We start from the raw sequence: 131,227 nt of genomic DNA, 5'->3' as shown, positions 1-131,227 counted from the left end.
GGCGGCGGGGCCGGCGCGGGGCGCCCCCACCGCGGCGCTGCTGCGAGTCCCGGGCGCCGCCGCGCCGCGCTGTGCCGTGCCGTGCCGGGAGCAGAGGCGGGGAAGGGCGGCTCGGCGAGGCTCGCCGCGGAAGTTCTCCGAGCCGCGCTGCCCGTCGCGGCCCCTGACACGAGTGGGCGACCCGCGCGCTACTCCTCCGGTCCTTCTTCCCGCAGCGCGCTCGGTGCCGTCTCGGTATCAGTGTTGGAAGCGGAGCGGTCCCGGGGCTCGGCTGTGGAGCCCTTCCCGGGCGGCACCGCGTGGGGCGAGCTCGTTTTGGAGGAATGGGAATTTCTCCCTCCATTCCCGCGGGAGAGTAGCGCGCGGCGAGCTGGGCGCTGGCGGGACGCTCCTGGTTTCTGGCCCGTCAAAATTACGGGGTGGTACGGAACAAAAACTCTTAGCCAGGTGTTTAAATACTGGAGAGGCGATTTGCAAGTGAAATTAATCGGCAGTTAACCAGTTAATGGATAATGCCTATTCATCCTTCTGCTGACTTTACAGAGTGGTTTTCACGTCTGCCTGTCAACTAACCAGGCTTGACTGATCGAGATGTAAGCCTTCGTCCAGTAAAATCCGACCTGCACTTGCTGTCCTTGTGCATCAGTGCTGGTCATCATTCAGATAGGTACAGGTGAGGTTCACACGTTTTTAAACACTGACATGATGGCAGCAAAACACATAGAATGACCCACAGAGTAACTATTTATGGAAAATACTGCGAAGTGCTTAACTGTGTGATTAATGCTTTAAACAGGTAATCAGTGAGGGGGAACTTTTATGCCTTTGATAGCTACAATTTTACTGTAGAGATGGGAAGAGGAGAGAGTTCACCTGGCACGGTTGGCCTGCAAGGGCCGCTCTGCTGCCTGTACCCATCCTGCCTGGGGCTCTGGCCCGAAGAGCTCCCCTGGGGACCAGGGGTTTGTCTGCTGCCCCCACTCAGGGTATAGTGTCCTGATGAAGTGACCCATCCTTACAGTGGCGGTCTGTGCGTGAGTTGTTCCTGCATGCGGTACCTGGAGCAGTTTGCTGTCATCGCTTATCTACTTTGTGGTGTTGGATGTTCAGTTGGATCAGAACAGTGCCATTGCATTAATAAGGTGCATCTGTCTAGAAATAACCCACTTCACTTTGTTGCCCAGTGAAGTGATGGCGTTTGAAATGCCCTTGTTGGTATGTTACGTTTTTTCTGAGTGTTGTCCAAGGCACACATATAACTACAGAGGGGCTGCTCCATGAGTGCGCTATGCATGCATACTATGCAGCTTTGCGTAAAACAAATAAAGACTTTTTTTAGCATTTAGATAAGTGATTTTTCGTATGAAGAAAATGTGCTGTATGTGTTTTTCTTTCTTCTGTAGAGGATACTCTGATAAACTTAGGAAAAATTAAAGGCTTAGTATAGCCTATTCAAAAAGTTTTGGTGCAAATAAACACTCTTACAATCTGTTCTGCTACCGTTGATTAGCAGCTTGTGTTGCTGAAGTTGGGAGACCTCAGTGAGGACCTGAGCAGCACAGTGGTGTGGTAGTCAAACGTGTGTATCTTGAAAAGCCAAAAAAACTCAAATACAAGTAATGCACTTCACTGTGAGACTTGGCCTGAGTGCGGAGTGGAGAACTGGCCTCTCGGTAAGGCGGAGGCTTAATCACGCTGCTATATCAATGTATGTCCTGCTGTTGGCATCCCTCCCTGGGGAAGAGGGATGAGGCCATGGGTAGCTAGGCTGGCATCCTGCCTCCGGTGTTTAATATCATGGGCCAACATGAGCATAAATAAACCACAGCATGACTAACCTCTCTACCTAACATTGACTCATGTTGTATTTTGATAGACTGAAAAAGTCTCCATGCCTGAGCCATTTCATTTTCTCAACCTGTATGTTACTGATGATGACCTGCTTATTGGGAATACTCCAGTATGCATTAAAGACCATAAAGCAAGACTTTGTTTCAGGTTTGTTTTGCTTTTGCGTCGTGCTCAACTAGCCTAGATAGAGAAAAGGAATTCCTAGATTTTAAACTCAGAACTCTGTTGCTTCTCTTCTTCTGGCCATTTTAATTCTTCGAGTGATACAGTGAGGCTTGCTATTAGAAACTGGGCTCATACCTTGGCATCTGGCAGGGAGTGTGAGAAAAGTGTAAGAAGAGCAGTTCTGTAAATCACTGTAGGTTTCCTAAAGCAGTAAGTTAATATTTTGCTGTGAATATTTTCATCTTATTTTATTTTTTTTGTTTGTTCTAATCAAGTGGGGGATATGTCACCTAAAAACTTACTCAGCCAAGTCTTTGAGAAGGCCCTTCTCTCCCTTTGCCAATACTGTAATGGGACGCTATAAAAAAGAAGGGCCCTGCATTGTGCCTCCTTACTATGCGTCATAATTGTGAGATAAGGCAGTTTCATTTCAGCTTCCTTAGAAATATGTGTTTGTTTTTTGGTTTTTTTAAAAAAAGCAAGCAGTGTTTGACAGATACAAAAAAATGGTTGATGTGGAAACAATTTGTCTCCTCCCCTTGCATTCTTTTGAGAGCTGCTTAGCTGCACAGTTCCAATGAAAAATTATCATCAGAACTGTAATTTTTTCTGTCCCTAAAATTAACAGATCCTTTTGCCTGCCCTCCACCTGAGAGAAGTAGGCAAAAGCATCTTTAAGTGCATGTATGCATTCTGCCTGGAGTAGCTGCCACACCCTTGGTTATTTACGTAAGGTGAGGAGCACAAGTGGTCACACTGACTTCCATGGCACTGCTTACAAGAGTAGAGTTACTATGTGTGTAAGTGGGGGCGGGAGGGGCCTGCATTCAAAACTAAAGAAAAACGAAGGCAGCGAATTCCATACGTTTTGCTGCATGTGAAGTTATAAAACCTCTTCTTAACTTGTCCATCTCTGAGAAACCTATTACTGTAATCAGTTGCAGGTCTGTGAGGGGAAATCAGGCCTTCTAAGATAAAGACGAAAATAGCACATTCAAATATATTTTAAGAAAGGCGACTCTTCCTTCAAAGAGTAGGTCTGAACCTGGTTCAAAGAACAGTAGCAATAATTTTTTTGGGTTGTTTTTTGTCTCTGACAGCTCTTTGCTTGAAACCAAACAGATTTAAGAGATTCAGTGAAATTACTTTTGGGCAGCATGCATTTAGGCACCAAGAGTTAGCTTAGGGAGCTTGTGGGAGTATCTCCTATTAGATCTGAAATGCTGAGAATGGACTCTTGCACCATCATCTCCTTGCTGCTGCCACTGGCCAGACTGGCCAGGAGGACAAAGTGGGTGACACAGTCGGTCAGCAAGTCATATCAACACTGGTTCTTGCTGGATGTTGGTTTCTGCGGGCAGAAGGAATAGTGTTTTTGATAGCAGTTTGTCTTCTCTCTTTCTGGCTTGCCTGTGTCACTCCATGATGGTGGAGATGTGGGCTCACCTGGACCTGCTCAAAACAGCAGCAGGAAAAAACCAGAGACCATTGATTTGTGTGGGGAAAACCTAGAAAATGTGCTCATTTTGCTGCCACAGAAATTTGAAGGCAAATACATCATTTATGTTACTTTCTACTTGAGAGGATAATGGTCTGGGAAACCCAGGACATGGTCTAAATATAAGCCCTATTACCCTGTAATAGTGTTTGATTTTATTGTTTTTTTAAGTTTAAACTCTTTGCATTAGAGTGGGGTGTTGCAGGGTTTTGGGGCAGTCGTGTAGCGTTAGGTATATTTTGAGGTTCTGAGTGAAATGAGTCTTGTGGTTCCAGCGTAATGTGTTGCACACCAACAGCCCACCTAAGTTTTCATAATTGACTGATAATTTGCTCTGGAAAGACCCAAAATCCTGATATGAGGCAGATTCAAAAGGTAGTTGGGTTTTTTTTTTTTAGATTTTGTTTTTAGTTTGTCATTTTCCAATTTACAGTTTAAATTCTGTTAGAATTTCAGACGAATTGCTTCAGCTTCCCATCCACCATTCAGGTGGGCTGTTGCCACTTCCCAGGCACATGGTGACAAGTGCCGAGGTTCCATACCCCACCAATGTCTAAAGCAGCCATCCTGGGTCATGTAAAAATTTTTCTCCTGTCTGTTTAGTTCAGCAAGAAAATGGTTTTTGTCTTTCCCCTCCCTCCCCTCATCTACTGCTCATGTTAAGATTTTTTTATAGAGCCCGCATTGTGATATGTCCTTGAAGTGCAGAGCAGCAAGGTTTTGTTTTCCTTTGCCATTTTTTCTCTTCATGTTTAAAGTTCATTGCAGCTATAGCAAAGCAAGATTGCTGTGGATGGTCTTTTCTGATTCCCTGCCCCCCGCCCCTTTGTCAAAAATGTCATGTTCAGTAATGAGGAAAAACTCAGACTTAGGTACTAAAACTTACTCCAGCTAACCTTGGAGTATAAAGACTGCAAAAATACGGATTGGGGAAGGATTGCCCCAGCAAAACAGGTAGGTGTAAGTTAAATGTTAAATTATCAGCACCTCCTTTTTAAAAGATCCCTGATGGTGAGGTTTTTGTTCACGCCATCTGGCTAGAACAAGGCTTACCAGGACTCTTAAAGGACAGGGGCCATTTGAGGTGCAGAATTTATATCAGGTACTTTCTTTTTAAGTGAATGTCAAATCCTAAATAATTTCAGCATCAGACTGCAAAAAAAGTTTAAAATTTGAGAATGGCTTAAGTTCTCTGTCTTTAAAAAAAAAAAAGTAATTTTTGTCTTTGTTCTGCACTCCCTCCTTTCTCCTCCACCCCCTCCCCCCCCCCCCCTACCCCAATTTTCATTGATGGGGAAGTTTCATTTCCTTTATATATATTTATATGTGTATGTGTATTTGGGGGGGGCATGAGGGCGGATAGGAAGGAAGTCTGTGTTCTAGTTTTTATATTTAAAACCAAAAAATATTTAATGCCGGTGTGTTTAGAAATGATCTTAAATACATTTTCCCAAGTAAACCAAAAATTCTGCTGGTGAATAGTGAATATTATTAGGGGATTGAGGGGTTTCACAACACTTTTGTGTCGGTGAGGGTCCTGTCTAATTTCCAGTTGTACTAGCTGAAAAGTGTTTTTCCCAGTACTGTCATGTTTCACACGCCGAATCAGAACTAGAAGTGCATTTTCCTGGAAAGATCTCTATTTACTTGGAGGGTTATGCCAATTACAGCTACATTAGGGTTTTTTTTATTATTTTTAATTCCACACTTGACCTACATAGTAACTTCTTTCATTTTCTTAGCAGAATACCCACTACAATCTTGGAATGTCAGTAAGGTAAACCTGATGTCCTGTGGCTCTAATGCATATGGGTACTCTTGCAAGAGTATGATCTTAAATGAGTCCTCGTGGAATGAATGCTGTTAGAGCTTTGCATAACTTGAAATAGCTCTCTGTTCTCCAGGCAGAATTAAACACATTATTGGGGAGCAGGAAATATGTTATGAAGTACGTCGTCCACACGTAATAATATTTTTTCCTCAAAAGAGATCCCATGTACTTTAATTTTGAATACATTTTTAAAATACTGCAGGTTAGGAAATACTGCACTGAAAATCTGTGGAAGTTTGGAGACATAAGATGAGGTGCTTTTAATACACATTTTGGTCAGAGACTAAAAATTATTTACTCTTTTGAATAGTGCCGCAGTTCATGAAGAAGGAGGAGGTAAATGGGGCTTCTTTGGCAAGAGTCTGTAGGTGCTGGGTGTTGGAGCAGGAGTGCAGCTGGCAGTGCTGCCTCCTGGACTTGTACCACCAGTGCTTCATTCTGCTGCTACCTTGCTGTCTCTTTCTGCTGGTGGAGATGATGTCCTAGTGGAAGATCTTGTTTGTACCAGAAAAAAACAACCGTGGCTAGTAAATAGTGCTGTTGTTATTTTGGAAGCAGATTTGCTACCTATTTGCTCTTTTGGTGATGCTATAATTTGCGTTGTTAGCAACAAGAGCAATGTATGAAATAAAAAAATGGATGCTGACTAGGCTTTACATGGTTCACAAGTATGAGTACTTGGAAGACCCTACATAGCTAAACTTAGCTTTCTTTTCCCTAAAATGTAGGCTTTGAAATATTTAGCCCTGAAATATTTAGGATATTGACTTAAAGTTTCATAAACATCTTCTCAATTGCTTCTTTTTTGGTCTGCCTCTTTTATATTTTGTTTTATCCTGAGTTTGGAAGCTGAGCTTACCTTGCAGAGAGGTGGTGGTGGTTGAGTTGGCCCCTTGCTGCTCTCAGCAAGGAGAGGGCTGCATGTTGCACTCTTTTGAGAGGCTGAAAGCATCTTCAATGTCTCCTAGGCCACAGTGGGCCTTGAAATAACCTTGAGCTCTGTGGCCATTACCAAAGCCGAGCTGGAGGCTGTAGTCACCTGAACCACAAGTACACGCCACGCATAGCTCAACGCTGAACGCAGCAGTTTTGTCACTGCTTGTGCTCCTAGTATTTTTGGGGGGAAATGTGTGGAAGCAGTTCAGATGGTAACTCACTGGCATGATTTTGGGGGTTTTTTTTGGTTAGTTTTCAAAAGGTTATATTCAATGTTGCAGAGGAACCCCTTAGGTATCTTGATAAAACAAAAGAAATGGTTAATGTTCAGCCACACTGAGCGGTGCAGCTTTGCAGGAGCACTGATGCTTTGGCCTGCCATGCAGTTCAAATTCAAGCAAAGGTCTCCCACGTGGTTGCTTGCATATGTCCTCTTATCTCTGTTTTATATCTGCAATTTCAGTATATGCTTCCAGAATGATTTTTATTCATTTCCAATCATTCTTCAAAGATAACTGGCAAAAACCAACAAGCTGGTTGTGATTTTACAGCAGTAGAAGGTAGACAACTTTGATCTTGTTAAATTAATTTTCTTCGTGTGTGGGCTGAGTGTGTAGTGTGCTGATTTAGTTTTTATTGATCATTGTAAAAACGTGAATTCAGCATCACAGCAATGATAATAAACAAGTACTTGCAGTGATATTCTAATGAGTTCCTGGCAACAATAAGGCAGAAAACCATCTTGGAGATTGACATGCTTTAGTGGTGAGATGCTGAACCAGGCTACTTTTTATGAAAGGGTTGAGTGAAGCTGTTTGAAGTTCTAACTCTCTCTGGCAACACACTTGCTGCGAGCAGGAGCATGCCAAACGGGGCAAGATGCAGTCTTTTCATGGAGGCATTTGAGTGTCAGAAATGGTATTCTTGCCTCTGTCTGGAAGGGCTTTCACTCTCCTGATCACGCCAAGGTAAGACAGGTTGTGGGAACCACGTATCTGCTTTGTTAGAAGGTGTCTCTGAGCACAAGCAGTGAAGCACTAATGACCTTTCCATCCCCATCCACAGGAATGCCCTGTGAACCATCACCATGTGTTTCAATAAGTCTGCATGGCAAAGCATCAGGTACAGAGCGGGGGAGTGGAGAGAGGTTTCTAAATTAGCAGGCAATTTATGTCTGGAGAAGTGAGATTCATATTCATAACTACGTTAAACACATTTCTGAATATGGTAGGGGCATGTCTCCATTTAAGGTGGCAGTTAATTCCTCCAAGCCAAAATATTTGCAGAAGTATGGGCAGGCAAATTCTCTCTCATGTTTCAATTGATGCTGTTTTTCCAAGACTGGAAGAGGCTTCTCAGTTGTGGTGGTGAACGGTGATTCTCTGGTTTGGTTTGGGTTCTTTTTGTCAGTTAAGCTTGTTTTATGCTGTCAGAGTTCAGTAAATTGGTATCTGAGCATCATGCATCACAATGAAAAAGTATTGCTGCTGTCTGCATGAGTTTGATAAAATTAGAAAATGAGAGGCAAAATTTTTCTAAAGTGAGGAAAAGAAGGTTTTTTTAGGTCTATGAAATTTTGGAAGAGATGCTTTATAATGAACTTTAATACTTTTCTAAAGTTGCTGCTATTATAATGAAAGAGCATGAATAAGAGAATATGCCTTGCAGGTAAAACGAAAAAAGATTTCACCATTTATATACTTGAAAACCAAAGATGCATTGCAGAGGATGAATTTTACCGTTCCTATATTACTTGTAGTAGAAAGTTAGTCTTTGAAGTTAAAAACAGCTTTAGATTTAAAGAAATAATACACCTGAAAAGGGAGGTGCAAAGAAAAAAGACATTGGATTAAGTACTGTTTTGTTAATGAAAAGAATGTAAGTTAAGCCAAATGTGGTTGCCTGCATAGTAAGGTACTGCTTAGCATGAGTGGGAATGATAAAATAAGGTCTTAGCAGACTTTTATTTCAATGATTTCCAACTTTCAGAAGTTTTAATGTGGACGTTGCATGCACATACATAAACGATAGACTAATACCACAGAATTACTCTAATTTATGAAAGGAGCAATACTTTGATGCTGGAAGTCTGTCAGCATATGGTCCCTAGGGTAACTATTTGATCGTTAGTTAAAGTAGGGGTTCATTAAAATAACATGGGCTCATCTGGTTTTAAAGGCCACCTCTCAACCAGTAGGCGATGGTCCAAAACTAATAAGGTTGTAGGGCAGACATTATATGGCAGTGGCACGTAGATTACTACATAAAGCTGGCTGATGGGAAGGCTTGCGTTGGATTGCGTGCTCAGTATTGGACCAGATTTTTCAATTTTTAGTCATCTGTAGCAAGGCCTGCTTTTACTATAGTTGGTGTAACTACCTGTGTGACTGAAAGAAGGTGCAAGGTTGGGTCTGTGTATGACTGCAGCTCCTTGTTGTAATTATTTTACTCTGTGATAATTGTATTCTTCTAGTTGAAGTATCGTAATTACAAAGTGGATGATGGGCTTCAGTTATATAAGGAAAATCCTTTCAATTTAACCCCACACTATCCTTAGCATAAACAGCTCTTTTTTTTTTTTCAGGTAGAACTTTCAGGTTATTTCTGGAAAATCTGTACTGCTAATTACGTAAATTAAAAGAAACAAAAAAAGAGAACAAAAGAGTGGGGCATTTTATTTTAGGCTTCAGCAAATGCAAAGTCATATGTGGCCATTACAGCTATCTAGAATATGTACCTGCATTGTTCTGCTGCTGCTTTTGTTACCAGTCAAACTTAACTGGGCATTTCTCACAGGCTTTGTGTGTTAGATTGCCAAATGTGGGAACCGGGAAGTTTTTCCAGTAGCAGGGTCAGCTTGTGCCCCCTGGAGAGTCCCTCCCTGCAGGGCTCCTTCCTTGCACTCACAGAAGTTTCTTGCTGAAAGAAAATGTAGGGCTTTCTTTTTTTGGTCTGTTTGTTTTTATGCTGTTGTGTAGGTAAGCATGCGTTTTCTTAGGGCAGTCCTCTCCGAGAGCAGCAAGTTCTTGTACCCGCACCTTTTGCCTCTTCTGGCAGTGAGAAGCTCTCCTTGAATGGCGGAAGAGCAGATTTCAGATGTGCCTGCCGATCAGAGAGAGAGGAGAATGGAAGAAGTGGTGTTTGAGTGAATGAACAAACTTTCAAGCTGACTCAGTGATACACGCTGTAAGGATTAGTCACCAGCTTACGGTAAATCTGTACGGTGCTTGCTGGGGATGTGTCTCTATTGAGCTGCACTCAGCGAGCTTTGTAGACTGAGAATACAGGTAAATGTTATTTCCACAGTATTTTCCCGGTGAACAACAACAACAAAAGCCAGTGAAACTCAAAGACTTGTAAATTACTAAGCTAAAGGCAAAAAAAATCTTTTGGTTATCTCGTGGTGCTGCTATCTTCATCTGTGAAACTAGTAGGAAAGTGAATAAATTATGCAACAGCCTTTTTTTTTACTATTTAGAAACCTGTGCTTACATGTTATTAGTACTGTTCTACCGTGTTCTGTGCGGGTTGGTTTTATCTGGGGTTGTTTTTCTTTCAGTGGGTAGGTTTCAAGCTGCATTTGTGTAAAACACCAATTTACATGATGGCAACAGAATAACAATTACAGGGAAGGATACTCATCTGTTGAAAACACTATTTTCATTTGCCAAACAGAAATTTCAGGAAAATTACCCTCCAGGTTGAATTTTCTCATAAATGTTCTCAAGTTCTGAAATTATTTAATGGCATAATAGGTAAGCACAGCACTTATAGCAGAGTTCCCAGTAAGAAGTTACTTTTTTGAGGGGGAAAAAGTGGAGGGTTTTATTTAAAAGAAGTTATTATTTTTAAAAAATGGTAAAATTATTCTGCAGCATTTCCCAAGTTACCCAAATCTAGTAAGTATATTTTTTTTTGTACTTTCAGATTGTTCTTTCAGCAGTTTCTTCTCTGTTTGGCTGAAGTTTTTTTATCTTTTGATAATTTAGCTGAGCATCTTTCATAATTCTAAGATGCCCTTTCTCTCTGATCTTCTGACCTGTTTTGCTTGGCTTGTTTAATCTGTCCTTAGAGAATAGTTAATTTCAGCCATAATGGTACCAAAAAGTACTTTAGAGCTGTTAGAGCAAGTTGGTTTGTTTCTTTTTTGATACTTTGTTTAAAATTACTTCCTCCAAAATAAAAAAAAACACCAAACCAAACATCGTGTTGAAGAGTGAGAACCAGACTGCGCTGGCACTGCTGGGTGGGACGGTGCTGAGGGTGCGTGCCTGTACAAGTGGTTTGGCTCACTGCTCTCCCAGCGAGCTGATCCTGTCAAAGGCTTCAAGTCCTCTGAAGAGCAGGAGTGAAGGCTGAAAGCGTTATTAAGTTTTGGGGTTATCTCACACTGTTTATTTGAAATGGAAGCCAAGCAATTTAAATATCTCTGTATCTTAGATCTGAAAAAAAAGATTTTTTAAAATTTTTTTTTTTCACTAGCCTATGTGTGGAAATGACATCACAGCTTACATCAGCCATGCTAAATTCAGATGTTTTTTCTCCTCCCTGTTGGGTTATTAACTGAGCATTAGCTCTGTGCTGCGAGTCTTCCTTTGCTGACTGTGGCACATCGATAACTTCATCGTAAATGCTCTGAATTTTGTGCGATGAGGAGAAATGAAGATCTGGTGTAAAGCCTTTTGAAGCTGGTGGGAATGTAGCTCGTTTGCTTGCTGTGCGTGCAGCCAGGCTGGGTGACCCCCTAATGCTGCGTTGTTCCCAGGATCCCTGCTGCAGCGGAAGCAACCGAAGGACGGCACTGTGCCTTTTGGCACTTCTGGTGACCAGGTCAGGAGTTTCTGTGGCACATTGTTGGGTAGGTCATGTCCCCTCAGCCCTGCAGGTCAAAACCTGCCCTTGTGAGACTGAGTAGGTTTCGAACTAAAGCTCTTGTGTTGTGGCTGAATGTCCCATGTGCAAAGCTGAGCTCTGTGGCAGGGAATAGAGAGCTCCTCATCTCTACCAGGAATATCCAGGTTTTGGAGCTGCCCTTCTGAGGTAGATGTAGGGCTACAGCTGTGGCAAAGTGTGAAATGGAGGCATGGGGGTTTCCTGTGAGAGCCTGAGGAGCTGGGAGAAGGGAAACAGAAATCAAATTAAAGTTGACATTTTGAAAAGTTGATTGCTGTGTTTTTTAATCATAAAGCAATTTTTAAAGTAAGTCATATCCCAGAGAAAAAATAAATACATTAAGAAAAAGGAGAAATGTGATGTTGAATTGATGCATTTGAGTGCAGCACACTTGATAGCGTGGTGGTGGTGGTACCAATGTGCACTGAGACAAAGCAAAAGGACAACCATTATTCTGACTCTCCTGCTAAATTTCCAGCCATAATGTCCTATATGCAGAACATCTTAATTTATCTTTACTATTTTGGGAGGGCTGAGGCTGTGGGGATGGGACTCATCCCAATAACTTAAAATAAACCCCAAAAAACACAGCAAAACAAACTCACCTGACACTTCAATGGATGTGGAGAGATTTCCCTTCTTGGCGTGGGGCTCATCAGCTGCCCTCTGCCCTGGGAGAAAGGCAAGGAGGCCTCCAGGCACCTCCAGTAGGAAGACTTGCAGTTAACAGCTTTGGATTGGGCTCATAGCACGTGAAAGTTACAGATATCCATTCACACGCTTTGTGTCTTTTACGTCTCTTCTGGCTCAGCTCTTCTGCTGCTGTAGTCAAGAGCAAGGGGATGCAGGGGGAAGGGCTGAGGGATGTCCTGGGAGGGCCCATGTTGGTGTAACCCCGTGTGTGTGAGCAGTCAGTGCTCACGCACGCCACGGAGCTGGTGCAGTTACTTGTCTTTTAGATCTTGCGAGGAGCCCTCCGTTGCTGCAGTTATTTGTAGAGCCATATGCTATTTTTTTTCTTACATATGTTCTCTGATAATTGTCAGTAGCAGGTGCCTGCGAGCCAAGGCGGAGCGGTATTTAAAAATCAGATGCTTAATAGGATTAAAGAATTGTGTGAGCTAAGCACCAGCAAAAAGGCCAGATTGAAAGCACTGGCCTCTGAAGGTCATGCTCCCCGCAGAGCAACAGCATGGTTGGTAGCAGTGCTGGTCCTTCAGCTCCATCATCCACCTGTAGAGATGTGACCTTCAAGAACTAGTCAGGAGGTGTGGTTTTGGGTCTGTATATGTGGTTTGGCTAAATCAGGGAAAACACGAAGTCCCTTCTGATGTGTCTGCCAGCCCCCAGGAACAGAACTGGACATGTGCTGCATCCCTGCTTGGTGACTTAGGTGGTACAGGGCTGGTTGGAGATGTGACATGAAATATCTAGTCTGGCAGACTCCCACTCTTTGAACCCGCCTTTCCCCCTGTGTTTGTCAAGCATCCCGAGCTGTTCAGGTTGCATAACTGGTTGCTGTTTCTTTGCATGTGTGTGCATTGGGTCCCTGTGGATCACTGCTGTGATAGTAATTGCTGATGTTGCGTCTCCTTCCATCATCTGAGAAGCAACCAGCAAGAGGAGGATCTGGGGAGACTTGTAGTCGCTCTGGACTTGGAATGATGCAGCTGTGTCCACTGAAAATCATTTTGGGGCATTGCATGACCAGAATCCCCCAGTATGCATGATATTGCTGTCACATCATCTTCACATCTCCACAGATAGCTCTCTGAATTACCCCTCCTTCTGTGTTTCAGTTGGGGGGAACTTAGAGCTGAGTGTAACAGATGTCTAGGTGACCAACAAGTCAGAAGTATCGTGTATTTCAAAGTGTCAGGAAAGACATATTGCCCCAAACATTCTTTTATGGGGGGGTTGCTGGTTTGGTTTTTTTTTTCCTTCATTTCTGGTGAAGAACTAGTAAAATATAGAGCACATATGGAAATGGCAGACGTTGTTGGGTTTTTGAATTTTTTTTTGTTGTCCTTGTTTCTAAAATTAAGCACACAGGAGTTTGTGAGATCTTGCAAAGAATTTAAATCATATTGCACAGTCATGTGTTCAAGGAATCTTTTTAATCTAGTCACATATATAGTGAGCAGATCCAGATTTTAAAAAGTATATTGCAGTAAGGAGAGATAAACCAAACGGGATAAAGACAAAAGACTGCTAAATATTTCGGATTGTACTTACCTTGTTTAGTTTGCTGCCAGTCGTCTGTTCCCTTCTTGTTTGGTTGTCCCTCATGTTCTTCCTGTGTAAGAAAGAAACCTGTGGTATGAGCTATTCTGCTTATCCCTTGCATAATGTTGGCAGCTGAGAATTGGATCACACGACTAAAGTAGGTCTGTCTCTGTGTGAGAAAGCTAACAGTTTCTCCTTCCTGTGGGTGGGCATCCATGCACAGGGGTAGTAAGTTTTTATGCTGCCATGGTGTGTTTCTGTAGTATGTTTCTGAGCTGGATTGGAGGAGGAGGAGTGATCTCACACCTTGACCACAAGTGCACTTGGCAGTGCTCACATGGGCAGAACTGGTTGCAGAATTTGGGTCAGTGGGACAGTATCCTGTTGAGCTGTCTGGCACAGGACCCTCTAAGACTGACTAACTGTATTAATTTACCCTAATTCTTGCTATATATACCACTGAAAGCTTTCTTGATGTTTTTACTTCTGCATCTGCAGAACGTCAACCTTGGACTACTACAAAACCTTTGAAATAATTTTGGTGGCATGTCCTGCACCACTTCAGAGCACAAGCTACTCCAGTCAGACATGCTGAACTCAAGCTTAGGCTTTGTAACTGGAAGAGATGTACAGCACATCATACAACTGTATGTGACATTGTTTTACTTGTTTCTCACAGTAAATTTAATGAGGAAGTCTTGGGAGATACATATATATACACACATGCCCAAGGCAGATCTGGGAGCAGTGAACATGGGAATATATGCATTGTGTTGTAATTGTTTTCTCTTGGGGGTTCTGTTATTGTTGTCCTTTTCACAAACTGTGAACCTGTAATTTTTCATGTGCTGTTCTTTGGCCCTCTCTGCCAGAGAGGCTCAATCTATCATGTTAAAAGAAATCAATAAAAAGTCTAGAGGTTTATTTATAAAGTAGAGCATGGAGAGAGGGTGCAAAAATTCCATTAAAATGGCAGTTTAGCACTAGCTACATCTCTTTGGGACTAAACTCCAATATTTTAAACTATTAAAATTGTTACAAGAGTGCTTTTAAAGTATCACAAATCACAGTAAAGCTTTCTAGCTGAAACTTGCCTTTGTATAATGCACTAGAATTTAGTTTATATATGTTTTTGGAGTGTCTGATGCTGCCCTCAAACACCATTTTAGCATCCATTTTAGAGCTTTATTATAGTTAATAATCTTACAGGTTTATCCTCAGGGGAAAATACGTGAATGTAGGAAGTCAGAATTTATTTTCCTTCAGAAATGTGAGTGTATGTATGTCTTTGTTCAGATGCAGCTCTGAGCAAATTAATTATTTCTGAGAAGTCTATAGGCTTCTAATGTAATTCATCAGGATTGCCTGGCTTGGCACATGCTACTTGGTTACAGGAACTTATAAATTCAGGCAGCTGTGTGCTATTTTATGACATAGCAGTTTTCGCCAGTGATGCGATGGTCATCTACTCCATGTTTTCTATCCAAAGAAATAAATGTGTCTGTCTGCTCATAAATATGGTACTGGAGAGTTTATGGGATAGTATCTGTGTTGAACCTCTCAAATATCAGAAGCAGTGTATCTGAAGTGTGAGCTTTGCCTCCACTCAGCATGTTTTTGAATTTTTTTAATGGCTGAAGAAGATTGATCTTGAAACTGTTGAGTTTAAAATGCAAATGGCACTGTATAGTTTTGTGTTGTACCATCTTCTATCCTGGGATAAAATTGTTTCTACTGGAAAGGCCCTTTATTTACTTCCAAAAATATCCAGAAAAAAAAGGTGAACTCTTACTTGGGCCAAAAGTAGGCTTCTCCTCCTTCAGGAGACAGTGCAGGCTGTTGGAGAGCATGGCTCTTGGCAGGGGCCGTGAGAGCAGGCTCCATAAGTGAACATGGCAGAAGGCAAATGAGAAACTCCAATTCACCAAACATTTGTGTATGGTAAAAATATGCACCCTGTCCCACAGTCATGTCCATACATACAGCTCGATAACCCAATTCATCGTTCCTGCGTTGTTCATCAATTTTTCCTTTTCTTACTGACCTACAGTCTAGTTCTAGCTTACTTCTTGCTGTTGACTGTGAACATTTTCTTGTTTTCTTGCTATGTGGAGTAAAGTAATGATCCCAGCAAGCTTAAAAAAAGCAAAGCTATTAACACTGCCCTTTCACTGTTAATTAACATCTGAAGTTTCAGAAGAAGGGCTCTAACCTATGTAGTTTCTGTGTGGTGGAGACGCTAAAGGGAAAGCATTAAAGCTTACTTTCCTAAGCACAGACAGCTAAAATAATTTCTGTAAGGTGCTTCTCAGTGTGGAAAAGGAAAGCCTCTAGTTGTTACACAGCTCTGAGCAGAAGTGACAGTTAGCGTCTCTGCTTTTGAAAAAAATAAGCAAGTGATGTTAATGAGGATAAAGTAGAAGAGCATCATTCAGGAAGATGGAATTTCCTGTGAAGTCTGAAGTCAGCAGCCCACTGAAACTGGGATTGCAGGTGGGTTAATTAGGTTTGGCCAAATTGTGTTTCCTGCCAGCTAAGGTTGGCTGCTCTTATGGTGGAGGGGCTCCCCCTTTCTCTTGCTCCTCCTGGGCTTGCTCAGGCGTGTTGGCTCCCTCATCTTTTGGTGCTGGGCAGTGCCACTGTGCCCAGACCTGTGCAGAACACCATGATGTAAGGAGGGGAGTCTAGTGAGAGGTGTGAGAAGAGGCAAGTGAGAGAATGCCCAAAGCATTAGACTGCAGCCTTTGGAAGGCATTTGTGAGGTCAGGGTGCTGCAGCGGTGTGGAGGCTGCCTGAAATCATTCAGGTAGTATGATGTCCTTGAAGAGAAATGAGAGTCTTCTCCTCTCAACATGCTGTGCTGACAGAGCTCTTATGGCTGTGACTCCCTCTCTGTGTCCCTGTTGGCAGAGCAGCCAGTCATCAAGCTTTGAACATCCTGTAGTTCAGGCCGCTGGTTTCCATTTCTCTCTCTTCTTTCCAGTGGTGGACATGTTCTCAGTCTAGCAGGATGTTTGTCTCCTTGCCTGCAACATTGACCTTTTGCAGATTGTAGTAAAACAATCTCGTTGGAGTGTTGGTGGTTGTTGGTGCTGCCCATGAGGAGAACGGGCCTGCAAGGTGCACACCGAGCTGGCTGTGAGCAGCTGGCACATACTTCGTGTAACAGGTTAAATCTGTTGGATTGGATTGTTTCTGCTTCTAAAATTTCCTTGGGAAGAGCACTGCTTTTAGCCAACGGCTTGTGGGGCGAGTCTGGTGGTACACTGGCATCTGGGTCACAGTCTTTGTGCTGGGGTTGGGGCATCAGCCAGCTCCTAAAGAAAGCCCCCAGTCCGCCTAGCAAGTTTTTCCTATTAGGGCAGTTTGGGGCTTGGTGATATCCTACTGTCCCCGTGGGGGGTGGGGAGCCATTTTTTTGGGTTTGCCATAGTGAGGAGGTGGTGTGTTTTAGGATGTTGTTATGACCTTGCTGAGTTAAATAGCTATCGTGTAGCTGCTGGTGGCTGGAAACGACTGTCCCCCTGCAAGTCTGATCCTTTACAAGTTTGAGGTCTGGTTTTCATAAGAACAGTGCTCTGAGACAATTAAGTCACTATTTAACCAAACTGGCAAAACCACATGGCTTTGGCTTTAAGGAGTTGTCCCCACCAGGTCTGTTGGGCTTACCCTTTCTCAAGGTGGTGTGTGAATACCTGCACTGGCCCTCTCCTGTGCTTGGGGTTGAGCCCGAAGTACAGGAGGGAGGACTCTCTCAGCTTTTCTAATGCTGATGGCAGAAGGGAGGAAGTGGTAGATACCAATCTTGCCCTCTCACACAGCCTTCCACACGCATCTTGCTGGTGGCCACCCGAGCTGTCCCCCAGAGATGCTACCCTACCATGACTAATTTCCTGGCTTTTAATTTGAAAATGCAGTTATCAAAGTTGTGCCAAGTTCCAGCTTTTGTTGTATATGAAAACCTAGAAAGCATACTTCTGGGAAGAGGTGTTGGAGATTCTTTGGGTTTTGGGTATTTCTGGTCACTGGAAGACAGGAAGGGGATTAGTCAGTGTTGAGGCTTTGAATAATTTAGTTGATGTACCTTGATTTCAAAATCAAGACTTAAGTGCATTGGAAGTAGTAAATGTAAACTCTGTCAGGTACAAAGACTAATCAAGGCTGTGATTGTTAAAGATTTATACTGTCACTTGTAATGCCATAAAAGCTGAATCTAATTGATGAGTTGATCGACCTGTGTAATAAACAGATTATCTTTCTTCTGTTGTTTATACAAATACTTTTGTTTATAGTATTTTGTGGGCAGCAGTATTGAACTGACCATACATGTTAGACATAACTGTTAGTTAAACTTCCTTGGGAAATACTTTGACTAGTAGATGTATAAGCATGTGAATCTAGTAAATTCTTTATGCATAGTTTTCCCAGCTATAAAAATGTGCCAGTTAAGGGAAATAACTTCTCTTAGTAAGTAAATACTACTCTTAAGGAGAAGATTTTGTGTTTTCTTGCGTGTTTTTCCTTTGGGATATGTGTGTGTGTTTTAAAGAAGAGTGCTAACTTGAAAATGCTTGCTTGAAGTATTGGTGAGTTGGTAATGCAAGGTCAGATACTCGTATTACTTATATGGCCACTTTTTAAAAAACAAACAAATTTTAATATGCATTTCATGTCTATTTACAGCTACAGATGTTGTAAAATACAAAGCACAGAGTAGAATAATAGAAGTTAGTTATAAATATAGAGGCACTGAATTAACTGAGATGCCTAGGGAAGCAAATTTAGAAAAAACAGGTATTGAGATGGCTCCTTTCTTTATCTGAGCAATTCAAATGTCAGAAATTGTCTAGAAGGAAATTTTTATGGCTTGTACAGTTTCAATATCTGAAAACCGTTTTTACCAGATTTTGCACTTATTGGTGGAGCTATAAATAAATGCAGAATAATTTTGCTGGGCTTCATGGAGTTTTTGCAGATCAGTATCAGCCCAACAGCTCTGAGAGTCTGGCCTCACTTCCTCGTTGGCTGGAAGAGCCAATCCAGTTCTTAAAAGCTGTGGCAAAACTAGCTGGGCATTAATCTTAGATAAATTGGTAAATTAGGGGCTTTTTTGTTTTGTTTTTAATTAAAAGATATCTTTTTCAGACAGACAGTTTCCTGGGAATGCTGGGAGAAATGGTTAACTAAGCAATCTCCCATTACCAGTCTTAGTCCCAGTGCTTGAAAAAGCAAAATACAACATGCCCCTGCCCCAGCCTCTCAGAAGCCCACCTGACAGACAGCCTTCACTCTCCAGGGGCCACCCCAGCCTGAGCACCCCTGAGGAAAGTGTGGAGCACAGAAAATGTAGCGGTTTGGTAAATGAAGTAAAGGGGAAAGTTAAGTTCTCACTGTTTCAGTGTGGAAAGCAAGAGAGAAAAAACAGGGTTGGCTGTATGTTAGCCTAAAAATCAAGGTTAGGAAGTTCCTTGGATAGTATGAACTCAGCTTTTTTTGCAGGGAGCTGCTTTTGGATTGCCTGGCTCTTTAGGAATTGGCTGATTAATTTTAGCAAAACTGAGTTAGTCAGTTACCTAAAATAACATTTTTATTAATGCCTTGGCCAAGTGTAAAACATTTGAAATTTAAAAAGAAATAAACCCACTTTTTTCCTGGATTTCTTCTGTCTTTAAAATTGTCTCTATGATCTGACAGCAAGCTGTGAAATGGTTGTGACACTCACTATCTTGACTTAAGGCCTGTATCAAGACTCCACGCCAGGGAGTGCAATCATGCGATAAGCAAAGTAGTCAAACTTGTCTTAATTGCAGCATTTAGTTGCTTTCTGGGGCCTTCTCTTCATGGGGTTTTGCAGGATCAGGATCATGAATTAGCTTCTCCATACACTGCTTGTGACCCTTGACTGAACAGAGTGAAGGGAAAAAAAAGACTGTGTACTCGTAAAGACATGGCAAAGAAGAAGACAGTTCACCTTTTATTTTAGCTTCTGGAAGTGCAATTTTTGTTGAGTTGCTGTTAAGAAAGGCTTGGTGAGATGTAAAATGGACTTGTCCTGACTTCTTCCAGTGATCCCAGCACCGAAGTGCTGTGGGGCCTGTCCTGTGTTTCTTGGGTTAAGAAAAGTGAAGCGAGGCAGCAGGAAGCAAGGATGTAAACTTCTCAGAAGCAGCAGGAAAATAATGACATCACTGTTTTTTCAAACTTTGAGCAGTCTTAAAGTTCTAGAGCTGTTTTCATCATATCTATTTCATGAGGAAAAATGTATATTTTTCATAGTTCTTGATATGATCATATTCTTAACTTTTCACAGTGGTGGCATTTACAGACATGACAACTGCTTTGAAATAGTGTTTCTTTTATTACAGATCTGATTAGTTGGGAGGGAATGGGAATTAGAAATTTTTATAAGAAGTACTGGCAGTATCTCACGCCCCCCCCTTTAAATATCTTCCACTTTTATTTCTTTTTATTTGAAGTCATTGTGTGAGGAGCATGTTACCCACTGAAATAGAAGTACGTGAGGTGCTTGGAATTCAGCATTTTTGTGAAGTAATCTGTTTCAGCAAAAATAGGGCTGTGAAACTTTTAATAAAAAGTAAAGAAAAAGTTCTGAAAGTTTCTGACTGGAAACCCACTTTTTTCTTATGAAAGTTTTACTTGTTGGTGTAATTCTTTAAGGAGGTTGCACTGCTTTTGAAAAAAATGATGCTGAATGAATATCATGGGATAATACTGAAGCCTTTGTAGGATGTTCACTGACCTATCTAAGAAACCCAAGAGAGATAATTACAACCTTTGGTAGTCTACATGTAAATGCACTTTGCAAACGATTTTCCATGCAAAAAATGCAAACCACTTACATTTTGGAATCTGTACCTATGTGGAAAATGGATTGTAAAGGAGATGCTTATTTCAGGCAATTTTTGATGAGTTCCAGATTAAAAAAAAATAAAATTATGGCATATTAAATTATTAGGCATCTTTACTAGGGTGTAAGGAAGATTTATGATGCAATGAAATATAGCTGCAACCTAATTTAGGACTTGACAAATCTGGTTTTATAGTGTTGAATTATAAGGGATACCTCATTACGTGTGGGGAAAACTTTTTTTATTGTTATTTTTGGCACCCTGGTCTCCTCTTTTGTTGGGCTGTGCTCTGTAGAGGCTGCTTTGGGCAAGATGTCTTAGCTGATCCTTTTTCGAGGGAGCTGTGTGGGATGAAGTCATAATTAAGGATCACATCCTGGCAGGCCTTTCTTACCACGTGTGGTCGCTGATTTCAAGTTAAATGCTTGCAGTCCTCATTGCTCTTCTCGGTCAGAAATGTAGTTCTTCTTAAAAGCATGGAATGGTACTTTATTGACAGATATTCCTTACTGATAGTGAATATCAGGTGCTGTATGTACAGTATATAAATAGAAAATTTAGCTATGCCAAAATTACATGTGTGCTGCCTTTTTTAAAATCCTTTATTCCTTTCTTCTGCATGCAGGCCTCTTGATTGCACAAGGGCATGCTTTGAGCTTAAAGCAAGAGGCAATTTATGTGGAGTATGACCTGGCATTATGGCTTGCAGCAGTAAATAGAGAACATAAAAAAAAAAATCCCATGATTTTCTCAGTTTAGGAAGTCTATGAAAAATCTGGGGTAGCAAATACTTCGATCCTCTTTTGAGACTGCTGACCGTATTCTTACATTGCTGTTTACAGGTTCTCAGTTGAGGAAAAAACCTGGAAACTAAGTCTGTGCATTCAACTAAACTGAAGAGCAAGTTTTACCTGGAAATGGTATTTCTTCATAGGGTAATACAAAGTTTCCTGTGTGCAGTGTTTCCCCCGCTGCACTGACATGCAGAGTGATTGATCTTAAGCAAACTGCACACACATGTAACTACAGCCATCTATGTGCACATATAGGAGCATGTGACAAAAGAAAACAAAACCACAGGTTTTGAGTTCAGACAGTAGATCTTTCAGGGACCCATTCTCCTCATTTCTGTGAGAGAGAACTCTCAACTTCTCCCGATGCTGTCTGTGTTACCTGACGCTGTGGCTACACAAGTGTGCTTTCTGAGGTGTTGTGCCTACCACACGGGAGGAGTATGGCACTGCTGGATGGCTTATGTGGTCAGGTATAAGTAGCAGAGGAAGTGTTTATGTTTAGGAGGCTCTCAGATTGAGCACTTAAATGACTTACTGGTAAGCACAGCTTCAAAAGTTTAAGGACAGTCGCAGTTTGGTGTGTGTTGAATGTGCACTATGTTATGCACTTAGTTTCAACTATAAACCATTTGCTGAGTTTTAGTGACTCTGATGTTTAGTCTTTGCTCCCCCCCCCCCCGTTTAGACATTAGTAGCCAAGTGTTTTGCCTCTGTATGTAGCCTTAAGCTGCACTTTTTTCTGATGTAGTCATCAGATCAAATTATTTATAAAATGAGGACATCCTTTTGGACTTCATGTGTAAACAGTCTTAAATATGTGCACAGGCAGAGAGATTCTTCTCTGTTTATCCACAGTTGCAGGCTAAACATTAATAAATGCTAACATTAAATAGTGGATTTTCTTCCCTCCTCGGTCTTCACTCAAGTTTTGCCTTTAAAGGTTCAGATTGCTTCTCTAGGTTATCCAAAGAACTTTCCCCTTGCCCTTGATGAAGGTACTGGTTGCAGTATGTCTCTGCTACAGTGATTGTTGTGAGCTAGAGTAAGCAAGTGGTTCCTCTGGAGTGGTTTCTGCTGGACAGATATTAATGTAATCAAAATCACGTCTGCAGTACTGGTACATGTGTTTGAGGATAGGATCTACTGTCTTCAGGCAATATGGTGACTCCAGGACTCTTAATTCTGGAATTAGCAGTGAGAACTGGAAACATACCACCGGCTCACCAGAGTACCATTTAAAAGTTCCTTGGAGCCAAGTTGGTCTTGGGCTTGGCTTATTTCTAAGACATCTCAACAGGCAAAAAACTTGTAGTATGGATTTGGGGTTGATGGGGAGGGATTCTCAGTAAAGATCAGAGGTGACTGATGATGTCTAAAAGTGCTGCAGCAGAGAGACTCTCCTTTTGCTCTCTCTGCTGTGTCTTTTTGAATATGGTGTGCTGGAGACATGGGAGGTGCCCATCCAAGAGGCTGCCTTCAGCTGGAACGGGAGATGGAAAAGCAAGCTGTAAAATGGGGTTTGAGAAATGTTCATATCGCATAGGTTTTAAAGGTGCCTGCTGCTGCCAAGGTAACTTCATTTGTGTGTTTGTTTCAGCTTTCTGGCTTTTGTTTTTTGCCTATTTTAACAAAACTTCAAACATCCTCTTAGCCAATGACAGCAAGGTTTGCAAATCAAAACCAAATCTGAGCATAGCACTACACTTGAGTGAGCTGTGCTAATCTAAGACAAGCTTCTGTTTCCTGCTTGGAGCTTCTTCCCCATGCTCTCGTTTGGCACATGTACAGCACTGTGTGCTGACAGGCACCTTTGAGGCACAGATCAGTTAAAGAAGTGTCTGTGGTGGCAACTGCTCCAAGCTTGGTATTTCATGTGCTTTTTGGCTACCTACTTGTGGGTAGGAAGTAGGTGTTTGGAGTCATGTAGGCTAGAGAGAAGTCCTACATTTGTGAATTAACATCCGTAATGGAGTGGTGTCGGGTCATTTTTGTGTTCCTATGACCAGACAAAAAGCTTAATCTGCCAATGAAAGTATTTCCCATAAGAAGTCACAGTGCAAGCAGTGTGCGAGCAGAATATTTTAGGCAGCGAATATGTTGAACTGATAAGAGTCCTGCACAGCCCAGCGCTGCGGTTTGCATAAAAGCAGCCCCTTAAAGACCCTGTGGTCTCATGTTCTATCAGCAACTCTATGACTGACTTTCACTTTCCCTACAGTAAGAGAAGAGATAGAGAAGAGAATCTGCCATCAGTTTTCTCTCCTTGCATTTTTCCAGACAGTTTGGCCTCAACAAATTGTACAGCCTCCCTCTCGTCTGCGTGGGAGAGTACAGACTGCTGCTGGCGGCAAGGAGGAGAGATTAACATTCATCTGTTCTCCTCGCTCGCTTTTCCATCCCGTGGGCATGGGAGACTTATGAGTGTTCCGCTCCTTTGGGGTGCATTTCTACTCATTGCCCTGATGGGAAGACCACAGAGACACCGGTAAGGTTGTGCAAGTTTCACATTGCTGATTAAATAGGCATATGAGGAAGTCAAGTGCAGTGGCTCCCTAGAAGAGACCAGAGAGGAAGGTGGGAGGACTGGCATAAGCCGTAGGTTGCTCGCTTGCTCAGAGATCTCCTTTTCCACAGTCCGTGCACACTGAGGGCTTCATGGAAAGTGCCTCCTCACTTGGGTCTTCCATGAAAAGTGTGTTTTGACACACTTTGAAAAGTCTGTTCCAAGCAGAGATACTTACTTCTTTGATCCTTACTCTCTGTTTTAATGTTGCATATATAGCCAGAAAATCAGATGGGGAATATGGGGAAAGAAATGATGGGGGGTTTTTGTTTATTTTTTGGGGTTTTTTTAAGGCAAGTCATTTCTGGTATGGAAGCTGAAGTTGATACTGTATGAACGTCTGCAGTATCAGTACATAGCAATGCTTGGTAACACTCACATGTAAGATGAGGAGTTTTACTTTCGCTTTGTGGCCTTGTCAGGGGCAAGGAAGGGTTTTGCAAACACATCTTTCTGAGTGACCCTGCTGCAAGGGGAGCTCTCAGCTGGCATTGTCCTTTGGTACCCATTTACCTACCTAGGAGTCAAGTACCATGGTGGGTGCACACCATGAGGGGTGATGGATCTGCTTGCTCGTGCTTCATTCTGCACAACACCAGCCTCAGCCTGCCTGTGCAGGAGCAACAATGGCCTCATTGTCCCCAGCATCTTCTGCTACTGCCAAATTAAAGACTCTCTCTCAAGTAAGAGCCAGATATTCTTTCCCTTACTGCTCCCCATCCTAAATGGGGAGTGGTTGACAGTCAGCATTTGCTAATTTAGGACTTTGGAAGGTTCGTTCTCAATGAAATGCAGTTGGGAGGTCTTGCTCCTTCTTCAGTTAGTTCCTGCAGGAAAGAGGGCAGTAGGCCTCTTCCCATTGTTCCCAGTGCTAGCCACTGCCTGGTGGGATGTGATGAGCCAAGTGCAACCGCCATGGTGGCCTGGAGGTGATGGAGCTGCCAGTGTGGATGGTGGTTGCAAGAATCACAGAATCTGGGAAGCCTTACAACCGGGCAACCAGCTTCTTGCATGAGGTGGTGGCAGAATACAGATGTGGTAATTTTTTGAAAGATACGGTGAGGATTTTGCCTGGGGTAGCATGTGTATTGCTTACAGTGGCAGGGAATTTCTACAGAGCTTGTTTGAACTTCTGGAAGGATGTTGCTAACAGGCATCGAGTGTGGTGAGGTCAGTACAAGAGGAACAAAACCTCCCATTCAGATAAAAGCAGGGAAAGGGAAACACTGCCACGTGTCAGACTGGTTCAGGCTAAACTGGTCTGTGCAGTAATTTCTACAGCTCTCCAGAAACATACTATGGGTTTGAGCTTCCCAGCTCAGACAGGTCTACGTTCATGTTCCAGGCTTTGGGAAAGCAGGAACGTCACCATCTGTGTCCTACTTCATTTGAAAATTTAAAAAAGTCTTGAATGCCAGCCATCTGCTGATATTGCATCCAAACTTTATCCCCGTATCTGGGGGCAGAGGAGGAGGATGGTTTCTTTTGTGAGAGGCACTGTTCAAAGAGAAAGAGCTGCCTGTACCTGGGATGCTCCTGGATCCAGAAACCATCAGAGGAGCATGTGCAGGATGTCTTGGCGTCTCAGTCCAGCCACTTTCTGTAGTACCAAAACAGTCTGGCCTAGAGGGAGTGAATCCGAGTCCCATCCTGCCCTCAGAAGCTTCAACACTTGGTTTATGGATTATTAAGAGGAGATTTGAGCATTTCTGTGCAGTGGATGCACAGTGATGGGTGCTTAAGAGCTACCATATTGATGTTTGACACAAAGAGATAAGTCACTTTTTCCTTGTAGCCTGGCCATTGGGCATAATGCTGTTTCAGAAATACATTGAGTTGTGGTTTTCCACAAGCTGGCTATGAAAATAGGCACACAGTCTTGATGGGAACTAACACGGGCACTTGGCTGGACACAGGACAAGAGCAAACTTGCTTCTGTTAAATTCTTATGACAGATCTTCCCCAGCAAATGCCCACTGAGTTTTGACTTAGTTATGAAGGTGCTTTTTCTGAAGTCAGCATGTTGGGTTTTTATGTTGTATTTCTCTCCTTTGTGTTACGGCAGTTGAATGCTGCTTCTGGCTTGATAGCTCTGTGTGAATGTGAAAACAAGTAAGGCAGTAGAGAGTTAAAAAAATCCATTAATTAAAATATTTACATTGGAAGCTGCAAAACATTTACTCTTTGAGTAAAACAAACTTCCCCATTGTTCTTGTATGATTGCTACAGTTACTCTGAAAATAGCCAGGAAGAGGTTGTGCTCTGAGGAATTTTACTGGGTTGGCAGGGGAATAGGAGGGTAGGGATACTGAAGTGGGCTCTTGGTCAGTGGCTCTCTTTTGTTCAAATCTGTCTGTAACATGGACAGATCTTTTCTTCCTAAGGAAAAAAACCAAAAAACTAACCAAACAAATTGAAAAAAAACCCCAAACCCCTTAGCAGTGTATCTGCATTGTCACATTATTCTGGTAATGCCAAAAAAAATAACGATCATCAGTAGAATCTGAGAAAATGGTATTTACAAGATGAACAGTTTATTTTTTAGCACTTAGTGTGTACTAGTGTACACTTAGGGGAAAAAGGAAGCACCCAAGAGCTGGCAATTTGGACCCCAGCTGGGGACCCACATGCTGCCATCCCCATTTTGCCAGTGGGGAAATGGCAGTGCAGCGTGGTGAAGGATGTCACCTCTCTGTGGCACTGAGCACCTGTGCATTTCTGCTGGGGTCTTTTGGCATCATGGCTGCTCGGTGCTCAAAGGAAACCAAGTGAGGGTGCACCTGGTTTTGTACTTTAGGCACAGGGATTTACCTTCAGCAGAATCACTACAGGAGAGGTAGGCAAACATGAAAACTGTTTGCTTCAAATCCTTTCATTCCTGTTGTATCTCCCCCCAGGTGCCTGGATTGAAAAATTAAGCATTGGTTGTTTATTTAATAGTATTCTCTTGTCTGCCGTTTCACCACTGCACATTTCTGACCTTTTCCAGCCTGGCACTGGACTCAGAGGCTTCTGGGCTTCGTGGGCAGGACGCTGAAAGCGCTAAAAGAGTGTGAAGGGATTGGTTTGGCTGGTTTTTTAGGTCCTTCATTCACAGTTCTTACTCTAGGCAGACGCTTAGAACTTTTCAGGTTGCCAGATGGGAGGTCTCTCTTCTGCCCTAGTGACTCATGGGCTGGCTGGATTGCAGGTCATGTCATCTTTTCTTAGTAGTGCTGTGGCAAAGTGTTTGTTCAAGCCTGAGTCCATCCTGACTGTAAATTTTATTGACAATTTTAAGGTTGCAAATTTGTTGGCTAGGTGTGTGGTATTCTTTCGTCTGATCCCAAGAATGCCAGGCTGTGTTATGTTTACCTATATTATAAAAACACCTTGGTTGCTTTGGAAGGTTGGTCTGTAAAGGAGTTAGGAAATTAAATATACTTTTTCGGGGTAGGCATCATTTAAACTTGAGCATGAGAGTTTTGTTCCATCCGTTTCTTGCATGCTTTACTGTTTTTAAGAGAGGCTGCATGCTGACAGTTTCTTGGCCTGGAGATAAAAAGCGCTGCTTACCCAGGTTTGATGGTCTGATGGAAAATTGTCTCCACGATGTATGACACCGCTGGGATTATTTCTAGCCATTACCATTGGTCTCATTTTACAACTGTTCACATTATGTAATTTGATGCTCATTTAATTTAATGAGAGGATGCTGCAGACTTACTTATGACTCTGCAGGACAACCTGTATGCTTTGGCCACCTCTGTTAGCCCTGGCAGAGGAGGAAGAGCATGTTTCTTACAGGGCATGTTACAGTATCTTTAACACCTTTATTATCCACACTTCCCAGATTGCCACAAATGGGAGAGCGACTTGCCTGGGGTGTAGATTATACTGGAATGGCAAGAGAAGTTTAAGGTTTTTTTTTTCTTGAACTGGCTATTAGACTTTTGTTGTAAGGTTATCAGGAGGTATTAATGGACTTTTCCTTTTGTTGCAGATGGAATTTCATGACTTGCTGTATTTTGAATAGGACGAGGAGATGTGTCTGATAAGGTAAGAGAGAGGGTAAGATAAACATGTTCCTACACAAAACTGTCATACTAGTTGGTTTCTTGGGTTGAGGATAATATTTTTTTCCCTGGTAGAACCCCGCAAATAATTGCAGTAATTATTTTTAAGTTAAATCTGCCTCTAAGCCTCTGAGCAGAGACCATCTCTGTTCTATACAGCTTCTGACCCAGTCCTTTCTCCTGGTGAACTGATGCACAAAGACCAGAAGACAAAACTTACACCCTTTCAGGCATAGGGGTTAGCAAGATAGTCATGCTATTATTTTACAGCTTTTTTTTTAAAGTAACAGAGGGTGTGGAGAAGTTTTTCTTTAGTTTTGGTATATTGCTTCCCACCACATCCCCACCCCTGATATTTAAAAGTTCAAAAGATCTTCAAACTGTTTTAACTTCTACACTTTAAAACTTGTTTTTCTTGTTGCAGTACTTTTAAATTTGGACTGTTTTTTATTAGGACAGAGCATATATTAATAGAAATGCTCTAGATTTGAATTTGAAATTAATATTTGCTGTCACTAATGTGCTGAAGGAAGCTGCAAGTTTGCTGATCTTTTAAAATTAATTTTTAATAGTATTTTTAAAAGGCAGTGTTTAGATGGATACTTTTTTCCTTTCAGTTTCTGCTTACGAGGTTTCCACTGTTAGAGAGGAGTAGATGTCTCTAAAACTCTTTAAGTGTTGGGAGAACCATATTCAAACAACAAACAGCCAATCACAAAAGTAATATTATTACCTAGGGGTTGTCACTGTCTTTCAGTGTACAATCCACACTGCAACTATCTAGCTCTATCACTTGTGTGTTTCATTTTTGTCTCCCACTTCTTCTTGAGTTCTGTACCATTTACAGGCTTCAGAAATCCCTATTGTTCTTTTTGGCTCTTGGTTGGAAAGTGTCATGGAAACAGCTAAATGTGTGCTGCCATTGTATGAGGATCAGAACTAAATGACTTTTTCCTTGGATTCAGACATTTAGGTCGTGTAGATGCTCTTGAGGTTTTTTGGTTTGTCAGTTTGGTTTTTGGTTTTTTTTCATTTAAGTTTTAATTTCCAAGTAGAGTTGGCCTTTGGAGGGTGGCTGCTCAAGCAAGAACTGAAAACTTTGAATGGCTCTTGGCACTGTGTGGAGTATGTAAGAATCAAAGACTTGGTGGCTGCCTGTTTTTTTTTTTTGCAAGTGTTAGACATTTTGTCCATTCAAACCACCCTCTTTCATGCCACTGTTGGATTGTGTTATGAATATTTTATCTAAAGGCTTTCTCTCTACACGAAGGTGGTCTGGTGTGTATAGTTGGTAGCACACAGCTCTCCAGGTGAGAGCTTGCAGTCTGCAGCACTGTTACACAAAGCACCTCGCATGCATACCTCAGTTTGTTATGTAAACAAGCTGCTTCACCTGCACGTGTTCCAACCAGTCCTCCTGTACTCCAAGAACGGGTAATTAAAATTGTTTTCAGGACTTCTTAGAGCTTTCAGCCCAACATGCACTGGCACCCCTCTGCACCACCCCATCACACTGTGCCAGTGGCAATACTGTGGCTGCAGACTGAGCAGTGCCCGCTGTGGCATTGGCACCAGCGTGCGTGTGCTCTTGTTGAAAAGAAGCACAGCCAGAATGAGACAGGTAGAAGTGCTCGTGTTCAGGCTGCTTTGTTCAGATTCAGTTCACTGAGAAGTCTGTCCAGTGTCAAAGCAATGCTGGGGGCTTCAGTGTGCGTCAGCAATTGGGACAGGACAATTTGGTGAGACAACAGTTTAGTCACAGTCATTCAGCTGCTAGTATTTCCTGAAGACATTATTCTCATGTATTATATAAGTATTTTATAGTGTACATATATTACAGTGTTTAATTTTATGTACTGCTCTCTTCTGTGGAGTAAATATTGATAAATCTGTGTGCTGTAGCAAGGGCAGCTCTTGTGGCACAGCAGCTGATTGCTGTTGTACTGTCTCTGCCAGTGCAAGCTCACTCTCCCCTTTCCTCCTTAAACAACCACAGAGGAGGCTCTGTTTCTAGCAAGTTCTGCAGCTTGAGGCTGTGACACCTCCTCTCACCACTGCTTTATTGCCAGCCCCAGGCACGTGCAAATTGTCAGCTAGGTCCCAGCAACTGGACTGGTTTTAAAGTGAGATTCTGTGATGAAGAAGTAGCACTTCCCACTGGCTCTTGTCTTTCACCTCTAGAAGGAAATATTCTATCCTCATTTTGTGTGATACCTTCTCAGTGTAAAATTAAATTCTGAGCCACGAATGGGTGTATCTTGCTCTCCTTTCTCTGAGGGGGCTTTGTTTATCCTTTCCCAGCAGCCTGGGCTGGAGAAATGCTACTGTTCCACTCCTGGTCCTCCTGTGTTGCAAGAAGTGTCTGTCCTGGTCATGTTCCTTCTCAAGGCTGCAGGTGTCACTCATTCTTTCAGCTATCTCTAACTACTAAAGCGGTCATCAGCGATAGTTCGTTTATTTAACTTTTTAACCTTTTGCTTCCTTTCTGCATTTCTTCTCCCCATTTCCATTTAGGTTTTCATCCTTGCAGACAGTCATCTGGATTCTGCCCCAAACATGCCCTCAGGTCTTGACTGTGCCTCCTATCAATGTTTTCCCTTGGTTGCTTACAGTTTTCATGGATATTTCCTGACCCATTCCCTTCTGTTTCTTCTTCTGGAGGAATCAGTCTGAAGCACTCTCATGTTTCTTGCTGCCATTGCAATTAAAGGGGTTTAGATCCCATTTAAAACAACAATAGATGGTCCAGTCTGTGCAGAAATAATCTGGTTTTAATGCCAGCCATGGTGACTTCCTTATAATGTCTGGCTTTTGGCATCTGTTCTACTGATTATGTGATGGAGTAGAATAAAAAAAATGAATAATAGCTCTTTTAATATTCCTGAAGCCTAGTGATGAAATTATGAGACTTGGCAAGCTTGCAACAATGTTGATAGGTGCCAGACCTCTCACCCAATATTTTCTTTTCCTTCCCCCGTATTTCCCTGTGCCTTTATCTTGCTTCCTTCCGAGCAACTCGGAGCACTTGTGAATAGCAAGTCCAGTTTCGCATGAGGTCTGCCCGACAGCTCAGGTCATAAATACAAAATCGTTCTATAAGGCCTAATCTATTTTCAGAGGTACGTTTATGAGATAAAAATTACTTTAATCGCTGAAACAGCATTGTGTCATTTTTGAAAGGAAATGACAAGGAAGTAACTGTTATCAGGGTTATTTTCACCCACCATTAGCTTAGACCTGACAAATGGTGTCTGCAAGGTCTCTTGTCTTAACAGTTCCAAATTAGGCTGCCAATTAATATTGACTATCTAAAAAGCAGTAGGTTGATGTATATTCTATTATTAATAGCTGTTAATGCCCTTCATAATAGTAATCTGTTTTGCAAACATTTTCTGGCCGTTCTTTTCTAACGAGTCTTGGCAGTGAAACCCCCGATTTTACACATGCAGAACCACAGTAACTCGCTGAAGTGTTTGTGTGGGTTTTGGGTTTTTTTTTCATTTTGGGTGTGTTTGTCTTGTTTACTGGGAGTAACGCCTGGTTGTGATGAGACCAAATAGATGCAAAGTCCAGCAATTATTTCTGTCCCAACTGGTACATTGCGGTATGAGTTTAATAATTTCCTTTGACATTACCTGTGAATATTTTTGTCTCTGCAGAAGCCATCTTAGGAAAACTTTCACAATAAGAAAAGTAATTAGAATAAAATGGTAACAGGTAATTTGAGTTTCTTTTCTTGTGTTGTTTAGCTGTTATGTCACAATATGTGGAAAGTACCTGGAAAGCACAGGGAGAGAAATGGGAAATATCATGCATGAGGAAAAGCCTCTAGATAAGAGTGTGTAGGGGGAGAATATATACATAAATGTAGACATCAAGGTAAATGCTTTTTCCTTTTCTTTTTCTTCCAGAAAATTTGAATATTTGCACAATCTGATGTTGCAAGTTTTAAATGCTTAACACTTCTAAAAGAATAAATTACTTTAGTGCCTGAATTCATAGATAGCTGTCAGCTTCAAAGGATCAAGTGAGTTGGAAGGAATGTCTGGAGAACTCAGTATAGGCAGGTATCAGGCAGAATATAGAAACGAGGGAAGTATATTCATCTAATATAACAGAGACCTAGATGTAATTTTATATATAAATTAAGACTAATTATGCTACAAAAAAACCAGACTTCTGTGGTTCTGCTTTTAGTGTAAATGTAGGATACTCACTTCCCCCTCCCCATCTCTGTCACACTGGATTTCTGAAGCTGCTTGTTACAAGAATCATGTGGCTTCTGTAAAAATTAAGATGAAAAATTCACCAATTTAATACTTTTCCACCTACCCTTACAAAAAGGACTACCTTTGGCTTTGGAATATCCTTGTTGTGAGCTTGGCTGGCTCTGTAAGATGTAAGTAACTTTGCACTCTTGACTAAGCAATTAAGAGAAACTGAAATCAGTACTATAAAATGCCCATTAAAGCTATAGGGATGAGATGGAAAGAGCCATTTCAGCTTCTGCTTGAGAAGTGATCTGCAGCTCCCCTTGGGGTGCGTAAAGCATGAAGATGAGGTGTAGCTGAGGTGCTTGCTGCTTGTCTTCCACTCCCCCCAGTGAGCCAGGGCAGGGTACTGAACCTGGCCACAACCACTGGCTTAGACTTCTCCCTGGGGTTATTTTTCCGACCTAAGTTCTCTGGGCTTCAGGGGGAGCACAGGCACAAGGGGGTGTCAGGGCAGCTCCTGGGGTTACAGCTGCCCCTTCAGGGTGGGCACCCACTGCAGCAGGACTATGGGGTGACGGGAGCATTGCTGCTGGTGCTCATCCCTGAGCCCACCACCCTGGCTGGACACACCCTCCTTTCATCCTTCTCTGATGATGGTGGTGTGACTGGAGCTGGCAGATGGGGAGTGGGGAGCAGGTGACCCTCCCCTTGGGGGCACACAGGGTACCAGCTCTGTGGCTGTGGACTGGCTGCCAATTTTAGGTGATTGAAAATAGCGCTGGCAGCCAGAAACTTCCAACTGCAGCTCTGCTAATGACTGGTGTTGTGGTTTTGGGCAACTCCCTTGGTTGTCTTTGAGTCAGCTCCCCGTTCAGTAAAAAGAGGATGATACTTACCAGTGAAATGATTAATTATTCTTCTTCAGATGTCAAGGTCCTGCCATGTATTGTTACCCTTGGTATGGACAACCTTCTGTGCTTTTTTTAAGCCTGGCTTGAAGAACATTACATATTGTAGGGACTATTTTGTTTCGTTTTGTTTTTTCCTTTTTTTCCTGTCAGTTGATGAAATGGATCCAATTGACTCTCAATACCAAAGTGCCAACCACTGCTACCACTTGGCCCTTCTCTTCCTCTTTTCCTTTCTCTCTGCATCTCCCTCTTGACTGTCCATTCTTCATATCAGACCTTTCCTAAATTAAAGACAGAGTGCCAGATAAGAGTTAAAAGGAAAATTTTAGTTGAGGCTCCTAGCAGTGAGGTTAAGGGTTTGTTACAGGTGTAGTGAGACACAGAAATGTTCTGATTTTTTCTCTGAAACCTGTTCCGTGTGAAGGTTGTGCAGTTTCCAAGCTCAGACTGGGCTGCCAACTTCAGACGTGCTAGTAACTTGATGGTTTTTAAAAAATATAGAAAACAAACAAGTCCAAAAATAATATTTTGGGGGGAGGGGGGCTGAGTGAAAAATTTCAAAATTCATACATGAGATTAAATTTAATTTAAACCCCCCCCTAGATATTTAAATTAAAGGACAATATTAGTTAAGGTACCCAGAGAGAGCTCAGAGAACACCCAAAGCTAGTTTACTGTTAATCTCCCACAAAAAATGTTCTCTTTGGGTTCATGAGTGGCCTCCAGCTGGAGGTGGTAACTTCCTGCTCCAGGTGGAAGAGAGGAAGGATTGAAGGAGCTGAGAGGAATCCATATTCCACCCAGTGGGATGCTGGGGCTGTAAGGGGCAGGCAGCTCTCAGTGCTCCTGCTGGGTGCCTGTCTGCAGCCCAGGCAGCCAAGCACACTGGGTGGGACTCTTGTTCACTCTCTGGTGGCCCTCGTGATGCTCAGACAGTAGCCAGGGCTCCTGTGACTTGTGGACTTCATAAACCCCAAAAAACGGGCTTCAGTTTTAGAAAACATAGTATTTGAAGTACATTCAAAGGCGTCAGTCCCCAGAATGAGCCTCTGGTGTCTGTTCATCCTGCCCTGCTAGAGCCGATCATGAACTCTCACTCAGTGATTTCTATAGCAAGTCCGTAACTTCTGGTGTTACCTTACAGAGATGTCCTTTCCTGACTATAAATGACAGTAGGAGGCCTGTCCCATATTTTTTTCTCTGTATCCATGGAGGTATGTAGTACAGTACCTGGATATAGTATAATGCATGGTGCTTTTGTTAAATACAAGTTGCTGTCATTAAGTTAAAAAGTGGAGACATATATGGATTTCATAAACTTTGTTTCTCAAATCTGCCATTTCCATGCTTGGAAATCACTTCATGTGCCTCGTTTATGCACAGAAAAATTTGAATCTCCAGCACCAATTAACATTAGGTAGAGCAACAGAACAGTAGATGGCTGTCTGTCCTGGAGCTCTGGCAAAAGCCTTGAATACCCTGAATGGAGGCCATGGAGGACTTTGAAGACAAATGAACTTTGATTTTAATATTCTGATGGTGCGTGGGGAGCAGCAGGTGCTTCTGAAGAGTTGTGCTCCAAGAGCCATGCTTGTTGGAGTTACCTGAATGCAGAGGTCTGTATTTCTGAATGGATGGCACTGCTGCAAAGTGGGAAAGATGGAAATGCCAAAGGAATTGCACAAGATTTTAGTCAGCTTGACAAGATAGAAAGTGGTTCTTGGAGAAACTGCATTTAGCCAGCTTGCTGTCAGTGAATTTCTGAGCACACTACGCATTATATCAATCAAATGTAATTATGTACAGTCAGGCAGAGAAGATTAATTCTGAATTCTTCAAAACCTTTTCATCTGACCAGAAGCATCTTTTGGGGACCTAGTTTTGGCTAATGTATTCTTTATCTTCTGAGTAAATTTTGGTAGAGACATTTAGCCATTTTGTTGGTAAGTCACTGATAACCATTATCCTCTTGGATAAGCCAAATATGCAGACTGTTTAAACACTTGATATAAGATGTATTCTCTGAATCTTTCACTGTTCTTTTGGTATTTTCTTTTCCAAAGTGAATGGACCAGAAAAGCATGTTGCCCTTGTTGTTATTGTTTCTTAGATAACACTTTTCCTCCCTGCCTTGCTCTTACCCATCCAGAGGTTATGTTTCCTCGCTTAGCTGCAGGTTTGTGCAGGAAATTTAGTGTCTAGATGGTGCCTGCTGTGACCCTTAGTCATTTTTTACAGGATTGCTGCCTTCCCAAATGCAGTTCCCCAAGGGTATCTCTCAGAGTTCTTTATTTTTTTTTTTTTTTTTTTTTAATTCCTAGAAGTTTGTAATTTTGTGTTATGGCTGTATTAAAACCAGCTGGTGCTCTGACAAACTATACCTAGCTAAAAATACACTTTACCAGAAAGTAGCCTTAATAATTTTTTTTATCATTGTTCCAGGTTTCATGTTCTGTACAGATGAGAAGAACTGATTTCATTTTTTCTTTCTGATCCCTGGTAATGGCTATGGACAGCATCCCATTAGGCCCCCAAAATGCCAAGAAAAAAATAAGAAGTAGTACATGGTGTCATTACAAATAACACAGGATTTTGTATCACTGAACTTCTTGTACCCTGCAGTTTAGGTCTGTGTGAACATAATTACAGCTTTGAATTCTTTCTTTTAAATATTGCATGTATGTGGGGGAGTAGTTGTTTTGTTTTTGCTAAGTAGCATTTTTCCAGACAATTGCATTCATACCACTTGTGTTCTTTTTTGAAGGTTAAATTTAATATTGATAGGGTTTTTTGGTCTAGTTTTTATATGAGATTAAGTACCAGACAGTTGCACATTTACCATCAACTAATAGTCAAAAGGTACAGTCTCACAAAGACTTGGCTAAAACTAAATGAATAGTTCTCAATTTCCTGTGGGTGTGGGGTTTTGTGTGTGTGTGTGCACTGCTTACCAATAAGGAATGGAGCAACTTTCTTCTGAGATAGCTATGTTGCCAACTTTTATACTGCTGAAGTAATTTTTTTAAACAGGAGGAAGAAAAAAAAGTTCATAAATTGTCAAAAGGAATTTGACTGCAAAGTGTGCCAGCAGGGTTGGGTCTGTTTTTCCTCCTCCATTTTATCAGGAGGGAGGTAGGCTTTTGTGCTTTATTGCCCTTCTGCTTTCAGATGGTGAGCCCTCACAGTATACTGCTTTCATGATTTATTCCAACAGTTGCCTGTGAGTGTAGTGTTTGAACACAGCTCATGGAGATTAAAAAGGTCAAGACTTTTACTTTCAATGAGATGTCGTACTCGAGTAACCTCCTTAGGGCAGTGTGAGAAGGCTGGGGGATTTGAGCGATGATACCCTCCCACCAAAGGCATCTTCTGCTGGTCAGGAAATGTTCTGTCTGGTCTGTTACAGGTTCAGATGAATTTTACCTCTAATACATACTAGTGTTGTCACTTTAATCCTGTTCATTGCTAGGTGTTATTCTAATGATGGCATGGTATTTCTTTTACAAAGGAAAATGTGCACTCTCTGGCCCTTTTCCTAGTCTGTGCTGTTAAAAGACAGGGAAACGAGTAGACCTGACTGTATCCCACTTAAACTGCCTCTGGGTTTCTTGAGTAGACAACTTGGAAGAACAAATTATCTCCTGTCCTTTTTCTCTCTCTGCTTTCTTCTCCTGACTTGCAGCTTAAAATATCATCCCCTTTTGTAGCCTTAAGAGAGGTGGATGATTAAGTCTTCATTACAAGTATTCTCTGAAGTTGAATTAGTTACACCATCAATCCCACTAACAGAGCCCAGTGGAAGTAGAGCTTTTTGACGCCATGCTAGGAGGATATGCAACAAGCTTTCACTGATTGAAAAACGTGCTTGGGATATGCCTGTGTAGCTTGCCGTGTAACTTTTTCCTTTGATGATCTTTTGGATGGCCCATGCTGCCTAGAAAATTTGGTATTTCTACCAAGAGAGGTGGTTGAAGAACTCTCCAGGGATGTCTGCATTATCTCTCTAGCTATTGTTAAATGTGTGCTCCATGTGTCACTGACTCAGGGAGCAGCTGTTGTTCCTCACTTCTGGTTTGAGGGTTGGAGCCAGATGAGGCTGTGTTCTTGCTTCTCCAGTTTTCAGACATGGTGTGAGGGAATGAAAGGAATAAGATGGCATGCTCTGAATACCCTGATGAAGAGTGAGTCTTGAAACTATTTGTAGCTCTGATTATTTGACACACAAAAGGAGGTGAAAACTATTGTTTAATGTAGACTTCAGCAGGATCAGTAGTTAAGTATCATCTGTAGGATGATCTGAAATTCTGACATTGGTTTCTGGTGAGACCTGGTATTACATGAGGTTTGAGTGAAAGTAGTAATGGCCACTGCTCAGCAAAATCATAGGTGACAGTGGTTAATACAAGGTATTCTCTTATGTTATTAAAGTGCTTTTATTAAAACAAGAAAGATGACTGTACGGCCAGATGTTGATGGATCCTGGTGCAAGAATCGAAGCAAGCAATACTCTTTAGGCACTAGTGAGTCACATACAGTTTGGAGATCCTGTGCTGTCTGTCATGCAAGACAAGTTCATATTTGCATAGGCTGCCTTTTTTTTATGCATGGCTTTTGTTTTCACTACTGATTAAATTTTAAATTATTTGCTTATGTTTTTAGCTGTTGATGTAATATTAAAGTGTTAATCCTTTTCTGATTGCTTGTTGTGTATATTTACTTCTTATTAAAGAAATACTTTTTTATTTAATTGTAGAATAGTAGCTAAAGAATAGTAGAAAGTGAGAGATAGGCCTTCTATGTTACTTTTCTCCTATTTAAAACAAATTGAGACTTATGTGATATTTACTAGCAGTCTCTTGCTGATCTAGAGAAATTATTTTTAAAGATCAGGTCCTGAAAGTATTCTTTTCATTTGGAAGGGGTTAACATGAGCTTTTCATGTTCAGCCAATGTGGCTGGGACATAGAAACACAACCATACAGATTGCTGTAGGTGAGAATGTGGTTTGTATAAGTAGTTTTCTTAGCAGGTGATGAACTCGTTCCTTAATCATTTAATTACTTAATTTCAGGAAATCTTTTGGGGGGAAGAAAATGTCTGGGAAGTTCTGCCAGAGACCTGCATAGATGTGGTAATAGAGAAACAAAAAGATGATGACATCCAAAGTTGGATGCAGGGCAGGAAGCGCTGGAGAAAGGGTTGGCCAGAAATGCTGAAATACAGAATTTAGGGAGGCAGGACATGAGGACTTCTGGTGGTCAGCCCAACAGCAAGTCACTGTAGCTTCAGAGTTTCCACCTGTGTGAGACAATTTATAATACAGATCTCAGAAGTGCTGTGAAAGTAATTAATGCTTTCAGTGGAAGATCACAGGATGCTTTGAATAAAGCTTTACAAAAGTGCACAGTGTTCTTACACACAAACTATTTGGTATTAATAGTACCTCTTAAATGACAAGGAAAGTGAAATGTGCCAGATTTGTGAAGCTGGAGAAATGTTTGCTCATTATTTTGAAACAGATAGAAAGTGCAGATGGAGAAGGGAGGATTGAAACCTAGGTTTGGAGCAGAAAGTCCTATGGGCTGTCATCAAGGATGTGGTTTGGAAAACCTTCGTTTTGTTACCTTGTGTCTGTCAATTGGCTTTGTAGGTGGCTGAGCATGTTTCTGAGGAGGTTGAGGGGGAAGAGTTCGTCAGTGCAGAGTAATGGAGGGCAGAGGAAGCTGCTGTGCGAACTCTCTATTTGAAGATGTGGCAAACCAGGAACTGCTATAGTCCTTTTCTGAAATAGGAAATACATGCAGCCACAAAAGACAAGTGACTGGCTGGAGCCTATAATAGAAATATGAAGTTGCAAGAAGTAGTCTTTCAGCCTGCTTTGGTGTTTGGATAAATACTTCAAAAGCTGAAAAAAAGGCCGATGTGCCACCTTGCCTGCAGAATTACAACTGGCAACATTTTAACCTGCATGTGCACAGTACAGTTATGTTTTCACAGAATCAAAGAATGTTTTGGGTTGGATGGGAGCTTAGGGATCATCTAGTTTGAACCCCCCTGCCATGGGCAGGGATAGCTTCCACTAGACCAGGTTGCTCAGAGCTCCTTTCAACCTGGCCTTGGACACTTCCAAGGATAGGGCATCCATAGCCTCTATGGGCAACCTCCTTCCAGTGCCTCACCACCCTCACAGCAAAGAATTTTTTCCAGAAGTACAGTGATGCCTTTATCCATGCTGCTTGATGTCACCAAGATGCAGGGACTCTTCATAGTGGGGGATCATTGCTGCCCTGTTCCCAGCTTTGGAGCGTCTCTGTCTTGTCCATGCTCCAGTTCTCCTCTGCCACAGGCTTGATGTGGGCTTACAAAAATGGTTTGGTTTGCTTGAAACCAGCTCACAGAGAACAGGAAAGATTCCCATTGTCTCAGATGGCTGGAGCTTCGTGCTGTATTTCAGTTGAGTTGTTAACAGTGAGGTGTGACCTTTCTGTGAGCAGGTGAGAAGTGAAAGTTCTGCCTCTCCCTTGCTTGGATACTAGCATGCTCAGAAATGAGGAAGTAGCTTTAACTTTGTGATGGAGGCCAAAGCACTAAAAAAAACCCCAAACCCACTTATTCAGAGAAGTGAGTCCTCAGCTTGATTATTTAGGAATAGCTACATGATGGTCAGGGTGTGTTCTCCTGATGGACTAGTATGGCCAATGAAACATTTCATTTTTAAATGAGCCGTGGTAGATATGTTCCAATATCCTAGGGAAGGCTTTGTGGCTAGTGATTAATTCTGGTAATTAATTCTGCTGTTGGGCTAGTGTTCAACAAATGACTGCACAGGTTTTACTTAAGCAACACTAACCTGAGGAGTTGTGTTGAAATTTCTTTGACCTTTGTTAAGAAGTTAAAGCTCTATTGAAGTTTAGCCTAGGAGAACACCTTTAGGTCTACATTATATTCCTGTTCTGTGAATAGATCCATATGGGAAAAACAGCACTGAGCACTTGGGTCTGGCATCTAGACCCTTGCTTATAAAGGGAATCCTCTCATACAAGCTGTAACATCAGCTGACTTCACCACCTCTGGCTCTGCTGTGACAATGGGTTCAGATTCTTCTGCTCCTGCTCCCCTTTGTGCTGCTTTTCCAGCACACCACTGCAATGCTGGTGCCATTTGTCTAAAAGATGAAGTGCACTTACTCTAGAAAAGTGAAAGTAGTACAACTGAATTGCTACTTTTGTCTATAAATATTACTGCTATTTAATAATGATGATAGAAATTCTCTTTTTTTGGGCTGAAAGCAGAAGCAGCACTATGTTCTGACTCAAGTTCAACCACAGGGATTTTTTTTATAGTCATTAAACGCCTTATTGTATTTTAAAAAAACAAAACAAATATTTTTGCTTTGGAAGAATGAGTATCTGATATGACAGCATAGAGCAGAAGTTTATTATGCATATGCAGTTGAAATAAGTTAACTTGTTTAAACTGTATTGTAGACGCAGTGCTTCTGCATTTGAAAAAGTTTCATGACTTCATATAACCATATCAACATGTTTCCATAGTTAATTTCCAGCCTACAATTGTATTATCCCTTGTCTAATGGAACATCATAATATTAAGTAAACTAATAACCCTAATGTTAATGTTGCTGATGCTTTATTAGATACTACATAAAGAAAAAAACCAACCAAACACCAAAACAACAACAACAAAACAACAAACTGCAATCCTGCACTGACTTAACCAGGGTATGTTTTAACTCATGAAGCTTTTCTGTAGGGGGAAAGTGGAGGTCACATCTAAAAATGCTGTATCCAGTGCTCAAAATGGAGCAGCACACAACAGTATGCTGAACTGTTGTGTACTGTTGCTTGAGAGGACATCAGATATGCACCCAGTGCTGTTCAGTACTTCTCTGCAGAGAGGAACAGACTATGCTGGGACTTCCATCACATGTATTTATGTCCACATATATGCAGCAAATAGAGAATTAATGTAGTGAGTATGGATGGGTGATGAGGCAATGTGGAAAAGGAAGGGAGAAGTAACAGCCTTTAGTTGGTAGAACTGAGGTAATTTTATTTCACGGGCCCTGGTAATTATACTGAACAAAGCTATTTCTTTCTAAATTTGAAAATTCCACCGAAAAACAGGGATATGGTGAATACGTCCTCTGTCACACTGGGAGTTAATTTCCTTTTGATGTGGGCTTATTTGAGTAGTCTGAATGTTAGCACAGGTCAGTCCAACTCTGTACATTATATAGAGGGTAGGGCTTGCTACATTCAGGAGAGAGTTTACATTGGAAGGGAGCTGGGGTGATGGGAAAAAGCTAACAAAACACAGAGGCCTTGCAGCACTGCTAAAAGAATGGATATGGTTTTTGGATGTGAAAGCCAAACGTGTCTTCTAGTAGCATACGATGTTTATCAGTGTATGATGGCACAGGATCATTACTGGAATACAGAGTCCCAATTCTTATGTGCCTGCAGAAAGCTGAGAGATTGATTACAGTTGGAAAACCTGTTTTACTGTTAGACTATTTTTTTCCTAAATAAAAAGCTTTGCACGCTTGCTTCAAGTGAAGTGGATGAGTTGTATTTTGCAAATATCTATAGAGGGAAAAAAGTACAAAACTCTTCAGTTTAGTAGGAGGAGGTGTAATGAGATTGAATAGCTGAACGTTGAAACCAGATTAATCTGGGCTACTTGTAACACACAAATTATTAAACAGAATAAATTATTCGCTAAAACAGCTCCCTTTGGATGTGATGGATTCCTGATCACTTGCCTGGGAGTTAGACCTACATGTTTTTAGCGGGGGGGGAGTATTGCTGTGCATATGTTTATAGCAAGCAATGTATCGGCTTGTGGTAGGTCTGTGGCACACCTTGGGTGCAAGGTCACCCTGGTGATTGCAATGGGATGTTCTGTTTTCCACATCTGTGGGAGGTGGGTAGAGACCACCTGATGCTGTGAAATATTCTATCAGCCCAGTCTCCTGAGTATCATCTCTAGGAGGTTGGTAAGGTTTTCTGGTTTGTTGTTTCTTTTCTCTCTTTGGCAAATCTGCTGGGTTTTGATACGTGACTCAGAAGGGAGAAAGCAGAATTTAAGTCCTGCCTACCCATCCGTGTGGAGAGGGGCTTCTGTAGCTAGATTACAGGGAGTCCTGAGGGCCTTTGGGGTTTTTTATTTAATAGTTGAGGGTGTGGGGTTTTTTGGTTTGTTTCTTTGAGGAAGATTAAAGGAGTCTGATAAGTCAAGTTTTGCATCGGTGCAGTATCCTGCTGGAGAAAAGAATGTGACTAGTAGAATAGAGAGGAAAATGAACTTATGATCAAGGGTTTTATTCAATTTTTGTTTGATCTTATGGGAAATAGGTGAATTTGCACAGGTCATGGAAAAAGAAAAGCTAATGCACTAGGGAGCTTCCATCATTAGGCTGGTTTTCCAGATTCACTCCATATCAGTAACAACTGATTATTTTTCTTTTCCTGGTGACTCTTTGTTCACCCACATAAAATAAAATCTGTGTTAATCTAATTTCAAAGAGAGATGTGTTTCCATCACTGTGTCAAACTTCTGGCACACTTTTTGCGATGTGTTGCCTTGTGTTCCACAGGGAGAGGGAGATCAACACTAGTTAGGTTGCCTGCTTGCCTCTGGGTTTGCTGCTTTGGGTTGGAGTAGGGGACACGAGGTAGAGCTGTGCACCACTGCAGCACCTGGACAGTGGACCTAAGATGGCAATTCCATATTATTCACAGGGGTGAAAATAAAATTCATACATGCAATTTAAAAGCAAAGGACTTGCACTTCTCCTCACAGTAGCAATGCTTGTGTAGAAGTCTCTATCTGGACTGTGTTGGTGGGGTGGAGCCTTCTGTGGGGAATGAAGTTGTGTTTTAATGACAATCCAATGTTCTCGTTACATTTGTGATGTTACAGCAGAGCTCTGTTTTGCTGAGTATGGGAAGCTTCGTGAGGATGGCGGAGAAAATGTCACTGCCTTCACTTCTGACGCGTATTATGTGAGAATTATTTATGGTACTTCATTGCAAATGGAGTGTTCTGTAGTATATTTGTAAATAATGAAATCTTTATGACAGGACATCTGTGTCTGTGGATCCTGTCTCATGGAACTAGTTTTCTAAGTAGACTTTATGATAAGGTATCTATCCCTTTTTCTAGGCTGTCCTGTATAAAGTATCTTTGTATTCCTGGTGTATGTTATCTATTCTGACTCTTAAATGATATATGGATAGATACATATGTAGAAGTTTTACTGTTTGTTGAGTTGATACGGTGTTAAGTTCACTTTATATTTAGTAGGTACCTTTATATGTAAACAGTCTGATTTTTGTGTTCTGTAAAATGAAGTTAGTGAAAGACTTATGTGCCTCATAAATTAAGTTTGCTTATTCTAACTTTCCTGAAGAGAATGTATTTTTTAAGACAGTACTTTTTTTTTTTAAATTATTATTTTTTTAGTTAATAAGAACTAATTTCTGGTTATGCCAGTAGTTTGTGGGGGTAATGAAAATGCTAAGTGCAGTGTACAGTTCAGAATGGTGAAACAGGAAATGTGGGATCAATGCCTGTTTGGCCCAGTACGTGACTTTGGGGATAACATTTTCCCTTGCTTTTCTGTGCTGCCACACTGGGGGACTTGAGATTCACCACCAGCGGGTGGCTGAAGGGGTTGGCATTGCCTGTGCTGACTTGTCCAGCTGTCTGGTGAACCAAGACAGTGAAAAAATCCCAGCTGGAAAAATAATTTTCCACAAGAGAAAGGCCAGTTTATCATTTCAGTAATCTGGTTTTCTGTGTGGTGCACAGCTGGATTGGGCTGTCTCAGTGAAGGGGCAGCTGCCTGGCGTCAAGGCTGGGAGCTCTGCAGGGCAGATATGCCGCAGATCCCTGGGCCAGGTGGGAGGATGGCTGTGCGTGGTCAGCATGATATGGAAGCATGTTTGGAGTGACTGCAAACAGAACAGCACCATTACCACATCTGCTGAGCCAGTGTGATATGTTGGTTACAGTGCCACATGGATGAGAAATGTGCCAAGAGGGAAAAATGCTTTAGTTTTGGTATGCTGAAAAAAAAAAATAAAGAAATACTGTATTCCCAATTTCTGAAAAGGATGGGGAGACTTCCATTAAATTATCTTCTCCATACCCTCCCTCAGTGCGAGCCTGGTCCCCTGCTGTCCTCTCCTTATCCCCCCATCACTTCTCTTCCCTTTCTTCTCTCTGCCCCATAATTACTCTCAGGAACTCAGTACCAGTGACCAGTTTTGCAGGTAAATGTACTGTTGTAAGCCTTTTGAATTCCCTCAAAACGAGAAGTTGACGTTGGGTGCCTGCCTGGGCCTGTGTGCTGCTGCAGTTGCTTAGCAGCCAGCGGGAGGCACCGGGGAGGAGCGGCTCGGCCCTCCCTGAGTCATCTGCAGGGAGACAGGAGAGCACAGTTATTACTGGGGAGCTCCGTTAGCATCCTGCTTTCTGCCTCTCCTGCATGCTCACACACACCCTCACCTGCCTCCGCTCAGCAGCTGCTCACGAGCTGGGAAATGGAGTCTGCTGCATTCAAGCAACCCTTGCTGCTTGCAGGCTCACACGAAAGAGGCAGCAAAACCATCCCAGGCAGCTGCAAGGCCTTGGTCCAGAGCATGGCGAATGTACTGCGTAGATGTTTTACCATCTCTTGAAAGAGTGGCCTTGGTTAGGCGCCTCAGCTCACAAGGTCATGGTTTTGCAGCGGTCTCTTAAGTTTTCCATTTTTAGTTGTAGGGTGCTCATCACTTCTCATCTCTTTTCCTTGTGGGCTCTGACAGAGTAGCTCTGCTCAGTGTTCCTGTGTTGTCTTGGAGAAATCTCCAGCTTTCAAGCCAAAAGTTGTGGCCTCTTCTGTCACCAGGAGTGGTGGTAAAGGCTGCCAGCCCCTGCCTTGGCCTCACTTGCTGCAAGGTGGTCGAGATCTTGGATAGAGGATGGGCTGTGACTGGGGAGGCTGAGGTGTGCTGGATTACTCTGAGGCTGCCTCAGGGAAAAAAGCACCCTGAAAACACAGCAGGTGGCCAAAAATGATGGTGTCCATTCAACTGCCATGGCAGTTTTACACTTCAGGGCTGGAGGCACAGGTCTTTGAAAAAGTATGAGTACTGAGATGTCATTTGTAGAACTTCAACTTTATTCCAGAGGGGTTTCTGTAAGCCTGACCAGAGAAGAAAGAATTAGGAGTGCCTCAAACCCCTGGTATATCCAGTTAATGAGCTCACTGTGTACCTCGCCCTGGTTGTAAATGTCAAGGTAATGTACTGTTTTGGAGCAGAGGCTATCTCAAAGTTGTGACGTGTCCACTGCCGTGGGATCCTTCCTTGCTTATTTCTTCTTTAAGAACATTTGTTTCTGATGGGCACCTCAGATTTCATAGATGTGAATGATCCAAACAGAGCAGCTGTTGGCTGTAACAGTCACACATCAGCCAGTTTGGTGTGTCATACTTTTCATTTTAATGCAGATTCCTAGATAGCCACAAACCTAGAGTTGGAGGAACAAGCACATGATTTATATGAAGAAATATAGTGGGTAGTGCTTGGATTTTCTTTTTATAAGGCTAATTGTGTTAATTTGCTTGAGACACAATTATCTCAATGGGATTGATTTGTTTAATTAACTCGGGATGCCTGCAGGTGAAATAGTGAGTATAAATAGAAGGACAGTGGGGAATGCATCACTAATGTTTGTATTGCAGAAGGATTGACTCATATGTAAATGAAGTGCTGCAAGCCTGCCAGGCTAACCTAGTTCTGGGGTGGTTTCTAGATACAAAAAAAAAATCTCATGCTGTCATGCATAACACAGGGCTCGTACACTCAGGAATAAGTTGGTGAGGAGTGTACACTGTAGTACTAAGGACAAGCATACCTTATTCCTGTTGTAAATACCTCGTGTACGAGCACTTCCGTGAGCACTGCGACAGGATGGTGTCCGAAGGACGGAGTTTGTGCCAGACCACTGTGATGGCACTGCCCTGATGCAACCCAGCAGCTTCTTCAGAGTGTCAGTCCTCAGTGGTGAGAAATCAGTGTGGTTTCTTGTTCCAAACCTTCTAAGGGCCACTTCTGAACAGAGCACACGACCCTGTATGTAGCATTCCTGGGATGAGAGCCTTGTGGCAAAGCTGTACGTGTTCTCCTGCTCGCAGATTCCTCTGCCTTACTGTGTGGACATACCACTCTGCAGAGGATTAGGTGTCTTAAGAGACCAGTTCTACAACTGGTGTGCGTGTCCTTTGCCTGCTGTTTGCCAGGGCCATATCCAACACTCTTAACATGTCCTTTGTTCTAAAGTGGGTGGTTATGTTCGAGACCCAGAGGGGAAATTCTGAGTCTTTTCTGTCAGTTTGGTCCTGTACCATGAAAATCTTACTTCTTACAAGTATAGAGGACAGATTGGCGTTTCTGATCTTTTCCCTACCTAAAGCAGATTACTAGTTTCCATTAAATTCTAGTCTTTCTCTGAATCTTTCAGAGATCTTCATCGTAGCTTGTGGCAAAATATTGTGCAAATTGAGTTTTGAATATAAACAAAATAAAACTAGATCAACAGAGCACTGCCACAGAACCAAACCAACTAAACAAACACACATTTCCTTTTAGCAGCCCTAAGTGTGTTGCTATTTAAAAAATGCCTTTGCTTCTGCAGAACAAGAGTGTGTAGGAGCACTGGTGTCTTCACCACAATTCCATTTTTTTTTCCATCCTCAATAGTTTATCCATCTCCCATTAGTGTGGTTGCTTCAAGCTTCTCCATTTTCTTCTGCACAGAAATCTGTCTTTGTTCCAAATTATTCTTGTCCCCATTTTCTGAGGCTTTTACTACATCTGCTATCTCAAGAAGAGATCAGATGATAGGAGCTGAACACAGCACTCTGATGGAGAACACGCTTCTGATTTATGCTGTGGCACAACAGTGTTGTAGGTCTTATCCTTTAGATAATCATGTGAATGCTTTCATCTTGAAAATGGAAAAAAAATAATATTTCTAAGTTGTATCCTTGTATATCTAGCAGTGTGTTTCACTTATTTGCTGAAGACTTGATTCAAATATTGAGTTACTCCAGAACCGTTAAACCTAACAATCAGTTTTGAGTGCTTCACATTTTTCATTTAAATGCACTTTGCTTTTTATTGATCTGCAGTGGATTTAATTTGCCCCTTGGTCTGGCCTTGCATGGTTCATCTGGAATTCTTTCCAGTCTTCTCTGGTTTTGAACAACTGTAAATTTTGTCATCTGTGGGATTTTAGCTGTTCAGATTTTTGGTGGGGAGGGGAGAGAAGGTGTTGCCTTCCTGTTTTTCAGTTCATTCAAGAGTATATGGTAACACTGATATCCTGGTATAGAGCTGAAGGCATCCCTCCATTGACCCTTTTTTTTCCATATTGAAAGCTGATTGTTTTGTTCTCATGCATTTTCTGTGTCTCTCTGCTGCTTTCAAATCTACATGCATGCTCTCCCTAATAAACCTCAATTTTCTTAGTAGCATAAAAGGAGTTTTTCAAATATCATTTCAAGTGCCATTCCCAGCCTCTTTGAATCCATACTTAGGCTGACGAGCCAAAAGTACTCATTAACAGCAAAGAGAAAAGTATGGCAGTGTTTATCTGTTGGAGAAACTAGGCTTGGAAAATGGTATCTTGTCAGAACTATTAGAGTTGTGTGCACCAAGTCTAAAGCTCTTCCACCTTCAGGACACTCTTGATCCAGCCTTTGTTTGCCTTTTTTTTTTTGTTATATGCTAAATCTTTGTGTAGGCTCATTTTGAATGCAGAGAACTCTTTCTGTCTTACTGTCTCTTGAAATAGTTTGAAATTGTCCTGCTTTATTATTTGTCTACCTGAAGGAAAGCTGTGGTTGGGGTTTTTTGGGTGTTGGCGCCAGGAGAGTGCTGTTTGATTTTTGTACCCTTAGCTTTTTCGCCCCTGCCTTGTTCTGAAAAAAGTTTCCCTTTCCATACATGTCACTCGAAGGCAGGACATCTCTCTGTGTTTTAAATGTCTTATAAAAATATTGGAACCCTCAAGAAATGTCACACTTCTTCCATCTTGACACCAGCCCTCTGAGTGCTGTTATTCTGCTGTCACGGTGGAGACCTCGACCCTTGTGGTGTTTAACGCAGATGGTTTTTTGCCCTGGCTTGCAAATGTGTTTCTGTCCTGCCTATCATGTGGGGTTTAGCAGGCTTTTGACTAGAACTAAGTTCACCCAGTAATGCTAGTTTATCTTTTTCAAGTTAATACTACAAAGGCAGGTGGTGGGGAGCCTTTTTAACTCACATCACTGATCTCCCAGCATCTGTGGTTGCAAGGAGGGGTTTGGTTCCCTTTTGCCTGTTCTGTTTGGGTTAGGGTAAGATGGCAGTATCTGAGGATGATTTGACATCTGTTGAAGGAAACATTACAAAGAAGCTTTCCTAAAGTTTCTCTGAAACTCAGGAGTTAAGGAATAACAACTCTTCTCCCCAGGACACAGTTTCTGACCCAGTTACGTAGATTTCGCTTACAAGGTTTCATTGACGTAAACGAATTTTGGTTCTGCCTTAAAACCCCACTGCAAGCAAAGGTCTTTGTAGAAGTTTCAGTTTATGTTTGGTTTTTTTAATCTGTTACACTATTGAAGTATTAAATAACTTAATACTGCAAGAGCTTATTCTTTCCAGTCCATGGCTTTCCCTGAGGAAAAAGTAAATACGCCTCCTCAGAGACACTTTGAAAATGATGCTCCGCAGATGTGCAGGGATGCGCACACACACACACGTGTACACCCAGACAGCGCTGTGAGCTCTGCTGTGAAGGCCTGTGGTGCAACGGGGTAAGACTGTGGAAGGGGGCACAGTAAGCTGATCTGACTGGAAACTATCAGAAGTCATGGAAGTATCATGCTTTTACCATGTACTTATTTTATGTCTTCAAATGCATACTCAGACATACTCAAAAATATTTTTCCAGTGCATGTAATTTCTAAATTATGAATTACTTGCACAGAAAAATTGCAGTGTGCTTTTCTACAAAATTGCAAGGAAGTTTCTTCCAAACTCTGCAGAATAGCGAACTAAAGCATTTCTAGGCATTTTGTTCCTGTCTATAATTTGAATCAGGAAAACACATCAATGTAATTGGTGCATTTAATGGCCTCTCAGGTTTCTTAAAGCTAGGTTCAGAAACTTGCACAATAGATTATAGTAGATTACTGTTGGCCAGGTAGGGAAAACTGATTGTGAAAACACATCAGGCACTGCAGAGGAAGTTAAATTCAAGTGGAAATCATTGTTTCTCTTGAGCTGGATACTTACAGGAATACAAACTGGGTAATCCACCTGGGTGGAGAGGGCAGGTTGCATCTGCTGCTGGAACTGTTTGAGAAAAGGCAGCACTGATAGAAAATGTAGCAAAGGGGCCTGGACATGGGCTAAGGAGTATGTTGATTCAAATTCTGGCTTTATTTTTAAAAAGTCCTCCAGGATGATGTTGTGAAACTGTGAAGAATCATCAGAAATGTAATGAAAAACTAGAAAAGACATCAGGTAGAAAAAAAAGTCAGAGAACAAGGATGGTTTGGAAGAAGTTCAAGGTTTTTGATGCAACAAAAGCTGTATGTTGCTGCTCTTGAAGTATGCCATGCAAAGCCCCAACTGTCTCTTCACTGCAGGAATGCCTTTTTTTTCTCTGTGGTATTTTAGAAAGCCACATCTTCAAGTAAAATTGAATCTGACTTGCTTTTGTCTTTATATTGTTGACACTGAATTACTTGCTTATTGGATACATGCTTGTCATGCAGGCCATCTAAGATGCCACTGAGGGTTGGTAACCTTGAAGAATATTTTCTATATGGTTTTAAATATAATACATTCTGAAATGAAAAATGCCTTTCTCCATATTACTTTATAAGATTTAAATATTTTTCCCCTGTTGCCTTCACTGGAGTGCAGAAAATAGGTTGACTGAAAGGCTGACTATCAAATTAAATTTGTGCATGTTTTAAATAACTTTTCACATTGAATCTCTAGAGATTTTTATCCCTGTATCTGCAGAAATGTCATTTGAAATTTTTCTTCCTCCAAGATTTTACCAGGGCAAAATTTCAAAAATGTATGCATTCATTTCCTTCACCCTCTTTCTTCCAGTTCTACACCAAGTTGTGCCTCTTCTCCTTCCTTTAGGTGTCCTTTCCTAGTGCTACTCACCCAGATGAGTTTAAACTTGGGGTACACAGGCATACCTGCTTCCGTGAGGCAGCTGTGACACTCCTCTGCATGTGTATGGATTTCTGTTTGCAGTAAACCAGCTTGTTTATACCTACTGTGTAAAACATGGCTGGTGACTGGAGGAGCTTCTTAGCACTACATAATATTCTGTGTGAGGGGAGGTGGTTAGAGTTGGGAATAACTAGTCCATAAAGTAGGACGAAGCTGTTTTTACAGGAAAACTTGCTCTATTTTGCATCTGTTTCTTTTGAGTGATAAGTTGGGGGGAAAAAAACCATGATTTTTGCTTTTAATTCTGTGAATTCCCGTAATGTTCAGAAAAAATGTGAATAGAATTTACAAGATTATTGAAGATTATGCAATGGTCCTGTATCTGTGAGCAGTTCAGGGAAAAAAAAGTCACTGCTACTTGTACTGTCACTTAAATATGATATAAGAGAGACACTTCCCTCCCCTGCTTCCTGCCTCCTTTTATGTTCTTTGCAATGTGAATATACTAACATCTATTTGAAAGTTATTTTTGTCACCTAGGCCTTCTCTTTCACATCTACCTCAGAAGCAACGCATGCATCTTGGTGGCGTGTGTTTGTTTAATCTAAGGAAGAGCAAAACTTGTTCAGATGACCGCAGAAGCAGAAACAATTGTTTGCCTCAAGATCATGGTGTGCATTTGTTTATCTCACCTTTAAGGTATTTCGTAATCACTTTTTCCCAGATCCAAAAGATAATGTCCTAGGAGATAACAGCTAATAGATGCAAATACTCTGTGAGTTATACTTGCACCTACTTGCATCAGTCACCCTGTGCGACAACAAAGGAAGAAAAAGAAAACAGATAGTGGTCCTTGTTCTGCACTGTGTTGAGGGCCCTTGACTTCCCCTGAGACAAACAAACAAAATGGATGGGTACAATAGAGCAGAAATTACTTCATTTTTTTTCCACTCTCAGCTCTTCACTGCATCTGGTTCTGCATAGATGTGATGGAACTGTTGTTTTCGAGTGTTAGATAATATACATAGTTATATAAGAACGAGCTCAATCCCTTTTTTGTGGGAGTGGTACTGTGTGTTAGGATTTTTTTTCAGACACGACAGGAGCTTTGAGGGCTGCTGAGATCCTTGTAAAATTTTTTCCTCACGATGCTGTCCAGTGGGAAGGGCCGGCTGGTCAGTGGCTTGTCTGTGGTGCACCTGGGGCATTTACTGCGTGCCACGGCGTTTGCTGCCACGGTGGCCTGGTAGCACTCGTGGCACTTTGGTATGTTCCGCGGCCCTTCTGATGGAGGTGCTTCTTGAGGTGGTTTGCTGTGGGTGGGCAGCTCTATGTGTTTGGGTGGGTGGGTGGGTTTGGTGTGTTTTAGTGTTAAATACAATTCCAGAGGTTGTTCTCTTGTGGTTCTCTCGCATAACAACAGGAAAGTATTGGATCTTTGATGTTTGCCTGGCAGAGAGTTTTCCCTCCTCTGTGTTTTGTACCACTTGCATCTGCCTCTTCAGAGCCTGCTTTCCTGTAACCTTGTCTTCATTAACAACGTGTTGTAGCCCCTCTACAAACGAGATGATATCTTGTCCCTAATAGGCTGATAATGCTTAGCTGCAAAAAAGGCTTAACTGAACTTACTGCAGTTGCAGTTTATTTCAAATGACAGAAGTATCAATAATGGAATGTTCTAAGTTGTCCTAAGTTTAAGCTTCTGATTGGACCAGCTAATTTCCTTTGACACCTGACTTGTCCTTGCAATCAGTAGAGACAAAGGGTGTTTTCTTTAGGGCAGCTCAGCAGAAACTGAATTTCAGTGCTCTGGTCACATTCTCTTATGGAAACGTTTTCTTGTATTTTCTTTTTTTTGTTGTTTTCTCATGCTTTTTTATACTGGCTGTAGAGGAAACCTGGAGACATGAGCCAACCAAGTTGTTGGTGATATCAGTTGCACATTTGTACCCACAGTTACCAGGTCAGGCATCTTTGGACAGTGATAATGAAGGCATTTGTTCAGAAGACCTGTTCTAGTAGTTTGCCCAGTGCAAAGTGTTTTTTAAAGACTTGAAGGAATGCTACATCTTAAAGAAATAAAGGTCTGCATTTCTTGCTCTTCTAAATGCAGGCCTTTGTAAATGACAGCAATACAAGATTGTCTCTAGAATCTTCTCTCTGTTAAGAGCAAAATACAAATTGAAACTACCTGTAGTCAAATGGGTTTCAGAAAGTAACACACATCTCTTACTCCTTTCAGTGAAATGCTTGCTACCATATGAGCATCTGTATACAGATAGATCCCTCCTGTGCTGCTGACAGATGCTGCTGATAGACATTTTCTATGGTATTAGAAACTGCTTCAAAATCTGTCAAATGGTAGCCCAAAATGTAGGTGGTTCTTTCCTAAGTGAACCACAAGCCAGGGAGGGGAATAGCATTTGAGAGAGCATGCGTTTGACACAACCTTGTGAATTTGAAAAGATGGAAAATTCTGTATCTGGCACAATTTGGAAAAGTGCTGTAAAACCAGGCAAAATTTATTTTGTTTCCATTTCAAAAATTAAATGAAAAATGGCTGTAGGAGTTTTCCCCTATGATGTTACATTTTGAACAAAAGCATAACCAGTTGGACCAGGCTGCTGGACGAGGTCTTCTTTGTAGGGAAACTGTGGGAGAAGTAATGTGGTCTGAGCATGTGTGTGAGCCCTTTGACTGTGCAAGCAGGTCTGCTGTTCATTACTGGAGTTGGTTGTTTCTGGCTGTAAACTGGGAACTGATGGGTAGAAGGGTGGGGATGGTATCACTCCAGCCTGGGCTGTTGGCATCTAAGAAGGGAGCAGTGCCATCTGTGAGGGGCTGCGCCTCGGCCCTGTCACCGAATGGATTGTGGTGACAAAGTTGAGTTGGTCATTTGAACAGGTGAGGTCAGTCCTTGGTGAACCTGCTCCAGTTTCAGGGAGATGATTCAGCCACTTTTTTTGAGATTTCAATAGCATGTTGCCTGCTTGTGTGTTCTACTTTCTCCCACATATGGATTTTGTGGGAGAAACCACATGGTTTCTCTACACTTCCTTTCACTTCCTGTATGCTGCTGTTGCTGCAAATAGTGCAAAAGGGGCTGCCTGGGCAGACCCCAGCTTTGCCTTGTAGAACCGTTCTTCGCTCTGGTTGAAGTCAGTAAATGTAATCTTTCTGAGCAGAAAAGACAAATTTCTATCTCCAGTGGTCACTTCTTCTTTTGAGGGTGGAGAGAATGGGTTCAACTTTATATTTTGATGGAATGTAGATTTAAATATTATTAAAATGAGATCTTAAGAGAAAGTGTTTATATATCTATGGGAAAAAAAAGAACTATGTTAGATAGTTCCTTGAGGTAAATGTACTTGTCAGAGAATTTATTATTTGAGTGCTGTGGTCTTTCTGAATGCATTTGACATGATCATTATTCACTTGTACCATTTGTTTCCTATCTCATTATATAAGTTAGCAAACCACTCTAGGGTTGCCTTTACTTTTATTTGCATTAGAAACTGCACCATAAAAAATGTTCTCCTTGGGTTGCCTGCTGCTGAGCCAAGAGCTGTAAATAAAGTGGTTTCTAATTGAAATCCAGGAGAACCACAGAACCATTATAATTAATGTACCCTCTGGTTTTTCTCTTTTTTTTTTTTTTTTAATATTACCACATATCTTTTTCTATAAAGTGAACCAAGCTTCTCTTCTTTCTAGTTACCCTTAACTTGAAATAGTCACATCTTGCTGTTAGTGTTTCCATGCACTTTTCTGGATAAATGAGCAGTACCAGTAAGAGTACTTGAGGCGGGGGTTTATTTGTTGTTTTGTTTTTAAAATTTTTTTTTCTTTATTTTTTTTCAATTCTTTTTATTTACAGAATTTACTTATCAAGAAGAACAGTTTTGGACAAGAGTAAGGAAAAAATATTTTGTGGGTAAGCTTGGTGTGAGCATCTTGTGATTTACGGGCAGATATTACGGAGAAGTGGTTTTCCGCTTTTGACTGGGAGGGTGGGCACATGTTGCCACTCATGTTTTAATGGAATACTCCATCTGCTGTCAAGCCAAGTCTCTTTCTGAACATGAAAGTTTTGTGCCAAATGCAACATCAAATCCAGATAAAAGCGGTGGGGTGTTTGCTTCAGCACTCTGTAAATGTTAAAACCCAATGTGTCTAAGAGGGTGGGCAAATCCAGATCATCTTGTGTATCTGGTTCTTTGCTTGTTTTAAAATGGTAAATACATGTCATTCCAGTTGGTTGTTAATTTGAAACACATAGGCAGGTATTCTTTTGATCTGTAAACGCCTGTTTTGTTGGGGATTTTTTAGTTAACTAGTTTGGTATTATCTGCTTTATTCGTAGAGTTCTCATCACAGATTACCTAATGTGTTGGATTCCTGTCTCTTGTGCTGCATGTTATTTTTACCCTTTTTGCAAAGGCTGGTGCTATGCCACCAAAGAGATATTTTTTTTCTCCCAATGTTAAGGAGATGCAGCAAGTCTGTCATCCATTCTTGAGGTTCAGAATCCATAATACTCCTGTGTTTTGCTCTAATCATCTGCAGTGTAATTTTTTTTTTTTTTTATTCCACATATTGAAGGGGTAATTTTTTGTTCAGATATGACAGCCATGAATCATCTGCCAAGTCACTTGATTTACATGGATGTTGATTCTCTGTTTTTTTAAAAGCACCTAGTGGGGAAGGCAAGAACTCTTTTCTTGCTGCTTTACCAGATTTAGGAGTGGGAGCTGTGAGGGTCTTTGTTTATCCTGCTTATTAGAAAGAAAGCAGATGCTAACAGCCCTGTGAGCCTAGAACTGCTTGTCTGCGGTGGTCCTTTAGGCATTGGGATAGAGTCAAAATCCTGAATTATGTTAGGATTTCCCATCTTAGCTAAGGTCTGTCAGTTTAGGACCTTCCAAAATACAGGAACTCACTGGAAATTGTGACATTCTCAAGTCCAGGGCAACTTCCTTCCGATAACAACGGAGGCAATTTATCCATTTGAGGATATGGCTAAAATTGAAATGGAAATGAGCCTAGTTGCCGAAGTCTTGCCAAAGGTTCTATTTTTATTGAGCACCATCTTGTTGTTAAGAGCCTATTGAAGCTGAGAAATAGAAGTGAGATCTGGAAGAAGTAGGTGATGGTGATTTAAAATATATGAAACTGTTCAGGTAATACGAACCAGAAACTTCTCGGTGACTCAGTGTTCTATTATTGTGGCCATATAAATTACACCATTCTCGTGCTTGTGTGAAAGGTCTATACCTGGGACAGCAGACCAGGAAAGTCACGTCCACAGAGTTATGCTACCGTTTCGTCTCGGGTTGAATGGACTGTGTCACCCCATAAAGATGTAAAAATAGTCATCAACCACAGAGTGTAGAGTGAAACTGCATGTCTGTTACCACTGGAGAAGTTGTACAGACTGCACTTGGTATTTGTCCTTTGAAAACGATGGACAGCTGTGAGGATTCCCAAACTGTCTCTTTCTCACCAGACTCACCAGAAACCTCAGAGAGGTCTATGGTCTCTCCATCTCAGGATTTCATGTCTTAAGTAGTCCTGTGTTGTCCAGAGAAAATTACTAGTCATGTAAATGTTTTGCTGTAAGAAATATTTTTCAGTTCAGGACTTCATAGCTCACACTAGTGAATAAATCATCAGAATCTCATCTTCAGGTTTTCCTGACAGAAACAGGTGTATCTATTGGAAATAAGGACATGATTATTTATCAAATGGATCTCCAGGACTATGCTGTGTAGTTGTACTGTGGTTTGCTGATCAGTGTAGAGAGGCATGACCAGCTGCCTCAGCACTGCCTGTGCACAGTGTACCAGAGAGGTGTTTTTCCTCTTGCACAAACACAGAAAGATTTTCTCCATTCATCATCATCTCTTGATGTCTTTGTGGGGAAGAAGAGGACTCCTGGGTTGTGGCTTCTGCTGGTACACCAGGGGCAAAACGAGGAGGCTGGAGCTGGCTGGAAGTAAGGCACACCAGACCAACACTCCTCTGTTTTCAACAGGTGTTTGTATTGTGCAAAACCACTGCAATAGTTTTTGAGAAGAAAACATTTTTTGTATGTCAGAAGGATCACTGGGGAATGATGGCCAATGCAGGGCTTCAGAAAGCATGAGAAAAGCTTGATAATTCAAGGTCTCTCTGTGAAGGAAGATGACTTTATGCCATCTCTCTTCCAGAAAAGGGCAGGAGGTCTTGAAGGAACAGGGCACTGCAGTTGGTCTATTAAGACCATTTCAGCCTTGCAGAACTCAGGGAGGGTGCTGCAAGAGAGAACTCTGGAGTTAATGAGATTGGAACTGGAACTTTCAGTGTGTAGAGGAATTTCAGTCCACTCTTGAATCTAGACTTGGTGTCATGTCAGCCAGCAGCTAAGTACCACGCAGCCACACCCCAATGGGATGGGGAGGAGAATCAGAAAGGGTAAAACCCATGGCTTGAGATAAGAACAGTTTAATAATTGGAAGAAAGTAAAATAAAATAGAAATAACTGTAAGGAAAAGGGAGATAACAAAAACAGAGAGAAGGACAAGTGTTGCACAGCACAGTTGCTCCCCACCTCCTTGCTGGTGCCCAGCCAGTCCCTGAGCAGTGATCCTTCCCCCCAGTGTATATACTGGGCATGATGTTGTATGCTGTGGAATATCCCTTTGGCCAGTTCAGGTCCACTGTCCTGGCTGTGCTCCCTGCCAGCTTCTTGCTCACCTCTGCACTGGCAAAGCATGTAAAACTGAAAAGTCCTTGACTAAGAGTGAGCACTACTTAGCAACAACTAAAACATGAGGGATGATATTCCCTCTCATCCTAAATCCAAAACATAGCACTGTGCCAGCTACCAGAAAGAAAATTAACTCTATCCCAGTGGAAATCAGGCCACTGGCTAAAATTAATGTAGGAGATGGAGAGAGATGCAGCATTTGACATAGCTAGGCATTGCTGGAAAATATACCAGTAGAGATGAGACTGCATAGACTGATCTGAGTCCTGCATTACCAGAGACATTGACAAAGGGGAAGATGAAGTAAAGAATGCCTTAAGGTTTTTCTGTGAAATGGTCTTCCTCCAAGGCAATGCTCTGTAAAAAACTAAAATGAAAATCAAATCTATACTGGGGTTCTCAATATTTAAAAAATAATTTTAAAAAATTTTAAAAATTAGGCTTGCTGAAACTCTTCGCTTTTCAAAGATTTAGATTTTCATGCTGTTGTTATCTGGTACAGCACCTGATATAGACTTTTCTTGTAGCCTGAATTTGCAGTCCAGAAATGCTAAGAACATGACAGAAACAGTACTCTTGATTATCTTTTGTCTTGTGCAGTTACTGCTTTTCCAGAAGGCTTGTCTTCAAGTTTTCCATAAGTACAATTGGATTTTAAAAAAATAATAATAATTTTTTTTAGGTAGGACCATTGCCTATTAAAAAAATAAAACATTGTTTTGTACAAGCCAAAATCTTACTACTGTTGTTCTAGCCTGATTCTTGGCATCTGAAGGAAAACAAATCTTTGTGCATTAGGTATTCAGAGGCAACTTTAAATTATATGTGCAGTGCCTTCATTATATGCTATTCTTTCTTACTGTCTTTTGACTGAAGCACAATAATAAGAATTCTCCATTGCAAGACAACGGAATAAATGTAAGGTTGTTCATACATAGGAGAAAATCCTTTAATAATTTTGTAACCCTACCTGGGAGGTCTCTGCTTGAAATCTTTATCAGATGAGGCTGTTTTACCTAACACTCCTGCAGGTTGGTGCTTTCCTCCTTTGGGTGTAATCTTGGGGGAAGGCTGTTTGGAATGCCCTGGTGCTATGCAAGTCTTGCAGCCTGCACCTAAGTTCAAGGCCATGAGGTCTGGCCAAGAGGAATAATGGTGTTTCCTTAGCACGAGTGCTGGTGTGCCATTGGAGCTAAGCGCAGGCAAGCAAGGACACGGCCTGGCATCTCTTGGACCTGCAGGCCACACTGTGGTAGCACCAGCCTTCCCTGTCACAGTGTGCCACCGTGCTTTCAGCGTGGGAATGGGTGTCACCATGGCAGGGCTTCTCGGGAGACCTGTGGCCCTGCTATACCTTCCCTTGAGTCTGGCTGTGTTAAAGCTTTGGGGAGATACCAAAGCTGCTTACTCTGGGTGAGAGAAGCTGAAGCACTGCCTGCTGAGGTCTGGTTGGTGTTGCCCGAGCTGCTTTTGCTTCTGACTTGATTAGCACACTTCAATGTCTCTCACCTTCTGTTTCTGCTGAAGTTGTTTTTACCCCCTCTTTTAGCTTTTATAAAATCAACTCGCAATCCCTCCCCACTCCCATTCTACAGCTCCTAGTTATGTTATCTTGTGTTTGCAGTGATGAGGGTTGTTAGAAATGGCATTTTTGGTTGCATTTTTTCAGTCCATGAAGTCCACAGTCAGAACTAAAAATACCAGAGGTCCATGGCATTACTTGGCAATCCTCTGGTCATACTGCTTGTAGCCACTGTTGCTTGGGCAGTTCCCAAGGGTGCTTCAGTGGGGAACATCCATGCTGCTCAGAGTTACAAATTACTAGTCAGATGTCTCGAGTAGATAATCCAGAGGTTTCAATCTGCTGTAAATGAAAAGTGAACAGAAGGGAAACCACGAGTGTGTCAGCATCACCATCTTCTTTCCAGAATCCTGTGATAAATCTGATAACACTGTTCTGAGAATTGCTTGCCTACTAATTATTGGAAAAGCATTACCTTTTCTTTGTGTCTGTAATTAGCATTTCAGCTTGAGTCTAAGGCCTGATGATAAATGAGCCTGGTATGCCAACAGTTCAGTAAATGATGAAAATCTGAAGTCTGTGTTTGCTTACTTTCTTTCTCCATAAAACAAACAAAACTTGAGCTGATCTCTGAGTAGAAATGGTGTCAGAAATGATGTGGTCTAAAAGAGGAGGTTGGTTTTATTTCTCCATTTCCTCATCGGATGGCTCACAGTACATGTAAACAATGCAATAAATAAATAGTCCAAGTCCAATCTTAGCTAAGATAACCATGAAAAATCTGTTTATGTGTTCCTAAATCAGAAGACAGAAATGCATCTCCTACAAACTGATAGGAGAATTGTAGAGTAAGTCTTTAAAAGTATGATCCGGAGCAGCCAAGATTTCCAGATAGCACACTCTGAAACTTAGTATCCCTGTAAAACAATTGATAACAAATGTTGATGTAAAAATATTGTATGTTCATTGAGATAAGTCTTTTAGGGACGGAGAGCAGACTGAAAAGTTAAGGCAAGCTGTTTGAAATGGTGCTCAGGTTCTGTCTGCTGTGCTGGCTTGTGGGGTTTGAGATGCAGAACCTGGTACGTGGCCATCTGAACAACAGCATGTCTGAACGCGAGACTTTTCTGAACAGGATTTGTGCTAAGCGTGTTGTCTGGTTTGTTTAAAGGTACGAGCTTGCTCCGAAGGTGTCGGAGGTCTCTTGCAGACTATTTGGAGAGATAATTCATAGAGGCTTCTCTAAATGACAGCAGATGGGAAATCACAGAATTTAGCTGTAGTCTGATGTCTCAAGGAGAGATAAACCAGTGGGCAGACTGTGGAAGGTTATTCCAGAGGGGAAACCTCAACAGCTTAAGTAAACAGGACTTGAGAATACGTCCACTGCTACCTCCTAGCAACAAAAACTTACGAGGTTCAGCTGGCGCAGATCTGCTTGCTTGGAGGACGATTATGCATAATTCATGTTAGATTCAGGTCATTGTGACCTCAGACAAAATTTGGACTTGAAACACTATCCTCTGGCTCCTCTTGTAGAGCCCCCAGTTCCTTCATCTTCATGCAAAACACTGTGCCAGGGTGCCAGTGGGATCATGGGCAAATGTGGGCAGAGCCTGTTGGCTCTTGAATTGTCTGGGACAATAATTCGGGCTCTATCTGTGGTAGAGTTGAAAATGGTATGAAAAGGTCAGGCATGTATTGCTTTCAGTTGGAGGAGTGATGCTTGGTAACATTTCACTAATTCTGAAGGATTTCTTCGTCAGCTGGTAAGACAGAGTCATAGATGACAAGCAAGTTTATCGTCATCTTCCAAGTGTTTCCTACTTGTAATTTACAAGAGAGGAAGCTGTAGTGGTGTACTGTGCCTGCTATAGAGAAGGTTTCTTCCCTGGTGCTTGATAGGCATTCACTGGACACTCCTTCCTCCTGTTCTACTAAGAAACAAGATGGTAGTTTGGTCAGAAATAAAGCTTTAGCTGTTAAAATATTTAAAAGACCTTTTTCTTACTTGCTCTTGTGTTCTTCTCACCCCACCCCCCTCCCCAAGTTGTTCACAAAATAAAAACAGACAAACAGAACCCCAAAACCAACTGAAACAAATAAACCCCCTCTAGCCAAATAATTATCTTTAGCCTTCCCAGGAAGGGAGACATTAATCTGTGGGGATTTGTTTATATTTCTCTCAAATACGCGTTAAGCAGGATGAACTTGCTTCTTGCAGAATGGTATGTGTTTACTTTGTCATGGCCGTATCAATAAAGGTTTTCTGTGTGCTTTACAAGTTGGCAAACTGGAGAGAGTGTTGTGCAGCTGGACTTGCGTTGAGTCTGGGCAGTACCTGGAACACGAAGCTACAGGGCTGGGAACATGCCTGCTCCAAAACTGAGGTGGTCTTTGAAGAGGAATTGCAGAAGCCAGTACTCGAAGCTTCAGAGGCTGCGTGTCTGTACCTGGGTGGTGAATGGGTGAAACGTTCATAGCTTAGCTAGGAGATCTTTTGGGAGCATTGTTGTTATTTTTGCTAGTATTAAATGAAAAATCTGAATTTGTTACAAGAAACTGTCCATAAATTGTGCCTAGTCCTTCTTCCTTGCTTGCAAGCGGAAGGCTCCAAGGTTTTAAAAAACACTGCCCTTTCTTCTGTGCTACTCCTGGTTATGTGGAATACTCAGAAAGGAAACTGAGGATTGGCAAATAATACCCACCCTGCAGGAAAGTCTGTATAAGAGAGAAGATTACTACAGGGATGGCTAAGAGCTTTTAATGTAATGATGAAGAAAATAGTCAGTGGAGCTAATACTTGTGGGGAATAAATTCTTCATAGAAAGTTGAGAAATGTTCTTCTGAAAATGGTAAAAGTAATTGTAAAAGCTGAATGGCGTGGCATTTAATTACGTAAGGAACGAAAGAGGCTAAAAAAAATAATAACCTGGTATATCAGAAAGCAATTTAAAATATAAGCTAGGGAAAATGGAATATTTCTGTCACAATAAGATGAATTCCACCACTGGCTGCATTGATTTCGTGTCTCAAGTTTTGTTCCAAACAGATCTGTAACTGGAGGGGAATGGGGATGTGGGAAAGGCACACTTTTGTTCCCTCAGCCTCCCAAGCCAGCTCATTCCCCTGCTTAGCAAGAATGGTGAGAAAAATATGGATAAAAATACAAACAGGACTTAATAATTTAGTTAGCGCTGATGGTCATCCAATCCCCAGTTGTCTGGTAATTGTCTCTTTCAAAGGGATCATTTGAAGCAGAGCTTGATATGCTTTGTGCATGTCAGTAAACTAAGCTTGTTAGTGTACAGTGCAAAGGCCAAAGCTGAATTCTTCTGGGTATTCACAGCCTTTAATAAATAGCGCGGCAGTGCCGAGGAGGAATCATTCCTTACACCCACTCGCCCTTAAGATGTTTCCCTTCAATTCAGGAATTAATATTCAGTTGAAAAGTTATTTTACATTTTGTGTCTTTCAAAATATTCTTGGCACTGCATAGGAGTCAGTCTGCGGAGGGGTGGGATGGGTTGGGGGTTTTTTTTCCCCCACCTACCTTCTGCAGGGAAGATCTGGAGCCAAGAAGTAGCTGTTAGACTTTTAGGTTTGTCTGCTTTTTGGCTTGAGGTTGGGGGTTTTTTCGGTCTCATAGTGCTGTTTCCTGAGCTGTGGAGCTCCTGCTCCATCTTCTTAGGGCAGGGTTGGCGTGTTACTGTGGCATGAGAGGTCCAAACATCAGGTTATCAGGCTGTTGGCAGAAGATCTTGCTGTGACGTGGTCCCAACTCTGCCAAATTGGAACAATTAGGGCTAAAGCTCTAATTGTGGCGAGTGTCCACACAGAATTTTTTTTCAAGTGATTGGGGAATTTCTTTTAGGAGAGTGTCTGGTTTGCAGTAATTTTGCAAAGGGAAAGAATAGTTTGAGGTGTTTTCAAGGAAACAGAGTTGTTTATGGATGTCATTTTTGGCAATGATTTTGTTTGAACAGTTTTAGTCACCTCATAGTTTTAAGTAAGAAACTGAAATTTTGCAAGAGTGTGGGCTTGAGGTATTAAGAATAACGAAAAGAAGGGCTGGCTGAAATGTGTTGCAGAACTCCCTGTGCTGAATGATTGGATGATAAAATGCTGGAGGAAATTGCTTGTAGATAAACGAAAGCAATGCATGTAGGAGGAGGAGGGCAGTCACAATGCAGAGCATGCCTGATGAGTGCTGCACCAGGCGTTAACTGCTCTGGAAGAGACTTAGTGGTTGTCCTGTAAAAATGGCAGCGAAATGATAGACAAAACAGGTGTCAGTATGTGTTAGTGAAGGAACAGAAGACAAAACAGAAAGCATGAACATGCTGCTGTGTAAATGTGTGGTGCTCCCCTGTCTGCAATACCATATGCGGCTCTGGTCCTCCCTGTCTCCCATTTCACCTCCCCCAGTCCGCAAAGTGTTGTACAAAAGAAGAAAAATCCGAAGTATGACATGATAAAAAGCTACCAGGAGTCCTTGGTCTGGAAGGAGACCTGCAAAAATGATGAATGTCACAAAGAGATGGGGAGTGAGTGTCTGCTGGCTTTCCAAGGAGATGAGCAGGAAATGAGCACAAGAGAGCTGTGAAGAGGAAGATGAAGGGTTCTGCTGCAGCTCTGGGGCTCTTGTACTGCCAGCCAGCTTGCTCTCTGAATTCAATAAGGAGAGGACAAGAGATGGTCATGGGGTAGGAGGTATAGGGTAATTTTCTCCTGGATGGGCCAAGCTGAGCCCTGCTTGAGGGAGCTGGGTGACATTCTGGCCAGTGTCGGAGAGCAGTCACTTGATGCAGCTGCCAGGGCAGGAACCTCCTGGGTTATGCCTGTGGTGTAACTGGTGGTCACCTCTCATGTGAGCACCCATTTGCTGTGTGTGATGGGCATGAAGCTGACCAGTAGCTCAAGTCAAAGACACTTTAAACATAATCTCACATTGTACTGTATGTGTTATCTGAAGCCATGGACCCTACACATGAAAAACTAATAAATTTTGGAATTCGTAATCTTATCTGTGGAATAGTGTCTCATCTGTAAGATGCTCCCTTTGTCTAAGCCATTTTCTCTGAAAAGAAATGTCATGCAATATTCCTGAAGCATTTCAACGATGTAGAAATGAGCACATAAAAACAATTATGCATGCTTGGAGAATCCTGTCCTTAGAGGAGAATTTTAATTCCTAGAGTTTTTTTAGAAAGGTGCAAGCAAGAAGCTGAACACGGACCAGGGAAAGGGAACAAATTCATGAGGCTGAAGATCAAGAGAGGACTTCCCAGCATGTGAGGAGAGATTCTGCTCAGATATAGTTGTGTTAAGTGAACCAAAGTAATGGTATATGATTGATGATGATAATTCTGGTACTGGTAGCTATTTTGTTGCTGATTTAGCCAGTTGATATTACAGTCTTTGTTGGTATTGCTTGTCTAAGACACATACTCTGTTGTTGTTCTTCCATTTCCTATCTTACGATGGCTAACTTTTCCCTTTCCTGTTCCAAAACGAATTAAGTGCTGTTTAATCATAACCAAGCAGTTTAGATAAGAAGATGCTCTTTGATAATCATGATTTTTTTTTTTAATATGTATTTTTTTCCTTTGGTATATTCTCAGAATCATATTTTGGATGCTCTGTTCATCTACAGGAAGTCTGAGTTCCCAATTGTAACACCTGGGTTAAGTTCTTAATATCAAATGATACAAAGTCAATGCCATCAAAATAACCCATAGAACCATAGAATCACAGAATGGTTTCTGTTGGAAGGGGCCTTAAAGACCATCCAGTTCCAACACGCCTGCCGTGGGCAGGGTCACCTTCCACTAAGCCAGGTTGCTCAGAGCTCCATCCAACCTAGCCATGAACACTTCCATGAAGTCCACACTTCCACAGATTCTCTGGGCAGCCTGTTCCAGTGCCTCACCACCCTCAAAGAAAAGAATTTCCTCCCAGTATCTAATCTAAACCTAGTCGCTTTCAGTTAGAAACCATTCCCCCTGTCCTGTCACTAAATTTGCTTTGTGAAGGCTCATGCAGGACTAATTCAGCTTTCATCTAGAAATCTTCCTCTCGTGTGTTGCAATAACATGCAAGCACGTGGAAACTTTGATTTTCTGAAATGTAACATGACTGGGAAAAAACCACCAAATGTCTTTGGTGTGATGCCTGGAGTTCTGCTGCCATCCTCCATTTTATTCCTGGGAAAATACCTACTTTAACTTGCAGTGTGAAGCTTTGCTGATCAATATGTTACAAGCACAGTAAAGTTTAAGAAATTGCCTCCATTACTATCTTGAGATGAGAAATTGATTCAGCTGCATTCTCTTTCTGCTAATTCATCTGTGCTTTCCATTCCCATAAAAGGTATTATGTGCTCCTTATTTTCCAGCAGCATCATCAATCCTAATGAAGAGAGAAGACTGAAAATTTATATTGTGTATATGGGATAGCTGATCTCTGACTTAGCTCTTAATTTGTAAATGTTGCTGTGGGCTTCACTTCTCAGCTTTTCCTTACTGCGCTTTGTTTGTATGCAAAATCTAGGGGCTGGGATGGAAGCAAAGCTGAAGAATATGGCAAAGGAATAAGGAATATAACGCTAGATTGCTTTCTAATCTAAACCTCAAAAAAATGAGATGGTGATTAAATTTGATGGAAAGAATTAAAATCTCCTTTGTGAATTTGATGTACATCTGCAGTGCTTGGTCCTGCATTAATTATGTTGGGACTTTTTTCGGTACTTATCAGCCATCAGTTCTCTACCTCTGGCTCTAAAATGTCTAAAATTTTACTTTTTAACTGTGTTATTATGTGTGAGACCTTTGCACATGTCTGGTAAGTTCTGTAACCCTGCATAGGGGTGGTATTGTAGCTCTAATGATGAAAGTGGTATAGTGGGAAAAGCAGCCAGAACAAATATGAAAAACAGGAAAGGGCTTTCCTGGGTATTTCAGTTGTTGTTGTTCCTAGTGTCCATCAGCCTGGCCTCTGTAGGAAACTACCAGGAATGGTTTGTCTGTAGAATATTTCGGCATTTTTACGCTTAATAGTAGCATCGTTTGTTCAGAGCAGATGGATAAATGAAAAAGAAAGCAAAACTATATATTGTGACTTTGGTCATGGCTCATGATATAGCAGTTATTTTTTTTAATTAAATTTAAACATATTGGCAGGTTCTAAATAGCTGTGTTAAACTGAGGCAAGAAATGCCAACATTTTCCCTCTTGGCTCCACTGATGTTCATCTCAGGTTTTCTCTGTGTGTCTAAGTATTTTTTCTTACAAACAAATGGTACTCAATTTTTAGTCAACTCTAAGGTTCAACATGCCTGTTACAAATCTAGAGGTGTTTAAATAGCAGTGTGAAAACCAAGTCAGATAAAGCATTAAGTACATGGGAGTTTATTAAAACCTTATTTCAAGAAAGAGGCAGGTTCATGGATTTGCTTAGAAAAGTTGTGAGCAGACAGGATGCAAGCAGGTGATGAATGGTTTGTGTTTGGGGGCATGTAGCATATAGGCTCACGTTTGTTGCAAGACACGGGTGCACACAGGTTTTAGTTACTGGGGCTCAACATGATAATGTTGTAATCAAAAACTCATGCAGATCCAAGAAAATCCATGCGATGCTACCAACATTGACCATCAGCCGAGGTGTTCTGTTAAAGAGAGACATTGTAAGCAGGTCAGACTTTTTAAGGGGCTCTGCTGTCTCTCATGGTGCACACTTTGATGGGTTGATGTCTGGATTGTGCTGTGCTGTTTTCTGTGGGCTTGGGGGAAGATGAACGGGGAAGAAGAGGCTGGTGTCGGGCAGGACAAGGGAGTTGCTTGCGTTTCTCTCCCTCGCCCTACTGGATAACTAAGGGAGGACACTTGTTCTGTGCAAGGATCTGCTGGACTTGGGGGGTGGCTTTTTCCTGTCACAGTGTTTGGGACCCATTATCAGAGATTTTAAAAGAATAATTTTAATGAGTGAACGTAGCGTGATGGTGAGAGGAAGTAAATGTTGGTTGAGATCACTGAGGTTATCTGTGATCATTTCTACATTTTCCTCTTAAGCCTGGAATGACTTTCCAAAACCCAGCGGGGCTCAATGCAGATGAAGAGTTTTCCACTGATACCAGTGAGCTGTGAATTGCACCCCAAGTTTCCAGGCCTATTTCACAGAATCATAAAATACCAGATGGGAAGGCACCTCAAGGACCATCTGGTCCAGTATGGAAGACCTTGCATGTTTTGCTGTACGCCGTAAGGTTCTTGTTAGCCCACTCTTCCAGCTTATCCAGGTCTTCCCTGCAGGGTGGCTCATCCTTCTGAAGTGTCCGCTGCCCCGCTTAGTTTGGTATCGTCGGCAAACTTTATCAGGGTACACTTGATTCTGTCTTTCAGATCACTTACGAAGGTATTAAACAGCTCAGTGTTGGGGGACCCCCACTTGTGTCACTTTGCCCTTGGTGAATCCATGCTGGCTTTTCCCAGTCACATGCTTCATTTGATTTGTGATAACCCCCTGCAGGATTTGTTTTATAACTTTACCCAGTGACTGAAGTATGGCTGATGGGCGTATAATTTCTCAGATCCCTCTTTAAGCTCTTCTTGTAGATGGGGTGGCATTAGCTGCCTTCCAGTCTTTTGGGATGTCCCCCAATCCTCTTGACTTCTCAAAGATCACGTAGAGTGGCCTCACAGTGATTTCAACCAGCCTTCTTAACACCGTCAGGTGCTGAGGGCCTTCCCATCTAGGCAGCAGCATTGACAAAAACAAATGTGTTGTTTTCATTTAGATAATTTAAGATGCCTTGTCTAGATACCTCTTCTGCACTGGGTGACAGCCTGATTTATCTCCCGCATCTTTGACTTTCATTAATCCCTCCCTTCCTGGTTGCTGTACCTGCTCTTGTTTGTGTGATACTTGTCATGTAGGTTGCAAGCTCTGGGCCAGCAAATCTCCTCTCAGGGAGAGCGTTTACCCTGCCTCTGGGTTCTGTCAAAGCAGCATGAGGTGCTGTGAAATCTCCATGGTCTCTGCAGTAGAGGCAAGATGTTTTATTTACTGCATCAACATAACCCATTCCTCATTTTGCAGTAGGTGCCAAGCTGAGTAAGAAGGAAAGATTCACTTACTTGTATTTCAGTCTGTAATTTGAAGGTCTGTGGATGTTATCAATCCCAGAGATTTGACAACAGTGCAGTCTCTCACAATCAGTAAGGGAAAGGGGTTCTTGGGTGTTCTTTAAAGGAGTTAGAGTGCTGATAGTTGCCTTCTGCCATAGTGACTTAAAGGATAGAGTAACCTGGAGACATTGTATTGAAGTCAGTATTTTGTTGTGTTGCAATAGGGAGCTCATTGTCACAAATCTGCTTGTGCCAGCTGGAAGATAGTCACATGTGGGGAAAAACTAATTTCCATTCTTTTGCTTTGTTTAGATACGTCACTTTGAGATCACAGAATGAAAGCAGCATGAAATGTTATGGCAAAGACAGCACAAAAAGATACAAGAATCTCACAAATCCTCAAAAATCAGGTAATGTCAGAGCATCATATGTCCAGTTTTTCAAAGGCTGTCTTGTTTAATAAGGTTCAGTGCTTTTTGACTGTTTTTCAAAATTTGGGCTTCTGAGTCCCTGTGAGTTTATTGATGGACTTCTCAAATCTGGTTAGCTGTGTGTCGGCTGTGTATCTAGTAAAATATTATTTTGTGTTCCACAATATGTCTGACACAGGAGATGTACACACATATCTTGAAGGACTACTTTGGCTATGTTGTCTCATACAAGCAGAAGGACATCAACTTAAGAAAAAAAGAAGCAGCAACCATGGTGGTCATGGTTTTTAAGCCATTGGATTTGACTTGGCTCCATTGCTAGGTACCAACATGGTGTGTTTTAGAGGGATGGACTTTTCAGAGGGTCCTGCAGCTGCATTTCTCAAAACTCTCCTTTGGGGGAGACACCAGGCTCAAAATAGGTGTTCCCTCCCCACTGAAAGCTTAGCCAAATGCTATTTACCACATGCTACTACTTGTGCTTGGTTGTTTTGATTGTTTATCTGTCTCAGGATGTTTCCTCCTTACCTGTTTTTGCAAATCCTAGCATATGTTCTTTGGCTGTTTCGGAGCATTTCCAGTTACAGAAAAAGGCAATCACATTGCACTCTTCAGAGTGTAAACACTGCAGAGGTCAGGAAGAAACTGCTCAAGTGCATTACAGCAGTGCTCACCTTAAACTAAACTTGTAGGCTTATCATGGCTGTGGTCACAGCGATAGCTGCTGGATTAATGTTTGAAAATTTCCCCTTCTCCCCCAAATCAACAGCAGTGACCAAAGGTTGTAATGTAGCCACATACAGTAACTGAATGAGGTTTAACCTCTCTGTCCTGAGTTCTTTTCATGTCTGCAGAACCAGGATCTTGCTGGGGAATAACAAGTCGCTCAGTTCAGTAATAGAAGTAAACTAAAATATGAAGCTGAAGACAATTTTGATGATAGGACGTGTTTATTTTCCAGGAAGCGTTTGAGAGTATTGCCCTTGATGTAGGACTTGGCAGAAGGGACTACAATTTCACCTAAGCAGTCAGTAAACCCAGGTTGGCTGAAGAGATTTCAAATCAAGTTTCACTTGATCAAATATGCAGCAAAGTATCAGCAAATACTAAAGAAAATAAAAGTACTGTGTTTATCACAGGTGATCAGTCCCTTTAGTTAGTGCTGTCTTTGGTATGCTTTTTAGTCACTTAGTCATGGAACATGCAGTTCAAGTGCCCTTTTGGCCTTAGTCAAGGCTTGTATTTTATTTTTATTCCTAATCAGTATTGTGAGGAGATCACATCATTTTATGTTTGCCATTTTTATGAAGTAATGTGATACCTGCTTCAGTTGCAGTTCTCCGAACCCTTCAGAGTACCTTGAGACTGTAACACCAATTCACCGACAGCAAAGATAATCAGATTTGTTGAAGCAACCTTCTTTGTTTCTTTGGGACTCATGAAATTGTATCTGCCTTAAACTAAATTCAGTTAATGGCTTTATTTAGAAATCAGCCTTCTCTTCTTGAATAACCAGAATTCTGTTAGTTTGGGAAAAAAAAGTTTTCATTAAATTACCAGTGCCTCAGAATGCATTTTTACATAGATCAAAAGGAGAGGAAAATGTTGCCGATTGTTTGTCTTCCTCCTTTCTTCTCCCCCTTTTCTAGAGACTTTCCTGAGATGATAAACTCTTGTTTTTCCTGTTAGGTTCGTTGGGGTTGGTGTTTGGTTTTTTGGGGGTTTTTTTTTGGCTGCCTTTTTTTAAACTTCACTGAAGTAGAGAGATTGCTCGGTTCCTCTCCCAATGCCATCGTTGTTCTCCCCTCCCCCAAGTCCAATGTGTTTTTTATTAAACCGAATTAGGACATTCTAGTCTCTCCTAAGAGTGGAAATGGGAACAGCTTAAATGAGCAGCCACATGAGACTCAGCAGCCTCTCCAACTGCACTGCAGAAGCTTAGCTGTAAAGGGAATGATAATTTTTGAAGGATTTGTGCAACTGTTGAAGAATTACCAGCATTAATATTAAAAAGCAGCTAATCTGTTTTTCCTTTTCCATTTTAAGAGTATATAGCTTTCTTACTATGCTTGCTATAAAAATTAGTCTACTAAATATTTTGCTTCCTTTCAGTCCTCTTCCCTTTTGTAATTCATCTATTTGCATACTTTCTTGTATACTGAAGTGAGTTTTTTGTTGTTGGCTTTGCTTAAAAATGTCAGCCTCTGGATTTGAATGCAGATACAGGAGTGGGTTTGAGATCTCTGCCATTCAAAACAAGCCAAAACTGAAGTGCAGTAGAAACCATAGGAGCAACTGTATCCAGGATTGGGATGAAAAGGTTTTCATCCCTATAAGCATTTGTCTGTGAGATAGCTGTAGAAAATTTTTGGTCCTTGAAATCCGTATTGCTACTTCAGTGTTTACTCTAACCAAAACAGCCATGAGTCTGATATCTTCTGACCCTTATTTTCAGTCTCTGCCTCTCTTCATTGCTATATCAGATATCTTCAGGATTTCTATAGATACTTTTTTTTAAAAAAACAGAGTAGGTCTTTGAGTTATCATCTCACCTCTTTTTCCCTTTTCCTCTCTGCTGGCTCACCCAACCATCTTGCCTAGCATTGGAAATTATTCATTCTCTTTGAGTACTGTGCTGATTTTTTCCCAGGCTTATTTTCTTTGCCAAGCAAAAAGGACCAGGGGCTTGAACTCTTGTCTGCATGAAAAGTTATGAGGGCAAACCTGGTACCTAAACAGGCCACAAGAGCACAGGGAGTCTCTGAAATATGCCACTCTTACTCTCCTAATTCTGTGCTGCTCAGCCTTCCAGCATTACTCTGGTCTGAAGATGTAGGGACAGTGCCAGCTTCGCACCTGAGAGCTGGGTGTGAGCAGTGCAGGTGGGTCTGTTCTTGGGTAGCACTCCCTTGCTTTTCAAAGCTGCCCTTCTGGCTGGGGTCGCAGTGGTGTAGTGGCCAGCTGAAAACTGTGCCTGTCTGTGCCCAGCCGAAAGGCTGGGTTATGGTCAGCCAATGTGGCAGGGCTGCTGGTAGCACTGGTGTTAGCAGAATGCAGGCTGTCAGGGAAGGAACTGCTGTTTGTTCCTGTGTCTCTCCTAAAGGAAATCAGAGAGCCAAGATGATGTGAATGATGGCTGTCTTGGTTTAGGAAAAGCTTGGCTGGAGATCTGACAGTTCTGAATAAAAAAACAGGTCAATAAAAACATTCTCATAAAAAAAAGGCTAAAAAATGAATAAGAGAAACCCTGGTTTGTTTCTAAGGAAGCTAAGTAGGGGGAAAAATTGAAATGAAAGAAGGGAAGGGAGAACTTGATTTTGGATTTCATGTTAGCCGAAGTTAAGAATGAAGCTCATATTCCAGTGGCAGAAAGACAGCCACACAAGAGAGCCCTGTGTCAGCCTGTGTGACTGAGGGGTGGTAAGGCACGATTAAAACATGAGAACACACAGCAGTGACGCATTTCTGTGCAGGCCTTAAGTGTTAAAACACAGTTTAGGCTGCTAAGGATGGTGGTCAACTTCACTTTAGCAGAGGTTTTACCATCCCGGAGGGAGGGATGGACACAAGGAGGGATGGTGCCCAGCAAATGAGTATCTGATGGTGCTGTTGCTTGCAAGTAGCTGCAGATACTCTGTCCTGCAAAAGCTGGTTGAACATGAAGGGGTGGGGGTTTTTTTGCCACCTTATCCAGTCTTCTTTTTTTCAGGCTAGCTAGTAAGTAGTCTTTAAGAGCATGTAGATTTTTAGCTAAAAGGGACAGCTGAAAAAACTTGAAATAAGTTGGACAAACTGTAGGATCTAATTCCCTTTTGATACACAGCCATGCAGCCTACTGAGATGGGTTAGATTAGTGCTGTAATAACTTTACAGCCTTTTAGTGAGTCTGCTTCCTTCAGCATTTGCTCTCGTACAGTCTTTTGTCATCCCTCTCCATTAACTAAGTTCTGAAACTGGCTCTGGCTGACATTCAGCCCTGGTTTCGAAGCCCACACCCAGCCCAACTTTTATGCATTGACTTATTTGTAGTGGATGTCTTGTTCTGAAATTCATGTGAGTTCAGGCAGTTCAATTGTGTGACTGTCATTTGATCTGCTATTTTACTCGAGTTGAAAAATTCTGTGGGTTTCGGGTTCTGTGGTGTGTGATGGAGCCAGAAGTATTTATTTTATATAACTATCATCTTCTTGGTATTTCACTGCCTGTTGTCTTCTCTAAGTTCATAGAATAGCCTGGGTTGGAAGGGATCTTAAAGGCCATCTAGTTTCAACCCCCTGCTGTCAGCAGGGATACCCTCCACTAGACCAGGATGCTCAGAGTGCAATCCAGCCTGGCCTTAAACACTTCCAGGGATGGGACACACACAGTTTCTCTGGACAATCTGTTCCAGTGCCTCATTACCCTCACAATAAATAATTTCTTCCTAGTATCTAATCTAAACCTACACTCTTTCAGTTTGAAGCCATTCCCCCTTGTCCTGTCACTGCATGCTCTTGTAAAAAGTCCCTCTCTATCATTCTTGTAGGATCCCTTCAGGTACTGGAAGGCCACAGTTAGGGCACCCCAAAGCCTTCTCTTCTCCAGGCTGAACAATCCCCATTCTCTCAGCCTTTCCTCATAGGAGAGGTGCTCCATCCCTCTAACCGTCTTGGTTGCCTCCTCTGGATTCACTCCAGTGGCTCCATGTCCATCCCATGTTGGGAACCCCACAGCTGCTTCTGGCTCTCCAGTGATATAGTTTACAAAGGAAAAAAACTGAATCACCTTTATTGAAGGCTGATATTTTCTTCCATTTTGTGTTTACCAGAATTAAGGTATGGCATGCTTCCAGGAGAGACTATTTGTGTTGCCTTTCAGTTTCTTGTGTTTGAAGAGGGAGACAGCTGGAGTGTGTAAAGGCATTTCAGCCAGCTTGGTGGGCCTCTGGCTTTCAGTCTGGAGAATGGGGCTGTGCAAGTTGCAGGGGACCTTGTCGAAATGATGAGAAAAGAGTTGGAGCAAACCCTTGTCTCTGTCGAAATCAATTGAACTACCATTAGCTTGAGTCCAGATTTCATCCATAAACTTAAGTAGGGTATTTCTCTTTCTAGGCAGCCTACAGAAATGTTTCTGTCTGTTGGCATTTATTTTCATGTTTTTTGTAATGATTGCATAATTGGGATGTATCTGTAATGTCAGAAATGTAATAGGTTAAGTAGCATAAATGACTGTTAGGAAGAGAAGGAACACAGAACTGCAGAACCATTGTTGCTTTAAAACTTCTACCAGTTTAGTTGTTCAGTTTAACCATTTAGTAGTCAGAGTTGTTGCGATAAATGGCAGTGATGGGTGTTTAGGCATCAATGCTAAACACAAAGAAGGGAAAGCACCCTTATCTTCCTGTCTCTTAAATGGAAATCATTGAGTGTGCTGCTAATGGCTTCTCAGTTAGCCAGAGACTAACTTTGGTGCCCCTGAACCTTAATGATGTCGTGATATACTCTGGTTTTAATCTGACAAGAAATGTTTACTGTTAGCATTTTGTTAAAGGTGATAGCAAATGCTATGTGTACAGCATCAAGCCTTTGAATTTAAGCCTTTAGTTCAAGTACTAAAAAAACATTGGGTATCTAAGGGACTGGTTGATTACTGATTATGCTTTTATCATGTGCATATCTGGGTTTTTTTCTGTTACCTGAAGGTAGAATAACAATGCTTTTTAAACATTTGCATTTTTTACGTCCAGGTCAGTGATGCCTTTGAAAGGAATGGTTTCATCTTTCTTTTATTTTTATTTTGGGGGAGGGGAGATCATTGTTTGAAAACAATGCAATTTTTTTCAAATGTGATTCTGATAGTGACTAAACTTTCCAGTCCTTTTGTGACTTGATTGGTATTTTAATGTAAAATCCCATTATAATTTTTTTCAGATTTTTGCAAATGTTTCTGTATGACTCTGATGATAACTCTGTAATCTACCTGACAGACAGCAGCATGTCCCAACTCCCAAACCAGAACTGAGTTGAGGATGCTAGAACTCCTGAAGAGGAAATTTCAGTGAACCATTTTTTAATTTTTTTTTTATTCTGAGAGAGGGGAAGGAAGGTGTTTGTGCTAGTGCCACAGCTGTAAAACCTTTTGACTGCTATCCAGTGTCCTGAGACCTGTGACAGGTAACCCCCAGGTGAAAAGGTGCAGTAAGCGGAATTTGGCACGTGCCCAAGGGACAGCACTTTTTGTGGTGACTACAACACTAGCTGTGGCTGGTGGTACAGCTCACAGTATCAGCCACCATTGTGCATTGTGGGAAGAGAAGGGGTCAGGGGCCTGGTTGGCCACTTTATTCATTTTTGTAATGAAATCAGGTTGTTTGCAACCTTAAGTCTCTTACTGTCCTTACTCCTGGAATTCTTGTGGTCTTTTAATTGTCTCCTGGAGACGTTTGTTCTCCCTCACTGGTTTGTATTGTTTCTTGTCCTTTGACTAATACTTGTCATATCAGACTTTAAAAAGAAGGGCCAAACTCAAGGAACTTGGTGTAAATTACAGCTCTGTTAATAGGTGAAATGGGGCAAAGCTCCTATACAAAAGGTATACGTGTAGATCCAGAAGTGCCCTGTTTCTATGGGAGGATGTATTCTGAGCATCTTGACTGAGCTTCCTTAACTTGGCAGGCATGAAAGTAGATGCATGTTCCCTCTCTTCCTCTAAACGTTGATGGCCTTTCAGTGTGAAACACCAAACAGTGTTTATTTTTATGCCCTTTTAATGTTTTGTGGAGGGTTTGTTTAGTTTCCCTTCATAATTTTTAATAGGAAGTCTTTGAAGTTGGGTCATGGATGAAAAATCGTGTTGGCAGCCTGACTATTCATTGTTGACTCCTATCTTCTTTAATTGTTCATCTATAAAAAATCTGGAAGGGAGTGTGTTCAGAGAAACTGTGAAGCAATGTATATTTCTGGAAAGGGGAAATAAACTTGCAATTATTCTCAGCTATTATTTGTCACGTGAAGATGTTACATACTAATGGTTGCAGATGGTTTACACAAAAACTATACACACTGCAAACCCTCTTCATTGGGAGCTGTGGGTTTCTGTTATACATTATGCTAGAATGGAAAAGGTTTTTTTCTGCCTGCAGCTATGTATTACCCTCATTTGCTGTTGCTAGCACAAACTCTCTTTAATATGCATCCGGCAATGGTTAAAATTTTCTCCATCAGTGACTTTACGTTTATTCACGTGGATCGAGGATTCTTCTAAGGTTGAAAAGGTAAGGATGTTAGTGTGCAGGAGTCTTTGGTGGAGAGCTTTGCATTTAGAAAATCAGATGTGAAGGAGACAGCGTTAAGGCTTTGCTTTAATATTTCTGTGTTCTTGTTCAAGTTCAGGATCTGCTTTTATTTTAAAATGAATTTATGAGTGCATAAGCATATTGTACCTCTGTGCATATGTGTGACTGTAGACAAAGGGATTGCTTCATCTTGTGGAATAGTAAAACAGTCTTATCATGTGCTTATGTATTTTTTGTTCCTCAGAAACAGTACAGACATCTGTAAAATGTTATTTGAATTAAAGTTTATGTAATAAAAATTACAAAAGGCTGCATTCAGTAAAAATTTGCCTGTTAAAATCATGCAGCACAAAGAAGGAAGGGTGAGAAGGAGGAACAGAAGTTGGAGTTCAGCATCCCTGACGTAAGGTGACTGGGCAGAAAAGATTTCAGTTGACTGGTTTGGTCTTAGCAGACATACTCCAGGTCAGTCAGCCTCACCTTCATCCCTGGAAAGGTGATGAAACAGCTCATCCTGGATGTCAGCTCTAAGGATGTGGAGGAAAAGAAGGTTGTCAGGAGTAGTCAACAGGGATTCACCAAGGAGAAATAATAGTTTGACCAATCTGATAGCCTTCTATGATGGAATGTGTGGCTGTGTGGGTAGATGAGGGGAGAGCAGTGGATGTTGCCTACCTTGACTTCAGCAAGGCTTTTGACATCGTCTCCCATAACATCCTCGTAGGTAAGCTCAGGTAGTGTGGGTTAGATGAGTGAGCTGGATTGAGAACTGGTTGAAGGGATGGTCCCAGAGTTGTGGTCAGTGGTGCAGAGTCTGATTGCAGGCCCATTGCTAGTGGTGTTCCCTAGGGGCGAGTACTGGGGTCCAGCCTTGCTCAACTTACTTATCAGTGACCTGGATGAAGGGACAGAATGTACTCTCAGCAAGTTTGTTGATGATACAGAACTGGGAGGAGTGTCTGATTTGCCAGGAGCCTGTGTAGCTGTTCAGCAAGACCTGGACAGGCTGGAGAGTTGGGTGGAGAGGATCTTAATGACATTCCATGAGGGCAGGTGCAAGGGTCCTGCACCTGTGGAAGAATAACCCCATGGACCAGCACAGGCTGGGGGCTCAGCTGCTGGAAAGCAGCTCTGTGGAGAAGGACCTGGGAGTCCTGGTGGACAACATGCTGTCCATGAGCCAGCAGTGCCCTTATGGCCAAGGATGCCAAAGGTATCTGGGGGGGCATTAGGAAGAGCATTGCCAGCAGGTCAAGAGAGGTGATCCTGCCCCTCTCTTTTGCCCTAGTGGGGCCTCATATGAAGTGCTGTGTCCAATTCTGGGCTCTCTAGTTCAATAAAGGCAAGGAACTACGGGAAAGAGTTCAGTGGAGGGTTGTGGAAGTGATAAGGGGACTGGAGCATCTCTTATGTGGAGAAGCTGTTTAGCCTGGAGAAAATGGGATTTTATCAATGCATACAAATATCTTAAGGGCATGTGTCAAGAGGATGGAACCAGGCTTTTTTCAGTGGTGGCAAGGGGCAACAGGCACAAACTGAAACACAGGAAGTTCCATCTAAATATGATCCATCCGTCCTTACTTTGAGGGTGTCAGAGCACTGGAACAGGCTGCACAGAGAGGCTGTGGAGTCTCCTTCTCTGGAGATATCCACAGGTGAACCTGCTTTAGAAGGGGATTGAACAGGTAATCTACAGAGGTCCCTTTCAACCCCAACCATTCTGTGATTTTGTGAGTCTTCATAGTCAAATGTCTGACTAAAACTCCTCATGAGAGCACAGTATATGGCCAATTGAAACTGCTTGAATGTTTATATACTTTAGGGGAAAAGACAGTTTTGAAGAATAAGCTTTTATTGGTTTGGCAGAATGATTTTATCGGAGCACTAGAGGAGAGGCAAGATAATAGGATGAGATGAAGTAATCTAACTGCTCTGAAATAGCCCAGCTGCTACAATTTTGCATCTGATTATGTATTTCAAACTAGAAGATCTTACGGTTTCCTTTGAGGCAATAACAATAACAGTTTGTGGAAAGAGCCAGCACTTACCTTGTCTTTCGCTTACTCTGCAGGTGCTTGGCACACTGAACTTACTGATCTGTGTAGGATTTGTGCTGTGGTCCATTTCTTGAAGATGTGAAACAACATCGAGTCTGAGATTGGAATTACTGACAGACTGGAGGAAATTTTAGTCCTTGTGATGCACATGGACATGCTGAATTATAAGTAATTCTGGCTTCTTCTCCCCTCCCCTCCCCTCCCCTCAGCTATCTCAGGGTTCATAGAGATTTCAATGGTTTGTGTGCCTGTAAGCTTGGAACAGAAGTGACCAAAAATGGGGGACCAGCAATTGTATAAAACTAATCATACTGCCAACAACAGTGAGAACTTGTACTACGAACAACACCAAATGAACTCCCTTCCATCTCTAAATCATAGCTATGGGACGTCTGTTATGGATGCTCCCCAGGCATCCCCCCTCTCCCCTCCATTTCCCCAAGATTCAAGGGACAGTATAGCTTTGCCTGTAGGTTCAAAAAGTCTTGGGTCAATGGATACATCTAGACAAACCAGTTGGACACATTCTGGCTCAGGAAACCATGTCCCAGCGAGGAACAATTTGAATAATCAAAGCGCAATGTGGAGCCCCCTCGGGCAGGGGGAGTCCCATGACGGATACCAATATTCTTACCCCCAACCCAGTGAAAACCGATCGCAAAAAATTACCAGTGGGGTCCTGCACAAATTGGACTCCTTTACACAAGTATTTGCTAACCAAAATCTGAGAATTCAAGTCAACAACATGGCTCAGGTTCTGCACACCGAGTCTTCGATGGTGGATAATTCCGGTGACAGTGCGCTCAGGCAGCTGCTGTCCCAGAAGCCGGTGGTTGAGCAACAGCCTGTAACTTCCACCGTACAAAGATACCAACCAGTGCCACAGCAAACACACCAGAATTTTGCAAGCACACAGCAAAAACAACAAATGCAAGTCATGCAGCACCAACAGTTGTACTACGACTACCAGCAGCACTTATCACAGATGCAGATGCATTCTGCGCTCCAGCAGGGACAGGCGCACGTTCCGCAAATGCAGTCCCAGCAGCTCCTACCGCAACAGATGCAGCACTTGCAGCAGCCTCAGTACTACGCTCAGCCCCAGCAGGGACACCAGCGGCTCTCGATCCAGGAGATCCAGCAGCAGCAGCAGCAGCCAGCTCGGCAGCAGCGGCAGTGTCCAGTGCAGCTCGCTCAGTATTACCAAACACAACCTGTCATGCAGCAGTTACAGCAGCAGCAGCAGCAGATGCAATTGCCGCTTCCTCCGTATCACAGGGAACCCGATCCAAAGACTATGCATGAACCACACCAGTACTCTCAGGATCCCAGTCATCCTGTGCAGCTTATCCAGTTGGGAGCAGTGCCTCAGTATTGCTTCCAAGATCCCCACGAACAGTACAGGCACTTGTACCCCCAGAGTTTACTGCAGCAGCAGCAAGATCAGCAGAAGCAATACCTGAGTGAGAGCAGAGTGCCATCCCTGAACTCCCACCTTGGCCTGACTCCACCAGAGACCGCCGAGGATCCCACACGGCAGGAGATTAATTCCATAGGGAATGCTGTCCCTCATCGAACTCTTTTGCCGCCCTTGGGAGTTCATCTGAACAACAAAAGCTCTCAGCAAGACTCTCCCAGCACCACATGGCCTCAGGTAGGTGGTATTTTAGATCCGTGCCCAGGGAGATTTGTTTGCAGAAGAGTAGCAAAGTGTGGAAACTAAGCGGTTTCAGCTGAGTTAGTCAGAAGGTTAGGATGTGAGCAGTGGGCATCTCTGGGATGTTTTGGGGAACTTCATTAACAGACTTCTGTCTACAGCTCTGGCTTGGCTTTGGGCCAGGTTGGCAGCAGCACAGAACTGCTGCTGTGAGGCTGCTGCTTTCCTTGTGAGAGGCTTTGGGAAGTTCTGCCTCGGTTTCTGGGAAAGAGGGACCCAGTTACAACAAAGCCTTCCTGCTAATTTTTCAACACTGTGGGCTCAATTGTTCAGGAGCAGTTAGTCAACTTTGTTTCCAAAAGTAGTGCTTCTGGGTCAAAGCAAAGGCTTCAAACAGCAGGTGAGTGAAGAAAACTTGAATTAGCTGTGCGCACAGGGGCAGATTTGTTGTCTGGCTCTCCACTCAGAGGCTTTTAATAATAGTAAAATTGTATGCAAAATGCAGTCTTAATGCTGTGAGGACCTTCATTTACACAATATTTCCTGAAAAATTCTTTTCTCAACTTTTTCCCCTCTTTTCCATTCTCCTCTTTTGATAGCAGGTGCAACTGTCAGATGGCAGACTGCAGCCACTGTCCCCAGAACAAAGGTATTTTTAAAATATTCTTTCTGTCTTTTTAATTAAATATGAGAAACGCAAAGGAGATCTGTATTTAGAGGGAAAAGAATGCAGTCTGGGTGGGTAATAATTGTTGTTATTCTAGAAACATCTTTAGTTGTGTGCTCTGTGATTTTAAATTTGTATGATTTCCAGCATCCCCCCAAAGTAATAGAATCAAAGAAATACTTTCTTAAAAAAAAAAAAAAGGGAACCAAAGAAAAACCAAACTCAGGGAAGCTCCAGTGTTGCATTTAGAAGAAAAGGGATGCTCCGTGGTTTGGATTTGTATCTTTGGCAGCAGAGATCTTCCATTTTGTTCTTAAGATCTCACTTCTGAAGGGCCAAGGTGTCCATCAGAGTGGTTGTTAGGGGCATTGTGTCCAAGTACTGGTTAATTGCTGTCATGAGTGGGGAAATGCAGGTCTGTCGATCCCGTGGGTTCTCAGGCTCTTCTGTATTGATGAGCATGTCCTGCTCAAAACTTCCCTTCTCCCCATCTTGGGAGCAGCTGATCTAGGTTATTGGCCATGTATTCCACAGCAGTCACCACATGCTTACTTGTGACTTCATAACCATCTAGCTGTAAAATGTTATTGACTTTCTTGATTAAAAAAGCTCCCTCTGCAACAAAGGGAACATGCCAGACTAATGTTTTTTCTTCTGTTCCATGCTTAAAAAATGAAAATAAAAATAGTGGCCAGAACAGAGAAACACTTCCTGAGAGAGCTGATGCGAAGAACAAGCTAATGTGTTCAATATGCTTGAAGGAATTTAAGAGTTTGCCTGCTCTAAATGGTCACATGAGGTCACACGGAGGAGTAAGAGCATCTCCTAACTTCAAACAGGTAGCAGTCCATTTGACTTCAGTATTTGGCACAGTCGTTTTGTGTTGATGTTTGCTTGCTTTGCCGTGCTTTGCTTTGCTGTCAAAACTTGTTCCTCTCAGCACTGTTTTGTTATGTCATACCCCGTGGAAGTAGAAATGCACGTAATTCTGTTAGTTTGTAGGCCAGAAGTCTTGTTTTAAAGACAGAGGCAGTGGTGGAAGACAGATCAGTGTTTGTCCTTCTCTGTTTCTCTGCACGTTACAGAACACCCTACCAAGTCATGTCAGGAGTGTCTTAATTTTTTTCCTCCTCATGTTTGTTTATTATATTAGAAATACCAGGAACACCAAGTCTTCCTTATTTTCATTTGAACTACTTGGATGACTAAGGAATATTTATTGGAAGCTTTCCCAGGCTTTAACTGGAGGAGCAGAATTGTTGAATCTTTGACAGCTTTCTTCCAAAGTGTTTTAGTTGTATAGGTATCAACAAATACCAAACCAAAAATGTGTTTGAGTTGTTCTGCATAAAAATAACTTGCCCTGTCAGTCAGTCTTTCACTATCCTGAAATTTTAGAAATCCTGTCCCAACAGGGAATACCATAGGGAAGGCAAAGAACTACCAGAGTTCCACAGTTTGTGTTTTTGTTTTCAGTTGGGTGATGGAGAATTCTGTGTTTGTAGTGATAAAAAGAGACGTGTTTGTCTCCCCTCCTGCAAGTTACCTTGTAAAGATGCTTCAGGTGATTATTTGTCACCAAGACTGAATCCTATGTAGGAGTCACAAGTAACCTGCTGACTTCATTTGAGGCAAATAAAGAGTCCCAAGAAAGGAACACTGTTGTGTGTTTTGTAACCCCGGCCACTTCTTTTCAGCCACGGTGCACACGTTGCGTAGTGCATCAATCCAGAAGCAGCGCTCCCTCACTCGGGCTGAAAGCCTTTAATTGTCTGTGCAGGATGAAGGAGAGAAACCACCACAGCAGCCGCTGCCTAAAGAGGTGGATGGCCTCGCGCCCATCGTCATGCCAGTGTCTGTCCCTGTAAAGCTTCTGTCACCTGAGCCCAGCACGCAGCCCTCTGCCAGCACTGCCACAGTCACAGACAAGCCTGCCAACTCTGTGTCAGATGACGAGATGCCCGTTCTCGTGAAGATGACTTACTCTCCACCGTGCAGTCCAAAAGTGGCCAACCCCTGCTCATCCTCTGTGAGTGCTGTGTTTCTTGCCACTAACTGTCCCGTGCTTGTTAAATCCCTTTGCTTGTAGTGCTGCTGCTTTCTAAAACATCTGTATTTTAGAATATTTTCTGGAATCTTTATGATTCCTAATAAATAGAAAAAGTCCTGGCGCATCAGAGCATTACTTCCTCAATCATTTGAAAATATTAATTTTCCTTTGCTGAGGAATCAAGATCTCAGTTGAAAACAAATAATTTGAAATTGGAAGGTGATATTCTTTTATCACACTAGAACAAAGGGATTTACTATCTTTTTACTGGTTTTGTTTTTTCCCTTTCAGGCTGCTTCATTGTTATGTTATTGCTTAAAATCGGCAGTTTTATTTCTTCCTGTTTTCTGAAGTCAGATATATGTGCTTCTCATTTCAGCTGAAGAGAGTGCAGTGCTTAGAGTGTGTGCTCTAAGCCAATATGAAACTCGGAGTTTTGCAGTGAAGTCATTTTTCCCTTTCTCTCTGCATGCATCAGCTCTAAGGGTTAATCACTGGGATTTCTGATACAGGAAAAGTAGCTCTGCTCAGTGCTTTCATTTCACGTATAAAATGCAAAATGAAATGGCCAGGCAGCACGAGGTATTGATGAGTGCTTGAATGAGATGTGAGAATGCTCATTATTATTTTCCTGAAGGAGTCCTGGAGCAAACAGTATTTATTTCGTGTTCCGGTGTAGAAATGGATTCTGCTCATTCCTTCAAATCCATTTTGGCAGACTACACCATGATAAGGGATTATTGGGGAGTATAAGTACTGTATGGTATTATCTGTACAATGCAGAGAAATATCCTTGTGATATTTTTGATTTTCCTTCTCCGTGTGAGGCTGATGGCCAAATGAGGGGACGGCATTATACCATCATGGATGACTCCTTACAATATTCACTCCTGACTCTTCATTCAGACATACACACTAATTTTAAATATATATAATGTATATAACTATATATAAAATCTTTCCTCTCTTCCTTTAAGACAGAGGTTTTACACATAAACTTCCACTTTACTCTGAAAGCCATAATTTCACAATACTTAGTAACTCAGCAGTAGAATTTTTCATTTCTAATTCTAGTTCCTCTAAAGAATAGGGACAGTCTTTTCTGAATCCTTGAGCTCTGAGTGGGAGATCTTCTCTAGAGACACCAGAGTAGGTGGCTTGGGCTTGTGTATTTCTGCAACGTATGTAAAGTGACTGTGATTAAATCTGCCAGTGTTTGGCTAAATGCACATTCATTCCTTCAAAATTATGCTTATGGTCTTTGTTATGGCCCAAGCAAACCAAATTCACGCAGTTCCCTCTGAACCCTATCTTTTATATAAAGCAGTAGCATTGGAAACATAAAAAGATCAAAAGATCCACAGCTTCCTCTTCTTCTGTAAAGAGATTGTGCCATTGGAGAGAGTTTTTTTTTAATACCAAAGAAATGAAGCTGTGTTGTATTTATTTATACTGTGCTTTGAGCTGTTCAGAAAAGCTCCTACAAAACTCATGGAATCAGTAAAATGAAACAGCAAAAAGGAAATAAACATTCAGCAAGGCTACACGATGGTGAGCTGAAGCTAGCAGTCAAGTGAGGTCCATCAGGATCTGTCCAGAGTGGATCTATCAAGGTGCAGCAGCAGGGCCCACAAGGATGCATTCTGTCTCAGATAATGGGAATCAGTTACTCAAGCTTCAGAAAAGTATTGGGGTGGTTCTGCACTGAGAGCACAGGGACACCACTATGTCCTTTACTGTTCAACGTGACCTTTTTTGAAAGTAGTGTTGGCATAGGTATGCCCTAGGTGAAGCAGTGTAAGAGATGGAGGTGTTTGGGATTTCTAAGATGTTGCATTGGTTTGCTTTACACTAGAGAGAAAGGAGTACCAGCTCTTTCACACTTGGAGAACAGAACAAAATGAGCCCTTAATCAGATTAAGACTTGGATCTGGCCTTCTGGATCTCTTTTTTAGGTTTTGGGTTGTTAAGGTTTTTTCCTTGAGTTTAGGCATTTTTTTCCCCTTTCTCTTTTGCGAACACTAAATGTTCACCAACTTGATGGACTATATCTGTCATTACAGGTAACTTTCACTGTTCTGAATGTCCATTATCAAAAAAATCCTCTGCAAAGATGCATTTTCTTCCCTGCAGAAGCAAAACGCTTCCAGAACTAAAATTTTTTTTATAGAGAAGAATGTCAACAGCTGTTGGAGAGGATGCAGCCATGATCTAACAACAAGGACAGGACCTCTGTAATCAAAACCATTTCTTCAAGCTGGAACTTATTAACATAAGGGATTAAGGGTGACAGCACTAATGCTCGTTTAACATGATTTTTATTGGGTGAATGTGATTCTCAAGAACCACCCATGGTGTAAAGATGTATGTTGTCTAAACATACATTGTAGTAATTTGCTTTATGTAGTAGTAGAATTTACCAGATGATGCAGACATTCTGGAGTAATGGTGTCAAAATTTTCTTCTGCTTCCCAAATTTATTCTAAAGATGGCCTACAGCCTAAGTATGTAAAAGCAGTACATTTAATAATACTGTGTTCATCTACCAGCTTGTGTGTTTTTAAAGCACAGCCTAAGGACCTGTTTTGTCCTACCTCATCCCCACCCCCCCCAGAAATTCAAATTCCAGGTTTGCCTTCTGTGCCTTCCACTCCAGTATACTCTAGGGATTTGTTATTAAATTATTTTTGACATTCAAATTCTAGAAGTCTGGGCATGTTAACAGTGTGTGAATTTCCCAAATGGTCATCTACTACCCTTTTTTCTCCAAGGGAAGAGGAGAGAGTTAAGTTCAAGATTTGTTGCAGCTGGACTGTAATCAAGCTGATGGGAATGTAGCGATAAGAGGCAAAGAATTTGAATTTATTACATTTTTCTTCCTTTCCTGCTGCTGAGTACTGCAGTAATTTCACTGAGCTCATGTGTCCTTCCTGGTCTCACTAAATAAATGCATTAGAAAGCCTCTCATATAAAGTTTCTAATAAACTGTGACTGGGTAATGAAGTATCTGCCACCAGCCTGTGTGTGTGTTCAGTGCAAACAGAAGTGCCCAAAGTGTCTGGGTAGCAGTGAAGAAGGGTGTGGGAGACTCATGGTCTGGGAGAGCTGTTCCTTACACTTTCAAAAGCTGACGGCAGCCTCTCCATGTCTGTGTCTGTGGCTCAGCCGCACCTTGACCCAGAGGGCTTGCTGATGGAGGTGAAGGGTAATTTGTCCTGGTTTTTCTCACTCCCCCGAGGTTCCTGTGTAGTGCCAGATACTGTACTGGCTAGGGTTATTATAGTGGTACCTGAATAACTGCCTGGTGGTAACAGCTTTTCTGTGGCCATTGCCAAAAGCTGTAGAGGATTGTGTGCAAACCACATTTAAGCGTGCCTAAATGCTAAGATTCTATGTGTTTTCATTTAGGAAACTAGCAAAAAGCCTCATCCAAGTGCTGTAAAATTGGACGAAAACTTCAAACCGTTGCAGGACAAGAAGAAGTATCGGCACAGACCAGAACCTCTCTTCATACCTCCTCCTTCCTTCAACCTCAGCATGTCCCACTCTGGTGCCACTCTGTACCAGAGTCAGCTTCGCTCTCCCCGTGTTCTGGGCGATCACCTGCTGGACCGGACACATGAGCTGCCCCCCTACACTCCACCACCGATGCTCAGTCCCGTCCGGCAAGGGTCTGGTCTCTTCAGCAGTGTTATCACTTCTTCTCACAGCACATCACATGCTCAGCTGCCACTTACTCCATTGACTCCCACTCCACGGGTGCTCCTGTGTCGGTCTAGTAAGTATTGCATTTACAGAGCAGCAGTACAAAGGAGAGACCACTGTCCTCTCTTCTCATGTCACCACACTGACGGGTTTTGTGTGTGCTCACATGCATGGCCAGTTCTGCTACTTCACAGGAAAAGTCCATCTTTAGTGGCAGTTTTGCCTTGGATTTTGTGAGGTGAGGTTAAGGCATAAAGTGAATAGAGGAGCCTAATCTGCCAGTAAGGCTGTAATCATTCCATGTGGTCTGCCTCAAGAAGGGACCACCATGCCTCTCATTACATCTGGGCCTGCTGAAGTGGAGGAAAAAGACCTAGTTTGAGACATGGGGCTTGCTTTAAGTATTTGTTGTTTAGTACTTCACAAGAAAAGGTGTCTAATCACTCCGAATCAGGGCAGTAGAAACTTCTGCAAGTTCAGACATTTCTATTATCTATAAAAATTTAGACTGTTTCTAATATCAATAAAGGGTCGTTTTTGCATCATAGACTGAAGTAATGCTGGTCTTAGTAGGGAGGTGGCAATGCAGCCTGGGAGGGTCACCAGCAGCAGAACAGCAATACTCAAATTCCAATCTCTGTTTCAGATAGTATTGATGGAAGTGTCATTCCAGTGACGCCTGGACCTGGAGAACAGACTGTTGAACCGTAAGAAAAACAATTTTGTCACTGCTTTTGTAGATTAGCTCCAACCTAGAGCCTGTGGCCTGAAGTGTTTTGAACCAGGCAGGAAGTGTTCAACTCCATTTAATGTTTCTGTAGATGGTGGCTAAGGACATTTGGAGCAAAGTGATTGTGGAAGATTTAGGTGTCATGGCTCAAAAATGCTAGGGAGAGGCTTGGTGGAAGCCACTCAAAGTGAAACAACAGTTAGTGATGGCTGGGAAGAGTGCTGTGAGGAAAACGTGCTAATCCCCTACTCTTACTATTATATATAAATATTAACAGTGGGGCTTTGGTGTGGTGCTGTTACCTGGTAGGTTCCCCAGGGCAAAGTGCAAACAGGGTTGTCCCTCAGCAGTAATGGCTCTTTTTGCTCTCTGCTGAAGAGTACCATTCTCAGTGGAAAAGAAATTTGCTGTTTCTGATGTCTAGCCTCTTCGCTAGTCATGCATATAAACTAGCTTGGGTTGTCCCTACGGTATGATGTCTCAGTATGGCTTAAATTGCATATTGAAATTTTTGTTTTTCCCCAAGAGATCAGTTCTCTCTAGTATTCAAAATACTTATCCCACTGGGAGTAAAGCATTGCGTAAAGCAATCTGACACAATTTCCTGCCACTTCAGTGCAATAAAAGTTTAGTTGGAAATAAAGTGAACACTAATCTGACTTTTGTTTTTTCTACACATTGTGTAGTTGAATACTTATTTATTTATTCTTCTTTATAGGCGAATCAATATTGGGTCCAGGTTCCAGGCTGACATTCCTGAGCTGCAGGACAGATTGTTAATGGAGAAAGATGTGCACAAGGCTACTTTGGTTTGGAAACCGTGGCCAGAACTGGAGAACAAAGTCTTCCAACAAAGAGGTATAATGACTTGCCATTTTAGAAGTTCCTGCGTCAGCCTGTGCCTGTTGAAGAAATACGCATTGATTTCTCGTGTGTGTACTGAACAAACCATTCAAGAGAATATTAATTACTGAGAGTGCAGAGCAGGAGACTAGAAGTACACGGTATAGGTTCAGAGCAACAGCATTATATAGTGGCATTTAAAGGGAAGTCTGGATGAATTGTTTTCTGGCAGCCAGGGGGGAAAGGTCATTGCTGGGAAGTTGGGTACTTAACTGCCTGGTAAGGGCAGAGGTCACAGCTGAGAGGCAGCCAATGGATCCTGGGCCTGTCCTGTGACCATAGTTGAGAGGAATTGTGGCAGGCTTGGTGGGCTCTACCAGTCCTGAGCAGAGTTTTGTCCTGCTTCTAACATGGTTCATTCTGTTTCTCCACCCTGGCTGGAGCCTTCTTGGCACAGCAACATTACTGGTGTGTGCAAGTCACTGCCTCACAGGCAGATCTCTGGCTCTGTAGTAGCCTGTCCCATCCCAAGGATGTGCTTCATTACATCCTCTCCTCAGTGATCCTAAAACAAGGAGATGAGGAGAAAAAGTGTGAAAGAATCTGCTGCCCTGAACTATGTGGTCTTTGAGGGGCATTACAGAATCCTTGGCTCCGGATGTTTGACTGACAGGCTACTGTATTAGCAGTAAAATGTTGACTTGTTTCTGACAGTGGAAGACCTTTTAAATATGAGCTGTTCCAGTGTGTTACCTGGTGGAGGAACTAACTCAGAATACGCTTTGCACTCTCTCTTTGAAGCAAAAGGAGATATTATGGTAAGATAAAAAGCTGAAAGGGGAGATGTGATCCTCTTCTGCAGATAAATTAGCATGCTTTATTAAATGGATTTAGATATGGTTATATAAAAAAGATTTCTGATTGATTTGCAATGATGCTTTAAACATCCTGTAACATTTTTGGGGAATGACTTTTCCCTTTATTCTCTAATAAATTTAAATTTCAAAGCAGTGCCTCTCTGAAGGCTTACTGTATATTTCATATAGATAAGATTACTTAGTTTATAGCCGTGGGGCTTTGAATGTCTCCCAGTGCTTGCTCCAGCCCTGATATTTCACAGGCTTTATATTTGGTCACAGAGAGCTTAGTCCTCCTCTAGCCCTTATAAAAAACCTTTTTTTGGAGCAGCAATCATATCTACTTATTTGTTCAGAACTGTGAGGTAATTGCACACAGTTCATGTATAAATAATGCATTTCAAATATTTGCATTAGTTTAGTGAAGGGAATGTTATTAACTAAGGCAAAACATCCATTTTGCCCAGTGTTAGGGAAAGGCAAGGCCCCCTTGCACCAGTTCCTGGAAAGCCAATATAAAACCAAATGCAACAAGACATGGGGCTGGAATGAGTCTCACTGGATAGGCTAATACAGTGGGTTTTAGCTTGTGTCCCAGTTTCCTTAGGCTCTGTTAGCTGTATCTGAGAGGTCTGAGAATGTCAGGATGTGGAATTTGCTTTACAGAGAGTCTGCATTTTCAGGGGAAAAATTTTAGCAATCCATAAATCCTCTGTTTTCCTGATCTGAAGGACGATTAGCTATACTTGCTGTCATTCTTGACAGATGTTGACCTAAACAGATATTCTAACATATTTTATGCTATAAATATTAACACTGTCAAACCAACCATTAAATATTAGTACTATCAAGTCAAACACTATAACTGTATTTGTTTGTGGCAAGCAGAAGGGAGGGAAAGAGCTGGAAGTTGCTAAGTAATAGCCACATTTTTGCTAATTAAGGCAGGACCAGATGCACATTAGGTACTGTGTATTAGGTATTATGTACTGTGAGGTACAGTGTTACTGGGCCTCGGAGTAATTTGATGTGATTTTGTATGACAGAAAAGAGAAAAGAGAGAAAATTAATATGCTTGTACCAAATAGTCTTTAAACGCAGTTTTATTACACAGCTGATTGCTTTTCCTAATTCTGTTTTCCCCTGCTTTTTCATTTAGGTTGCTCTTGAAAAGCTGCTGTTGAGAAAGCCAGTGAGATTGAAGTGTCATCCTTTGGCAAATTACCACTACGCCGGTAGGTTTCCTTGTGATCTCTCTATCTGTTACACAGAGTCCAAGCCTGGCATCCCAAGCTGGAGCATGGGATCACATTGCACTCTCTGCTGTCTGCTGCAGGGATGGCAGTATTTAATAGAGAAGTGATGTGGACGGTGCCAAGGGTGCTCCCAGAGCCGTTTACTGCAAGTTTAGCAGTTTTTTACATGACTGACAACATACAGAAGCTTTGCATCCATGTTGCTGTGTAGGATTCTACAGATTTAAAACTGCCTCGGGTGATTCTTTTTCTTTTTTAAACTGAAATTTAACAATTTAATCTCCTTTTAAAACTGCTGCTATTTGTAATTTATAATTTACTATTGGTAATGTCTTAATTTCCTGGTACATAAACATCTGCCATCATGCCTGCTTCCTCCAAGGTGATGGTGCACAATAAATGCATATGATAATCATGAGCATCCTTCCAAAGAGACAGTGCTGTAACTCTTGCTAGGATCCTCGTGCTGCTTACAGAGCCTCTGTGTGTGGCTCTAGTTGAAAAAGTCTGGGTTGGTGACTTGTTTCATAAACACAGCAAGAACTGCACTGTGGTGATGAAGCAGAAGTGAAATACAAATGTGGTGTTAAGCCATTGGACTTCAGTTGTGTCACCTGAGCATAGATGGCAAATGTCTCTCCTCTGCAGCTCTCCATGCTATTGCTTAATGCTTTGTAGTGGCTAACAACTGCTGAGACACAGAATAGGGTTTTACATAAGACATTTAAGACTTCATCTCCAGTTCAGGCTCAATAGGAAAGGAGCCAAGAGTCTTCTGGTGGTCAGTCAATCACAGTGTCCAAAGTCATGTACTCATTTCCAGTTACGGTCACTGTGCAATGTAAGTATAGAAGCAGGCTACTTCCTGGCTGTAGCAGCTCACTGGAAAGACTTCCAAGTAACAAGAAATCTTTGTAAAGCAACTCCTCAACCCCTCGGCCTGAGAAGAAGAACAGAAACGTGTTTGATGGTACCTGATAATGACAGTGAATAAATGTGAATGTTAGGTTTTCGATTTTCTCTGAGGGAAGTGCCTGGTGCCTGTGATAGCAGCTCTGTTGCAGTCCAAAGGGTGGACACTGGAATGGATGGAGGAGGAGGACATCAGCCAGGAACTTTGATCAGGGCATCTTGTCTGAAGAGATGACACCAAATCATACTTGTGAGACAGTTCAAGAGCATGAGAGCAGGAAGATGAGGAGATATCCCACAGCTTCATCATCAGTGAACAATCTAATTAGCAGAGCAGATAAGAAATTTCTGCCTGTGTGGCAGAGGAGGAACAGTCTTTACTAAGACAACTTCCCAGTAGCTTCAGAAGGAATTCACTGGGATTCAGGGAGGAGCCAAGAGAGACTGTTTTGTTTAATCTTTCACATGAGATGATGCTAATCCTTGGTAACTAGCTCTGAGACCTGTGGACACCTGTGAATCCCTATTTCGAGAGCAGGAAAGAAGGTTTTTATCACAGCATGAAATAAAATTTCACCAGTCTGGATTTAAGTCACATACAATAACTAGACAAAGCATTACTTTCTAATGCTCTTGCATGCAACGTGATTGCAACTTATATTGACAGCATTGCTCTAGCACTGTGCAGCAGCTCTTGAATAACAGGTTTTTTCTGACTGATAATCAGCCGCTCGAGGAATATGAGAATTTTTCACAATCTAGTGCATGAATAGCTTTAATATGACTTCAAGTGGCATTGGTTTGGGCTAACTTTGTGTTTTCTGCTCCACACTCAGAAATCATAGTTCTCAGGCCTGCCACATTTGAAGGTGGAGTACACTGAAAACAGAGCACGCCACTGACTCATGAGAATTAACTTGTTAGAGTACCACAAACAACAGATACCCAAACTCATCCTTAGCATTGCCTTTGAATGAGTGTGCAAGCAAATAGCTCACCTCTGAAACCTGTTGGCTTGTGAGGGAAGCCAGTTGTAAAACTTGAGGATTTTCTGTTGTGTGCCAAGAGAGCTGGGGATGCCGACCCACCGTTCCTTGGAAGAACACCCTAATCTCTGTCCTAAGACACTGCCATCTGTCAGGATGGTGTTTTAGGGAAGAGAGAGGGAACATGTCTGTAATACAAGAGGGGCACTGTTGCAAACACTTGAATTGTTGTCCTTTCAACAGTGGAGTTTCTCTGGTCAGAACTGCAGGAGAGATGGTCTCTGACATAGGGCACTTCAGGCACTCTGGAAGCTTCTTGTACGTGCTGTGACAGGGTGTGGATCAGACCCAGCATATGTTGTACATAGTGGATTTCAGCTCGTCTCCATGGGGCTCCCTGGGTGTACATGTAGCCCCCTTGAAACCCACAAGTTTTTTTGTGGGCCCAAAGCACACAAATGAGTAGAAGATATTTAACGTCAGTTAATCAGTGCAAAAACAGTATGGCAGGTAAAACAAAATCTAGAATAATTATGTAAACATAAAGATCAGCTTTAAAATTTGATCTGTATTCTAAAGCCCCAAATTCTTTTTTGCTGCATTGCAGATCTCCCTCTATGCACGTTCTCTTTATCTCCCTCAAGCTAGCAAGAGCAAAAGTGGTTTCCCAGCAACCAGAGTTAAAAACAGCTTTTCTTCTGTTTCTTTTCCTACACAGGATTTATTCTATTAATTAGGTTACTTCCAATTAACCCGCATAATCTTATAAGGGTCTCTGCTAATACCACAGCTATTGGGGAAAGTCTGTAAGGCCCAAATTCTCCATAGGTGTACAACAAAATTAGTTCATGGAAGTGATTCTATGTTATTATTTTTATTGTGTTGGTTTTTTAGGAGGGTGGGGTAGATAGAGGCAGGAGAGCAGAATAAGTAGAAAAAAATCTCTCCTGGTGTTGTCATGCTTTTTAAAGTTATGTTTTGGCATAATAGAGTAGCCCCCTGGACTGAATGAGTGCATTTACCCCTGCAAATGACTGACAAGTGGTGTAAGAAGGGAATGATGCTGGTTCAGGGTGGGAAAGATGGAAAGGCAGTGTGTCAGCAAAAAGATCTCTGGGTGATAACAGAATAAGTAAAACTCGTGGCTTGAAGCCAGTGCCTTTCTCTGATGCTTAAGAGAGCTTTAAGTGTAAATCTCTGTGGAAATAACTAATGCATGCTTATATCCAGTACTGGAAGAACCTACAGAAAACAGGTTGCGGAAAAGTTAATTTTGTAGTTTTCAGCATATAAAGGAGTGATGAGATAACCTGCTCAGAGCTTGTAAGCCTGGGAGCTGATGCTGAAAAGCAAAACATTTGCAGTTAATAACACTGATACTTTTTTTAGACAAAAGGAAAAACTGTAGAACTGTAGAGTTCAATGCCATGTGTGGCACCAATACCAAGTTAATTGAAATCAGTGCAAAGGCAAGCATTTCTATGGAGAGTAGTAACATTGACAGGAATATTAGGGACTTACTTTCATAAAAGTTTTAGATGTTTCAGAAATTCTCAGACTGAAGTAGAATCTTCTCATAGTGCAAGTCATTTCAAAGGCAGCCACTTCATGACTTCTTGCATATCCTTCCTTTAATGTATGTCATGCTGCCCACTCTTAACAAACAGAATACTGCTGTGATGCAGTAGAGCAATCCTGTGTTCCTTCTTTTTGATTAGTATTGAGAAAGCATAAATTCATTTCAATTTAAATGTTGATTTCACATTTTCATGGGCAGTTAGGCCGGGGGACCAAACACAGAATAACACTATTTAGAAGTTTTATATACAGCTTTCATTAAATGATACAAAACACTTTGTGCATATTGCACATTGCTACAGTCTCTACCCACTTGAAACGTCTGTCACAGAGGATTTAAATGTGTTATCCCAGACCATGCCAGTGAAGAGCTGCAAAAGGATGTTACAGAAGTTACTGTCTGGAGAACAAAGGATATATGAACTTCTGTGTCGTCATATGTAAAGTGGCATACATGGGAATAAACAATACAAGCCTTACATAGGAAATGATGAGCTCTGTGGTGGTACTTCTCAATTAGAATGAGAGTTTGGGATTGTAATGCTAGTTCTAAGAAAGTATCAGCTGTATTTTACAACAGCTAAAAAAAATAGTCAAGTGTTAAAAGGGTAGAAACATGGTGATGCCACTGTGAAAGTCTGGATTATATGTGGACTGCTATGTGCCTTTCTGGTCCTGTTGTCTCTATAGGAATGTTTTAGTACTGGAAGAGGTTCAGAGGGGGACAGCAGTAATGATCAAAGGTTTGGGAGTAATAGAAAGAGGGTGCACAATTCTGAATAGCATGGAGGTGATGGTCAAGGTTGGATTCACTTTCTCCTCCATTTGAAGAATGAAGGGTCATCCAGTGAAGCTACTGGGAGCCAAGAAACAAAGAAAGGGAGGTGGCTCTTCATGCAGAGGGTCCACTGATCTGTGAAACTCCTTGGCAAAGGATGTTTTGGGTACAAGAAGTTTAATTGGTTGAAAGGAAGAGTGGCTCAGCACTTACAAGGGTAGTTACTAAATAAGCAAATTGCAACAGACTCAGGAAATCCCCTGTGCCCAGCGTGGTCAGAGGTTAGGAGAAATTAGGGGGAGGCATTGTATTTGCTTGCCCTGATCTTACTGTTTCCTAGGCAACTGCCTGTCACCGCTGCTGGAGACCAAATACTGGTTAGATGGACTTTAGGTCTGAGTCAGTACAGCTGTACTTGTATTTGAGTAGCAGCAATCACTCACATGTGCTTGAGACTTCCCAGTTCTTGTTTCGGATGCGGCATCAACATAAAGGTGGTGACTTTTTATCATTTGTAATGATTTCACTTTCTTTTTAAGGCTCTGACAAATGGACACATCAAGAAAGGAGGCTGTTCAAAGAGGCATTGTCCACCTACAGCAAAGATTTCATATTTGTACAGAGAATGGTAAGGTTATTTCTGCTCTGTCAATTGCTGGGGTTTTTTTCCCATTGCTCTGTTCTGTTCCTCTTCATTTTCTCTCCAGTGCCAGACCAGCTGATTGCAGGCGTAGAGGCATCAGTGGTTACAAGAACACTTGATAGGAGTGGTATATTCATTTGGTGTACCTGTGCATTAGGTACCAGTAAAAAACAGTTATAAATAAATAAAAGGTGTTCCTCTTGTTATTACATGTGAAAGTTTTCACACCTGGAATCCAAATCATGGCATTCTACGTGTGGGACAGGTATGGTTTTCCACTATCATCTTGGTGGTCTCTGGCAGTTTGTTACAAGGTACCTGAGTCACTGGCATTGAGCTTGGCACCAGAAAGGGTTAAAATCTGTTAATAAAGAGAAAACATGTTTGGGCTTACTTTTCATGTTCTGCTACAAAGCAGAAAAGACTAGGTTATAAATCTCAGGGCACAATACCTTATTTGTTACCCCAAATGTTGAAAAATGTGTGGGTTTATGTGAATCAAGCCTTAATGCCTAGTTTTCTCGGTGCTGTACACTTGAGCTACAAAAGTATATTCTGAGTCATTTTCTGTCTGGAGTCAAGAGAATTCCAGAGAAATCTACTGAAGCTGAAAAAGTCAACACAAATTTGACTGAAAAAAATTTTAAAAGAAGTGTTCTATGAGAGTATTCCTGTTGTAGTCAAACTACCTTTTTTTTTTCCCCTCCATTTGAATGTTTGAGTAATAAAGCCTGCCTCTTGGAATATATTAAAATTGTGTTGAATGAAAGCAAAAAATTAAGGCTGGACTACTTTTGCAATTCCTTAACTACAGGTTAAATCTAAGACAGTTGCACAGTGTGTGGAATACTACTATACCTGGAAAAAAATCTTGCGTTTGGGACGGAAACACAGAACGCGCTTAGAGAAGAAAAGAGATGAGTGCTTGGTAAGTCTAAAAGAAGATGAGAAAGTTTAACACTTGATAATTTTTGTTTGTCCTGTTTTGAGGAGGAGGTTGAATTAGGTGACACAGGTATCTTCCAACAGAAATTATTCCGTGACTCTAAATTATGTTCTGTACAAACACTGTGTCACCTCAGCTACACCACGATTTGTGTGGATGGACTGCAATGAGGTGAAAGTGCATTACCTAACTGTGGTCCACGTAAACCTCTGTAAATTGTGCCTCTGCCCATGTGTGCTCTTAAGGGCTGCTCTAACTTTCTAGTACAAATACCACTTGAGATGTGTTGGCTTGTGGGTTGGGGTTTTTTCGGTTGGTTGTTTTGGGGTTTTGTTAAAGTAACTTGACTACAAGTACAGCATACATGGCCTTTCTAATGGCAGGAGGACAGCACTGTGCGTGGCATCTGTAGATCTTTGGAGGCACAGCTCCCTAACACTGATGGAGGCTGTCTTGAGCAATGCAGAAGAGCTTTTTATGTGCTATAACTTATCCATTAAGGGGCGGTAGCTCCAGCAAGACTAGAAGTTCATTAAGGATAGGGAGAAATACTGATACTGGGATGCACACTTGACTAAACAGCATGCTGTTCCAGCACTGTATATGACGTACTATCTAGTGCTGTCTTTGACCCTATTTGTAGTATTTCTTAAATGCACCGTCTATTTTAGACAAGTGGAGAAGAGGAAGTGTTAGAGGAAGATGAGGAGATCGAAGAAGACAGAAAGGAAGAAAGGGAAATGCAGAAGTCACCTGACCCACCAGCTATCTCTCTTGTTGGACCTATCGATCTGCCTGCTGTTCAGGGTCTTTCACTTTCTTCGTCCTCCTTCATCTGTGAAATGCCAAACTGTGGTGCTGTACGTGTGCTTGGTATATTTAAGGGGGAGAGGGTGGTGGTGGTGGTGGTGTTGTGTGTAAACTAGTGAATTGTGATTTTGACTGCTTTTAATTCTCACCCCACAAAATATAAGCAGTTTGATCTGTACTGAAAACTGAATTCTGAGATGATGTATCAGTCAGAAACACTATATGGCAAAAGTTCCAATTAGGTTACACAGCTTCAATAATAGGATACCTCACTGCTTTGTTTTATTGTGACTATCTTCAGCTACAGTGGGATATTGCTGAAAGCAAGCACCATTTGACCGAGTAGGTGGTGCGTATTAGATGTGTACACTTGTTCTGTTGTGATACGCATTCAGCATCCTACTTTCTGCAGTTCCTGTTCCAGTGCCTTCTTGTGATTTCTTGGGGTTTATGTTTTTTGTGTGTGTGTTGATTTTTTTCCCGCCTCCCCTGCACCCTGCCCCCTGCCAGGTGTTCAGTTCCCGACAAGCGCTGAATGGCCACGCTCGCATTCACGGAGGTACGAACCAGGTGACGAAAACACGCTGCACCATTCCCAGCACTAAGCAGAAATCTGGTACGCAGAGCGGATACTGCTCCATCAAGAGCTCACCTGCCCACAGCACAACAAGTGGCGAGACTGACCCAACAACAATTTTTCCTTGCAAGGAGTGTGGCAAGTAAGTGTGACTGTCTGCAGTACTGCATCGCCTTTGCCTATTTAGATTTCAGATCAGTAGCGCTGTGAACAAACTTTGTACTTTGCTCTGATGGTCTTGGAAGAAGTTTTCCCCCTAGATGATATGTTCTCTTACCAAAACTGTCAGAGATAGGTTTGCATGACATTTTGGATGCCCCTGCAGTATTTACTCCTATTTTCCACTTACCTGCTAGAATTTCTACATCTGACATTCCAGCTTCCTGCTTCATCACAGACTTGGATGTGACAGTGGGCAACTTTTTCTGTGTTTCTGTGCTTGAGTTTGTCCATCCTAACATGGATTCCTCCACTTTCTCCTTGTTGTGCAAGATGGTTGTGAAACTGATGCAGGGAGAATTAGGATGTGCATAGATACTGAAGCTGGTGTGGGAGCTACAAACTACCTCTGGCAGAGTCAGAGTAGGCCATTTTGATACCATCAGGATGTATAAATCTGGTAATATGTCCCTGAAATTCGCACCATGGATTTTCAGACTTCACTGACTTCTATTTCAGGACAAGGAAGCAAATGTACTGATAAGTTGTTGAGTCTTTTTTGGCTCATTTCATCAAAAGCAGTGCATTTTTATCTGACTTTTTTTTCCTTTAAAATTTAGGGTCTTTTTTAAAATCAAAAGCCGCAATGCTCATATGAAGACTCACAGACAACAAGAAGAACAGCAAAGGCAGAAGGCTCAGAAAGCTGCTGTGGCAGCAGAAATGGCAGCCACTATTGCAAGAACTACTGGGCCAGCTGGGCATAGTTTGATCCCCCTGGATCACATGAGTCTGGTTAAACATGTGGAAAATGTTGGTGACATTGATGATGATGTTGTTCCGGATCTGGGTGATGTCATGGAAGAGAATGAAGTTATGGATGCTGACCTCTTACTGGATGATGAAGATCCAGATCTACTGCAGGATGATGCTGAGTTGTAAATAAAGTTGTTTGATAGACAGCTACTGAGCACACCCTGAATGGATCAGTCAGGAAACCTGGACTGCTTGTTTATTCCCACTGATTGTAAACTACCTGTTGAAAATTATAATTCTTTTATCCAGGTCTAGAAAAAAAAAAATCTGCTTTTTTCCCTTTTTTTTTATTAATTTGTGTTTTGGGGGAAGAAATAAATAATTGGTACAAATATTCTTATAAGGTGTTTTTATCTGAGCTCTTTTTGCAGATAACTTCCAAGGCCACTAATTACAGAAGTTCATGGTTCTGCTATCAGTTCCTACCAGATGGTCCTGGTAGAATCTTTAGTCTTTAACTCTTCCAAGTTTCATTTTGCCCCAATTACAAGAATAAATTTCACACACTTCTGATGAAACTTTTTTTTTTGCCTATATTGGATAATTTCCAGCATCTTCTAGAGAGTAAATGTCATCTCGCTTAAAGATATGATTACATTATTTGTCTTTGTGCTGCCATTTTAAGGGAGATGGAGGAAAAAAAAATCTGGTTTAACTATGAAAGAGTTAGTAATATTGCAGTTCATTTTCAGTTCTGTCCTGGTTACACAGGATGTTTTAGACCTTCCATTTTAGCAAGGTTTTGATCTGCTGATTTTAAAATGACCTAAATTCAAGGATTGAAGAAGGAAAATGATTGTACTGTGGTTCACATCCTCTGATGCGAATATTGAATCAGGAACACTGCCTTGGTAATGAGATTGCACTGGAAATATTGTCCCGTGACAATAGATCACACTGTGGAATAGCCATCTCAGTGGTTTTAGGGGAGTGTGTGCTTGAGCAATGCTTGCTCTCTCACCAGGCAAACACAGGGAAGTATTCTTGCCATTGGAAAAGAGCCTGATACACTTTCAGCACCTAGGTATAATGTGTTATTCTTGTGCCATTTTCGGTCCTCTTCATGCCATCAAATTCAGCTGTTGTTTATTTATTATAGACATACTGCAAAGGTGAGTTGATACTGCTGTTTAGTGACCATTTCTCCTCCCTTAGGTTCAGATCTACGTGCTGGACACCTGACACAGTATATATAAATTTAGATTTGGTTCTCTGATTAAATAGGATATTGAAAGAATTGTACTTTGCAGAATAAAACAATTAAGGAAGAAATGGAGTTAGGTAGACTTTTAATTACAGAATACGAATGCTGATTGCTGAGCTTTCACAGGCATCAGCAGTGATCTTCTTGTGAATTTTGCACAGTAGAAGAGTATTGTTAACTTTATAAAATATTTTATAAGACTTATTTGAGATCTTCCAGGCTTCAGGTTTGTTTGGAGGTTTTTTTATGGGTTGGGTTTTATTTTATTGGGTTCTTTTTGCCATATTCCTAATTTCTTCAGCAGAATCTGAGGGATGGTGGGTCTTATCTTCTACTGTCTTTCATCCTTGTTTAACTATGCAAAATGAGGGTAAATCATGGCACTTTTATAGGTGTACCGGACCACACAAGTTCACAACCAGTGGGACTTACTGACAGAGAGAGGTGCCTTCTCTGTCAAAGCCAAATATGTGAAGCCAAATGACCTCAAGCTTCTACTTAAGGTCGAATGTTCCGATACTAAAGAACCAACCCTTCAGGAGAATGGAAATAACTTCTCAGTTTCCGGTCAGTGAAGTTCCCGTGTACATGGTTGTTTTAGTGTTTTGGGGGGTTTTCCAGAGGTTTTTGCAGTTGGTTTTGACCAGTGGGTGGAATTTCACTCCTGTCACATAAGAAGTGATGTTCTCAGTCATTGCACCCTTGAGCTTCAGGAGATCAGGCAGCAGCAGCCTTTTCTTTCCCAACCTGCCACTCAGCACATTCCCCAGCCGTTCGTTCCTGTCCATGCTGTGACATTTTACTTTTACAGGGGCCATATGCAACCCAGGTTCAGCAGACTGGGTGCTCAGCTGTGTACCACGAGCAAGACTCACTGACAAAAATCTCATAGATAGTGCAAGTCATCATGGTTTGCAAAGTGGAGGCTTTTGTGGGCAGTAAAATGTGTTGGCTTTCAGGAGCCTCTGGTAGAAACAGCCCAGCAGAGTCTACTCTTTCTCTCCCAAGCTTGTATGATTTTGAACTTTTAAAGATCTTTGTGAGAATGGCTCTGCCGTGGAAAATGGACATGTTTTCAGGTTCCTGGTGGGAAAAAACTGTTTAAGCAAAATGATGATTGAAATCAGAGTTCTGCTTGAAGAACTGAGTGGAATACAGTAGAAACTTAGCTTGATTCTGAAGAGCAGCTCTGTATTAAAGAATCTACAGTGGCACGTTTTAGTAACAATTGGACAGGACCTGTGCTAAACTTAGTATCTATAAATATATATATATACACACACACACACATACATATGCCTGGTTAAGTAACATTAATCGGGTGCTGTTTTATTGTACAGCCAAGAATATAATAGAACAACAATAACCAAAGAAGCTATTCATCAAGGAAAAAAAAGAAATGCACATTTCCTAAGCAGTACATGATTTAGGCCTCAAACATTGACGTCATCATTATTAAGTGTTGCATTAGCTGATGTTAAATGTGCTGTTCTGCCTATTTGTACATGAGTTGAACTTAGTTTTGTTTCAGAACTTTTTTCTTGTTGATGGTTGATGATGGAAAACTATTCAATATTGAATTTAGTCCTCTTTGATAAAACCTGTACATACAGAAAACATATTTTATGAGAAAAATCTTATTTTCAATATTTAACTGTTATTTTATTAGAAGATGGTTGTGTAAATATTTTAGGTGTTTTAGTGTAAAAAGCAGACTGTAATTTTAGGTGGCAGAGGAAGTAACAAAATAAAAAATATATATACATACATTTGATAGAGCTTGTGATCTCTGCTGGTTTCAGATTCCCGTTGTTAGCATTTGACTTGCACACAGCTTAATTTCAGGTTACTGCCTACCTGACTGTGTGTATTTAAGGATGGTTTAGTGGCATAAATTAGTACTTGTTTATTTCCCCACCCCCTATAAAGATTTGGTACCTATCAGAAGGTGTGTTGTATTATTAACCACTATGCGTATGTATAAAAAGAAAGGGGTTTGTTTATGTGCCATTTCCAGTCTTTTTTATATTTCGGTAAAATACAGTCGGATGGGTTTTGCTCTAATGGGCTTGTATCCCTTGTTAAAATATTTTTGAGAGCGGGGAGAAGGTTGAAAACTAGGGTTCGTGTAATTGGTTTTGCTTTTTTTTATTTTTTAAAGGATTCCTAGAGAACAGGACGGGAGCGCCTGTGAGGGGGCCGCCCTTGGCGGGAAGCGGCTGAGGGGGAGCCGCTGCTCCGTCGGTGCTGCCCTGAAGCAGCGCTCGGGGGAGGCGGGAAGCGGGGTGGGGAGCCCAGCTGGGACCTCGTATGGCTCGTTCGGCGCCGTACGAGCTCCTAGGTCGCCTCCGCACCCCCGACCCCCGTGGCCTGAGCCCCGCAGCGGGGAAAGGAGGCGAGGGAGGCGGCCGCTCTTCTCCTTCCGGGCGATGGAGGGCGGGCTGGGGCGGGGCCAAGATGGCGGCGGGGTGGCTGTGGCGGCGGCTCTGTCAGGTGCGGTGTGTGGCGGGAGAGGGGAAGCGGGAGCCCTGTCCTCCTCCTCGTCCTTTTCCTCGGCGTCTTCCTGAGGGGAGTGGGAAAAGGGAGCATGGCAGATGTTATCCTTCGGGCTTCGGGAGGGTTGGGGCTGTACAGCGTGGGACTGTGTCTCTGCACGCCATCATCGCGTGGCGGGTCCACGGAACTTTTCCCTGCAGTTCTGTGGATTTCCCGCAGTTAGTCCGCATGGAAGGGATAGTGAAGAATAGGTGGATTTGGAGGTCGTGCTAGGCGAGTTTCTAATCTTAAAAGTTTCAAAGCTTGGAAGTTACAACGTAAAGTAATAGGAAAGCATTTCGCACTGGCAATGTTTGCTAGTTTGGACTTAAAAACAGTGATTGCTTCCTCTCAAATTGAGAAAATTGGATTTTCTAAAGCCCTAAACTCTCTTCTGTGTATGCAGTTTTCTGGACTTGCTTTTCAGGCATCTGTCTCCCCCTGACACTTCAGAGGCTCTCAGCCAAACAAAATTAAGGCTATTTTGCCCTCGGAGATGAGTAGTTATCTTTTGTACAGAGTCTTGGTTCGCCCAGGAAGTTGAATTCTGTTACGCTGCAGTCTTTGAGTGTCTTTTCCACCTTCTGTGATGGCCATTAGCAAGAGCACATCATTAAATCAGGGAATTAAGCTGTTAAAATAAACTTTCCTGCCCACTGAATGCCACCTCTACCACCTAAGGTATTCAGTGTATCATTCTGTAAAAAGTTAATGCAAAATTTAAATAGTGCCTTTAATTTGATGTTACAAAAACTTTTGACTTGATGCATATCTGCATAATTAGTAACAAAGGGAGATGGCATGTGGTGGGAATAACATGCACAGTCATAGGATATTGGAAAGGCTGCAGACCTTAGTAGGTGGGATGGGACTCTTACTGCTTCATCAGGTTTTCTTTTATTCATTTTTGTTGCACGAAGACTGAAATTTTTGTATCTAAAACCACATAGCACAATACACTATGAGTGCATATGTCTTTGTATGTAAATAATAAATCCTTATTACCAGGTCAAGCAGTTAAAAGTAAAGAATACATGGCACAGACTGCTTACACACACACATAAAAAAACCCAAAACAGATAAAAATTTTAGTTATGATTACAGTTAATAGCCTCACATTTGTTATCTGGTGTCAGATTCTGTGCCATGTACTTGCACAAACAGTTTAAGGTCTGCACTGAATAAGTCTTTTATGCTCATGGGTCTCTCTGCTTCCTGAAGTGGTGTCAGGTGATTGTTACTGTACTTCATAGTGGCAACGGATGGAAGGAAGGCAGCATTCTGACTTCAGAGAAAGAGAATTGAGGTGCAAATGTCAATTTTGTCACAGAATCATAGAATGGCCCAGGTTGGAAGGGACCTTAATGACCACCTAGTTCCAACCTCCTGCCATGTGCAGGGACACCTTCTGCTGTATCAGTTTGCTCGGAGCCCTGTCCAACCTGGCCTTGAATACTTCCAGGGATGGGGCATCCACAGCTTCTCTGCGCAGCCTATTCCAGTGCCTCACTGCCTTCACAGTCAAGAATTGTTTTCTAGTATCTAATCTACCCCTACCCTCATTCAGTTTGAAGCCATATCCCCTTGCCTTTCATTACATGCTCTTGTAAATAGTCCCTCTATTTTGTTAGAGTCACTAGAAAATTATCAGCTGTATTTCGTTAGTTTTAGGCAATAAGGCTCAAGTGTAGTTCCCAACATAAACTTTGAAACTTTCTGAATGATTATTGACTACAGTGGTGAATATTCAGTGCTCCTAAAATTGCTTATTCTGTCATGCACTTAAGGAATGTAACAGTAGTGCTCCTGTGAAGGTCTGGATTTAAAAGGATTGCTTAAGGGGAGGCATTTGTACCACAGTCAGCTTGGTAAACAGAAAACTCTCCTGCCTCTTCCTGCAGTCATCTTCTTTATTGGAAGCAGCATTTGTAGGATAAATAGCGACTGAAGCAGAATTACTTCAAAAAACAGCTTTGTTCACTGCTGATGTATAATGAATGTATGATGCATACTGGAAAAGGTTAGGGACCTAGTAGCATCATAGAGTTATGCATATCCATGAGCAGCTACAGTAAGATTACCTGGAAAAGTGTAAACTCTGGCTGTTTTCTGGTGTTTTGATTAGACAGTCACCTATATAACTCTTGGGTGGGATATCTGTCTCTCTCTTGAAGCTATGACTCCAGCATACGTCAAAAAAGAGCATCAAGGGGCAAGATAATTTGGCTTCAGCATTCTGCTACAGCCCTGAGGTTCTGTTAAGCAAGCAAGAGTTCCTTTTCTTCACCCCTCAAGTAGTCTATAACTGTGCCAAATTAAGAATTAGTGGAAGGAAGCCACATAATGTTCTGAAGGGAACAATTACTCTAGTATGAAAGATAGCATTGTTGCATGATTAACAACTATATTCCTTTTCTAACACAGAAAATCATGTTATCTTTTAAACATGATTCATTTACTTGTAAGAAGTATGCCTATTTAAATGTTCTCTTCAAAAGAACAAGTGTTTGAAATCACAGGGAACTTTTTTTCTGAAAAAACAGTAAATTTCCAGATAAATTCACAAGTTGAATTTTTGCATTTATAGGCTACTGATTTCAATTGCTTTTACAAGTCCTACTTAGGCTTGTTACTTGACAAAACTTATATCGTACTGTGAAAGTAAAACTAAAGAGAAAATATTGTTGTATACAGAAATGGTATTCAATGCCATAAAAATGCATTTTTCTGTTAAAAATATGCTTAGTGATTGCTATTCAGGTTCCTCAGTAGTAAGTGCATACTGTTACTGTGCCCTTAACATGCTTCTTTTTTTAGGTGCTATTGTATACTGAAATACATTTCCATGCTCCTGTTTTCCTGTGTTTTCCAATGGAGCAAACTTCCTAGTGTGTCATGTCAGTGCCTAGGAATGTGCTGTGCTTGGTGTGCAAAAAAGTAATCTTTAATCAACCTGTATTAACTGGCTGCTTTCTGGTTTGGGGGAAAAAAACCCACAACATAAATTATCTGTTTTATACAGGGATCAGCTTTTCCTGTCAGTTATGCAAGCAGAATTATGCAAAAGCAGTATTTTCTTCCGTAAGTATAACAGCCCCTCCTCCTTCCACTGCTCCTCCATAGTCCCTGAAAAAATAAAATCCAACTTTAACAATTTATTTTATGCTTTCCCCATGATGTATTTCTAGGAGCTCCAACTTGATGGGAGCATGGCTGGCTGGATCCCATGGTGATACACAGGAGCCTAAGATTAATCCTTTGGTGAGTGTTCTGTAACACAGTGTTTTCTATATTGTCTTAGTAATAAACAGGGCATCCAGAAAAACTTGAATTCCTTTCTTGCAGCTTTTTAAAGTTCTGTCTTAGTGATGTCAAATTTGTCATAGAGAAAGAAATTATTTAGATTATTGGTACTTGAGATCTTCTGGCTTCTTTTTTTTCCAACAAGATTTCTGTAGCTCACAGTTGCCTCTCAGTAACTTTGCCCCTTTTCAATGCAGCTGTAACTCTATGAAATACCAACTTTTTGGCCATATTCAGTTCAACACCTGGGGCACCTTAGCAGCCCTTTGACAAGGGCTTCAGAGACATCTGACAGGCAGTATTAGATCTACAGTGCTGATCCAGCCTTCCTGCTGTGTCTGGTACCTGCTGGATTTGGTGTGCTGAGCTGCCTAGGAGTGAACCTCTGGGAAAATCAGCACTTCTGCACTCATTAAGGCTCTTCCAGTTGATCAGCAAGCCCAGACCATCAGAAGTTGAAGCTCTAACTGAAAGTCATAAACTTGCACTTGTACAAACATGAAGGATAACACACCTGGGGAAGCCTACTGTGTTTAAAGTAGTCTTAGATCTGACTTAGTAAAGTGAGAATTCTGGTTGTTGTCCATAATGTTCTATTTAATTTCCATACCCAAGCAAACTCTTAGTGTTTTGGGTATTCACACACTGTTATTTACAATACAAATATTGCTGCTCCAAACTTGCTTTAACAATGAGTTCTGTTCTTCTCATTGCTAGTGTTGTCCTCCTTATATTTATCTAGCATTCCTTTTTTGGACGAAGAAATTTTACACAAATGTTCAGAAGTTAGGTATCTCCTCACACTTTGCCTTCCCTGGTATAGTGAGACCTACCTGTCAGTCAAGGTATTATAGTCAGACTCTGTTAGATAAACTAAAATAAGCAGCTCAACAGGTTGTGGGGTGTTTTTGCTCTTTCACAAATGGGGTATGCAGGTTAAGGAAATATGCAGTGCATGCATTAATTAAGGAGAACATGATGTGGTAACTCTTGTCTGTTCTTCAAAAATGCAGGTATCTATTTCAGATGAGCCAGAAACACTGTACAAGAGAGTGTCCATTTTAGTTAAAGGCCACGATAAAGCTGTGTTGGACAGCTATGAATATTTCGCAGTGCTTGCAGCTAAAGAACTTGGCATCTCTGTTGAAAAAGTGTAAGTAACTGATCTGTAGAGTGATACAGAGTCAGATGCTTCTTCTGTCATCTACTGTAATTCAGATCCTCTGCTTAGAAGTCTTATTTTAATTTTTTTTTAAGAAATGGCTATAATCTGACATTTTTTTCTCAGATTGTAGATCTAACACTTCTTTGATGGCAGGACGGTGATGAGAAAGCAGCAGCAGTTCTGCGCTCAGCACTGCCATAGTGGAAGGGCTACATGAAGGATACTGACTTTGTATTTTATGTACTTTCAGTACAGCTGTCAGCGTTGTAGCTTCCCTCACCTAATGCTGGTTAATACCTGAGTGTTAACCATGCCCATGTCAGTTAATAACAAACTGTACCAGTGTTTCATATTTCCTTGTAGTCTTCTAAACGTCAAGTAAGAACAGAGATTTCAGCATAATCTTTCAGATAAACTTGTGTTATCATCCTTTATATAACATGAAAGTTTCTTTTTCTTCTTTGCTCAGAGATAAACCCCCAAAGACGATAGAACGACTTACACTTCTCAAATCCGTACACATTTACAAGAAGCACAGAGTTCAGTATGAAATGAGAACACATTACATGTGTTTAGAGGTAAGAAAGAAGGAAAAAAATTGTTCTAGGTGTACAGTTCAAAGATATTACTAGCATGAGTGAAAATGATTTGGGGAGGTGAATGCAGGGGAGTATTGGAAAACAGCTGACCTAGTTACATGAAATGCAACACAAGTTACATTCAGCCTACATAATTTTTGGACCAAAAAGTTAATTTTGACCATCATCTTAACAGCTGAAAGAATGACTAAAGAAAATAAGGTAGAATTGAGGGTTACCTTTAGTGTGTTACGCTCTTGGTTTCCAAAAATCATTGGGATGAGAGTTTTCTCAGGAAGGGAAGAACATCCAGCTAAATCATCGGCATTGCCAGCCAAGAAGGGTTCTATTCTTTGTGATTTGGTTTGATGTTTTTGAGCAGACAGACTTTTGTCCTATGCAGCATCATGTGGCAAGCTAAAACTGCATGTAGGAAATAGAAGAAAGGAAGCACAGACAAACCACCAGCTCTGTGGCCGATGACACAGACATCTGTATGGTTTAGAAGGCAGCTGTGGTTGACTTTCTTAGAAGAAACGTTTACTGCCAGCATTTTGTGGCTCCTGGGTGTCTTTCTGTGTATTTGCGCAGTGCTTGGCAAAAGGGGACTTTAAGTCCCCTGACATGAGTGCTATACAAGTAGCTGCCCACAGACCATAAGCACTATTTTTGCCTTCCAGGAAAAACTAAAAGATTGGTAACTGAGTGGGACCAGGAGAAACTAAAAAAGCAGTATTTCAGTGGCACTCTGGAGTTGCAGGATTTTTAACAGGCTTGAACTTTGAGAGTATACAAAAGCTGGTGATTCTTGCATAACCGGTTGTTAATTTCATCTGATCCACCACTTCCATCATAATCAATGTATGTGATCCCAGGCAGCATGTGGAGTTCTGTGAAGTAACTACTTCATACTTGCATGAGAGCTGAGTACAGGTGAACTGCTTCTGTTCAGTGTTATGGAAGCTGCCTTCCCCTAAGATGGTTGGTCCCATAGCAAGGGCTAAAGAAGCTAGGGCAAACTTGTTTTAAAATTCTGTTTGAAGTATTATTAATAGTAGTTCATTAAAAAAAAATTCTTTCTGTTTTAGTTAAAATACCTAACAAGCAGTACTGCTGCAGTTTACTTGGAGTATGTACAACGAAACTTACCTGAAGGGGTTGCCATGGAAGTGAAAAAGGTCAGTTTCCACCCTACATTATTTACGGTTACAAGTCCTGATGCAAGTACCAGTCACTACTGAAGTCTTTAGAAAGTCAGCCGAGAAAATGGGTGTAGTTTCATAGGAAAATTTTCCAAACTACTATAAAGAGGCTGTATTGCTTGGAAGTGCCACTAGGTGGCATTTTAAATCTGATACATGTCTCAAACCAGAATAAATAAAGCAAAGTAGTTAGATGCTAGCTAGCAGGTCCAGTAAATGGTTGTTTTTCTTTCCTTTTAGACTAAGATAGAGAGAATACCTGAACACATTCAGAAACCTGTTTGGGATACACTGCCTCAAGTAGAAGAAACTGAAGTAAAGTCATGAGCACACCAGGTACTTGGCTCCATTAGTACTGAAATTCATTGCTCCTATCAACCTAATTTACTGAGACAGTCCATCGTTAAATAAAGGTTCTCTTGTAAAGAAATTGTATAAACTCTTGTTTCATTAAGTTTTTCTTGCTCGTAACACCAGTACATGTAGACTGACTGCTATGAAGTGAAGAAGTTTGACTGTGTTCTGTGATCAGTGACTATGGTCATTTATAATAAGTTTGTAGAAAGGTAAAGTTTATTTTTACTTGTATATATAAAAGTGTGTGTGTGTATATATATATATATAAATTCACCATCTCCTTTTGATAATACTAGATGGCTTCTGGACACTGAAATACTTGCAAATCCACTTCATGTTTGTGTAGTATTTAATATTGTGGATGCCAGATTGTTATCCATTTATCAATTTTGGATAAACTAGTTTGTTGGATAAACTATTTCCCTTCTTTACTTATTTTCTCCTACTTATACCACATTTCTCCAGTTTTGCTTCCTGCCACATTTCTTACAAAGTGCCAACAGCAACACTACAACCATTGCTTTAGGTCTTGTCTCAAGTAGTCTTACTATTGACCATCTCCTCTCATTTTCAGTCAGAAAATTTGTAGTTGCATTTTAGAGGAAGTTAATAAAAACCCCATGCTTCATACCATTTATAAACATCAGTGTTTGAGCATGCTCTATTGTATTCTTAGGAGTCAGAGTTCCAAAGTTTAAATGATCCCTGTCTGAAGTGCCTGCTTTTGCATCCATACAGCAAATTTGTAGGAACAACAATTTAATTCCCTTAAACAAAGGCAACGTATGCCACATGGGATGTTCTGTGCATCACAGCAAAGCTGTGTGCTTCCCAGGAATGTGCAGCACATTCCTGCCTTGCTAGAACTCCAGTTTGAATATGAAAGAGTCAAACCACTGGCACTTTTGCTGAATGTGTAAATTCACACTTACCTCCTAAGGAGAGAGGGAGAGGATTTTCAGACATGAAACTGAACTAAATCCCTAGGATCAGTTCAATATCAGTTCAGTGTCACTGCCTTTTTTTATGAAGGAAGGATGAAGAAAAGACTTTGCAGTATGCAGTAGCAAAGCTTGACTTCAGTATCCAGTAGCCTGCATTATCACCTTGTAATCAGGACACAGATTCTTAACACTGCTGCTCTCCCTACTGGCTGATAATGCCTTAGCCTCATGTAACAAACAAGTCTAACATGAGTCAGTCATTCAGAGGAGATTTTTGGATGTTTGGTTAAGCTAATGCTTTGTCTTTCTGGATGGAGTTCTACTGTACATGAACTAGGGCAACAAAAAACCTTCAATGTAATTTCCTTTGCTTTCCCTCCCCCTGTAATCGCAGTTCCTTTAAGATACAGGAATCAGAGAGGTGTTTCATTTACAGAAGGAATATGAGAAAAGAAAACAAAACCTTTCAATGCAAACAATTTACTTGTTCAGGTTGGTGCACAGAGTACAGGTAATGATTCTCTTCTGCAGCACTTTTGTACGGTAAAAGGAGAGCAGTCTGGGATTTGGGGTTTGCATACCTGTCTCATTGTTCCAAGTTTCTAGTTCTCTTAACAAAATGTACCTTTCTTTTGAAATGCTATGCATTGAATTACAAGAAACACCAGTAAAAAAAATGGAAATTTAATTCTTTCTACTTCAATAAAATGCCAGTAGATATTATCAAAAAGCACACAATCAGTGTATTGCATCTGCTGATGCAAGGTCTTTCATACATCAGCACATTGTTATCACTCATCTTTCATTCCTCCCACCATATAAATATTAAATCTTCTTTGCCTTGGTATTAGAATATGTTTCCAGTTTAAAATAAGGGTTTTTTTAGTTTAGCTACTGCAAATACTTACAGGGCTTTATTCCCAAGCCATTAGGGTACCCAAGTTTCACCTTGTGCTCAGATAAAGTTATGGTATCTACACTATGAAAGACAGTGACATAACTGAGTAACAGACTCCAAACATGTACAGCAACTTCAGATACCTGGAACTGACTGGAGCCGCTTTAGCCTGCAGTAGCAACACTGCTAAGAAATGAAAGAGCAGAAGGCTTAGTTTGCCATCAGAAATCAAGTGCAGTGGTGAAACTTTCTGACCAAAACAATCATTCTGGCATTACTCAGGAGGGAGTTAAAAAATTAAAATATAGGTTAGTTTGGTAGCTACTTAGGAAAAAAAGAAATTCTAATGTTTTAAATAAGATCAATTTTAAAAGGACCGATTCTTCCTAATGTTGGCACCCACTCAAATGTAGAGAAAGTCATAACACAGATTTCTTTATGCTTTTCTTTAGCATCTCGTTCAAATCCAGCCATTTATTTAACCTGTCCCAATGCAGGGTATCAAGGCTTGGAAAACCTTGCCTTACATTCTCTCTGCTTTCAACAAACTGGGTGTGGATGTACTGCAGAACTAGTTGGAAACGCTGAAAAGAGTTTTTTCTGGGTGCGTACAGAAAGCTGAGGGCTAAGTCCCCATCCCTTTCCTTGACATTCAGTTTTGCACTTCTGGCATACAGGCTTGCAGTTAAACTCTCTACTGCATTAGATACGCTTTTGCAGAAATGATCATGGGGTTTTTTAAGCTAATGTTGCTATGGACAACACATGGATTCCGGCAGCTTATGTGGTTAGCATACCCTGGATCTTTCTAAAATGCTGGGGCCCCCTCTTCCCCAACAGACTAAAATTTTAAGATCTATTACATTTTAGATGCTACCTTATTCTCGGTATTCTGTATTTCTCCAGTGTGTAAAGTTGGTAGTTCTCTAAAGAAGATTAATTCATTATGGAGTTTTTTACATTGGCAATGTTTTATAGTAACTGCAGTGCAAGGAATTACAGCATCGTTAAATATATCAGCCATTTGTCAAAAGAATTGCAGCTTGATTTTCAATGACATCACTCAAAATACAGTTCATACTGGCAAAAACAACCCCAACAAAACAGTGGCGAAGCACTTTCTAAACTTAGTTTCCATCAGCAAAATAAGAGTATTAGGCTAAATATGGCTGAGAACAGATGTAGAATACAAAAGCCCCCAGCAATTCTGTTCTGAACTAAATTAGTTTTGCTTAATAATAAACAAACAAGTGGCTTGAGTACATAAGTAATAAATATTTGCCTGGATAACGTTTTGTTGATGATTAATGCTAGAGAAAGGGGGATAAAGAAGTTATAAAAATCTGTCATGCAGGGATGAAGAAAAGCATGAAAGTGAGTTGCTGTGAGACAAAAGAGTGAAGGCAATAAGCCAGCAAGGAGGAATCTGTTCTGTTCAGATTAGCAGAGTTCTCCAAAATAAAGGAAGTGTCTTTTATAAACCATCTGTTTCTGGAATGTCATGCAGACAAAAAGTGCTCAAGATACACAGGTAGCAGCAGCAGCCTTCTGCTGACGGGGTTTAGTTGCAGTTGCTGACAGAATGGGGTCAGCAGAACAGATTTCAAATAATGCAAGCTTTTCTCCTTCCTTTTCTTTCTAATATTATTGCTGGAATCAGAGATGCTGGTACATCAGAAGTCTGTAAAAAGAACATTGCTGGTGATATATTAACCATGTTAGCAACTAGGAGATCAAAGGTAATTTTACAAGTTCATTTAGAAATTTGATTTAAAACTTTCAAGTGGAGAGATCTAATTTAAGAAAGGGCTTATCATAAAACTGGGTGGTTACACATTCACTGGTCTATGAGCATCAGTGCTGCTTTACTGCCCGTGCCTTACCACAGAGAAGCTGAGGTGTTCATCTCCGGGGAAACACACCTTCTAAGACACACATGAATGGCACCACAACGTTTTAAGTAGTTTAACCCTAAACACTAAATGCTGCCCAAGTAGGATCCTTCTCACACAAGGAATGGGGAGGAGGGAGGAAGGAGTTGAGCAGAAAGAGGGAAACAGTTCCAGGAATATCCTTGGTTTCAAGGGTTAAATTGAAGTCAGGATGGAGAGAGGAAAAGGGAGTGACAGTAGACATCAAGCTACAGAGCCAAATCTAAGCTCCTAGATAAGCTTTCCCATACCAATGAAAAGAAGTGTGAATAAGTGGCCACAGAAGCAAGTGCTGGCATTCAGAACATCACAAACTAATGAGATTAATGCATTTTTAATTCGTAAGGCAATATTAAAAAGCAGACTGAAACTCCACAAAGTAGTGTGAAGTATCATCCTAACCAGAATTCTGGAAAGAGTGTACAAACACTGGAGTCCAAACTATAGCCTTACTATCACCAAGGCCCTATAATTTCCCTTTTTAAACACACAAGAATACAATCTGCAAAGAGTTCCTGAGCTCTCCTGATTCAGCTCTGAACAGACTCCTGCTCTTCCTGCTGTCTTAAAATGCCAAATTATAAGTCAACAAGAAACAATTTTGCAACATAAAAATATACTGGCTTTTTCACACTCCTGACAGAGGTGGGATTGATTGGCAATATTTTTCCTCTTACAGAGTATGGCTGCCAACTTCACCAAAAAACCCTGGTAGTTGGAAATAATTTATTTTAGTCAGTTGTTACATAACATGTTGGCTTTGACAGAACCTGCCAAGGGAATTTCTGCTGCTGGGCACAGCCAACTGCTGCTGCTTTCTGTGTGCTGCGGGGTACTGGGTAAAGCAGGTCGGTAGAATGGTTTGGATTAAGACAAATTCCTGCACTCTAGAGGGGTTTACTGAAGAGACAGACCGTGGGATTAACAACACACAGGAGTAACTCCTGGAGGCTTCTGTGTAACTGAAGTGCAGTTAATGTGCTTGCTTGCTTCAGTCAAATCCGTGGGTGCTCTCGGGTCAAGAGAGTCAAGCTACAATCCAAATGCTAAACTGTTTTTCCCTAAAATATTCCATGCATGCCTCCACCCTGTTTGGAATGACATTGCTGTCACTTAGTTCTTGTACTCCCAGAGATAAACTGAAACCTATTATATGTGCTTTGCGCATTACAAAATCATTTATAGCTCTTCATTACTAAAGATCAGAGGAGTTTCAGCTAGGTCATACAGAAACACAGGGATATAAGGAATATAAAGAACTTTAAAGCAAAGAACTGAGTTTGAATTTACTTTATTTGACACAATGTAAGGTCATTTCTGAAAAACTGTTTGTCTCCATATGCAGAAAAGCACTCTTAAGCAGCGCTCATTAAGATACAGCAGTGTGACATGTTACAAGAGCCAGAATTTAGTCTGGTTTCATTTGAAGCTTTCGATTTTACCTTTTGGAATAAAGCAATCTGAACATTAAGGACTTGTGTTGGGTCTCTTCCTCTAGCCTTATTATAGAGGTTTTCCCAGAAAATGTGTAGCTTTTAGCAAAGCACTGCAGATCATGGGTCAGTTGGGAAAGAACCTGTAGCTCAAGTAGTGTGTACCTGAACAGGCCATGTGCAGTGTTCCCCAGGGTCTGGAGAGGGTCAGCCTCTTAGGTAGGTCAGGCTGCATTTAGATTATCACTGCTTCTGTAGCCAGGGATCGGAAGTAACGTTGCATTCGTGCGTAATGATTTGAGAATTAAAAATTTTCTTCATAGGAGTAAAGGTCAGTGCTTCCTCTCAGTGACTTTTTCTTGGGCAAACAACAGAGCTTGTCTAATCATATCTCCCCACATGTACCCGGGAAAAATGTTATACACAAAAGCTTGAGGCTGCAGCGAATCCGGTGCAAAGAGAAACACAGCAGGTCTTCAACATCTCTCGTACCACCCTCATTACAACCTCCGCTCTGTCAGCCCGAGGCAGTGCCGGGGCCCGGGTTTGCGGGGCCCGCCCCGCTGCGAACACGCTGCTCGTCAGCCTCACCGCCGCTCCGGCAGCGGAAACGCGTCACCGCCCGCACCAAGCTCGGGGGCGCGGGGCGCAGCTTCGGGACAAGGTTGGTTTTGGACACAGTCTGGGACGAAGCGTTCCTTGCCGGTACTTGTGTTCCCCAGTGCGGTTCGCAGGCATAAACGCGCTCCCGGCACGACACACTGGCCGCCAGCGGCGGGGCGAGGCCGGCCGTGAGCTCACCCCCCCCCCTCCGCCTCTCCTTCCAGCCGCCCGAGACCCCGCCTTCCCAGGGCACGACGCCCGCCCCGGCATCACCGGGCGGTGCCCGCCCCCGCCGTGCGACAGCGCAGCGCGCCGGGCACCCACGTGGAGCGGGCCGGGCCGGCATGGGCAAGCGGCGAGCCGGGCGGGAGCTGCTGCGCAGCCTGAGCAAGAAGCAGAAGAAGCACCTGCGGGAGTTCGGCGAGGAGCACCCGTTCTATGACAAGTGAGTGCCGGGCTGGGCGAGCCCGCGCGGGGCCGCCCCTGCCCCGCGGTTCGGTCCCGGGGCTGCAGGGCTGAGGAGCCCGGGCGGCGGCCGCTCCCTGTCGTGCCTCCCCTGGGCTCCCGACGGAAGGAGGGGAGTTGCAGCTGCGTGGCGCACTGCCGCTCGTGAGCCGGGAATCGCGGAAGCAGAACGGGAGGCAGGAAATCTCGGCTCGGACTGACTTTCACCAAATGTAAACTCTTGTGGGAAGCCCCGAGGCTGGCACGAGGAGTGGGGAAGCGGCGGAGTGCGAGGTGGGCTCCCATTTTGATGCCAGGCCGGTCCCTTGGCTTGTCAGGGATCCAGCTTTCCCACTGTTTGCTCCGTGCCCTTTTCTGATGTCGGAGAGGGTATGAAAATAGAGCAGCGAAGATCTGTGTGACAAGAGCCATTCCCTCCTCGGCGGGATGCCCTTCTGTCAAAATGACCACCTTCCTTCTGTACCCCCGTGCAAACTTCTGAGGAAAGAGCTGCATAGTCCAAATGCTGTGCCATCTGTGCTGCTGCTGTAAAGCCTTTGGGAGCAGGCACACAGTGTTAAAGTTTGTTGTTTGGGTGTCCCCTGCGACCCTTCCGACGTGGGTTGGGATGGAAGGCCTGCTGGAGAGAATGTCCTGTGTGTACAGTGATGCTCAGTCCCACACAAGACTCTGCATCTTTTTGAAGGAGTTGAGGTTAGTTTAAGCCCAGCTTGTACAGTGGCTTCTTTGAAGAATTGCAGTCCCAACACTGGTTAGTTAATGCTGTTTTACCTTTAGTTTGTGTCTTTTTCCCACTTCACAGACCAATATTTAGCGCTAGTAGTCTCTGTCTCTGGTTAACTTAGTTACAAACTACCCTTCTACCTAGATTCTTTTAATTCCTTTTGAGACCTCATTTTCTGATTAAAGCATTTAATCACAGAGATTAAAGCATAAAGATTTTCCTTTAAAATTTGTATTGATAAGTTGTAATGCCTGAGCACTTAGGCTTCATGTACAGAGAGGGTCACATCACCTGAGAGGGTGACCCTTAAGGGTCTTTTTTCTTAGGGAGACATGTGTGATGGTTTGCTTTTAAGCTTTCTTTTAACTTCTTTAAACTTGCATAACTAATCAATTCACTCTTCCCCTCATTTCTTTCATCCTGTGACATTTCTTTCATCATTGACAGAGTAAGATATTTTAGTGCTTTCTTTTCAGGGTTTCTGGAAGACCAGAAGCAACTCAAATATGTGAACTGGTAATGTATTTTTATTTCTTCCTTATTTTCATCTTTGTGTAGTTCAGTGAAGTGAAAAACTTAGCATTTCATGTTTCCAACTTATTCAGGTTGATTAAGTTGTTCCACTTGGAAAAACAGTATTTAGGAGAAAAAGATGAATGTGATTTTTGTGTGGCTCTCAATTGTTCTCTGTAATGTCTAACTCAAAACTGTAATACCATCAGAGGGCAGAAGCAGCAGGAAATAACTGCAGTTCTTAACTTTTTTTGTGTATTATTTAGTCACAGTGAAAATTAGATCGTGCTTTAAGTTGTTTTAATAATGTTGATAAACTTAGTGTTGCACGAATTAGGAGACATTTTCTTCTCTGTTGAACAAAGAAATATGTGAATACTCCTTCAAATTGCTAGTGCTTTACTTTTCTTTCAGTCAGGATTTCATAACCTCCTGTATCATCAGATTAATAAAAGATTTCAAAGTTTTAGTTTGGAAAAATTAATTACTCTGTTTCAGTTGTTTCCTTTAGCAATTTTGTGCATTAACATAGTATTTACCGGTTTTGTTTTTTTTTTTTCCTTTTTGGGCTAAAAGGAGCTAAGAAAGGAGTAAATAGTGTTGTGTTGATACTCACAGTTTCACTACAGTTTTGGCTGTAATCTGGATATTGGTTTGTGCAAGCCCAGGACAGAACTGGCTCAAGTCTGGCTTGCTCACAGTGTAGAGCTGTACAGCTAAACCAAACCTGACCAACTACCTGGGGAACCACTGTCCACTGACAGCTATTTCACTTACCTTCTTGAAAGCCAGAAGCATGTCCAGCATGCTCTGTCCCTTGTATGGATGCCCTTCTACAATTTTCAATCTGTATGTGGTTTTCTTAGAAGATTCTAGTGCCAGGTCAGTCAGAGCCGTGCCTGTGGAGATCAAATGACCTCACTCAGCTGAGACTGAAAGCACTGGATTTTGTGATGCTCCAAGTCAAATTGGTGCAGAATGAGGTGCTTCAGTCTGTGTCCCAAGATGCTCTCAAAATCTAAATGGGAATATCCAGCATAATTATTGGCATAAAATGGTGGATTTTGAAAAATTCCACTTTTCTGTGGGTTCTATAGGTTTTCTATGACATTTATGTAAGGGTTTCATGGGAGAGGGAAAACAGAGCCGTAAGAGGTGAGGGTATTTGCTTGCTGCTTAATAGGCTGTTACTGTTGTTGCTGTTACACTCGTGTTTTCCTTTCCAGTCTGAGGATTCTGATAAATCAAGTGCAGAAAGTGATTCAGAAACTGAAGTGGAACAGGTCTCTGGATATCATAAGCTCCTGGCTACCCTGAAGACCTCCCCTGAGTCTGAAAGCGAGGAAGAGGATGATGAAAGTGAATCAGAAGAACCTGAGGAAAGTGAGGCAGAAATGGACAGCGAAGGGTCCCAGGAGACTGGAGAAGCAGAGGGAGGTGAAGAAGATGAGGATGATGTTCCAGAGGAGGAAGAAGGTAGTTTTTCTTTTCCCATGCTTCTTTGGTAAATGTTGTTTGACTAACAAATGTTTTTAGCCAGGATCCTGCTGTAGACTGGCTGTTGGCTGGGTGCTCTTCTGCCTTGGAGACTCTGTTGCTCCATTGGCTTTGTGTGGGTGGGAGCAGCAGTTGCTGAAGGATTTAGCAGGGGAAAGGGTAGCTGTGCTCATTTTGCGCCAGGCAGCCCGCTGCTGCTTCCTCAGATGTTGTTTGTGCGGCAGCACAGAGGAAATCCACATGGAGCAGCAGACCAGGGGTTCTCACCCACTCATGGGAGACACAAGCTGTTCTCTCAAGCAGCATCTGGCTTGGCTGTGCCACCGAGAGGAGGGAAAGGTTTGCCTCACAGCACAGGAAAGAATATGGAAATTGGAAGGAAACCGCCGCCTTTACAGCGAGGTATCCTCATTCATGAAGTCTGCAAAGAAATGCTAGGAGAGAGGAGTCAACTTTTTATCATTTTCAGTTATTTGGGGTCTTTGCAAACTAAAAGTTATATTCCCCAAATATGTTGCTTCTTTAATTTTTCTCTGGGGGACCACATTTTGTGTTATGTAACATTTGGCATCCTAGCCAAAAGTCATCTTTATGGTAGAATACAAAGCCTGCTTTTATCTTTTTTGATACAGTACTGGGAGAAAAAAATCAGTAGCTCAAAGGGAGCAATATCTACAGACAGTAACTTTTCCAGGAGAAAATAACCTGTTTCTTTCTAACCATTGACAGTCACAGACACAGCAGAGCAGGTACTCAGCCAGGAGCAGGCTGACGGCACAGATACCTCTTGTGACCCACGTCATGGAGTAATTGAGGAGTTTACTGATGTGAAACATGAATCTGAATTTAGCTTGGAAACCAATTTCATGGAAGAGGAGAGTGGAGATTGCAATGCAGATAAGAGAGACAGCAGTTCTTCACAAGCTCTTCCAGAAGGTAAAACAGTGTGTGTTTGTGTTTAGGGATCTGCCTTTAGAGGAGTATCTGTAAACATGTTTAAATTATCCAACACCCTAGCGATAGGCTGTATAGCTTCCAAGTTCTTCCACCACCTTATTCATTGTACTGCCCACATGTCAGCTGGTTATATAAGGGACCCTTAACACTAATGCAGATGTGTAGCTGAACCATTTGTTCTCTGTAGCCCCTGGGAACTGGGATTCATGTGGGGTTTCTGCTATGACTGGTAAAGCTTGACATATCAAGAACTAGAAAAGTGTGTGGAGGGTGTTGTCTTGTTCTGCTGCTCTAATAGTCGTTTTAAAAGCCACTGTAATAAAAAGGGCTCTGCAAGGCTGCACTTGACTGTGGAAGTTATTCTTGGCACAAACAGCACAGGAGATAATCACAAAGCTGACCTGTGAGGGCATTCTTCACATCTCAGTGGAGTTAGAGGTCAGATTCTGAGAAGCTTGGAGCAGCCACAGTAATTTAGACAAATGCTCAGCGCCCTCAGAATTTTGAAGGTTATGCAGAGGAGTCTGACTGCACCAGGATCAGGAGAGTATGAAGCATCAGCAGAGCACATGTAGTGTCTTTTAAGGGTGTATCCCAGAATCTCACTGCACTGATAGATGCATCTGAGCTCCGCTGTTGGAGTCGTCCCACCATATGTAACAAAATAACTGTGTTGCACGGGTGTGCGATCCTTCAGCGACATGGCACACACTGGCACTTGCACAGCTTCTGCTCAGATTTCATGCTCTGTGGCTTTAATATCAGATGGCGTCGTTTGAGAGAGAGAAATATGTTTGTAGCATCCCTAGTGATGCTGGCTTGTCATCTTGGAGCAGCAGCTGACATTAGATCTGGGAGGCAGCCTGGGTGATACATGAAATGTGTGGAAGCATTAAAGGGCCATGTGATAGAAAAAACAGCTCGTTCTTGTTACCATGAGAATATGACTTAGGCTGTTGGCATTGCATTTTAATGAGAATAGTAGCTCTCCAACTGCATGCTAAGTATCCTAACAGCTTTGTTCCACCTATAAATGATGCACTACTTCTCGGTGGGTTCTTGTAGCTTGGAAGTGTCTTTATAATCTATTGCAGAAAATGAGTCACCTAAGATAGCAGAAAGGGGATGAATTTCTGGTCCCAGGGTCACTAAAATTCCTGAAAATGCCTCCCATTACTCCCTCTACTTTATTGGGAAAATGCTGGAATCAGTAAAACAACTGAGGAGAGAGCCTGCAGTCCAATTAAGTGATATCCTGTTCATTTGTGTTTCTGGGAAGATTTTCTCAATTTTTTTTCAGTGTCATGATCAGTAAATGTCTTGACTTTTGCCTGGGTAACTTGTGTGTGGGGTGGATATTTGTTGGCAAGCACCAGTGTTCCCTAATTAGTTTTCTTTATGCAGTGAGTGCTGCTGTGCTGCAAGCAGGATACAGGGTTTGGCTTTCAAAACAAGCTTTGCATGTGACTTTGTGCGTGCCACTGTCTTTGAGTATAATATGATTTAACAGTTCTTTGCCTCTCCTTTCCAAAAAGAAATGCTGATTAGAAAAATCAGACTTTTTCTCACTTCAGGCAATTTTTGCCTCCCTTCGCCAAAACTCGCTTAATATTTCTGTGCTTTACTACAAACTGTGTTCATATCACTGGCCAAAGCCCTGGGCAGAGCTGTTAGTAAATTAGGAGCAAGTTCTTGGGACTTTACTATTGACAGCCTTTTTCACCTGCAAGCAATGGACATGTCAGAGCTTAAGGCAAAAAATTGCCACTGTTTTCCACTACATACTGTTTTCCTGTCTAACATTTGATTAGTGCTTGAAAATTCTAGTACTTCCATAAGTGCTTCTTTTCATTTTAAAAGCAATCTGTCAAATCTGTTCTCTCTGTTCTTCGCAGAGAGAATTTGACAACCTTTCTCTCATCTCCAAGTGCTTTGAAATAACTAGTTTTAATTGTGGTGTTGGCCAGCATGGAAACTGCTCATCTCATTTGCAAATCCATTCTGCAACTTGATTCTACTATTAGCTGCAATAGTTCTCAGGCTGGTTTTTTGTTGTTGCTATAAATAGATCCATTTAAACAGCACATGGACAAAGAACTTGAAGATAAAGAAATAGAGAAGATGTCTTCGCTTCCTAAAACTTCAAGTCAAAGCCAGGTAACAATGTTTTGTAGCCATCCAGTGTTCCTAAAGATGCCTGGATTAAAATAATCCTTTTTTGTACAAGTGAAGTAGATTATAATTATTAGTAGTAGCTGTTGGCACTAGAATTATCGAGATTTTGTCGCTGTGTTGTTGTTGAACTGTTTTCTTCTTCACTTACTGCTGAGTAAGAGTTGAAATGTGAAGTCTGCTGTTTTGAAGGCATATGGTGACGCATCTGAAAAACATAGCTTTAGAGTTTGAGCTGTAGTCCCAAAACCTTGACTGGGGGTGGAAGCAAGGCTTGTTTCTGAGTGGTGATAGGACAATGCCAGGGATGTGCTCTGCAGCTTAACTTCTGAGGTGACCATGTACACTTTTAAAAGTACTTGTGATGCACTTTCACGTTCTTGCTTCAGGATGGCTCTGTCCCTGTACCCATTTACAAGCCAGTGAAGGGGAATTTATTACTTACATTGTTAATTCTGGCAGTAATATGTGGATTACAGTACCAGAAAAGCACCTCCTTGCTTGACAGAGAGTATTGGTTCTCAAAATACTCATTTTTAGGAAAACCTTTTCTTCATAACTTTTCCACATCTGATTTTGTTTTGGAGAGTTGCCTCCCATTCTGGTCAGCCATATGCTGGGTGACATTCACTGGAAGATATCCAATGGTTAGTTAGTCAGAGAGAAAGCTGTGATTTTTTTTATTTCTTTAATTTAATTTACTTTTTTGGTACATGGCCAAAATTACCAGTGCCACCTGAAGCAATGCATGATATATCTTCGCTTAAATTGGTGTAGCTACATTACAGGGACAGCTTGGGACAACTTGCATGGCAGAAGGCTTAAAGTTTAGAGTTTTCCTCTACTACACTGATAGCTGTTCAAAATCAGACAGACATCCAACAAGACTGCATTTAGCAACTGAATCACAGCTTCTGGGATTAGCCCTTAATGGGTTTATTTTCATCTTTAATCAAAGTATGTACCTCAGTGGGGCCAGTTGGTAAGCATAGTTGGACTCCAGGGTTCTCACCTTGTCCCTGGTTTGAGGCACTGGTTTGCTGAGTGGGTTAGGCAGAAAATTCCTCAATTTCCTCTGGCATGGGAACAGTTATAGACACATCACTGCAAAACTTATCCAGATCTACAGAGCTGAAGTTCATTTATCCTGGTAGACTGTGAAAGGGATTGCATATTGAAAAAAAGGTTTCCACTTGTATTATGAAAAGATAATTTCCTTAATTTCATGAACTTGATTAAAGTTGATATCACCAGCTGTGGTGATATGCTTTCAAGTGTGCAGGGTTTGGTACATATGACTCCTCAGCGTTGTTGACTTGGTTTTTTTTCAGTGGCCAAGGGTGGGTCAACTAATCTTTTCTTCCACTTTGGAGAAACATAAAACTTTGAAAGCAGACAAAGAAGTTGATGTGAAACAGCTTCATCTCCACAAGCCTTTGGAATCGACTTGGCCAAAAGTGAATAAACAATTTCTGTCCTCAGTGGACAAACCAAGCGATTCCCCTTTTACCCCGTTACAAAGAGAGCTCTTCTGTATCATGAATTCGTACCGGGACTTGCTCTATCCAGAAAGAAATGCTTTAACAAACGGAGAAGAAATCCGGCATGCTTACTGCCTGCATGCCCTGAACCATGTCCTCAAGGCCAATGCCCAGGTGCTCAGCAACAACACCAAACGGAGGGACCGAAAGCCAGGGACTGACACCGATGACTACAGGGATCAGGGGCTCACTAGGCCTAAGGTAAGAGAGCTCTGATTCCCTCGTCCCCACCCTGGCTGCTCAGGCCATACAAACATCCTGGTAGTTTATCCACAAGTATTTCTGTTGCTGCTCTCTCAGGTGATGTGTTCCTGGGCATGTGCTTTTCCACATCCCTTTATCGTGCCTGGAGGTTGTCTTCCGTGGCCAGGGCAAATGCCCTGTGAGAAGCAGTGAGCTCAGGGTTGTTAGCCAGCCTGGTTTTGTGCCAAGCCATGAGTTTGACTTATCTCTTTGTTTGTCCCCCTACCACCACAGTTGGACAGGTTTTCCTGCATCCCTGTCTAAATCTGCCAGTGCAGACAGGTGCCTCCACATCAATCTTCAGTATCAGTGCAGGTAGTGGAGGCTGTCACCCAGTGTGGGACGTGCCAGGAATTTTTTTGTCCTTAGGCAGTTGTAAGGACTTGTCTGCATGGAAGGAACTTTCTGTACCTGGGAGTACCTCAGGGAATCGCAGCCCCATTGTCAAGGCCAGCTGTCGTAGTTGGGGGAGTGGGCCCCAAACCAATCCTAGCTGGATTCACAGTAACCTCTAGTTGATAGCCAGGTGGATTCAGCTATGGCAGCCTGTCACCAGCGTGCCAGCTGCCTGTTGAGCAGTTCCAGAGTTGGCTTTCAGTGTTTGCTGCATGCCTGGCAAATCTTTGGTTTCTATGTTGACTCCCCCATTAGCCATTTATATTTTGGAGTTCTGTGCAGGGACTATTGCCACCCATCCAAGAGCCAGCTCTGGACCTTGTCCCTGTGTCACAGGAACTCTTGCTTGCCTGGGGGTTAGGGAGGACAGGAGCACGTGCTTAGTTTTCAGTTCTGCTGTACTGGTACCCTGAGTGAGCTGGGAAACCAGGCTGAGCTGCTGGCCACTACCAATTCAAGAGCCCACTGCATCCCAGTGCATCTTCCCTTGCTGCTGCTTGTCAGAATGGCTTTGTTTTGATGGCTGGGATGCTCCATGGGGGCAGATCCAAGCCAAAAGTTTAATTAACATACAGTTAACAGCAAGTGTTCACATTTTATGGGTTATTCTCTTGTAATGGTTGATCTGCACAGGTACTGATGATAGTGCCCTTCAGGGAATGTGCTCTGCGGATTGTGCATGCTTTCATCAGTCTTCTCGAAGTGAATGACAAGAAAAAAATAGATGTAAGCAATAAAAAGCGCTTCAAAGGGGAGTTTGGCTCTGACCCAGAAGAGAAGCCCCCCAACCTGAAAAGACCTGAAGATTATGAAGCCATCTTTTCTGGCAACATTGATGACCACTTCAGAATTGGTAAGGACCTTCTGAACTGATGATTTTTAGCTTGTAAAAATCAGGACTGCTAAGTAACAAATTCTTCCCAAATGCCTAGGAGCTATCAGGGCTGGAAGTTCTGGTGAGACTCTAGGCTGTGTGGTATTCCTGCTGGTTTTGTACTGACAACTTGGATTTTTCTGAAAATCTTTATTGCCTTGCCAGAACTTAAAAAGGAAGAGAAAATAGAAAAGTAATTATTTTCACAACAAGTTCAGAATCATTTAAAATGCAACGACAGCTTTATTCTAGCAGGACTGCCCACACCTCATTTTCAAGATAGCCTTGATTATGCAGCAAAGTCTTTTCATGTTATAAAAAAAAAAATCTTTTGGGTTTAATTAGCGGGTTCACAATGTCTCTTGTAATGGCTGGAACAAAATTAAAGCTCAATACTGAGCAAAGCAGTTTCCTGCTGTGCTTCCCATGGTTTTCATGAAAGCAAATGGGTAGCCAGCAAAGTAGGAGTGTTGGACAAGCAGAAAATTTGAGACTGTTTCATAATATTGTAGTCTTAATCCTGTTTAGTAACTCAGTATGCAGAGAACTAGCTAGTGGCTTGGTTCCTGGAGCTGCCAAGGTGAGAAGGCAGTTTTTCTAGCTTAACTTGGCAGATCAGAGGCTTTTGAAATACTGCACCTTGAAGGATAAATTGGCACCCCAAGAAATGTAATGATGCAGTGGAAGATGTGAGCAGGTCGCACTCAGTCTTTCCTTCTTCCCCAGTGAATATCTCTCAGGCTGAAAGCATCTTACTTTCAGTAGCATAATAATTTTCCTTTCAGTCCTCTCCCATACCACACTCTGCTTGTTCCACTTACTAAGTGTTAAGAAATGATTGAAGAAACTTTCAGTGCTGTTAACTCGCAGAAGCAAATTATAGAAGCAGAATAATTTCTCTTTCTTACTGTGCTGCACACCCTGTTACTTCTGCACAAAGATCTAATTTAAAGCACATTTGTTATGTCTTACTGAAACCACCACTCTTTCACATTTTTAAACAGAAAAAAGACTTGATGTTTCTAAACTGTGTATATGCTGTGACAAGTGATATCTTCTTCTTGGAAATTCAACCAATTGAACCTTTCTTCTTTTTCTTTCTTTTTCCATTTTTATGGGTTGAAATAGACAGCAGGAGGCATCCCTACTGCTGTCTCTGAAATTCTTGGAAGGGTCTTCTGCTGTACCCGTGATACCTGCCTTCACATGGACAGGGAGAGACGTTGGAGAGACTTTGTTGGGCAGATTGAAGGGGGTGGTTTGAATGTGGTCTGGACTAGCTGGATTTTTAAGACCAGAAAACTGTGGGTTCTAGAAATACTAGAAAAACATGTAGTTATGACACAAACTCCTTTGATTCCTTCCATTTCCTGTCTATAACATGAGAGGTGATGCATCAACTGGTTTAGAATGTACCCTGCAACACGTGGTGTGAGAAGCAGTGGAGGTGCAAGAGTGGTCATGCCTTTGATCATTGTAACATGAAGAACCTCGTCCTTTGTGGTTTAGTAGCAAATCTTTCAGCCCTATGAATAAAGGCAGTTGCTAGTCAAGAGATCCACCCCAGAACTTTCATGACAGGTTAAAATAAGTTACTGTAATACCCAAAGGCAGAGACCAAAGTTCAGAATTTAAGGAGAAAGGAGTAGTTAATTTCTGCATTTTTTTTCTTAAGTTGTTCAGTCTCCTCATTCCCCTGTTCAGCAGAAACTCACGAACAATATGTTTCAGTTAAAAATTTTTGTTCGGATTATGGAAAATCTTAATAATACAGAAATGCTTTGCCAAACTTCATGAAAATTTTCCAAATGCCTGTCGAAGGGGGGTAGGGTGGGTAAGCACTTTTTGGGGAAGGGAGAGTTTCAGCTGGATTAGTTGTGTCCAGCTATATTCATCAGTGTGGGCAGAGGAAATGGGGGGAATCACTGTTCCAGAGCCTGCTGGAAGAATGTGGTTGATAATTGATGTTAACTGAGACATTGCTCTTGGTGTTGTTGGACAGGGGTTGCGATTCTGCAGAAGAGCATGAGGCTCTATGCGCCCTTCTACTCCTCAGACATTATCATTGCCTCTCCCCTGGGCATCAGGACTGTCATTGGCGCTGAGGGGGAGAAGAAGAGAGACTTCGATTTTCTGTCATCAATAGAAATCCTCATAATTGATCAAGCAGACATTTACCTGATGCAGAACTGGGAGCACGTTCTGGTGCGTTTTCCATATATGTGTTCATTTTTGTGCTGGGCTGGGTCTTGCTGGTCTGATGTTACTCAGTTTTGGCAGTGAGCAGCATTGCTGGTTTTTACTGACTTGATTCTAGACATGGATGTTTGTTTCTTTTCCTCCCTCCACCCTGATATTTTCCTTATACTAAGAATATTCTTTCTGCAGATTTTGGTAGTATTCAGGACATGTTCTCTCTAAAACTTTCTTTGGTGCTTTAGTAGTATATTTCATCAGAGGTGTTTTTTGGACAGTTTTAATTACCTTGCAGCATGAGGTAATGATGGTTCCTTTAATCACATCTGGGAGAAGTTATGCCAGCTGTCTGACTGCCCAGTGTCTCAGTCAGATTGCAGCCATGTGAGGAATCTCTACAGCCTAATTCAGGTTTTCACAGAAAGCAAGAGGAGCTGCCTCTTGTCTCCACTGACTGCAGAGGTACTAAGCATTAGTCATGTCCAGAGTTAAACAGTATGAAGGGCTTCCTGTACATTTTATGAAAATAGAGCTCTTGGGGTTGTGGCAGGTCTGCAGCAGTACCCCTGCTTTTCAGCTTTTGGTTAGTAGAAGTTTTCAGGGTTGAAATGGTAGGGTTTTATTTTCCATGTAAAAACACCTCAGAGGTACCTGGACCAGATGTTTTGACTACATGATGTCACTAGGCATTTTGGATGAGTCCAGAAGATCATCTTTCCTCAGGAGTCCCAGAAAGGGCACTTGAGCCTACACAATATCCAAGGAATGAGTCCTGGAGCCTGCTTCCCATTTTTCCCTTTAGGTGCAACTGCCTGCCAAGTGGTGGCAGGGATGCCAGTCCTAGGCATCATTCCCTGAGGGCAAAATGCAGTGAATTTCTTCAAACTTTCTCTGAATGTGATGAGAGCTGAGCTGTGCTTGGGCTTCTTTTAGCTCAGAAACCTTGGGCACATTGACTTTTAATACAAACAAATCCATTATGCTTGCCCCAGGAGAAGACTGGAAGGAAAGGTTACTGTTCCTGATGACTAAAGAGATGGTAGCTTTCAGTTCTGTGGCAGGAAATCAAGTAAATTGCTCTTGCTGTGGTCAATAAATTCCAGACAGTGGTGTCTTGGGAGATGCTGGATGTTTATATTCTGTGCTGCCGTGCTGGCCCCTGCCCTGTTCCCCACTGCAGTTAAGGCTTTTGCAGGCAGTCAGGGATGCCAGCAGTGATGTGTCTCCATCTGTCTGTGCAGCACCTGATGAAGCACATTAACCTGCTGCCTCTGGATTCCCACGGGGTGGACTTCTCCCGGGTGCGGATGCTGAATCTCAACAACTGGTCCAAGTACTACCGGCAGACGCTGCTGTTCAGCGCTCTCCAGGACCCCCAGATTAACTCTGTCTTCAACAAACACTGCTTCAATTACGCTGGGCAGGTGAGTTCACAGAGGAGCTGGAATGCTGGTGGGGAAGGGAGGGGGAGAGGAACACGAAACCCAACGTGAGGAAAAATTCTGTAACTCAGTTGCTGAAAGACTGTGCGTGCCTATCATTTCTCTCACCCAAATGTTTCAGTCTGCATCTCCATGACACTGCATACTTTGCCAGAGGTATGAAGAACTGCTCCTCATGCAGTGATGCTTATTTGATACTTTCCTTTCATAGTAGCTGCTGTCTCATGTCAGAAATGGGATTTTGGTTTTTTAATTTGACAGTCTCAAGTTATCTTGTTTTATATTTTTTGTTGTTAAATGGAGGGTTCATCTGCTTTCTTTTTTTTATCTCCTACTGTGTAAGATGCATGAACTGGTAGTATTTTGAAAGAAAAAGGAAAACTAAAAACTTTAGGAGACCATCTCAAATATATAGGATTCAGGGCATAAGCAGTCATTGTGTATTTAACAGACCTGGTTTGTGTACCATGACTGTAGTTTTGTATTGGAGCTTTCTTAAAAACAGCCTTGTGCACTGGTTTTCTTAAAAACAGCCTTGTGCTGTCAGATGTGAGCTGCAGAAAGCTGGCTGCAGTGTGCCTGCCTTTGGAATGCTGCTGCCCTAAACATCCTACTTCCTTCTCACAGGTTGCTGTCCGCAACATGCCACTCACTGGCTCCATCAGCCACGTTGTGGTCCAGCTTCCTCATGTTTTTCGGAGATTAGAAGCTGAAAGTGTAACTTCTGTGATAGACTCAAGGTACTGTGTGTCTCAGGCTGTGCCCCAGTGACTGCGATTTCGGGTTTAGTGGAGCATACTGCAGAGCACACTGTGGGTTCACCACAGCAGTACATCTTCATTAGTCCTCAGGTGTAGGCTGGGCTCTGCACAGGTAGAGGGGAGTAATGGCCTTCTCCTTGCCAAAGGCACTGGAGAATATAGGCTGGGGAAGAAATACCAGTCTCTACCAGAATTGTGTAGTGCTGGTAAAGCCTTTTATCTCCTACACATGTAGAAATCCTGTGAAGTTAAAAGAAAGACAAATGTAGTGAAAATCTTTGGTAGTCTGTTGTTTGATGATATTCCTGTTTGAGCTCATATCAGTATTGGGAAGCTGAATTTTAACTCTGGTTAAAATGTATTTATTTTTTTTAACTGAGGTTTCAGTTTTTCATTGACAAAGTTCTGCCCGAGTACCGCGATGCCATCATGTCCCACACGCTCATTTACGTCCCGTCGTACTTCGACTACGTGCGCCTTCGAAACTACTTCAAGAAAGAGGACCTGAATTTCACTCACATCTGTGAATACACTAAAAAGGCTGCTGTCTGCAGAGCAAGGCGCTTCTTTCTCAAGGGAGAGAAGCAGTTTTTATTGTTCACCGAGCGTTTCCACTTCTACAAAAGGTGAATTGTGGATCGAGTTTTCCCTCTGAATTGCGTGTGTGCTGTTCTGAAGGTAGAGTCTGACCTTAGTCATAGATGGGCTCTGCTGCTTTTCGAATCTGTTGGATCCCTCTGAGGACTTCTTTGACTGAAATAAGAGCTGTTAAGTTTACTGTCAAGTTTTTGCCTGTTGTCAGCAGTCCCTTTGCAGAGACTTTATTATTTTGTTAGGAGCAAAGCTTTATTCAGGGAGGTAAGTGCTGCCAAGTCCCAGTGATGTCAGGACAGGGTGATACAGCCTGCAAATGGGATTCATTGGGCCTTTTATTTGTGTTCATCTGTGCCACAGTAATTGCATAAAATTTTGGAAAGAGTATGTAATTGGTTCAATAATGCAATACAGCAAGCTGAGGCCACTTGGAAAATTTGGTACATCCTGACTGGAGCTGTTTACAAGTTCCTAATGGAACAGGATTTTTTTCTACTAGCAGATGTTTTGGCAAATACGAAAAATTTCATGAGGCCTGATCTGGTCAGTCTTCACTGTATTACAGTCCAAGCTGAAGAGGCTGACTGCTTCATAAATTGGTGGTGGTTGGTACTTCAGAGGAAGCCATTGTGCCTGGCAGTGTTAGATTTTCCCCCTAAATTCCACTTCTCTGTTTAGTCTTCAGTCCGTGACACAGGGTTTGTAAAGTTGAGCTACAGCTGATGTGCACTGAGGTTCATGGAAATTGGAAGACCTGATAGAGGATTGATGTTTTAACATGCGTATTTTGTAAAATCTGCAACAAATTTGTTTGGTTGGTTTTTTCTACTACAGGTATACAATAAAAGGCATTAGGAACCTAATTTTCTATGAGTTACCAACGTACTCCCACTTCTACAGTGAGATTTGTAACATGCTGAAGGCCACAGACAGTGGGGTGGATGCTACCTGGACTTGCACTGTGCTCTACTCCAAGTACGATGCTCAGAAATTGGCTGCAGTGGTTGGCATAGACCGCACAGCTCAAATGCTACAGTCCAAGAAGAACGTGCACCTCTTTGTTACAGGAGAAAATGATTAAGTGATCCTACAGACTGGGTGATTGGATGGACCTGCATTTTGCTCCTAATGCAGATTTTTATATTGCTTTTTAAAAAAGTGTTAAGCTTTTTACTTCCTTTTGTTAAATATTCTGTTGAAATTGTTCATATAGTATTAAATTTTGTATTTCAGTACTCTGCCCAACAAGAAATGAAGAGTGTCATTCAAAAAAGCAGGGCTTAGGGGGTGTTTTCTGTGTAGAAACAAAATCAATCCAGAACTATTTTTCTTGTATGTTAAAAAACTCATGGGTCAGTAAAGATTCATGCAGTGATAAATAGCTTTTGATTGGACTGTTTCATTTCATTTTTAGGTGTAGCAAACTCACCTTCTTTTCTCGAAAGGAAGTTTTTCCTCTTGTCTAGGATAAGAAAAATGCCCAAGTATTTAATGAGTCACTATTCTGTAAGCCTACACAAGGGAGCTGCAGGCAGGGCTTCTAACACAAGTGTGCTGCTGAATGAGAGTTGCTTCCAGCTGACACTTGTGAGAATCCTTAAATGTGCTTGGGTAGGAGCTATGGTTTTGTGTTTTTCCTGGAGTGACCTAAATATCTCTGCCTCCTGTTTCCAACAGACCCTCTGGCTGTTCAGTTTTACCAGGGTTAAGTACAAAACCAGGGGATTTGCAGTTGCAAATGCCCATGGTCTGGTATCTCACACCACAGGTGGAGGTGAAGTGGTTGGTTTGTCTGGTTTTTCCTCCTGATGGTTGCATATGGAGAACAGGGAAGCATCTTGGTACTGCCTTTTTCTTCTTCCAGGAAGCTAAGTCTACTTTAAAGGGAGCTAAAAGTAGAGGGATTAGTTTTTGTAAGCACGTGCTAGAACTGCAGGAAGATTGTTCTCCAGAGGGACAGGTGGGCCCTGCATCAGCCCAAATGCAAGAAGGAAACACCCATCCTGTAATAAGCTTGTCTAGGAGGCTTAAGTAATAAGACCAAAGTGAAATACACTCCTTGAGGCACATAATTTCTGCCAATTTTTGTCATATTTCTGATTCCTATATTCCTCAAAGGCTGTGAACTTGAGTAGTTATCATTTAGTAGACGTGAAAACCCATGCAGTTTCTTGCTTTGCATTTTAAGTAATGCTGTCTATTAATTTTACATACCTCTGCTGTAGCACACAAGAATTAAGAGCCCAAGCAAACTTTTCCTGGTGGACACCTGTCTCCTGTACAGCACAGAGCAGCAGTGGCAATCAAGGATTTTTATTGCATGGCCCAGGCTGGATGTGGGAGAATTATGGCTGTGCCTAGGAAAACAAGTCCACAAAATAGGATTAAGGAATTTCCTTTCTACACCGGATGTACTTAGCAGAGATAATAGCTGACCTCTGAGGAAGCTAAAGTGGGATAGCTGCTTAGGGAGATAACATAAGGCAGTGCAGCTCCTGTTTAAAGAAGCAGCAAGAGTTTTGTACCACAGCCTTAACTCTGCAAGGATTTTTCTGCCCACACTGAAGTTAAAAGCAAAGTGCCTTCATGGGAGGAAGGCCAAACTGTAGACTGAGGCAGTCATGATTTTTTTATCAACTACCTGGGTTTGTTCCTAAGACAAGCATGCTTTGAAATTTGAAATGTATATATACCAGTGTCACATTTCTGATGTTGATTTCTAATTATAACTCTTGCTGATTGCCAAAGCAGAAAATGCCTCTTCACTGCCTTCAGTAGGTGCTCAGAGCTCCCAGCACAGAGCCTTGGAGAGCTCGTGTATGAGGTTTTTGTGCTCTGACAAATTCTTGCTTGCCTTAGTAGGGAGCCTCATCAGCCAGCACTGATCCTAGGCAGGGATTCTGCCTAGGGGGCTGCAGTAGTGACTCAAACAGGTTTGCTGATATGGGGAGCCCTTCTCTGTACTGGTGTGAATGTCCCTTTTTTATCATCTTAAATAATTCCCTGGTGCAGGGCTTTGTCCAAGAGTGGTTCCAGAGACAGTTACTGGGAGGTGGTGAGCACCAAGATCAGAGTTTGGCCCATTCTGGATGTGTGTTCATGGACACAAATGCTTTGTTTGCTGGGACAACTGCTGGCTCCAAATGAGTTACTTCAGAGCCCATCTTCCTTGTGATAATGTGGCTTTCAGAGATGAATTTCTGTGGGAACACTAAGTTTTAGAAATGAAATTTTAAAGGGTTGGGGTTTTTTTAATTGTTCAACACTAGTTCAAATTCTGACACAAATGGAATAAGAAAGGCATTAGCAAATAGAATATTTTGCCTCTTTTTACTTGACAGCATGCAGTCTCTGCAGAGTGAGCATTTTGCCGTTTTTTCCGCCAAAATGCACTAATGATGAGTAATTACTCATCTTTAGGAAACAAATGTAAAACAAAATCCTGTTCATTTTGACCTCAGTACCATGTCTTCGTGGAGGTGATGGTGTTCTTAAGAATCCATTTTTTGGTC

The 131,227-nt window shown here is 41.9% G+C and overlaps 3 protein-coding genes across 11 annotated transcripts; all 3 read left to right on the top strand.

Moving 5' to 3' along the window:
• The first annotated feature begins 11,090 nt into the window (after positions 1 to 11,090).
• Positions 11,091 to 100,165, top strand: TRERF1 (transcriptional regulating factor 1). 6 transcript variants are annotated; one of them, XM_042051800.1, is made up of 18 exons: positions 23,530 to 23,548; positions 27,609 to 27,664; positions 53,939 to 53,995; positions 67,769 to 67,866; positions 77,232 to 78,871; positions 79,474 to 79,523; positions 80,230 to 80,380; positions 81,322 to 81,570; positions 85,000 to 85,369; positions 85,943 to 86,003; positions 86,745 to 86,884; positions 87,584 to 87,687; positions 88,886 to 88,961; positions 93,776 to 93,864; positions 94,694 to 94,807; positions 95,497 to 95,685; positions 96,146 to 96,354; positions 96,992 to 100,165. In XM_042051800.1, exons 5-18 carry the CDS (start codon positions 77,495 to 77,497, stop codon positions 97,311 to 97,313), a joined length of 3,501 nt encoding a protein of 1,166 aa, XP_041907734.1. In that variant the 5' UTR covers positions 23,530 to 23,548; positions 27,609 to 27,664; positions 53,939 to 53,995; positions 67,769 to 67,866; positions 77,232 to 77,494; the 3' UTR covers positions 97,314 to 100,165. The 6 variants fall into 6 exon arrangements, with proteins under 6 accessions (XP_041907733.1, XP_041907737.1, XP_041907735.1 ...); XM_042051799.1 differs by lacking the exons at positions 23,530 to 23,548; positions 53,939 to 53,995 and adding an exon at positions 11,091 to 11,111; XM_042051801.1 differs by lacking the exon at positions 53,939 to 53,995 and having other exon boundaries at positions 23,456 to 23,548; positions 79,477 to 79,523.
• MRPS10 (mitochondrial ribosomal protein S10) lies at positions 98,872 to 107,606 on the top strand. 2 transcript variants are annotated; one of them, XM_042051808.1, is made up of 7 exons: positions 98,872 to 98,958; positions 103,949 to 104,007; positions 104,115 to 104,187; positions 105,243 to 105,382; positions 105,864 to 105,972; positions 107,061 to 107,150; positions 107,415 to 107,606. In XM_042051808.1, the coding sequence occupies exons 1-7, from the start codon at positions 98,872 to 98,874 to the stop codon at positions 107,499 to 107,501; spliced, it is 645 nt and encodes a 214-aa protein (XP_041907742.1). In that variant the 3' UTR covers positions 107,502 to 107,606. The 2 variants fall into 2 exon arrangements, with proteins under 2 accessions (XP_041907742.1, XP_041907741.1); XM_042051807.1 differs by lacking the exon at positions 98,872 to 98,958 and adding an exon at positions 100,821 to 100,884.
• A 5,716-nt stretch (positions 107,607 to 113,322) lies between these two features.
• Positions 113,323 to 129,096, top strand: UTP25 (UTP25 small subunit processor component). 3 transcript variants are annotated; one of them, XM_042051806.1, is made up of 12 exons: positions 113,323 to 113,785; positions 115,006 to 115,045; positions 116,269 to 116,518; positions 117,269 to 117,475; positions 119,565 to 119,653; positions 121,000 to 121,410; positions 122,482 to 122,701; positions 124,725 to 124,927; positions 126,160 to 126,342; positions 126,988 to 127,100; positions 127,502 to 127,747; positions 128,550 to 129,096. In XM_042051806.1, exons 1-12 carry the CDS (start codon positions 113,685 to 113,687, stop codon positions 128,794 to 128,796), a joined length of 2,310 nt encoding a protein of 769 aa, XP_041907740.1. In that variant the 5' UTR covers positions 113,323 to 113,684; the 3' UTR covers positions 128,797 to 129,096. The 3 variants fall into 3 exon arrangements, 2 of the variants coding, with proteins under 2 accessions (XP_041907740.1, XP_041907739.1); XR_006020284.1 differs by lacking the exon at positions 113,323 to 113,785 and adding an exon at positions 113,807 to 114,498 and having other exon boundaries at positions 127,509 to 127,747; positions 128,550 to 128,775; XM_042051805.1 differs by lacking the exon at positions 113,323 to 113,785 and adding an exon at positions 113,808 to 114,498.
• Positions 129,097 to 131,227: the final 2,131 nt, after the last annotated feature.

The sequence above is a fragment of the Corvus kubaryi genome, unplaced genomic scaffold, assembly GCF_017639235.1.
Source record: "Corvus kubaryi isolate FWS band 111438036 unplaced genomic scaffold, C.kubaryi_AGA036_p1.0 76, whole genome shotgun sequence".
Lineage (NCBI taxonomy): Eukaryota > Metazoa > Chordata > Aves > Passeriformes > Corvidae > Corvus > Corvus kubaryi.
The sequence above is the reverse complement of the archived record's forward strand: the minus strand, read 5'-3'. Positions and strand labels throughout refer to the sequence as shown.

What these genes read in the sequence shown, in the direction of transcription:
- TRERF1 (XM_042051799.1), top strand. Translation starts at nt 77,495, where the DNA reads ATGGGGGACCAGCAATTGTATAAAACTAATCATACTGCCAACAACAGT. An exon ending in CCAGCACCACATGGCCTCAG is followed by an intron (nt 78,872 to 79,473) that starts GTAGGTGGTATT and finishes CTCTTTTGATAG; the next exon opens with CAGGTGCAACTGTCAGATGG. An exon ending in GGAGAACAGACTGTTGAACC is followed by an intron (nt 86,004 to 86,744) that starts GTAAGAAAAACA and finishes TCTTCTTTATAG; the next exon opens with GCGAATCAATATTGGGTCCA.
- MRPS10 (XM_042051808.1), top strand. Translation starts at nt 98,872, where the DNA reads ATGACCTCAAGCTTCTACTTAAGGTCGAATGTTCCGATACTAAAGAAC. An exon ending in AAATAACTTCTCAGTTTCCG is followed by an intron (nt 98,959 to 103,948) that starts GTCAGTGAAGTT and finishes TGTTTTATACAG; the next exon opens with GGATCAGCTTTTCCTGTCAG. An exon ending in CACATTACATGTGTTTAGAG is followed by an intron (nt 105,973 to 107,060) that starts GTAAGAAAGAAG and finishes TTTCTGTTTTAG; the next exon opens with TTAAAATACCTAACAAGCAG.
- UTP25 (XM_042051805.1), top strand. Translation starts at nt 114,308, where the DNA reads ATGCTGTGCCATCTGTGCTGCTGCTGTAAAGCCTTTGGGAGCAGGCAC. An exon ending in TTCACAAGCTCTTCCAGAAG is followed by an intron (nt 117,476 to 119,564) that starts GTAAAACAGTGT and finishes TGCTATAAATAG; the next exon opens with ATCCATTTAAACAGCACATG. An exon ending in GCTTCAATTACGCTGGGCAG is followed by an intron (nt 126,343 to 126,987) that starts GTGAGTTCACAG and finishes TCCTTCTCACAG; the next exon opens with GTTGCTGTCCGCAACATGCC.